At 35.6% G+C, this 144,179-nt stretch overlaps 4 protein-coding genes across 4 annotated transcripts; 2 read left to right on the top strand and 2 right to left on the bottom strand.

Moving 5' to 3' along the window:
• Positions 1–35,817: 35,817 nt before the first annotated feature.
• On the top strand, positions 35,818–36,399 carry LOC126975924 (uncharacterized). Its single transcript, XM_050824037.1, has one exon. It carries the CDS (start codon positions 35,818–35,820, stop codon positions 36,397–36,399), a length of 582 nt encoding a protein of 193 aa, XP_050679994.1.
• A 24,320-nt stretch (positions 36,400–60,719) lies between these two features.
• LOC126975923 (uncharacterized) lies at positions 60,720–67,677 on the bottom strand. The gene is made up of 3 exons (XM_050824036.1): positions 67,417–67,677; positions 63,552–63,696; positions 60,720–60,883 (listed from the first exon to the last, which is right to left on the bottom strand). The coding sequence occupies exons 1-3, from the start codon at positions 67,675–67,677 to the stop codon at positions 60,720–60,722; spliced, it is 570 nt and encodes a 189-aa protein (XP_050679993.1).
• A 17,111-nt stretch (positions 67,678–84,788) lies between these two features.
• Positions 84,789–94,061, bottom strand: LOC126975840 (lipoyl synthase, mitochondrial). The gene is made up of 8 exons (XM_050823883.1): positions 93,886–94,061; positions 93,609–93,801; positions 92,833–92,966; positions 91,309–91,465; positions 90,214–90,271; positions 89,199–89,351; positions 86,644–86,765; positions 84,789–85,511 (listed from the first exon to the last, which is right to left on the bottom strand). The coding sequence occupies exons 1-8, from the start codon at positions 93,922–93,924 to the stop codon at positions 85,276–85,278; spliced, it is 1,092 nt and encodes a 363-aa protein (XP_050679840.1). The 5' UTR covers positions 93,925–94,061; the 3' UTR covers positions 84,789–85,275.
• A 2,259-nt stretch (positions 94,062–96,320) lies between these two features.
• Positions 96,321–123,364, top strand: LOC126975827 (uncharacterized). Its single transcript, XM_050823858.1, has 15 exons — positions 96,321–96,773; positions 97,086–97,186; positions 98,851–98,980; positions 99,670–99,750; positions 101,667–101,837; positions 102,357–102,482; positions 102,841–102,987; positions 103,858–104,178; positions 106,013–106,167; positions 110,052–110,476; positions 112,638–112,755; positions 114,949–115,096; positions 116,903–117,016; positions 117,685–117,847; positions 119,431–123,364. The coding sequence occupies exons 1-15, from the start codon at positions 96,690–96,692 to the stop codon at positions 119,931–119,933; spliced, it is 2,787 nt and encodes a 928-aa protein (XP_050679815.1). The 5' UTR covers positions 96,321–96,689; the 3' UTR covers positions 119,934–123,364.
• Positions 123,365–144,179: the final 20,815 nt, after the last annotated feature.

Below are 144,179 nucleotides of genomic sequence, written 5' to 3'. Positions count from 1 at the left end.
AATGAAAGTACAAGTGAATGGACACCCTCTTGCCATAATAATAAGGCGCAGTGTTTCACTTTAATTTATCGTGTCTGCCTTTTGCTCCTCCTGGCTCATACACAGCCAACTTCCTTAACACGGCATGAGTTAATTATACTTATTCTCAAAGTTTTAAATGTAAATATAACGTCATGGCGATTATAAAATGATGATGAAGTTGCTAAAGTTATTCAAAGAACGATTCTGTTTTCGATAAATTAAGTTTGTAACAAGTCGTAAAATATAATTATTGTAATGTAACATAAAATCGCGAACGAAAGCTTACCCAGATCAAGCCTCTAGGTTTTTAAATAAATAAATAAAATAAATCCTTTATTTTGCTAGAAAACATGTAACAATGGGTGTAAATAGTTTTAATGTATCAATGTTATCGGCCATTTCTGGCATGCAAAATTATTATTAACAAAATTTTAGTTATTATTATAATTGATTCAACATTAACAAACTCTATATTTTAAGCACTTAGGTCAATTCAAATTGTAATTATTATTTTTAAATGTCATTATTAAAAGACTAGAATTAATATATATTTTAAAGTCAATTTAGTTTAAGCTGTGCCAACATTTCATTTATGGAATAAAAACATTTATCTATAAGCCATGTAAAAAGATCCTTTTTAAATCGGTGGCTGGATGATCTTGTTACCGGGAGGTCTGCTTGATGTGTTTTTTATTATTATTATTTCCTTTAAAGTTAAATTTATTGTATATTTTATGTTATGAAATGCTCACATAATGCCTCTATTTATTTACGGTATGTGTGGATTGATGCATCTACTATACTCAATAACTCTTGTGTTTATAAGTATTAATTTATCTTTTTTTCTTTTTTTGACTTACTCGTGTAAGCCTTTCAGTTTTGACATTTGTGTATTTTTGTTGCGTCACTTCGCATATATATTGTAATTGAAATGATTTATAAAACAATTAAAATGTAAATCTTGACTTAAAAGAGTGTCAGTGAGTTTCTTGCTACTTCTTCCTATTAGCTCAACCCTTTACGAAGTAGCGGTAAATTCAATAAGAAATATTTTTTTTTTACATTTAATACGCGTAAGCTTAGAGGGAGTTTATTAAATATTTTTGTGTCCGTATATAACTTTTATTGTATGCTTTTGGAGAATAAATGGAAAAAAATATGTTTTTCAATGAAAATTGAAATACAGAAGAACAGAATGCAAGAAAACTTTAACTATTTGCGTATTTTCATGTTATGAATTAAATATTAATGTTATGAAATAATATATATTATCGCTTTGACGCCTCTTTTACTCAAAAAATCTTGTACACACGTGGTAATTTTAAAGTTAATATTCTATAGTTTCATGAAATCGTAGGAAAGTTAGTGTTACCTATATAAAGTTCAGAAAACACAATTATATAACCCTCATTTATTTCCCATTCCCAAAAAACGAATAAAACTGTCATAAAACATTTTTATAACAGCAGTTAGAAATACAAAGAGATTAACAGCGGGCGTAACAGCATATTCCGCGTGAAAATCACAAGTGAAATATTGTGTCCCAATGAAATTTACCGCTGAATGACTCTGGACAAAGTGCCGGCAAAAAGTGACCAGCTCCCGTGACGTTTGACCACTAACAGAGATGTTTTATGACATACAAGGACATGGTTATAACATCAATCTCAGGATTTTTATGCATCGCAATACGGAATATATTCGATGAATATTTAACTCTAGCCCTTCATGTTGGAGCAAATGTCCGTCTGTTCAGTCTTGGAGCAAATCACACGGAATTTCTGATTATTATTATTCACTTTTGTTTTATGAGGTGTGCTTATTTTTGGCTCAGCCAGTTCAATCTAGGCTAAACTGGTTTGTTTGTTCCAAAGGCAGATACAAGAAACTAGTTTAAGCTAGTATGTACCGGCTTGTCCTATCGCCTAAAGGCCAAAGTGATTTGGGCTAGGAAAAACTATTTTGTTCTTAAAAGAGATTTAGTTAGTAACATATACATAATACAATTTAGGTGTATAGAAAGTATGGGAAAATCTTGATCTTTTTTAAGAATGATGTCAAAATATTTCTTATTGCTCGCTGTATAATAATAATTTGTACTTTATTTTCTCTGTGTTGGAGTGTGTAGCTCTATGTTTCTCTATGTCTCGAGTGTATTAAGGATATCGCTTTACCTCCTGCAAACTGCACCCTTCTAGGAATCGTTAACATACTCCCCTTGGCGATGAACTTATTGAATGAGACTTTTAAGATATCTCCGGAACCGTAATCTTAACATTTTCTCAATATAGTACACGACTGAATAGTTGTAACTTTAGAATATAGTGTCAATATGCTAAGGTTGTAACTCATTCAATAATGTCATAAGACAGGCATTGTGATCCATTCTCTTGGCAGCCACTGGAACGGTTGCGCAGGCCTATGGTCTGGTATATCACACAGGAGGGCGCAACTCGCAAATTGCGTTTAATGTTGCGTGCGAGACTGGGGTCGTAACCCCCCCCCCCCCCCCATCACCCCCACTACCCGAACGACTGCCGCGACCAATCCCCGCCGCAATCTATGTCTCCCACTTAATTAACAGTTACCACCAACACAGTTTATGTCCTACATCTAAATAATCCTGGACCAGCGGTTTACTTGCTCTACGATTTTTAAATCCAAATACACGATACCGGCTTTTGATGAATGTTGATAAACATTGTAGAATTAATTATTTTTATATACTTAGTTTATAATTATAATTATCTTTTATCACCTCGGAACTTTAGCATAGTTATTATTATGACTGATACACACGATATACAGGGTGTCCCAAAGTTATGGAACATGAAGGGAAAGTACCTTAAATATCGAAGATAGGCTATTTTACTGAAAGAAGACTTTATGTTATTTTTAAAAGTTAAAGTTAGACTTAAATGTAAAAAAAAAACACCCCTACTTTTATGATGCCAATCGAAAGAATGGCCAAAAACTTATAACTCTTCTTAAGTAACATAGTATTTTAAAAGAAAGGAACAACGTAAAATGAATGTTTTCCTACTTGGATTGGTACGAATGGACCGATTAGATGGCCGGCCAGATCCCCGGACCTTACACCATTAGATTTCTTCTTCTGGGGATATGTGAAAGATATGCTATACAAAAAGCGATACGAGAACATGGGCGAGTTACAAACAGAAATGTGCCATATCATATCGAGTATTCACCATAAAATGATAAGAAAATCAACAGGCAGTGGACTCATTAAAAGATTTGCGATTTGCGTAAGACAAGAGAGATCACATTTTGAGCATTTAATTAATTAATTTACAAAAAATACCCACTTAATGGACTACTTTCTTTTAAAATACTATGTTACTTAAGAAGAGTTATTAGTTTTTGGCCATTCTTTCGATTGGCATCATAAAAGTAGGGGTGGTTTTTTTTTAACATTTAAGTTGGTTCGATTCCCAGACGAGGCAAGTAATTTTTAGAAAATCTTTGAATGCAGAATTACTAATTTTTAAAAATAACATAAAGTCTTCTTTCAGTAAAATAGCCTATCTTCGATATTTAAGGTACTTTCCCTTCATGGCCCATAACTTTGGGACAGCCTGTATATTATATTTATTTGGAGTCGATATTTCGATCAAATTGCATGAATCGTGGTCACGGCGGAGCTGCCGAGGCGTCGAGAAACACACAGTCGAGAAACACAATAGTACATCAATCTGTCCACGTGGCGCCTAATTCGTTCCGGTCTTTGATTCCCTAATTCACGACACACACTACTGACGACGTCCATACTTTCGGGTCTTTTGTTGCATTTGTACTACAGAGTGAGACCACGGGATTCCATGTTTGCACTATTCTTAAACCATCCTCCCTATTCAAATCCATAGGATGTTTTTTTAATTTCAATGGTTTCTCCAACAAGCCGTGGGATGTATTGGCGTTCAGCAGAGAATAAGTCAGTAGTAACCGGCAAATTCAAAATAATCTGTCTGTCTCGTGGGGTGGGTCGTCCCTTTCCCGACAATATGGTAGAGGGAGGTGATGGATGATCTGTACGTCATTTACGTCAACGGGCGTTAAGGTGGTGATTGTGGTGGCTGGATGATCATCGGGATTCCCCTTTATAGTTATCATTTAAATCTTATATCTTTAAACGAGCAATTCTTGTATGTATATAATCTGAATCTAGGAATAATCGATCTCGCTAGGTTTCACTTTTAAAAAATGTAGTTTTATCCGTGTTTTAATGAGAAACAGGTACAATTACATTAGAACACAAAGGTAAATTTCGTCACTTTGTACAAGACTATAATAGCTCAGATTTGGGTGATCCGGAAAGCTGAAGATCCCGGTTCGATCCAGATGTCCTGTTTTTTCTTGTTCAAGTTTTGTTAATTCTTAAAAATCCTGGCAAGGTTAGGTCGTCCAGATATTATATTTTAACTGACTTCCTTGTTTTTAATAATCAATTCACATTTTTTTTTTTTCATTTACTTTATTTTTACTTATGCAAATCATGACAATAATGCTGTTAATGTTGATTTAAAACAGTAGAAATAAGTTTCATGTAGTTTTCTCATTAAAGCTCAACCTCATCCGAAGTGGTGGCAAACAGTCAAATGTATTAAAACTTTTGACATTCATAAGTATAATTTCTTTGGCTTTATATAAATAAAATGATTTTTATTTGAATTTCCGATACTAAATATGTTCAATCGGTCACTGGACACGTAACTTTGGCCGTGTTCGCTCTTACCCCTCTACGCACTTACTGAGCCTTGTAGCCTCAGTATAGACAATGCCGTTTTATACACAACTAGCTGACCCGACAGACGTTGTACTGTTCATAATAAAAAAACTCTTGCAGATGGAATTTTGGAAAATCCGTTCTATGCTGACCTCTACTCGGTGAAAAGAATATTCCTACCAAATTTCAAGTCTTTAACTCTAATGGTTCCAGAGATATCGTGATGAGTGACCATATACGTGGAAATCTCTAAAATATATATAGATAAGGACACATCATTCGAAGTCTGATCGCGGAGCGAAAAAACTGTGTGCTTAAAGACAATGTACAACTTTTATCCTTAGTCGTAAGTAAACTGTGTCTGTCCGAATCGGGTTCTAAGTTAATTAGTAACCTGAACTTAATATTTTTTTACATTGATGCTTATTCACCAAGAATATTTTTAACGACTGGAATAAATGTTGTAAAAACATGTGACATGTTCCATATTTCGGCTTTGTTTTTATACGACGTGATTTGTCTATATGTATTCAAATTCAAATTCAAATATTTTTATTCAAAATAGGATGTGAAATCACTTATTGAAAGTAAAAAAAACTACAACATTGCAAAAAGAAGAAGGATAGTAAATAATTATTAAGATATTTTCTTACATTTATATCACTTGTTCCAATCTATACATATAAAAATTAATTGCTGTTCGTTAGTCTCGCTAAAACTCGAGAACGCCTGGACCGATTTGGCTAATTTTGGTCTTGAATTATTTGTGGAAATCCACAGATGGTTTCAAAGGTGAATAAATATGAAAATGCTCGGAATTAAATAAAAACAACAATTTTGTTTTTCCTTTGAGGTCCCGTCGCGTCGTTCTGAAATCAAATTGAAAGAATAGTTTAAAATGAATAACTTTTTAGAATCTTTATATCTTTCTAGCTTAAACTGGAGGTAAAAAACAAACTTATTTTTAGCTACCTATACTTAGTAGATTTCATGTACAATTTAATATTCGGTAGGTCTGAGAATCGGTCGTCATCTATTTTTTTGTACCCCAAAAATTTTAAATATTGTTTTTTTTCTTATTACTGATTATGGCAATACAACGTTTGCTGGGTCAGCTAGTTAAAAATAAGAAAATCTTAGGGAACATCCAAATTACAGTCAACACCTGCAAGTCGATGTAACAACTTATTTTTTTTTTATATTTAACGAGCAACCTCATCTCAACTGCTTGTTACCACAAAGTTACATTCAACCCAATAAGAGATATATTATATGAATACTAGCTGACCCAGCAAACGTTGTATTGCCGATATTAAAATCGCGATACAAAAGTAACTGTTGATCGTAGATGGGTGAAAATTTGAAGTTGTATGTATCTTTTAATGTTGACTCACAATCAAACAAATTAAATTAAATAAAAAACGTGTGGACCACCCTTAAAATTTAGGGGGATGAAAAATAGATGTTGTATGATTCTCAGATCTACCCATTATGCACTCAAAATTTCATGAGAATCGGTCAAGCCGTTTCGGAGGAGTTCAAAGTTTAACACCATGACACGAGAATTTTATATATTAGATTTTTAAAATGGAAGTCCCAAAACTCGAGAGCCATAATATATTATGTTAAAGCAATATTCAGATCATTCTAAAGTAATGCCATTTTATTTTAATATTACAAAATCGACAGGACGCTTTCGCAATAAAAATATTGTAATATATAATGTAAAATGCATATCGGAGTCATATCTTTGATACATCTATGATTTTCGCTAAGCCGACACGTGGCTAAGACAAACACCTTTGCTATTAAAGTCGACAACGTTGTGTTTTTCTCAACACCTTATTACAATTACATAAGGTTTATTATTAAAAAACCAGGCGTTGTCAGAATTTGTATCATTCTATGTAACGCAAGGATATCATTGCGGCTTAGAGGGTTCTATTCTGACGTAAATAAGGGTCATTTTCATTTGTTAGATGTAGTGGTTGGATGAGGGTAGCCCGTAAAGCATGGCTGCACCGGACTCTGGGGATTTATCGTTTGAGGTTTAGACAAGACAGCTTTGTCTTTGAGACAACAAACGAATGGCTCCGTCTATTGGTAAAAGAAATTTTCGTTTTAAGTTTCAATAAGGGATACAATTTATGTCATCTTCCATGAAACTCAAATGAAACAATATTAACAATAACGAATAGCCTATCTTTTTATTTATTTTTCCTTTCAACAAAAATGTTCTGAAAGTAATTGTTAAAATGAATACAATTGAGTAAACCAGTGATGGTTTTATTTTATTGTGAATTCACTATTTATTTATTTCCAGTTATATCAACAGCTATTTACACATAATATTAATACAATTAGTAACATAAAGCTAATTACAAATATTCACTAATAGACAATAGAAAAAACTGGTATTTTGACGTGAGAATTTTTGATTAAAAATAGGGTTCTTTTTCGATATTTGGGTCAAAATCACCTTATTTAAAAATAAGTATTTTAAATAAAAAAAAATATAGTGTATTTGAGATATTAAAAAGTAACGATCCACCATAAAAAAACATATTTTGTAAAGATAAATATAAAAAACCAAAAACTTGGTTATTTTATTATATTTGAAATTTTCACAGAAATTTTGAGGTTATGTGAAAAAAGTGTGATAACTAAAGTTTTTTTTTCTTTTATTATTTATTTAAGGGCTTTTATATCTATGTACATGTCAGCCCTAAAACAATAGTTGTAGACCTTTTTATTACCTACAACTTTGGTACTAAACTTTTTTCAATAGGACTTGTAGTTTCGCAGGGAATAGAGATAAGCCGTTTTTTACCCTTAAACCTTTAAAAACCCAATTCCCGACCTCAGATCGCCCGTTATTTATTTTTCCTTTCATATTTCGATATATTCTCTTCCTTTCCTAATGCATTTTATCCTACTACTCGTGTTATTATTTTTTTCACTTTTTATCATTTTCAAAGGCTTCAGCACCGATCTATATATAGACGTTTATCATGGGAAAGCAATTGGTGCTTTTTACAATGTGTCGTAAGTACCTTTATTATGATTACCACAACATATCTTGTTTTAGACGTCATAGAATTTTTCAAAGTTAATTTATGCATAAATAAAATTTGAAAACAAAATTTTATTTTGCGGAACCGGTTAAAACCACGACCTCTCCCTCCGTTCCGTTCCGTGCGAGTGCTCTCCCAACTGAGCTAACCATTCGAGTGACGTATCGTCATAAAATCTTGGTATGTATTGTTCAACTCTCAGGTTGTGGCTTTATCTACAGGATCTACTTTACAGTTGACCTGCTCAACTCGAATATCTGCATATTAGGAAATTGACTTGATATGTCTCTCTTGCAAAACTAAACAATTAAAATTAATCCTAGAAGTGAGGATTATCACTCTAAAAACATAACAAATTGTTTAATTAATTTGTAATTATTCATTTAACTATACTGATAATGAAAGGGTAACTGTGTTATTACTCCAAACAGATTTTATAAAAGTGAGCAGCAGATTGACAGACTAACATAAAAGTCAACAATAGCAAACTAAAGGCGGCCTTTATAATAATATAAATAAACACGAATGTCGGTCCGTCCATCCACTGTCCAGTTAGAAGGGCACAATCAAAGGGTCAGACTGTAATAAGATTATTAATTTCCAATTCAAATACAGATGACCGGTGGGACGGTATTAAATAAATATTTACTTTGTTCGTTAAAAGCTGAAGCGAATAATTTGATCTTATTTGTATTTGCTGTGATTAAATACGATATAAAAGACTATTAAATGCACAATCATAAACTCGAAAATAAACAGGTTTGCACTAAATATTTTTGACCGACTTCAAAAAAGGAGGAGGTTCCCAAGTCGTCGGTATATTTTTTTTATGTTTGTTACTTCAAAACTTTGGACTGGGTGATCCGAATTTGATAATTCTTTTTTTGTTTGAAAGCTGGTGCTTCCCGTGTGGCCCAGATCAAATAACAATAAATGTAACTAGATTTAGATTAATTAATTAGGTTGTATAATAATACGCAATTATTTTCATACTTTTTAGTGCATATTATATCTATTGTTTTGGAATAGTGTTTTGAATGTCGGTTGTTTTTAAGCTATTGCATAGCTTCTATCGCGGGCCTTGAGCGTGGGGACCGAATCCAGAAAAAATAACCTAACACTTACTTACTAGATGTATATAGATATTTCGGCACGCTTTTTACAGTTGCCGTGGAACAGCGGTTATCACATATGCTCGTTGTGCAGAAGGTCCCAGGTTCGAGCCATTTTATCACGTTTTTTTAATTTTTATTATTATGACAAGCATTTTTATTTAGTTTCACCTGTCCCGTTGTCTGTCTGTAATCAAATCTTGCAAGTTAAATTTTACTCAGTTCCCGTTTGCTTTTTTTAAAATTAATTTTATTAAAAAAAATACTGCATAAATAAAATAAATAAATAATTATAATTGCATAAGTTGATAAGAAATGCTATGCAATAGCTTCACCGCGGCAGTCCCCGAGTGCCACACGTCTTTTTTTGTTAATTTTTTTTGTGTCAACTTATTTCCTATATATTTATTTAATGACTAAACTTATTGAAACCTTCCCGATTTATACTATAATAGCTTTTTTAATTATCTTTATTAAATAGCTATATTATTTATATATAAAGTGCAAAGAAAATACATTATTAACACAATATATTATAAAGCTCAATTGCTCCTAACAACTGCAAATTACGAGACGCTTGAAGGATAGGCTGTATTGTAATAAAAAAAGTATAAAAAGTCATTTTAATGTTAGGTTTGTGCTTTTTCGCATTTTCAAATCTAAATGAATTTGTATTCTCTTTTAATATGCTCATAATACTCCAATATAATTCTATTTTATCAAAACAATATGATGTAGGACAAATCGAACTGGACCATGCTACATAGCTGCTGTAAATCTTTCTAAAATGACGTTATTTAAAATTCAATTCCACCTTGATGGTGGAGACTGACTTGTAACGTTTGTTTGTAATGACGTATCATTCGAGCTCTTGGCTTAAGTGTGCTCCATCTCTTCTCATAATGTCAGACGTAGAGATTGTGTGCGTTTCATTTTTTTCTTGGCCTCCTCGACGTTGATGTCCATTTCGGCACCTAATTCTACACAATCATCGCTTTTTTTATTAGTTGAAATGAGAAGAATCCCCTTAAATTAGTTGTCCTTTGTAAGAGTCAAAAAATAAAAAGGTTTTTTCGTTACCTCAATGCATTTTTCTATTTTAAAATCGTGAGTGAAAAACGAGATTGATTGCGCTTGCGACTTGCTCTCGCGACGACGCGACGTACACTGATTGACTTGTAAGTTGTAATGTAACATTCAAAGGGATTCGCTAAAAAACTGACAGTAGAGTGGAGTACGCGGTGGTCGCCGCGAATGATACATTACATACTAACGTTACAACTCTGCACTCTTTCTGTTACAAAAACTCAATACATTACACCAAAATATTACAACTCAATCTCCTTACGGCTTCGGACTAACAGATATATTAGATCGTTACTAATCTTCTCTCCATCCAGACTAGCAAGCAGTCGGTCCGGGGTTCGATTATCCCTCCGAGACGCCGTGCGCCTGTGAGCTACATTTTTGGCCTCCAAAGCCCTTCCCCATTTCGCTGTAAAAGCCTATCAGCATAGAACAGGTTTGTAGTCAGTAGGGGTGTTTACACCCGGGCCCGACATATGGGTGCCATTTCGGGGTCTTCAATACGTAAATGTATTTTCCTCCTCTCCAAAAAATACCTTAAGGCTCACAACATGAGATTTTAACATTGATTACAGCAGCACTTGACAATTTTGCAACTTGATGATCAAAAGTAGGAATAGCATTAAATTTTTGAAATGTAATAATATAATTATTCACGGTGAGACAATATTAATCATGTTCTGTATGTTCATACTCATATTATTATCATTCTACATACTATACATGTTATGAATACTGGGTCTCGAAATCTCAAGCGATTACCAATTCCGTGGCCATCTGGAGGGTAAAGCAAAAATTGGCTTCGAAGAAGCTGGGCGTCATTAATAGAGCACGGCAATACTTCAAACCGGCCCACATTCAAGCACTCTACAAAGCGCATCTCATCTCTGGTCTGGCGCACCCCAGTATCATTCACCTCGATCCATTTGACTGCGTAAAACGCAGAGCAATTTGTCGGGCGGATTGTCGGGGACCCAGTGCTCTGTGAACGGCTGTATCACTTGGTGTTGCGTTGAGACCGCGTCGCTTTATTGTGTGTCTTCTATTGCATTTATCACGGGAAGTGTTCCGGAGAGCTGTTTAACCTGATTCCTGCCGCTGGATGCCACTTCGCACGACACGCCACAAGTAAGGATATCATCCCCACCATCTGGATGTGTGGCGGTCCTCCACAGTGCGGTTTTCAAGGAGCTTTCTTCCACGTACTACAAAGCTGTGGAATGAGATTCCTTGTGCGGTGTTTCCGGAATGATACGACATGGGTACCTTCAAAGAAGCGCGTACACCTTTCTTAAAGGCCGGTAACACTCCTGTGAATCCTCTGGTGTTACAAGAGAATGTGGGCGGTGATGATCACCTAACACCAGGTGACCCGAACCCTTCTATTCCATAAAAAAAATGTAAAGCTGTTGACATGATAAATTAAATAACCTAAAAACCTTTCCCATTAAAAACCATTCGGATTGCCATCACAACTAGATGAATGGCTTAGAAATCGAATATGTACATTTTTTTTCATTACTGCAAAAAAAATTCAGATTTACATTCGTTTTTTCGGCAGCAATAATAGCAACGGCTTTAACTTATCAGAAACAAGATTTAAGTACCGAGTTCAACTTACTAAAACAAATACGAAATATAATTGTATTATATTGGGGCTTAAGGGCCGTGAAGTGAGTAAATACACCAAACAATTATTTTGACGTTTCAAATTCTAAAGGGATTTCACAATTTGGCTCTGAGCCATCGTAACTCAGTTAACTAGAGCCTAAACAGATGATTTTTATAGAGTTGAAGCAAGAATGTAGACCTACAGTTACTGAAAATATTTACTAATTTATTGTGATGATTTTTTATTTCTTAGTGTATATTTCTGAGTGTTTCTTGTATGACGTCAAGTAAGCAGGATGCAAAGAGAATGACATAACTATATATTAAAGTGAAACTTTTATTACATCGTCTCAAACTTTTTCGTCTGTGTGTTGCATGTCGCGTGACGGTCGTGGCGCCTATAGTTCGCAGCAGCTGACCGTGTAGTGTATAGACTATTACTCATTTGTTCCTGTGCTTCACGCTATTTTGTTTGTTTTTGTCAGTGTTTGATGTAAAATGTTGTTTGTCAGTGTTAAATGTAATCCTTTTCAATCAATATTTTTAACCAAGGCTAAGACACAGAGTTCAATAAAAATATTAGCTGGAGACTTAGTCTACTTTTATTATTTCCCATTATCCAATATTCCAAGTATAAAATTAAGATTGATAAAGCGATTTACCCTTAATGGAATATTATCCTAAAAATTTTTAGTTAAATGTCGATAATGTGAAAAAAAGTTTCACTTTTACCGTGGTTTCATAAAACCACGGTATTTTCATAAAATATGTTCATATAATAAACTACGGGGCCAAACAATGTAAAATTTTTATGGGAACAAATAGCATCTATTCCACATCTAACTCATGAAGAATTACTTAAATCGGATCATAAATCTCAGTGTAATCGGTGTATATACATATAAAAAAATACCCATCGAATTGAGAACCTTCTCCTTTTTTAACTCGTGTAATAAAAAACCTATTGTTATAGCTAAGGAGCTGTGTCGATAAGATGTAAAATGAATATCTGACCCAGCACAGAGATGGTGTACAGACATTCTCTGAGTTGCCAAATAATTACAATTTTTCAGTGACGTTAAGTTACAAAATCAGGAAGCATTATAAAAGAATACCTTTATGAGAGTAGCGGAAAAATATAATCAAAGTTTAGATGAAGATCTTACAAGTTAAAAGTCTTTCCCAGCCACGTAGATCGGTTTAACTTGGAAAGCGAAGTAGTTAGCAGTTACCGTGTAGTATTTCTTGGAGTTAGACTGTAGTGCCATTTTATGGAGTACCTAAATAACCTGGCTCTCGGTAGCCAGAGCCACCTAGTGCCTATGGTTGCGCCGTAATCTGCCATTCCTATGCAAATTCGTTCGCTGAAACAACTATGACTTTATCAGAACAGGTATTCGCATTGATGTGCTCATAATTGATCTAAAATTATAAAAAATATCGAAAGAGTTCTCTCTTCTTCGTCGGATTACACTTGACAGAGCAGTCGTGGTCACGTCGAACGACGAACGATTCTACGCCAGTTATCCCTGACTATTGCTTCTCTGACACATGTGTTGAGGGGAGTATCGGTTAGGGCTTTGATCTGGTCTGTCCAGCGCATAGGGGAGCGTCCTCTTGACCTATTGCCACCCTTTCCCCGAACAACAAGTCTCATTATGGCAAGCTCTCCACGTCTCAAAAGTATCATAAAAAGGCTGTCATTGAAAAATATTTGTATAAATAAGATTTTACAGAAAATTGACGAACGTGCTTATAATTGTACTGAAAACATAATAATTGGTGTGTATATTAATATTTTACACCAACAGATACATACATTCTTTCATTACTTTTGGTAATGGGTTATTCAATTTCATTGTAAATTGAAACCAATAATACCTGTGTAATTGTAAAAATAGCCAAAAATTAAAAAAAAAAATTTCGCTATTCTAAAATTATTGACTTTAACAATTATTGCGGTAAATTTTGCTTGTTTCTTTGATACCGTGCTGTGTGTTTTTTTTTTTCAATTGAAAGTACCAAATGCTCACAGATTACCGAGAGTACCCTTATTCTCGACGTTAGAAACGACGTCCTCTATAGGAGTAAGTGAATTTTCCCTTTATGCAGCCACTTGACTCCGCTACAGAAGGTTTTATCCTTTGATTACACTTCGCAAAGTTCCTTGGAGTCCGATGAGACCCGCGGGCACCGTCGATAGATGAGAATTGTTTCAAAAACTTTCTATTTAGACAACATCGCGTCGAGACAATCTTCGGATACTTTTGAGAATTTTGTGCGATTTGTTCGAAGAAAATTGAGCTTTTGTTTCTAACAAGGGGAACGATCGATAGGCTCAGCTAAAACTCGCGTGTACTCAAGTTTTCTATAAGAAGATCTTTGATAGAATATAGTTTTACAATAAATTTATATTGTGGATTCAAACTGATGATGATAACCCAATATACCTAGTACATCCACTAATTTGCTGTAATAACAGCTAAAACGAATATTCACGTTTTAATTATTTAGAAATAAAAGTATTTATTGTGTTTCGTTTCTTAAAAGAATTCATCGTATTTCTTATATTTCATATCGAGGTAGAGGTCGGGTTACAAATAAAGTCCAGTATGATTCCATGATTTCGTAGAATGAAAATATATTAATTTATTTGAGTTTTTAATGACCACGACCAGTTCATCTGTATAAAGTATTAGGTTAAGACAAGTCATAATATGTTTCCTTCCTGTATTGCTATGGGGCAACGCTGCCGATATTAATACAATATTTGTGCTGCAGAAGAGGGCTATTCGCGTTATTTATAACCTAGGTCCTAAAGAATCATTGAGAGCAAAATTCAAAGAAATTAACATCTTGACTGTTGCTTCCCAATATATTCTTGATAATGTAATGTATGTTCAAAGGCACATAAGTGAATTTGCTAGAAACTGTCATAACCATAATGTTAGCACCAGGAACAGACATAAACTTATAATGTCTACTACTCGGCTTAGTCGAGTTAGTAAGTCTTTTGTGGGGCGATGGATATGCTTTTACAACAAGATCCCAGAAAATGTTCAATACAAAAATATTACGTTATTGAAAAGAATTGTTAAGAAACAACAAAGGAGCCTAGAATGCATATAATATAGTAAAACCAAAGAGGATGTAAATACTACGTAATAATAGACTGCCCAAGACGTGTAAAGGACTGCCAAAGAAAAATTGAAATTTACTATGAAACGTGCATTATTATATTAGTCATTTGATATAAGTTTAAAATAGTTGTAATTACAGTATGGCGATTTGCTATGAAATTTAATCTAGCTAATTTTGAAAGCGAACAGATGCTTAAAACGTAGTGAATCTCCTTTTTTTTCAAGATTCTAGCCGTCAGCTGTCAATTTAAAATGAAAGACCAAATCAGTTTAATAGCTAAAAAGGCTTTAAGCGGTTAATTTAGGCTATCTCCTTTTTTTTCAAGATTCTAGCCGTCAGCTGTCAATTTAAAATGAAAGACCAAATCAGTTTAATAGCTAAAAAGGCTTTAAGCGGTCGGTGTTACTTTGAATAAGGCAGTTAATGTTAACTTCACTTACGAGTATATTAATTAGCTACTAGCCACCAAAGTTTCTACTTTGGCAAATTGAAAGAAACAAAACAATTCTAGTCACGAGTGAAGCGTTTTGTCGCGAAACCAAAAATTGTGTTGCGAAACGCGAAGAGTGCCAAGTTGGTTCATTAGACATGTTTGTGGTTACGACGCGGGTGGCGTGATAGTTTTGTTCAACTTAACGAGTTCTAGCTGTTCCGGCTTCCATCACGACTCATGTACAAACAGTGACTGAAGAATACAGAAGAGGAAAACGAAAAGAGTCACGGTAACTATTTAAGTGCTCTATTTTGTTATCTCAATTTTGCCCTTTACAGATTTTTCTATCAGCCTTTCTTTAAGACACTGAAGGGGCAACCATCCGCATCACATAGACGTCTGGCATTCCATACCCCGCGTTTTGTTAGAAATTTCTTCGCACAGCCACTTTGTGGAATCAATTACCGGCTGAGGTCTTCCCGAACAGATACGACTTAGGGACCTTAAAAAAAAAGCATACTCCCACCTTAAAGGCCGGCAACGCATTTCTTGACACACCTATTGTTGCGGAAATCCATGGGCGGTTGCCTCATCTCTCCTCATCCCGTGAGCCTCATGCCCGATTGCCCCCTCGGGTTGGACTTAGTATCCCGTAGCACGAATTTGGATATAAAAAATATTGTAGTTGATAGAGCTTTAGTCCACGATTATAATGATACCATTCTTATTACAAGGTAATGCACCGTTTTCAAGAAAATTACGAAAAAAATTCTAACCTAAACGGCGTCATATTCACGTACCTATACAGTATTTTATTTTGTAACACACGTTATTTTTTACTTAATATAATCTTTAAAAAGAGTGTTTACTGCGTATATAAAATGTAATATTTAGTATTTTCGAGCATATCGTACCTTGAGAAGAAGAAAAGCATAAGTGGTCCTATGTCGATTTGTTGATTCTTACGTCATAGTAAAGAGCAACTCAAATTACATTACCTCAATTTTTTTCAGAGTGTTCTTACAAGCAGTAAGCGAGTAGTGTAATAATAACTGTTATTTGTGTATTTTCACGTTTGAAAAAAATATATTGACGAAAAAAGTAGTTCTATGGATTACACAGAAAAAAATTGCTAATATCCACATAAATCGTTTGACACCTAGGTATAAGCCTAAAGAAATGTTTTTATTAATAATTTAAGTAAACTTTTGAAAGCTTTCCAAGTCACAAAATGTTATTAGTTGTAGTTTAATTAAACATTATAACAACACTTTACCTTTTTCGAAATTATTGTTCCCTATAAACTATCGCGATTACCACTCAATGTGCTGTAAACTTAACTACATTTTTAAGCGTAATATAGATTACGACCTTGTTCCCCAAAAAATAAAAATATCTTACTTGAGTAAGCTTGCATACTTATGAATTGTTTGTAAGGAATCCGAGTTATGTTCGAATTTGGAATGCAGGACCGGTGTCGTTGCAGCTTTCATTGCATCTCCTTTAGTTATTTACCCAAAGAAGATCACTATTGATGGTTTAAAAGGATTATCAGCTGATGATAAGTGATATGTGGTATCGAGTTAAGTATAATATTTTCAAAGGAGTAAGACCATTGTCACCGTCAACAGATATTTTATGTTGATTGTCATACTGTTGTCACCGTTATCACCGCTGTCACTGTTGTCACTATTGTCACTGTTGTCACTGTTGTCACTATTCTCACTGTTGTCACTGTTGTCACTGTTGTCACCGATGTCACTGTTGTCACCGTTGTCACTGTTGTCACCGTTGTCACTGTTGTCACCGTTGTCACTGTTGTCGTCGTTGTCACCTATGTCACCTATGTCACCGATCACACCGTTGTCACCTGCACTTGCACTTGCACGTATGATATAACGATAACAATAACAATGTTGTTATTGCTAATGTACCTACAAGAAACTTCAATTCGAAGAAGCTGTCGAAGTCCTTGTCAATAACAATAACAAATATGAAAAACTCGGTGAAGTGCTGGGCGTAGTATTCGGCGAAGTACGTGTAAAGTACTTGGCGAAGTACTCGGCAAAGTACTCGGCAAAGTACTTGGCGAAATACTCGGCTAAGTACTTGTCAATAACAAATACCAAGAACTCTGCGAAGTGCTTGGCGAAGAGCTTGGCGAAGTACTTGACAAAATGCTAGGCGAGGTGCACTTTGCACTTGCACCTTTTTTTTATATAGAATAGGAGGACAAACGAGCGTAATCTGGTGTTAAGTAATCACCGCCGCCCACATTCTCTTGCAACACCAGAGGAATCACAAGAGCGTTGCCGGCCTTTAAGTAAGGTGTACGCGCTTTTTTTGAAGGTACCCATGTCGTATCGCACCTGCACCTGCACCTGCACTTGCACTTGCACTTGCATAAAGTGCCTGACTATGTAAAAGAAAGAAAATTTTTCTATTGCAAATAATAGTTATTACTTTTACAGTATGTTATGTCAGAGTGTCAGAGTTAAATACATAAATATAAAATAATTTAAAATATAAAAAGCTAATTGGAAGTGGTCTAATCAAAGTAGTATTGCAGAATCAATCTGTGAAATGTTTCCTTTGTTGGATTGTTGCTATAATATGTAAGACGACACCGTTATACTTTTATACGTTAAATCACAGAACAATAACGATAAAAACACTAAAATTAAAACGCGTCCCAACTTGGCAGGAAACTAATGGTCACTAAATTGTTTCAAAACGGTTTCATGGACTTCATCTATTCAGTCTTTAGTATTTCGCACAGGATTCGTCTATTAACTAGTATACTAGGTCCATGCGCCAAACTCTCTAAAACTGACGTTGCGATTGGATGACGGATCCGCTTTTCCATCTGTGCGTGCTTATTTTGAGCTAAATGTCTGCATCCTTACTAAAAGAACTATTCTTGTTTATGGAAGGGAGTGGGAGGCACAACGTCGCCTATTTCGGCCATAAAGCAGTAATGTGTAAGCTTTATTGTGTTTCGGTCTGAAGGGTGCCGTAGCTAGCGAAATTACTGAGCAAATGAGACTTAACATCTTATGTCTCAAGGTGACGAGCGCAATTGAGGTGCCGATCAGAATTGTTAGGTTTTTCAATAATCCTGTGCAACACAGTATTGTAATGGGCAGGGCGTATCAATTATCATCAGCTGAACATCCTGCTCGTCTCGCCCCTTATTGTCATAAAAAAGGGACATGGTGTTGTTAGGAGACTTCTTAAGCATTCTCTCTAGGTACACCTTTACCTTTTAAAACCTTTTTAACAAAAATATGGCTACTACTATCTGAGAGTGACTGACACACCTCGATAGAAGTAGTAGTTCTCCACACCAAATGACTTTGCTGACTAATCTAAACAGTTTTGAGCAAATACTCCGTTATTTTGTTTGTAAAAATATACGATAGTTAGAAAATTCTCGACAGTAAACAAAAAAAAAACTGTTCCTTCCTTTGCGTACCGCTTAAGCAATTGTTCTCATTTTAACACCAGATTCATTTTTAAATTATCGGTTAAAAATAATCTCAAACGAATGAATATTTATGTTTTTTTTTAAGTATTTATGGCTAGATAAAGTAGAGGAGTAGAGGAGAGTATTTCTCCCTATTTGGAGCTACACAAAGCGTATCATTTTAGATATAGAAGGTTGTAAAATAATATTAAGAAAATTTATTGAAAAGGCGTTACTTTGCATAAATTCAGAATTATATAAATGATTTAAGTTTTCTTTAGTGTTAATTCCGCCAATATCACACCAATATACCAAATCTTCGTGCCAGATTTTGGCGAGACAACACGTCCTAAGGATGCCTCGTGTAGAGGCGAAACACGTGTCGAATTGTTTAAAAACAAATATTGGCGGAATTAACACAAGGAAACTTAAATCATTTGTTTAAATAATTTTAATACTTATAAATATAAATAACGATACAGGTTATTCAATATTCAAAATGGATAGGAATCACTAAGAGGTAACCGCAGACTGGAATCGAACTGTGTCCCGCTAGGATTGCAATTAGCTAATAAAAAGCTAGATTGAAGGGGAGAGAGCCCTTTAAGCCTTCCGCTGTAATTACTCTTTCATATACAACATAGCACATAGATATTTACACTAACTGACCCAGCAAACGTTGTATTGCCGATATTAAAATCGCGATACAAAAGTAACTGTTGATCGTAGATGGGTGAAAATTTGAAGTTGTATGTATTTTTTTAATGCTGACTCATAATCAAACAAATTTAAAAAAAATGTCAAAAAAAAATCGTGTGGACCACCCTTAACATTTAGGGGGATGAAAAATAGGTGTTGTCCAATTCTCAGACCTACCCAATACGCACTCAAAATTTCATGAGAATCCTACAGAACAAACGAGCGTAAGGGTCACCTGATGTTAAGTGATTACCACAGCCCAAATTATCTTGCAACACCAGAGGAATCACTGGCACGTTGCTGGCCTTAAATGAGAATGTACACGCTTTCTTTGAAGATACCCATATCGTATCGTCCCAGAAACAACGCCCAAGGAAGATCATCCCGCAGCTTGATTGTACGTGGAAGAAAGTTCTTAGAAACCCGCACTGTAAAATAACAAATCCCCTACTTAAAAATTACCATTTCCTTTTTTGTCGACTTATATATTAGGTCTTGATTAAAGGCATATCTTTTACAGATGGCACTAAGTTTCCAACCGCTGCTATGCTCACACGTCCCGCGCGCCCCCAGTGCCACCCGCTGAGCTGCTTTGGCGCCAAACCCGACGCAGCCACTTGAGATGCTATAGCCACTTGTGTTTACAATAGCCGAGGTATCATTATGCGGTCTATGTCACGGTTTGCTAGATAAACAAGTTTGGTTATTGTAAATAAAAAATATGATTTGTGATAGATTCATGCTGTGATATCGCCGCTCTTTCATAGTTGTACGAGAAATTGTGACTATTTTGCTAAACGCGTCAAAATAAAAATACTGCAATTGAATTGTTTGTATTATTTTTAGTATAGTAGACACGTTATAAAATGGTCTTATGAATTCTTTAAAAAAAAAGTTGTAAAAAATTCTTTCTGGTATTTTTGTCTAGGGATACGTAGATATTGGCAATTTTTGACGGCTGTCTTGCCGTCTCCACTTGGAAATGGGAGCTTATGACAGGTGATGCGACTGATTAGTTTTATATCATTTGATAGCTGGTGGTTGAGCTGCTGCTTAGATACATTGTAATTTTATATTTTGTATTTGTAATTTTATATCATAGACTATAGGCAATGATAAAATGTAGTAAGACATATTTTGTTAGCTCAGACTAAAACAAGACAAAAACTACACGCCCATCGTACAGAGCCAAGAAGAGTCAAATTGAGCTTTTATTAGTTTCGTCGGTAGCAGACCATGTTCGCTTAAAACCACGCGCCACTTCAAAACATTCAAGATATTCTCAACTCTCATGACTATAAAAATGAGATGAAAGTAAAATAAGATTGACGTCAGCGTTAAACGATGTATCTCACTTAAGGCGAACCTCGTAAAACTTACCACCAATTTAGAATCGACGCCTGAAACGTGGTTTTAACAAAACGTCTCGGTATAATAACTCGGTAAAGCGTGTGTTTTACGAGACGAGAATCGCCGGCAATGTCACTAGCTTGATAGGCCTACATGACGCCAATCGAGACCGATTCCCGGCACTCAGAATACGTTTTTGAAGTGAAAATTTATTTAGCGGCATTGAGCAGAGGAAAATTCTTGGAATGGGTATAAAATGTTAAAACTCGCGTCAGGACACGTGACCTGATCGAAAATTCATAAGATAGTCGTTGAAATTATGGATGAAAGTTGATTTTTCTGAGAGATAAACTTTTTAATGTAAAATAATTTTAATAAATCTGTTAATTAATTTAATCTGTGTTAATTTTTTATGTGATAAAAAATGATATTTTTTTGTGTACGATAACGCAATATATGAATATTGTATTAAACCACATAAATGCTACTTATATTTTTATATTGATAAATAAAACAATTTGTGCGAAATTATTCCCTAACCATTCCAAAACATTCAAAAATGCACAACGTTTTCTGTTCAAGTTTTCACTTCTGCCGGCACTCCCGGAGTGCAACCCGTATTTTTTTTGTCTTAATCATACATACAAAATGTAGGTGATAGTGAAATCTCTGTATCTCCTAAATAAGAAATTTAAATTCTAAATACACGAGTGTATCAATAATTATGTATTAAGAATTTCAGATAAATTAAACCAAATAATATTATGATAGCAACATAATTTTGTTCATTGAATAAATAAATAAATAAATGTATAATCTTAATATATATATATATATATATATTTCTTTTGTGCGTCCGTTGTAACGAACTCCTCCTAAGCGGATGGACCGATTTTAATGAAACTTTCTGTGTGTCTTTAGGTGGATTCGAGAATGGTTTAGATTCACAATTGAACTACCTCCTCAACGGCTGTACCGATTTTAATGATTTTTTGTGTGTTCCAGTGAATATGAGATTGGTTTAGATTCTCAATTTCGTCCATACTCGTATAATATAATTCTCCTGTTCATATGTATCTTAGTGAACTCCTCCTAACGGTTGGACCGATTTTTCAAATTTAAGACGTGTGTACAGGACAACGTCTGTCGGGTCCTCTAGTATTAAATATATTTAAATCTAGTGTCACAATGTATGTACGGGATAAACCAATTTTAATGAAAAATTCTACGCTGAGTGCAGTTTAATCCAACTTGAAAGAGAGAATAGTTTTTATTTCGATTCATAACTATTAATTAAATAGTATTTTTATTACTTACTTACACGAGCGTTACATATTTAAATAAAACACTGTGATGGATAAATACGTGTGTAATTATAACTTTGCTTTTACATTAGATTTTTGCGTATTAGTTACATTTTATTATTATTTTAGTTAACACTACGTTCCTCTTGTATATGAAGATATTGTACATCAGTGCTTATCGTCTGGATACCTAATGTGGAACAGTTAATTCTATGTGCAGACACGGAGTAGCTATGGGTTCCCCAGTGTCACCCGTTGCAGCCGATATTTTTATGGAAGACTTCGAGGAAAGTACATAAGCCACTAGTCTAAGATTCCGATAAAGAAACAAATCAAATCAACTTTATTTGCAAGATAAGGTAATAATAAGATGTTGTTGGCTTATAATTAACAGCTGCTCTTATCCTAACCCATAAGGTATGCAAACTTATAGTGGAATACATAGTCAGTTCACGTTTTAATTTCTGTAACAATTATAATATACTATACTAAAAAAAGATATACATCCCAAGCAAACTTAAATTAACATCAATCATACAATAGTTATTATTTCATAGGCTTATTCATTTTAATTTATATTATAATGTCATTAGCTACACAATGATGTTGAGTTCAGTCGAAGTTAATTTTTATTATTAAGTATTGTATCGTCATGAAAATCTTTTAATGAGTAGTATGCTTAGAAGACCTTTACGGAGCTGGATATTGGATGAAACATATTTTTTATGAAATTTAATATGTATATATATTATGTATATAGACCTCTCAGCCGCGCATATTCACTCGGAGCAGTATTTAATGTTTTAGAATTCGGCTACACAAGCGACCGCTGGCTAGCTTACTTGACATACGATACGATAGCAATAGTTTTAGAGCGAGATTAACACATTGTATTATTCACAATTCTTATTTTTTTCACATTTTATTGTTATTAATTTATTATTCAAACAAAACAAATATTATAACTATATTTACAATACTACGACTACATAAAATTAAAACTATCATTACGTGGAAGCGTACCAAGAATACTGGCAGCATTACCGCGTTTGATAGCAAGGCTGATCCGTTGACCGAAATAGCTGCCAGCGCTTGGGTTTCCAGTAGCCTTATTGAAGCGCGATGATAGTATTTTGAACATTCTCCGCGCCTCTGGGCCCCACGGGCCAAGTGTCTCGACACCAAATGGCACAAAGATGTATGACTCACTGAGACCAACATATTTGCGACGCTTGCTGTCTTCGACAGTTGAAGCTGCAGCCCCAGCACCAAATGACGTAACTTTGTCATGAGAAGGAGCCAGAGTGTCAACGCAAGTAGCGTCCCACACCAGCACCCTTCACCGTGCCCAAGCCACCAGCGTTATTCCATCAGGACGCTTGCCATCGCGGCGGGTAATACAATTTGGCTCTAAAACAGCTGGTGTATTAAGAGCGGCAAAAGTTTCCAACCGCTGCTATGCTCACACGTTTCGCGCGCCCCCAGTGCCACCCGCTGAGCTGCTTTGGCGCCAAACCCGACGCAGCCACTTGAGATGCTATAGCCACTTGTGTTTACAATAGCCGAGGTATCATTATGCGGTCTATGTCACGGTTTGCTAGATAAACAAGTTTGGTTATTGTAAATAAAAAATATGATTTGTGATAGATTCATGCTGTGATATCGCCGCTCTTTCATAGTTGTACGAGAAATTGTGACTACTTTGCTAAACGCGTCAAAATAAAAATACTGCAATTGAATTGTTTGTATTACACGTTATAAAATGATCTTATGATTTCTTTCAAAAAAAAATTGTAAAAAATTATCTCTGGTATTTTTGTCTAGGGATACGTAGATATTGGCAATTTTTGACGGCTGTCTTGCCGTCTCCACTTGGAAACGGGAGCTTATGACAGGTGATGCGACTGATTAGTTTTATATCATTTGATAGCTGGTGGTTGAGCTGCTGCTTAGATACATTGTAATTTTATATCATAGACTACCGAAGGTAATGATAAAATGTAGTAAGACATATTTTGTGAGCTCAGAGTAAACTACACGCCCTTCGTACAGAGCCAAGAAGAGTCAAATTGAGCTTTTATTAGTTTCGTCGGTAGCAGACCATGTTCGCTTAAAACCACGCGCCACTTCAAAACATTCAAGATATTCTCAACTCTCATGACTATAAAAATGAGATGAAAGTAAAATAAGATTGACGTCAGCGTTAAACGATGTATCTCACTTAAGGCGAACCTCGTAAAACTTACCACCAATTTAGAATCGACGCCTGAAACGTGGTTTTAACAAAACGTCTCGGTATAATAACTCGGTAAAGCGTGTGTTTTACGAGACGAGAATCGCCGGCAATGTCACTAGCTTGATAGGCCTACATGACGCCAATCGAGACCGATTCCCGGCACTCAGAATACGTTTTTGAAGTGAAAATTTATTTAGCGGCATTGAGCAGAGGAAAATTTTTGGAATGGGTATAAAATGTTAAAACTCGCGTCAGGACACGTGACCTGATCGAAAATTCATAAGATAGTCGTTGAAGTTATGGATGAAAGTTGATTTTTCTGAGAGATAAACTTTTTAATGTAAAATAATTTTAATAAATCTATAGTGTTAATTTTTTTTTGTGTGATAAAAAATGTTATTTTTGTGTACGATAACGCAATAAATGAATATGTATTAAACCACATAAAAGCTATATTTTTATATTGATAAATAAAGCAATTCGTGCGAAATTATTCCCTAACCATTCCAAAACATTCAAAAATGCACAACGTTTTCTGTTCAAGTTTTCACTTCTGCCGGCACTCCCGGAGTGCAACCCGTATTTTTTTTGTCTTAATCATACATACAAAATGTAGGTGATAGTGAAATCTCTGTATCTCCTAAATAAGAAATTTAAATTCTAAATACACGAGTGTATCAACAATTATGTATTAAGAATTTCAGATAAATTAAACCAAATAATATTATGATAGCAACATAATTTTGTTCATTGAATAAATAAATAAATAAATGTATAATCTTAATATATATATATATATATTTCTTTTGTGCGTCCGTTGTAACGAACTCCTCCTAAGCGGATGGACCGATTTTAATGAAACTTTCTGTGTGTCTTTAGGTGGATTCGAGAATGGTTTAGATTCACAATTGAACTACCTCCTAAACGGCTGTACCGATTTTAATGATTTTTTGTGTGTTCCAGTGAATATGAGATTGGTTTAGATTCTCAATTTCGTCCATACTCGTATAATATAATTCTCCTGCTCATATGTATCTTAGTGAACTTCTCCGAACGGTTGGACCGATTTTTCAAATTTAAGACGTGTGTACAGGACAACGTCTGTCGGGTCCTCTAGTATTAAATATATTTAAATCTAGTGTCACAATGTATGTACGGGATAAACCAATTTTAATGAAAAATTCTACGCTGAGTGCAGTTTAATCCAACTTGAAAGAGAGAATAGTTTTTATTTCGATTCATAACTATTAATTAAATAGTATTTTTATTACTTACACGAGCGTTACATATTTAAATAAAACACTGTGATGGATAAATACGTGTGTAATTATAACTTTGCTTTTACATTAGATTTTTGCGTATTAGTTACATTTTATTATTATTTTAGTTAACACTACGTTCCTCTTGAATATGAAGATATTGTACATCAGTGCTTATCGTCTGGATACCTAATGTGGAACAGTTCATTCTATGTGCAGACACGGAGTAGCTATGGGTTCCCCAGTGTCACCCGTTGCAGCCGATATTTTTATGGAAGACTTCGAGGAAAGTACATAAGCCACTAGTCTAAGATTCCGATATAGAATCAAATCAAATCAACTTTATTTGCAAGATAAGGTAATAATAAGATGTTGTTGGCTTATAATTAACAGCTGCTCTTATCCTAACCCATAAGGTATGCAAACTTATAGTGGAATACATAGTCAGTTCACGTTTTAATTTCTGTAACAATTATAATATACTAAACTAAAAAAAGATATACATCCCAAGCAAACTTAAATTAACATCAATCATACAATAGTTATTATTTCATAGGCTTATTCATTTTAATTTATATTATAATGTCATTTGCTACACAATGATGTTGAGTTCAGTCGAAGTTAATTTTTATTATTAAGTATTTTATCGTCATGAAAATCTTTTAATGAGTAGTATGCTTAGAAGACCTTTACTGAGCTGGATATTGGATGAAACATATTTTTTATGAAATTTAATATGCATATATATTATGTATTTAGACCTCTCAGCCGCGCATATTCACTCGGAGCAGTATTTAATGTTTTAGAATTCGGCTACACAAGCGACCGCTGGCTAGCTTACTTGACATACGATACGATAGCAATAGTTTTAGAGCGAGATTAACACATTGTATTATTCACAATTCTTATTTTTTTCACATTTTATTGTTATTAATTTATTATTCAAACAAAACAAATCTTATAACTATATTTACAATACTACGACTACATAAAATTAAAACTATCATTACGTGGAAGCGTACCAAGAATACTGGCAGCATTACCGCGTTTGATAGCAAGGCTGATCCGTTGACCGAAATAGCTGCCAGCGCTTGGGTTTCCAGTAGCCTTATTGAAGCGCGATGATAGTATTTTGAACATTCTCCACGCCTCTGGGCCCCACGGGCCAAGTGTCTCGACACCAAATGGCACAAAGATGTATGACTCACTGAGACCAACATATTTGCGACGCTTGCTGTCTTCGACAGTTGAAGCTGCAGCCCCAGCACCAAATGACGTAACTTGGTCATGAGAAGGAGCCAGAGTGTCAACGCAAGTAGCGTCCCACACCAGCGCCCTTCACCGTGCCCAAGCCACCAGCGTTATTCCATCAGGACGCTTGCCATCGCGGCGGGTAATACTATTTGGCTCTAAAACAGCTGGTGTATTAAGAGCGGCAAATGCCCTGCGGATGACTTCATTAATGCTGGCGTGACGACTGATACGGCCTGCCGATTTTAGACAGGATAGCCCGTGACGTTCAAGAGTATCTGAACGCCACATCTACATTGATGTGGTTCATTCAGTTTTATAACAATTCTTATTAAAAACGTTTAACAATTCAAAAATGTAAGCTTAGGAATACCGAATAGGTGTATATTTCTAAACTTGTAAGTAATTTTTATAATAACAATTGTAATTGGCTAATTCTTTTTAAGGCTTTTGTATGCATATAATGTATTATAAATATATTAATTAAATAGTATTCTAATCGAATAGTTTTCCTGACTATTTAGGTGCTTAGAGAGTCAGGTATTTGAATAATATCTGGAGTGTTTTCTTTACATATAATAACATTGTAACATAGTTAGAACTGTACACTAAATGTTATTTTTAAATAATATTTTCTGTGTGTTCGACAAACAATACCGATTCCAAAAAAGCACTTTATAGAATTTTTGTCAGAATATCCAGTAAAATGGAAATAGTATTAAGTAATATATTTTCATGAATATTAACAAGGTAGGGACGGTACATAGGCTGCACTAAAAGTATCGGGAATGGAATATTTCCACTGTTCCTGTCATATCAAAATCTTTTAAATTGAAAACTCCTTGGTTTAAAAATTCGAATACCATTTATTTATTTAAAAAAAGATTCTCCGTCTTGTCACAAGGTCTTGTCAAACTTGTTTAGTCGTTGAGAAAATGGAATTGACTCGAGAAAATTCTAGAGCGATGATTTATTATGACTTTCGAAGTGGTTTAACACAAAAACGGTGTGTTGACCGGATGATTTCTAAATTTGGTCATGAAGCCACATCCAAAACCACAATTTATCGCTGGTTAACTGAATTACAAAGTGGACGTGTCAAGCTCAGTGATGATCCCCGTCAAGGTCGTCCAAAAACTGCAGTCACCCAAGAAAACGTTGATGCTGTGCGTAAGCTGATCGAGGAAGATCGACATGCGACATACCGCGAAATTCAGGCATCTTTAGACATTGACATGAGTCAAATACAAATAATCTTGCATGAACAATTAGGTGTAAAAAGGTTGTTTTCCCGATGGATATTGCATTTGCTCTGTGAAGAGCAAAAAGCGGCTCGCGTCAGAACTCTCGAAAGATTCCACGCAGGATCCTCAAATGCTGTATACAACATCGTATCAGGTGACGAATCCTAGATCGTACGCGTATGTACGAACCCGAAACAAAAAACCAGTCACGAGTTTGGGTGTTCGAAAATTAGTTAAAGCCAACAAAAATTGTTCGTTCACGGAGTGTTACAAAAAATGGTGGCCACGTTTGTCTCCAAAACCGGCCATGTTGCGACTATTCCTCTTGAGGGACAAAGAACGGTTAATGCAGAATGGTATGCTAGCATTTGCCACAGGTCGTTTCTGAACTCCGTAAAGAGAACTGCAAGCTCCGCATCATCCTTCATCACGACAATGCAAGTTCTCACACCGCGCACAGAACAATAGAGTTTTTAGAGCAAGAAAACATAGAATTATTAGACCATCCGCCGTACAGCCCCGCCCTAAGCCCTAATGATTTCTATACTTTTCCTAAAATAAAGAAAAAATTGCGTGGTCAGAGATTTTCATCACCTGAAGAAGCTGTGGACGCCTGCAAAACGGCCATTTTGGAGACCAAACTTCCGAATGGAATGGTTGCTTCAATGATTGGTTCCATCGTATGGAAATGTGTCAAATTTCGCAGAAAATACTTCGAAAAGTAATACATACATTTTTAATTAGTAATGTTGTTTCACTTCCTTGATTCCCGAAATTTTCAGTGCCGCCCTCGTAGTTAGATGTATGACGGCGCGGGTAGCAGCAAGTGAATTAAATAAGTTTAAATTGCGTATTTTAGACACAAAATAACATTTTGATATATACTTTTAAAAAGTCAAATTTACAAAGCCTTGTGATATTAAATCTTAAGTCTAAAATGTGTTAAATAGATATTTTCCAATCTATTTCTTGTGCCACATGTAAGCCAAGAATTTGTGTCGCGTCTGATTGTCTCACGTGGCCGCCGATGAAATTGCATTTACGATATTATGCACTACCCTCCTGGCAGCCCCTACCCCCCACCACCGCCCCCGTGCACTATTTGTCGCAGATCTGATTAATTTGAGTGTGCGTTTTTATATTATTATTTTTCATTCATTTCTGTCTCATTTTCGTCGACGCGTAGCATTAAAGGTATTTCAGATGACGAGTTGGTTGAGTTCATAATTTTATGTTTATTACACTTTTAGCCGTACATTTTAGCGTAAGTATAATGAATACTGAATTTATTTACAACAACTATGTTGTGACATGTTAACTCCTGTCGGGTTGCGAGTTTTCATGTCATTGTAATTCAAGTAAAGCTTATCTAACACGTACGCGAACACTACCTTTTTACCTACTATTGGTTTTCCGAAAATATATCCAATGTAAAGACACGTTGATCCTACAGTTTTACTATATATATATATATATATATATACATGTCTAATATTGATAATAATTTTAGATGCGATCACTGCGTAGTATGTGTGGGGTAAGACTGACTGATAGAATTCCGAATGCGGTAATATGCGCGCTGTGGTTTGAAAGAGGATGTTGTGACAAGGACTGAAAAAGGAATGCTGAAATGGTTTGGACACGTGGAGCGAATGAGTGAAGAAAGAATGACGCATCAAAAATATAAGGCAAGTGTGTGGGCAAGTCGGTCGCGGGAGACCTCGTAGAACATTCGTCGACCAAATTGGGGACGTTTTGAGAAAAGGAGAGGTCCGAAGCACCCGCAACCGGCGAGCATGTATGAAAAGAGTAATGAATGTCGAGGAAGCGCGTGAGGTTTGTAAGGATAGAAACAAATGGCATTCTATTGTCTCTGGCTACCCCGATGGGAACAAGGCGTGAGTGTGTGTATTTGTATGTATGTATATGTCTAATATTATAAAGAGGAAACATTTGTGTTTTTGTATGTGTGTTTGCAATTCTTTTACACAAAAACTACTGGACGGTTTAATGGTAAAATTTATAAGATGTCAGCGGCCTGTGAGAAAAATGTTCAAGTAAAACTGTTGCATATGAAATATTATCTTAAAAACCAACATCTACTTCGAGAACTACTTTTGAAATAACATTTTTGTTCATTTTGTTTTACAGAAATAAAATTTGAAAAATATAATTTTATGAACGATGCGGGATTCGAACCCACGACCTCCGGCGTTCCGTGCCGGTGCTCTAACCAACTGAGCTAACCGTTCGAGTACCGCCTCATTATAAAATTCTGTTTGCTTTGTTCAACTCTCAGGGTGTGGCTTCAACTACAGGATCTACTTTACAGTTGATAACCTGCTCAGCCCCAATATTTGCATATTAGGAAATTGACTTGCGATGTCGCTCTTGTAAAATTTGAAAATTTGTTTTTCAAGTTTTATTTGTGTATTAATTTTTTAGAAAAACAAATTTTCAAATTTTATTTGTCTATTAATCCTAGAAGTGATATCACCTTAAAAAAAACATAACATATTGTTTACATTTTGTTTTATATCTACACTTTAATAAGCAGTTAAACTAAACGCAAATTGTGTTACAACACCCAATATATCACCAAATTCAACGTTCCACAAAACAATTGCTCCCTCACATATTATATGCCACCAAATTACATCTACAATTCATGAAGCCACTTAAATACATCCACCGTATTCCGTTTCGCTCCCACAACCACTTCGCACCTTATAAGATCCTATTCTATGAATAACTTTACGCTGGGACATGTTGACTTAATTTTATTTTTTACATTTCCATTATCTGATCATGTGATGTTACCCCCAGCCTGTTTCCTAATTCGTTGAAATTGAAAAATAATCAAATTGGTATGTGTTTGTACAACTTTTTGTAGAACATCACTATATCGTAATACACAAGTTACTTTCATAATATACAGGGTGGCCTTCGTCGGAAACTCGATTTATAAAAAACGAGGGCATGACTCCTTTCACGACTTTTCTCTAAGTCTCGTAATTTCTGAGTTGGCCATCATAGCCCTTCTCAAAAAAACCACTCTGTATACTTATAACTGGAGAGTCGGTTTTATTTTTCGGTTTTACTGCAAAAACTACTTTACTGATCAAAATAATATTTGTACCATAAGATGCAGCGTGTTTTAATGGAGGTTTTGGTATATATTGTTGGTGATTACTCATCTCGAACCTATAATATTTTTTGACTAAGTAATGCCTAATATATTTGTCCAAGCAAATGCTCCCCCAGGAATGTACACAAATGAAAACATTGACCTATTCTACCAAACAGTACAATCTGCTCTAGACTATACAAAAATGTCATATTACTTGGCGATTTTAACGCAAGAATAGAAAAAGAAGGAAAAAAAAATAAAGGAAAGCACATAGGGAAATACGGACATGGAAAAAGAAGTCCACACGGCCAGAGATTAAACCACTTGCACTCGAAAACAATTATTATGTTATAAGCAGTATATTTCCATGCCAACCACACAAAAAATGGACATGGCGATCCCCAAACGGTCAACAATGTACTGAGATAGGCTATATTCTTTCGAACCGACCATCATGTATTACTAAATTTGATATAATTATAAACTTAAACTTTAATACTGACCACAGAATGATACGATGCGAATTATCCTAAGAGTCAAAACCAAAAAGAAGAAAAATAAAATCTGTTGACTATACTAGACAACTACCAAATTTCTCAGAAGATGCTGCTAGCTATTGGAAAAAGAAATTTATGGAAGTCGTACATACATCTACAGAAGTATAAACCCAATACGACAATTTACAAATACAATTACAAGAGTTTTTAAATCGTTTTCCACGAAAAGAGAAACAGAGGAATATACACATCAATGAGGAAACAAGACTTCTCTTACAACAGAGAGAAAAATTATACAAAGAAGAAGAGCAACAATAAAATCTGAAATGATAAAAATAAGTAAAAAAATCAATAGAAATATTACACAAGAAAAAAAATAAAGCAACAAAATACTTTAGAAAAATTTATAAGTAAAACAGGGGCTCTGCGGAAAGCTTATAAAGAGCTTAACGCTAAGTCCGAATGGAGAGCTAAAAAATAAAGAAGGAATCATGAAATCTAGACGTCCTGAGATCATTAATGAAGCAACAGATTTTAAAAAAATCTTTATAGCATTCTGTCGTTGTTTAATACCAAATAATTACAATTGTACTATCGATAACATTAACACACAGACACCAAATATTCTTAAATCTGAAATTACATGTTCAGTAATAAAATCCCAAAAAAACGACAAGACCTCCGGAAGTGACACATGACGTGCTAAAATCAGTATCTACCCCGCTCTTAGAACCTCTACAAGAATTGCTTAATAATATCCTTAGAGAAGAAGTTACACCAGAACAATGGTCAAAGTCCAGCATCATACTGCTACATAAAAAAGGAGATCGAAGTGACCTAAGTAATTATAGGCCAATTAGTCTTATGACAAATTTATACAAAATATTTTCAAAAATAATATTGAACAGATTTATCGATATTGATCGAACAGCTTCGAGGAAAACCAACCACGCGAGCAAGCGGGTTTCCGCAAAAGGTTTTCTACAATAGATCACATACAATCTATAACACAACTAATAGAAAAGGTAAAAGTATTATAGCAAAACATTATATATGTGTTTTATAGATTATAAGAAAGCTTTCGATTCTCTTCATTTTGAAGCTTATTGGATGTCATTAGCACAACAAGGAGTCAATACAAAATACATAACTATATAAAAGAACATATATTCAAAATGTTGCGCAAAAATAGATTAGAAATCGAAAGTACGGAATTCCCGATTCAAAGAGGAGTCAGACAAGGTGATTTACTATCTCCAAAATTATTTTCAGCGGTATTAGAATCTGTTTTCAGGTCTCTAGATTGGCAAACGAAAGGAATAAAGGTAGATGGTGAATTACTCAACCACTTGCGTTTCGCGGACGACATCGTAGTATTTACGGAAAGTTTGTCAGACCTTGAGATTATGATCAATGAACTCGCAATAGCAAGTCAAAAGGTCGGACTGTCATTCACCACAAAGAAGACTAAAGTTTTGACTAACGGAGTACCCCGAAACATAATTGTAGCAAATGAAATAATAGAATACGTTTACTTAGGACAACTAGTGTCATATGAAAACAATACAGAGAAGGAAACACACCGACGGATAACTTTAGCCTGGAGAAAGTATTATTGGTTAAAATAAATATTGAAAAATAATACAATAAATATAAATATTAAACAGAGACTTTTTGAAGTATTAGTATTACCGTGTCTAACATATGGTTGCCATACGTGGTCATGAAGGCAAGAGGACGAAAAGAAAATTTCTGTATGTCAGCGAAAAAAGGATTCTTGGGTTATGGTTATCCAATAAAATTAGTAATGAAAAAATAAGAAGAAAAACAAAAATAGTAGATGCACAGAAAATAATAAGGCTCCTTTAATGGCACTGGGCAGGACATATTTGTAGGATGGAAAATAATAGATGGACGAAGCGCTTAACAGAGTGGGTACCACGAGAAGAAAAAAGGGAGACCACGTAAGAGATGGAGAGACATCTTCAACAACAGATGAGGGATCCCATTGGATGCGGACGGCACGAGAAATAGATGTTTGGAAGGATTTAGGAGAGGCCTACGCTACAGAAGCGACTACTACTTTTAAATATTAATAAAATTACAGTAAACTAGTATAATAACCTATTAAATTAATTAAAAATCATATATGTATAAAGTTCAAACTAGATTAAGATGTAAAATATTGTTGTAGTAGAAAAATAACGGCTATTTTTTATTTTTTTTTATTTTCTTATTGTAGAAGCACATCGCCCAACAAAAGACTAACTCGACCCAACCGAGTAGTACGCATAACAAGTTTATCTTTGTTGCTCGTGTCAACATTATGAATGTCACAGTTTCAGGTTGCTGTTTCACCATACAAAGGCAAGCAAGGCAGTCCAGTAGCTCATTGCCTTGCTCGGTAAATATAAAACAAAGGGGCGCAAAATTTTGCAAAAATCGTTTACGTTTAACTATTGATGGTTATAGGGAGCATGGCGGCCGTTTAATGAAGCATGCTTGATCCTGTATTTACCGGCGAGTAGATTGTTGTTACATAGACAGCGATAGCTCAAAATATCAAAGATTTTTGTTTCAAAAGGTGAAAATCAACATTAAAAGTGAAGCGCGGATATGCACCCAGCACATCGACCTATGATAATTATGTCATTAGAGATTAATTTAATAATTAGCCGCTATCAATCCTTCAAATGTAATATAATTGATTATTATTATACTTATTCATATACTAGTGTCACATATATACAATATTCCTGCCGCCGAATTTCACCTTCGCACGACACGCCATAAATTAAGATATCATCCCCACCATCTGGATGTGTCCTTGGTCCTCTACAGTGCGGTTTTCAAGGAGATTTCTGAGCTTCCTTGAACGGTGTTTCCGGGACGATATGTCATGGGTACTTTCAAAATAAAGCGCGTACACCTTCCTTAAAGGCCGGCAACACTGCTGTGATTCCTCTTGTGTTGCAAGATAATGTGGGCGGCACCAGGTGACCCGTACGCTCGTTTGTCCTCCTTTTCCATAATAAAAAGTACATATATTTTGAGTTGAGTTCTTTTATGGCCTTACACGGTCCCATATTTATCTTGATAAAGCTTCATTATTATTAGATTTTAATGCATTATCAATTCATTTAAAACATTAAACTATTTTCCTTACGCTGGATCTGACCTAGAGCAGCAGCGGCGCTGGACACAAAGGTTCTGAATTGCAAACGAAATAGGAAAAAATTCTAACGAAGTAATACTATCGTAGCTCCAGACATACATCAGCAAAATCGACAAATAACTTTCAAGCTTAAATTGAAAGTTGTGGAGAACATATATGAACGATGGGGGACTCAAACCCACGACCTCTCGGGTTCCGTCCGAGCGCTTTTTCCAACAGAAACAACCGTTTGAGTACGCTGGGTCATAATTTTTGGTATATCTTGTTTAATTCTCAGGTTGTGGCTCTATCTACAGGATCTACTTTACAGTTAATAACCTGCTCAACCCCGATTATTGCATATTAGAGAATTTACTTGAGATGCTTTCAAATCTAAACAATTAATTTCGTCTTATAAATCTCAGAAGTGAGTGTTATAATTTTAAAATAAGGAAATTGCTTCAAGTTACCCGTCTGCAAAGCGCCAGAATCTGCGTGAAGTCGCAAGTCGAAAGTCTCATGGTAAAATCAGCCAGTCGTTCTGAGAATGAAAAATACGGTAACCTATAAGGAAAAAAGGAAAGCCGAACTTCTGCGTATACTATTCGACCTTTTCGACTTTAAATAACGTTGTAAAGACATTGCCGACCATCCTGCGTTGGAAGACCTCTATGCCGGAAGTACAGTTCAGGAAGAAAACTGTTTGGCGAGCTTTGTTTTTTCTTGAGCGTTACGAAGTTGAGTGGGTTGGATGGCAGTTGTACTATCGTGCTTAGAACGTATGCTCCTGAGTTGATGCTAGTGGTCTATCATGGCACTCACACTCAAAAGACATAGTCAGAACTTGTCTATCTGATCCCTGAAAAAGATAAGCTAGGCCTACTATCTAATAGAGGGTGTTTTTTTAACCTAGATAGAACTTTAAATTGTAAAAAGTAACACAAAAAATTAAATTTTGATAAAACATTTTTTTTTATTTGTTTCAGTATACTCTGACAAATCATCATGAATGGACTAACGCTTGAACAACGCTACGAAATTATCCAAATTTACTTTGAAAATCAGTCGTCGATTCGCGCAACTTATAGACGACTTCGTCATTTTTATGGCGTACATAATCGTCCATCTGAACAAGCCATTCGTCGAACTGTGGATAGATTTCGTACCACATACTCTCTAGAGGATGCAATAATACCAACACGTCGAAGGAATGTGCGTAGTGAAGAGAATATCGCCGCTGTAAACGAAAGTGTGGAAGAAGATCCAAATTTATCGATTCGTCGTCGGTCGCAGCAATTGGGGCTCTGTCCGTCCACTACGTGGAAAATTTTGCGCAAAGATCTCAGCCTACACCCGTATAAGATCCAGCTGGTGCAGGAATTGAAGCCACGAGACCATTATATGCGTCGTTCTTTCGCCGATTGGGCTCTAGAGCAGTTGGCAACTGACCCGTTGTTTTATCGCAAAATTGTGTTCAGCGATGAGGCGCATTTTTGGCTTAACGGGTTTGTTAATAAGCAAAATTGCCGCATATGGAGTGAGACCAATCCACAAGAGACCATACAGACTCCATTACATCCAGAATAATGCACCGTTTGGTGCGGTTTTCACGCTGGTGGCATCATCGGACCTTATTTCTTCAAAAATGAGGCCGGAGCTCGCGTTACGGTCAATGGAGATCGTTACCGCACCATGATCCATGATTTTTTGTTTGAAAATATGGATGACATTGATCCGGAGGAGATGTGGTTTCAACAGGATGGCGCTACGTGCCATACGGCGAACGCAACCATCGACTTATTGAAATCAAAATTTGGCGATAACTTGATTTCGAGAAATGGACCTGTCAATTGGCCTCCAAGGTCGTGCGATTTGACACCTCTCGATTATTTCCTGAAGTCACTGGTTTATGCTGATAAACCAGCAACAATTGACGCCTTGGAGGCCAGCATTGTTCGTGTTATTCGTGACATACGGCCAGCAGTGCTCGAAAAAGTGGCCCAAAATTGGACGTCCAGAATGCGCTTCGTCAAGAACAGCCGCGGTGCCCATATGCCCGAAATCATTTTCAAATGTTAATGTCACGTATTGATCATTCGAATAAAAAAAAAAATTTTGATTACAATTTAATTTTTTGTGTTATTTTTAACAATTTCAAGTTATATCAGGCTTAAAAAAACACCCTTTACAAAGATGGGCTATGGAAGTCAAGGGAATTGTATTGTATTCTGGATAAAGCTTAAGCCTTCCATCGTGTATGTATGTGTGCATTCTATCTGAGAGTTTTCCATGTGTATTACTAGCTTCCTCGCTGGTTGCAGCATATTGCAAGAACCCGAAGCCCGTGAACGCTGGAACGCTCCAAGGATGAGTGCTATCACCTACACTGTTTCTTCTGCATATCAGTATATGTTACCGTTAACCTGCATTATTATGCAAGCGACATTTATACTAATGACTGCAAGTGCTACATCCTCGTCTTCAGTTTTACTTTCCATCAAGATGATTTAATATTTACTGTATTATTAAGTATTTTTTAAATTAAGACTATAAAAACTAATTTTGTTAACAATTATTTCTTAAACAATTTACTTGCTTGGTACCACTGAGTATTAACAAAATGTTCAGTTGCCTGATGCCATGATGACCATTTATATCAATACGGGACAAGACGAGCAAGACGTTCAACTAATGGTAATTGATACGCCCTGCCCATTATAATGCAGTGCCTTTCAGGATTCTTGAAAAACCCCAATAACTCTGAGCGGCACTGCAATTGCAGTAATTACACTAGCCACGGCGCCCTTCATACCGAAACACAGTAATGCTTACACATTACTGCTTCACGGCAGAAATAGGCGCCGAATTTTTAGTTTCAAGCGATTTAATCTATTAAAAAGTATTTGATTGTTGAATTTTAATGATTGCTCTGTCTATAAAACATCAGTCTAGGCACCGGCACGTTTTAATCTATACACAGTTATCCGAATTAAAAGTGGCAGATTGATGCAAATTGTAGCGCTTAACCCTTTGCCAGCTAGCGGGCCACTGTGAGCCTAACGAGTTTCATTTTTAAAGTTAACACAGGTTAATGTGAACTTTTTATTTGGTTACGCCATTTAACTTTCCGCCACGCCCTTGGATTTCCTTCCGCAATTATTTTTCATTGTTCTTTCAGAAAGAGCTTATGCAGTATTTATTATCACAATAGCATTTACGCTCTAGAATTCATGAGATTTACATAAACATTTCGTTTATGAAACTAATTTAAATGATAGATGTCGTGGAGGTCTTCAAATCATGAATAAGTCAAAAGTGCATCTACCTAATCATTGCATTAGCTATCTGTGTATATCGTAGACGAAAAGAGATAATTAAAATTTTCAAAGTTCTTAAGTTGTACGGGGTTTCTTTCGGTTGCCCCAATGGCCATCTGATTATGATAGATATTATATAATATATCAAGACTCAACGATACACCGAAATTATATATCAAACATTTCTGTTTCACTCAATATAACTCTTAAATAATATGAATATTAACATGTTAAGAATAATCACGTAGGCCGGTGATTTTCTTACACCCGTTCATCTCAGTTTTAAGCTAAAACTTTCGAATGCGTAGATTCTCACTTTCATTAATTAAAATAAATATAACTCGTTAAATATTATCCTTCAATAATTCGGACACTGAACTAAAATAATTAATACTCAACATTGAATTTAAATATGAATAAAAATGAAATTTTAATCTCGCTATAAATTATATCAATTAGTCAGTTAAGAATGAAAGGCACTAGAGTAAACATTCTCAAACACCATTTACAACATTAGTCGTTCAGAAGAATATTCGCAAATGTCTCGGTATATCATTTTGTATAGTTTGTAATATATACCACAAATAAGGACTTTATTTGTAGTCAACTTTATGAAATATGGAATAAACCTATAAGGGCAGACACACACTTCATAAATTTAAGGTAAGGAAATATAGTTCGTTTATGGTTTTCCTCATAGAGTTACAATTATATAAAAGAAAATATAATTAAATGATGTAATAGAGCACAGGTGCTGTTGATCAGTTAGTGCCCTTTCACAATAAATCTATCACTTTTGTCAAGGTCTGAAGTTGTGTGTAAAGGCACTTGAAGCTACTATAACTAATGACGATGGTTGAATTTTTTTTTTTCTTATTTTGGAAAATATGAAGTTTCAACTCATACAAATAGAAACATCAACGAAAACAGGAATATTAATAATATAAGTAATTGTTAGTTGTACAATACAGTTAAATAACTACTATTATCACAAAAGTTTTCTTAATTTGTCGCACATGATAGTGTTTTTCTTATCTGTATCAAATTACAAAACTCATTTTATAAGAACTGATATTTCTAGCTAGGTATTGTATAGTCTATGGAAATAAAGATATTTGTCACTCACGTATCAAGCGATACAATACAATCAAGAGAAATATAGCTATATACAATATAAATATATTTTAAGTGTAAGTCAAGTACGTTGAGAGCGAGTGCGAAGTTGTTTGGGTACTCGTCTTGGCTCAGTAATAGGCGTGCGGTGCGATGGCGGTCGAGATTGGACGCCGGGCGAGCGCAGAGCAGGCAGTCAAGCAGGTGTGGGACGGACGCCTTAAAGTGACGTTTTCAGAAGACTGTAGTGCCATCTGTTAGTTGGCCCAAAAATGAAAAGTTTGTCAGCTGTCACTCGCTTTGAAACCTTTCAACTTTTCTTTATTTGTGTCACTGCCCACTGGTCATAAAATGGCGGCTACCTCTAGCGTTTGCGCATGTATGTAGCTCTCGTGTTCCATTTTGCATATTTACACTACTAAATCTATCCTTTGTGTTATATGTTGTGGCAACATTAAATAACAAACTCTACGCGCAATTTCAACATGGTAAAAAATTGCAATACCTACATTAAAAAGTAGAGTTAGTTATTTAATTGCGTCACTAAATTAAAAATTAATTTTATAATTTCGAGCTTATATATAATTATTTTTGGGCCAATCTCCTGATGGTGCTAGTTTTCAAATAGACAGCTCATAATGTGTAGAGAGGACTCTCTTTTCCTTATATATTATTATACTCTTTGCAGTCAAGTAAGAACTACCGAGCGAGGCGGTTGTGTCGCACGCGCATGGCGGGAACCAACAACAACACCACGTTCTTATTACGTAATATAATTATTATAGCTGTTAAGTGAAACATTTATTGCTTGGTATTACTTGCTGTAGTGTTTAATACCCACAACAATGGACATCCACGAAGATTACGAGCGTCCTTGCACCGTCTAAACAAAATATTACATTTGAATTTGGAGTCTGTCATTTTTATATGATTGTTCATTGTGTTTTCTCATTTTGGCGCCAATACATTGCACAATATTTTGCGAAATTAACATGGCGTGGAGTGATAAAGAGAACCGAATCGCTGCGATTGCATTACACAAAGTAGGTATGGAGCCAAATGCAATTTTTAAAACTCTCCATACTCTCCAAATTCCCATGAAAAGTGTGTGTGCTTCTACATAATATATAGATCTATTGATAACTGGCCTCAACGTTTAAACTATTGTATTGCAGCCAATGGAGACCACTTTGAATAAGCTTTTCAAAGTTGAAATCGTTTTATATTTATGTATTAAACTAACACACTGTAAAGGTAATAAATATTATGAGCGATAGATTTTTTTTTCCTTTGTATCAGTATTTATGGCAAGAATAGGTATCGATCTCGTTTAAAAATCCTAACTTAATATTTTCTATACTGATACATAGCCCAAAGACTGCGCATATATCTTATTTTGTTCCAGCTATCTAACTAATTTAAACTTTCCCGCAACTCGTAAAGTCTCTATCGGCCCTAAGTCGTATCTCACGTAGGGTCCCGCCGGGACAGAGTCCTCAACATTAACATATGAATTCAGAGTGTAATAAAGGAATAATATTCAAATAAAGTGTGTCGTAATAAAGTACATTTGTATATTTATCGCGGGCCACGAACTGTATGTGAGGCGAGGGACTAATCGTGATTTGAATGCTGTTTGAATATCTAAATAGTTACAAACTACAGTTAGAGTTTGGTGGAAGGGTCGAATGTTGAACCGATTAAGATAAAAAAATTCAGGAATTGATTTATATATAACTAGCAGAACCCGCGTTTTTGCCCGTGTTCAATCTACAAAATAACTCTCATAGCATATTATTATACAGTGGCTCACCTAATAATTATTATAAGAATAAAAAGTTTCATACAAACTTTTGTCCCCTATTTCACTCCCTTGGGGGTTAAATTTTAAAAAGCCCTTCTATAGATGCCTACGTCATACCAAATTCTAAGTTTCCCTTCCTTAGCACTTCCCTGTGCGTTTATTTAAAAATTTCATCCCCTATATTAACCCTTAGGGGTTGGAATTTTGGACTATTTTTGTCGTAGTCAATGAAATTTTATTCATGCAAATATGTCCAAGGAATCAATATTATCCCCTACTTCACCATCTTGGGGGTTACATTTTGCAAAATCCTTCCTTTGTGGATGCCTTAGTCACATGAAGAACACGTGTACGAAATTTTAATTTTCTACCCTCAAGAGTTTGGCCTGATACATCAGTCAATCACTTATGCCTTTTATATTTATTCTCTGAAACTAAAAGAGACCTTAAGTTGTATGTTTACTAATATTTTAGGCAATAGGTCACGGTGTCAGAAACCAGTTATGTTTTCGTTCGGTGCAATAAACTGTCACATTCTATTTAGGAGCTAGTCTCCATTTCTTGAAGTTTGAAACACCCTCATTAAAGAAATAGGCTCAAATGAACATTAGTATTTAAATTTTCAAAAAAAAATCTGCTAATTAATATATTAGAAATAATACAGCTTATGTTATTAAGCTTAATGAGAGCTGAATGTAAAAACTAAAACCGTTCCATATATACATTTTAAAAATAGAACAAAAATAATTCATAAAAGTTATAAGCGGCCAAATAATTATTATTACTTTTTCATTACAATTACATTACAATATAGTATCCGGACGACCGAGCCTTGCTCGGATTTTTAAGCATGTACAAAATTTGAACAAAAAAAAACTAATAGGACATCTAGATTCAAACCAGGGCCTTCTGCTTTCCGGATCACCCAATGTCCCATTTGAGCTAATATAGACTTGTACATAATAGCGTTATTTACCTATGTATCCTAATGTTATTATAGCTGTTTCTCATTAAAACACAAAGCTAGCTAGCTAGATCGATTTCTGGCCCCCGAAACTACCTGTATACTAAATTTCATTAAAATCGTTGGAGCCGTTTCCGAGATTCAGGTTATATATATTATACAAGAATTGCTCCATTAAAGATAAAAATTAGAATAACCATAGACGTACAATATATTAGCGTACAGAACAAAGTGTGCGAGGGAGAAGAACATCTCTAACGCAGATACAACAAGATAGAAAAGGAAAGCAAATCTATTGTTACTGTAACTGATTTTGATCTAAAAGTCGTAAACAGTCAGCCACGTTTCCAATTACTTCCTCAGTATTTTGAATATTAACTTAGCTAATAAATTGGTCACGGATTATCGGGCTGTCTGTGATAAATGCAATTTCATGTGGCATGTAACTTTTTTTATTACAACTGATTATTCAAAATGTTTTAACGACTTCCCCGAGAAACTAAATTAATTACAACCAAGAAATCTTCCGGTTAATATTATCAAGCTTCAAGTTGGTATCAGAAGAGCTATAAAATTAAAAAGTAATAAAAATGCAAACGAAGTAAGTTTGTTCGGCAACCGGCGACGCAGCAATGGGACGATCGTCGTAAAGTATCAACTGTATATGATAAGAATTATAAGATGAATATGGGACTCACAAGTTTGTTGATTATTATCATCCCCCCATCCTTTTACTCGCAGCTGTAAGTAAGCAAAATCTTTCAGAATTCTGAAATAGTCGAAAGTATATTGTTTTAAAATATTTTACATATTGATTTAAACTCGTACTCGATTATATCTATCTAACTGCATGTTGACAACGCAGACGCAGTGCTGGCCCCACAAGATGAACCGACCATCAAGGACCGATGGTCAAGATCGCCGGATGAGAGCAACGCAGGATCGATCGTCGTGGAATTCTTTGGGAGAGGCCTTTGTCCAACAGTGGACGTCTTCCGGCTGATGAAGTAACTGCATATTTAAAATAAATATTTATTTTGTACAAATTGATAATGAATAAGAAACAATTAAAGAATATAATCAAAATTGAAATACAGCGTTATACAAATATACAAATTTAGAAACTTCCAAATTTGACGAGCGACTTTCATATTAATTATATTGTTAAGTAAATAATTTAGGTTTCCTACTAAGACCATTCGATGCATGCAATATTTAATCTGAGAACATTTTAATTTTAATTTTAATTTACTTTCGGAATCGGTCACCTATTGAGACTGACCGACGATTTGTATCGTGATCTAATACTTATTTAAAAACAAAATCTAAAAATTGAATTCATAGTGTGGAACAGGAAAGTATTGGAATATAAGTCAAACAAAATTGGATAGCATTTAAAAAGCGTAACTCAAGGGTTAGATCGTGATAAAAACTCCCTCAGATGACACGAGAGTACAATATTGTCCCATACATTATTAGCTGTCTCGTGAGTTTATGAATGGCCCCGAAGCCCGGACAGTGCCCAATTTCACAGCCCAATGCGCGCTATATCCGGACATTATCCGGACCGGGTAAAGGTTATCGTCCACCGGCTCGGTGAGCTAATGTTAATGACTTACGATGTTGAATACAATACTATCTCAATACTACGAAGCTTCCGAATTTCTATCAAATAACAGTTCAATAATAAATTGATTAGAAAACTGAGAAACTAGAAAATAATATTTCTCTCCATTCTCCTTTTTATTGTTTTATGAAGTTCCAATTCAATATTTTAATGTTATAGATAAACTTCTTCTAGATTACTACATCCCTTAGTCGGGCAACGTTACTGTGTATCTTCTATTGTCGAAAATAATTCAAATTCAAAAATTTTTATTCAAAATAGGATGTGACATCACTTATTGAAAGTCAAAAAACTACCACCCATTCCAAAATGAATGCCTCAGACCTGAGAAGAATGGGCGCAACAAACTCAGCGGGATTTTTTTTTTTCATCGAATAAATATGTATACAAAGTAATATTGTATAATTAAACTTATTATTTAATAGCCTGAGGGCGGTCACTCCATTCCCAATCTGTGGTATCATTAAGAAAGTCATTTATGCTATAGTAACCTTTACCACACAAACGTTTTTTAACAATTCTTTTGAATAACGTAATACTTTTGTTTTGAACATTTTCTGGGATTTTGTTGTAAAAGCATATACATCGCCCCACAAAAGACTTACTAACTCGACTTAGCCGAGTAGTAGGCATCATCAGTTTATGTCTGTTCCTGGTGTTAACATTATGGTTATAATAATGTTAAAGCCTACTTATTTGCTTAACTAAGAGTGATGCTTAAGCTATAAATACATGATCGAATTTGGTACGGCCGAACCATCGGAAGCGGTCTTGTAGCGGACAATATTCGATAGTATGTCACATTTCCGATCGCACAAAAATACCGTCCGATGGCCCGGCCGTAACAAATCCAACAATTTATATAAGCTATTAGAGTGAAAACTATATATACATTGAAATAATATTAAATTTTTACAAAGTTAAGATTCCTTTCGGGTATGGGCGTCCTCCAGAACTTTCTAGGTTTTTGAAAAATAAGATCCCTTAATAAATTTAATATACCATTATGTTATACCAGTAACAGTTAAAAATCTCTTGACTATCAACTATACCATTAACCAAAACAAAACATATCCTTTTAAATTAAAAAAAATCTCCTCGCTGCAATGATCTATATGAACGCGACAAACTCAAAAACCAACAACAAAATTTCGTGTTCCAATAGGGTGATTAATGAGGATGAATCAACTATAATATTTATTCAGAAAAATTTAAAGAAACGTCCGGAAATCAGAGGGAACCGTAACTGGAAATATATGAGTAAGACGTTGAGTAAGATCATTTCTACTGCCACAAATGTTTCTGCACATTACATTTATCAAGACCTTTGAAAATTTCTCAAATAATCACATTTTCTTTAAATTTAGACAGGGTTTAATTCTATTCTTTTAAATTGGCTTCTATCATTATATCTGGCTTATCATTCTATTATTTCTTTATCATTCTATCTGGATTTCTTTTGCAACACAATCAAAGCAATCTCTTAATTTTTGTAAATAATGGTAAAAATAAGTCAAGCTAATCGATCGCATTAGAAATATGGAACTGCGCTCCAAAACTGGCATTGCTGATTTGGGAGAAAAAACCGCCAGGCTAAAGTGGACCTAGGCTGGGCATATATGTCGGATGCACACAGACCGATGAGCAGAGGTCGTCACGCATTGGGTGCCTCAGGACGGGTAAGCCGTCGAGACAGACCCCAAAAACGATAGCGTGACAATCTGGATGCCTATAAAAAGACCTGGCACAGAAGCGCAACAAATGGAGTAAAGCAATGGAGGGCTTCGCCCAGCAGTGAGATCCGATAGGCTATTTAAAAAAGTGTAAATACTACTCACAATTTTCACTTTCGAGTTAAGGGCGCTGTAGCAAGTAAAGTTACTGAACTTATGAGACCTATTATCGTATGTCTCAGAACTTAGCCGACAATTTTGGGTTAAATCAATAATCCTAAGCAGCACTGCATTGTAATGGACAAGGTCTATCATTTACCATAAGGATGGGTATAAAATGTAAAACTAGCGTCAGGACACGTGGCCTGATCGAATATTCGTAAGACAGTCGTTGAAATTACGGATGAAAGATTTACACTTCTACCTGAGTATATAGTGCAGCGATTTCAACTTAATGATCATAAAAATGGTCATTGGACCAGTGGTTAAGTCATTGTGATTGCGAAGCCGAAACACCGCGAGGTCGAGGGATCGAATCTCAGCCGTGAAATATTTTTACAGTTTATTATAGATGAAAGTTGATTTTGCTGAGAGATAAACTTTTCAATGTAAAATAATTGTAATAGATCTTCAGCACTTCACTTTACTTCAGTGTTAAATTGTCATTTTAGTGTACGATAGCGCAAAAAATGAATATCGTATTTAACCATTAGTACCGATAAATAAAGCAATACGTGAGAAATTATTCCCTAACCATTCGAAAACATAAAAAAATGCACCATGTTCGATTTTTCACTTCTGCCGGCACGACCAAAGTGCAAACCGTTTTTTTTTTCTCATAAAAAATACAGAACAAGTGTGCGCCAACCTCTGATTCTGACTCTTATAGGATCCATTGAGCTGCAACCACTAGAGTACTTCCTATGCAAGCACTAAACCTTCGCTTAAAACTCTCTCTAAAACCTAACTTACGTTGTACCTATATTTTCCAATTCACATTAGTTACTTTCTCTATCTTATTATTTATTGAAATTTTTTATTATACGTTTTTATTTCCTCCAACTCGCTGATTCTTTCTTAAATTAGTTCAGTATTATAGATTTAATATTAGACTTAAATCTTCAATTAGCATCAACATGCATCCTATGTTTATGTTAAATTTGTCTGTTGATTTCCTAGCCAGGTAAAATTTATTCACTTTTACAATTCTATATACATAGCCGTTCAAGTGTAAGTAAATAAATTAATAAAAATATATAATGTCAATTTACAACATAAAAATACGTAAGTATCCATCCCTACACTGTGATATAAATAATGTTTAAAATCTATAATAATACATTGATGAAAATTATCAATAGACCAATAAAAATCCAATCATATAATAGGTACCAGAGGTACACACAACCATAACAAAAGTTAATATTACTTTAAATATGATGTTTATAAAATCGGTACATTAAAAGAAATTATTTGAATTCAAAAAAATTTGTTCATATATTCCATATATCATAAATCAGTCAATTTAGTTGGTTATGACTGGTTTATGATGGAGAATTTTTTTACGAAATCGTTTTTAATCTAAATTGAACTACTTAATTGAATTTAGTATTTGGAAATTCTTATGGACAGAAGCAATATGAAAATATTTTGAAAATATTGAAAATGTTGTTTCAAAATTATTTAAGTACTACAACGCGAGCAGAATCGCACAAAGCAATAAAAATACAAATAAGAATAATTACACGACTTTTATTTAACGAAGAGTTAATTCTTTGAAAACCCTTTTTAACGTCAGTTTAACTAGACCTTTTTAAAAGTTAACCTAATTAGTTATTATATTCACTCATTCTGAATTTGTAAAATATTTTTCACCGAAATTTTCATTCGGCTTGTGTTTGTTACATTTGGAGCCTACACAAAACTTTTGCGAGCTTTTGGTGAGTTTGTCGCATAAAGGATATTCTGTTATTCTTTATTTCTGTTGTACTACCACTTTATTTAGTAGGTATTTAATGAGATTGCACTATCACACTTGGCTATGTTACGCTCGTTCAGGTCGACTTGAGTCGATAACCAAGCGCGATCAGCCAGAGCAAAATTTATGAGACAAACTCATACACAATTAAAATTATGACCCCATGAATACGCAATAAAAATATGTTTGTATTCAGTATTATTAACCTCACCTCCATGAAGGTTATACTTCTGTCACGTTATTTAAAGCACACATTATTATTGTAGTATATGTTACGGTTTTTAAATGAATTATATTTTTATATTTGTAACCTTAGAATCGCTTATGGACGGTATTGAATGTTTTCTAAATTGCAGGTCATACAATAAAATCTTTCTACTCAAGAAGTTCAGGGCTAATTAAAGGAGGATTAACATTTTGCTTCCTTGCATGCTATCTCTGTCGGGAAAATAGAAGCAGTGGGTTCCCGTTGCCTGCTGCTCCCGGCATTTTTTGAGTTATTTAGACTCTAAGGTCACTGTTACCTCTACTCCTAAGGGCCTCATGTCAGTCAGGGAGGTCAACGCCCGTGGTTATTCGAACTTACCATCAACGCGTACAGTTGAGGTTGACAGTTGGGGTTGGCGAGGAACTTAAAGTCGATCTTCCCCTTACCCTCCAATCGCGCGGTGTTTCTCCAACAAGATGGACCACGGTTGTAAGAGACGTGCTAGACAGAAACTAGTGGAGGCAGACCATCCGCTCCACATGCAGCCCTAACGCTGACCACGATCCTCAGAATGTAGGGACCGACCCCAGAGAGAGTAACAATAGATCCAGGATGGGGTAGACAATAAAAAAAGTCACCAAAATTTTAGTCCCAAACTAGAAAAAAGAACACCCAAAGTATTGGAAGAATCTTGATCCTGTAATAATTCATATCTTAAGTTGCTTTAACTTTTATGAAATTTAAAAAACGCAGATTAACAATTATATGGTATCAGATTAAGAAGGCATCACGCAAAATGCCGACATTATGTGTGGAAGTACAACAATTAAAATATACAGTGCAAATAATATTTTCATGCTGACTTAAAATAGTTATATTTAGTTTCGTTTGACAGGGGCTGGGGTAAAAGGCATTAAATCTTGTAGGAGTCGGAAATAGCAATCAGCTTTCATACCTTTTACTCTCCAAAACCTGCCAAATTATTTTTACTTATTTATTCTACTAACGATATTAATATCGGGTACATGCCTTCAGCCTGTGCTAGCAATATGGAAAATTATTAATCCCGACGTTACGTAGACTTTAATGTATACGAAATAATATATTTTATTAACAATATTTTATGGGCTATATTTTTTCCTTTTTTAATGTATTTACAATTCACAAATAAAATTTTAATTTTTATAGCGAGGCGTTACTCGAACGGTTAGCTCAGTTGGTTAGAGCACCGGTACGGAACGCCGTAGGGCGTGGGTTCGAGTCCCGCATCGTTCATAAAATTTTGTTTTTCAAATTTTATTTGTGTATTAATCCTAAGTGAGGGTTATCACTTTAAAAACATAACATATTGTATTTACAATTATTGGAAAAAGCAAAGTCAATTATCTAATATAATATTTCTATTGCCACTTGGGAATTAATGAGTTAAGTTTATAAGCCGTCGTAACATGTCTTTAAATTCTCATAAAGTGAAATGAAAATCTGTGTACAATAAATACCAGTACAATTAAAACAAGTTCTATAATTCTTATTTAACCGGATACTTTGAACCGACCGCGATAGGTGAACGGAATGAAGCAGTTAATCTTTTACAGCTAATTCCGATGCTCCCTGAAGAAACTAATCACACCAAATAACCCTCGATTACTCTTGCTTATCTATCTAACCATGAATAGTTGTTTAAATAATGGTCTATTTATACACTAACTAGATAAGAGCTAGCTCGTTCAAATTTAAAACAAAATAATTGCACTGTTTGTAGTTTTACATTAATGGTTTACATCAATGTTAAATAAATGACGTCATAACGAAAAGTCAGCTAATAAGTTTTATCATAACATCATAACCATATTAGAATGTCTATATAATTGTTGAAGTTATACTTCTTTAGGCGCGTTAAAAAAAATGGTGAGAGTGAAATTTTTAAGATGCGCGCGCAGCACTGTAACAGGGTGAAGTTGGTTCCTAAAATTTTCTGATGTTTGCGACATTCGTTTTTTTTTTCTTTGATTTCATCGTCCATAATTAGGATAGGTAAAAGGTTCAAGCCCGTACAGCTGTATTGGTTATTTAATAATTAATTGTCAAAGCCATCGTTGCAAGATTTTTACAATATTGTTCTTTCTACAAACGTAGAATATCACGAGGATTAAATAAGTTAAAATTTTTTAAGGATTTTTGCTTTGTTAGGCCAAAGGAGTATAACATCTTGCATGCATAAGTACACACACGCTTTTTTTAAATAGTTCCTTAAAAAACCAAACTTATTAATCTAAACCATTGGTAGGTAAGAAATAAGAAATGTATTTCTGAACGATCCAGGTTACACTATCTATTTACTTATGAATCTTAATATATATTTTGCAGTGAGGCGCCATTCTGCCGTGAAGCAGTAATGTGTAAGCATTACTGTGTTTCGGTCTGAAGGGCGCCGTAGCTAGTAAAATTACTGAGCAAATGAGACTTAACATCTTGTCTCAAGGTGAAGAGCGCAGTTGTGGTATCGCTCAGAATTTTTGGAGGTTTCAAGAATCCTGAGCGGCACTGCATTTTAATGGGCAAGGCGTATCAATTACCATCAGCTGAACGTCCTGCTAGTCTTGTCCCTTATTTTCATAAAAAAAAACGTATCTCATTTGATTGAAGAAATGGTCTCCTCAAAGACCACCTCTTCATGTTATGTTTACGCATTAAATGACCACATTCAGAGAGGATGTGTAACGGGGTATCATCTGCACTATTGAAGAATCTACATGCTTTGCGATCTCGTAGGCTCTCTATGTTTGGGAGGTAATTGTTTAATCTGCAGTGACCCGTTAGGGTCCTGGTTAGAATGGGTAAATTTTTCCTACATAGCTCTACTGTCTACTGCGCAGCCTTATTTGAAGGCTTCGGTTAGAGTTTTGGAATAGATTAACCCCGGTGTGTTGCTCCAGAGTTTAATACACACTTGTAAACATGATGTTTCAAGTTGGATTTAACAAGACTCCTTGGGACACCACAGAAGGGTTCAGGGCCAAATAACAATTCCTTCAAGTTCGTCAGCGGATTCATTGCCTTCGATCCCTGCATGTCTTGGAGCCCATCGACCTGCAACTTTGTTTATTTCTTCTGTTGGAGCCGCTTACGATGCGGTCGATTAGCCGATGGAGAGTCTTCAGCGCCACGTCGCACCAGTTGCGCCTTTACTGTCATCTGCGACACCCGCGCTCGCGTAGCTACAACCGTAGTCTATCCGCGTATACTCCAACTGTTACTTTATGTTGTCAATAGATATTTAAATACAGTCCACTCTTTCCTTCGCCACCACTACCAAATTAAACATATGAATCTGGTAATATAAATGTTAATTTCAAATCGAGCCCCTTAAACCCCGATAAATTTACCTAAAATTTGAAATAAAAATATTTCAGAGTCACATTTCGAAATAAAAACCACCCTATCACTAAATTTGGACTAAACTGCACTCGGTGTTCTAAATTTCATTTAAATGGTTAAAAGTGAAAGTTAAATAATGTTATCTAGCCACCGCTAATGACGTACTAGCTCTTAAACTGAACTCCGAAATAAAGGAATAGGATAATATCATTGAGAAATAAATAACATTCTATGTAGATCATGGCCAATTTTGATCCATGCCACTGTGAAATGACATAATATCTATTATTTCAAGGCGAACGAATCTCACAATAGCGAAGTTTATTCGGTCTTTACATAAAGTTTGAAGAGGGCCCACTATTAGCTGAAGTTCGCATATCAAATACGAGCTTCGCATTCACAGATATTTGCATACACTCTCGAGACGGCGCCGATACTAACGTCCACTCTAAGGCTCTCTAATGCATTTCTGCACTTGTAAATCTTATACGCGTATTGTGAAGCTTCATACTTATCGAGAACAATTGTAAAATTATAATACTATGGTTGTCTAAATACTATCACTGAGAAAAAATTAATAAATTATGGCAGCTGGGACTCTAATACACAACACTATAAAGGTGGTAAAACCGGTGGAGTTTGGTATATTTCTTGGCATTACTCTTGATTCCAAATTACAATGGGGCCCCCATATAGACGGATTGGCTAACGGCCGTTCCCAATATTCAGTTTATCTCTTACTTGAGATAAAAATCGTGACTATCGTTGACTTTTCTGTCACAATAAACTTATCGACTTTAGCTCACCTTATCCGTACACACTGTCTGTCAATGGGACGACGTATAGCTTACCAGCGATAGAAATTTGTATGGAAATTTAAATTCACGCGTCCCAATACAAAGCGATAAGAATGACTTATCGGGTATATTGGGACAGTTTCAGATTGTTGACAGGTAATTACTGACAGAAGAAGGTAGTAATTTATCTCTATCTGTAGATAATATGTTGGGAACGGCTGTTAGTTCTGCAGCAAATACGGTTATAAAATTAGACAGTTAACTGACATAGATACGGCGCGACTATACTTTAGTTATTTCCATAGAATTAGGTCCTACTATGGTACATTGTTATGGGGCAGTGCGGCCGATATTAATACCATCTTTGTGCTGCAGAAGAGGGCTATTCTTACCATTTATAACCTGACCTAAAGAATCATTAAGAGAAAATTTTAAAGAAATTAACATTTTGACTCATGCTTCTCAATATATTCTTGATAATGTTCTATATGTACTTAAGCACATTGAGGAATTTGCTAAAAACTGTGACAATCATTATGTTATCACGAGGAATAAACATAAACTTGTTATGCCTACTACTCGGTTAAGTAGAGTTAGGAAGTCTTTTATTGCGCGATATATATGCTTCTACAATATGATCACAGAAAATGTACAAAACAAATGTGTTACGAATGTTTTTGTACGATATTTCATTGTAATTCATATTTTTAACCGACTTCTAAAAAGGAGGTGGTTATCAATTCGTCGGTATTTTTTTTATATTTGTTACCTCAAAACTTTCGACTGGGTGAACCGATTTCGATAATTCTTTTTTTATTTGAAAGCTTCTCATTGTAATTTGGTCCAGATCTGACTATGGCATCCATTAGAAAACCATAAAAGTCTTAAATTTGCTATACATAGGTATAGCAAAGTGGATGACAAAATTACGAATAACTCAATATCGCGCAAACCGATTGCGAAAATTATTTTTTATTGGAATGGATATGAGAGATTCAAAGATAGATTGGTGAGAGTTTGGTTAGGTTCTGATAACGGAATCCATGACAAAGTAACGGAACTCTTCAATTCTTAGGAGCAAATTAACTTTATTCGGCCGAATTTTTTTTATGCTATCCGGGTATTTAAGTCATCTACCAGAACATAGTTATGGTCAAGTAATTGTCGTAGTCGAATATGATCATTGAGACTCCTTACCGACTTACAGTAAGGGTGGGATCGGACGACGTATAGCTTACGAGTACCAGCGATAGAAGTTTGTATGGAAATTGCAACCAACATTTCATCTACCACCTAAACGGGAAATTTACCATCTGCCATGGAACCTAAAGCCAAAGATCAAGAAGTCAGTCTCAATGCCGACTTGATTTTTACGATATCATAACATAATAATTTTGGAACAAGACATACCAAGATTTACGAACCATGGGTCACTCGATGGGTTGGCTCAATGGAGAGGCGCTTGGACGGAACCCCAGGGGGTCAGGTTTGAGTCCCGCACCGTCCATAAATTTAGATTTTACAAATTTAATTTAATTAATCCTAGAAGTGAGGGTTATCACTTTAAACAAAAAACAATTTGTTTAGATCAAAACGTTAACATTTTTCAGAAACCTTTTACGGATTTAGGACTTATATATTAATATTTTATGAACGATGCGGGATTCGAACCCACGACCTCCGGCGTTCCGTGCCGGTGCTCTAACCAACTGAGCTAACCGTTCGGGTACCGCCTCGTTATAACATTCTGTTTGCTTTGTTCAACTCTCAGGTTGTGGCTTCATCTACAGGATCCACTTTACAGTTGATAACCTGCTCAACTCCAATATTCGCATATTAGGAAATTGACTTGAGATGTCGCTCTTGTAAATCTAAGCAATATGTTATGTTTTTAAATTGATAACCCTCACTTCTAGGATTAATACACAAATAAAATTTGAAAAACAAAATTTTATGAAGGATGCGAACCCACGACCTCCGGCGTTCCGTGCCGGTGCTCTATCCAACTGAGCTAACCGTTCGAGTACCGCCTCGTTATAAAATTCTGTTTGCTTTGTTCAACTGAGAGTTGAGTTGTGGCTTCATCTTCATCATCATTCGAATTAATAAACGTTTAAAACATAACATATTATTAAATATATAATTAATATAACGCTTAAGTAAGAAGTCAGTTGAAAAATGTAACAGCGGCATATGGAAGTCGTTCCTGAAAAACGTTCCAAGCCACAAACATTACATTTTAAGGAATTCGTGTTTTAACTTTAATAAATATTAGTGTACTCCATATATGTGGGTTGGGCTACTAAGTCATGATTTCATTTATAGAGTGACAGTAGGGCTGGCATTTTTTGTCAGTCCGTTAATATGAATCACGTGACCAGTTTTGTGTTCTAAACTCAATTTCATGATTGTGGTGTGGAACGTTTTTCTGTAATTACATCCACATATGCTCCTCATGTAGCTAACTATAGTCTCATACTGGAACATATTCAAAATAAACAGTAAGACTGTATGTTTACGACTTGTCAATCGAAATCGGTTACAACAGATTCAGATGTATTTCTGTTATGTTCTTATCTCTCGCACACTTTTTTTGAACGCTCGTGAATTTGAAGTCTATGGTCTTGACTAAATTGTATTAATATAAACAAAATTACATACTAGTCCACACTCTGTGATTCCACAGATTTCAAATCTCTATTTACTATTTTTGTTATGGAAAAGGAGGACAAACGAGCGTACGGGTTGTCTGATGTTAATTGAATTTTTATTGAAGTAGGCGTTACTTTGCGGAAATCCATAATTATACAAATGATTTAAGTTTTCTTTAGTGTTAATTACGCCAATATATGTCCCACCAATATATGTTTTTACTGGTGTGTCAGATTTTGGCGAGACAACACGTCCTGAGGATGCCTCGTGTTGAGGCGAAACACGTGTCGAATTGTTTAAAAACAAATATTGGCGGAATTAACACTAAAGAAAACTTAAATCATTTGTATAAGTCTAACAAGGAAAAAGTACTGAGGGCCTACCATCAACTTTTAATAAGCGATGCGAATCCGATGTAGTTCAGTTTAGGTACCCAAACTGAATCACTTAAATTCGTACCATGAAGTGCCTTTTTCTGAATGGCGTTTGGATCGCTTATAAAGAATGAACGAAATAAAATTGCGTTTCGAAACCTAAAATAATATGATTTTTAGCGGTTTTTTTGCGTAGTAAATACTAAAAATACATTTTAAAATTTGTATGATGTTAAGTGATCACCCACATTCTCTTGCAACACCAGATGAAACAAAGGAGCGTTGCCGGCCTTTAAGGAAGAAAGTTCCTTGAAGACCGCATTGTGGAGGCACGCCACAGATCCAGGTGGTAGGGATGATATCCTAATTTGTGGGGTTGCAAAAATGGAATTCGTCGGCAGGAATCAGATGAAACAGCTCTTCGGAACACACATCGCTTATAGACAGACAGACATTTGAGTACATACGGAAAAAAAATACTGAGAAAAACCTCAACCTTATTACAATAAAAAATATTCACAAGTATAATATATATAATGTTGTTAATAAAGTTACTCCTGCCTAATAATTTTTATTGATGTTGCGATTTTCAAATTTCCGCATTATCAGCACAGATGAGATTGCGAAATCTCCAAACTACGTCCCCCACCCATCGCCGAAAACAAATTCCGAACTTATTAAGAGGTTCTAGAAACTCATTTCACTGCTGGCATTATTTTGTAATAATATAGCTAATAATGGCTCGGTTTATTTAAAACTTCAGCGGTTGGGGTGTAGCCGATGTTATTAAGTTTTTATGAACAATGTGAGGTTGTGTTATATTTTTGGCATTAGTTGATAATTAGAGATTTTGAATTGTCTTTCGCTTTGTACTTTTATACTATAACTTTATGTGTATGATTTTAAAATAAGTAGGCGCATATCTAAATTTTTTTATAAATAGATACCTTCATACACAAATAAAATTTGAAAAACAACATTGTATGAACGATTCAGGACTCGAATCAACGACCTCTGGCGTTCCGTGCCAGTGCTATAACCACTGGTTATCAAATTTAAAGTAGATCCTGTAGATGAAGCCACAATCTGAGAGTTGAACAAAGCATACAAGATTTTATGACGATACGTTAGCTCAGTTGGTTAAAGCACTGGCACGGAACGTCAGAGGTCGTGGGTTCGAGCCCCGCATCGTTCATAAAATTTTGTTTTTCAAAATTAATTTGTGTATTAATCCTAGAACTGAGGGTTGTCACTTTAAAAACATAAAAAATTGTTTAGATATCTTCATTATTAAAATAGTATTTTTTTAATATAAGAGGGGGTACATGAGTCTAATATGATGGGATGTGGAGCAACCATCCATGAACAGTTTCTGAATTAATCTTTATGAAAGCCTATGAGAATTTAGATTACAATTTACAATTATAAATTAACTAAAAATAAAATAAAAACAGTAATAAATAAAACAAAAACAGTAATAGTAATAATGTAAGAGTAGTAGATATCATTAACAATGGGTTAAACACCGTTCATATTCTAAATTTCTTTCTGCACTAGCGAAGACTTTGTGAAAAGTACCATGAGCCAACAATATCGTTGCTAATAACATAACATAGTCATAGTTGTTGTCATGTTGACTTTACATATAACTATATTTATACTTTACATATAACTTTACATAAAAATGTATTGAAAAGTGCGAACATTTCTTTTATTTCAAAACTCAGCCAAATATATAAAAAGTTTTCAGAGGTCGATGTAATAGGAAATACATCTACAATTTACCTACCCCACATATAAAATAAATGTATAGAATCTTGCGTATTATCTAGTTGTAATTTATTCCAAAATAATACCCTAGTTTAAAACGGGTGACAAAAGTGGTCCTTCCTTTTCTTTATATTATAGTAAAAAATATTTTAGACCGAATAATTGTTACTTTTTTTTTCACACAAGATTAATAAATCTTAATACTCTTTTGAAAAGTGTAACAAAAAAATTTATTGAATTAGGCGTTACTTTGCGGAAATCCATTATTATACAAATGATTTAAGTTTTCTTTAGTGTTAATTCCGCCAATATTTGTTTTTAAAACAATCGTCCTGACAACAGAGAGTGAGACACTGAGACAACACGTCCTGAGGATGCCTTGTGTAGAGGCGAAACACGTGTCGAATTGTTTTAAAAACAAATATTGGCGGAATTAACACTAAAGAAAACTTAAATCATTTGTATAAGTCTAACAAGGAAAAAGTACTGAGGGCCTACCATCAACTTTTAATAAGCGATGCGAATCCGATGCAGTTCAGTTTAGGTACGCAAACTGAATCACTTAAATTCGTACCATGAAGTGCCTTTTTCTGAATGGCGTTTGGATCGCTTATGAAGAATGAACGAAATAAAATTGCGTTTCGAAACCTAAAATGATATGATTTTTAGCGGTTTTTTTGCGTAGAAAATACTAAAAATACATTTTAAAATTGCGCAATTGCGTCAAATTATAAACCATTAATGCCCTTTTTTATACTTATTAAATAATAGTAATATAAATAACTATAGTTCTTTGAATTACAAATTAAATGTTTGCTTATGTGTTTTCGTAAAAATAACGAGTTATGAACGCACCTCCATTGATGTTTGATTTGACAGGACCACAGAGTACATTTTTTTTTAATTCGTTCTTGCGAACAGGCTACAGCCCGGGCCCTTACTGCCTCGGTTTTTATTATTTTCATTTTTGGTATTTATTTTCAGTATTTTGTTTTACAAAAAAGTCCAATAAAGCATTCTCATCTCATCTTTCATCAATAAAGTTTTTCTTTTCTATGTTTTCTCTATTTTTTAAAAGATATTAACAACTTGATTCACTTTCCTCTAAGGAAGTAGCAACATTTTTCGAATCGGTCACTTTGGCAAATAAGCTATCCAGTTTAGGTTGAAATAACACCTCATGGTACGAATGAATGAACGAACTAAATCAGTTTGCGATTCAGTTGATATCATTTTTGACATTCAATTGACATCATTGCGATTTAATCAGTTGATTTGACGTCAACCTAAATTAGATAGCTCTAATCACGTCGTGGTATGAAATAGCAAAGCAGTTCATTTTAGGTTGTCAATTGAATCGCAATAAGAGTTCATGGTAGGCCCGCAGTGCGCCGATTTGATCTGTTAAAACAGTTTTATTGTCGTCAATATAGTCGCGGCCCTTACGTAGAACGACAATAGTCAATTGAATGGTAAGCGCATAGATGGCGACCGATAAAACGCGGGATCCCCTTGCAATGGAATTGCGTACTAGAGCTCAGACAGAGTGTAATCTGCCTGCCTACGGAACCCAAACGCCCCCGAGAGTTTCGCTTGCATTTGATGTCCAAAGACTAAACCTAAATAATAGTTTTAGTTTGAAAAATATACAAAAATGGTACGGTGTTTTTCTTTGTACACTAAAGTGTACAAAGAAAAATTTATTTATTTATTTATTGCTCCAACAGGGTGAACACCAATACAATTCCTTAAAGACTAACATGGATATAACTATTTAGGTGACACCCCAATTACAAACAAATACAAACAGAGCATTACTTACTTTTTAGCAAATTAATAAGCATTAAAAAAAAAATATTAGTATTTTAAATTAATTAAAACTGTGAGAAATTGTGAGAAAGTCTTTCAAAGTCAATTTCAATGTCAAGTTTATTTAATTAGGCTTAAACTAAGCGTATGTTAATATTTCTTTTGAATTACTGAATTGCAGGACAATATTATGTACTTATCACCTTGAGACATGAGATGTTAAGTCTCATTTGCCCAGTAATTTCAATAGCTACGCCGCCCTTCAGACCGAAACACAATAATGCTTACTTACATTACAGATATTTTCTCCTCCATACTTTGTTCGTCCTAACGCAAGTATATTGTGTAATTGGTAATAAAATTGACGTATCGTATCTGCAAGTAAGTCATCTATGCCCATTGCATGGAATCGCGCCAGAACTAAATTAAATTGAAATTAGCCTTCTCTCCCCAGAGCCATTCGCGGATATTTTCCAAAAAATAAAAGCGTATTATATTTGAGAATAGATTTCAGTTTCTCTCCTGTATATAAAATATGTTAGAAACAGACGCCAATGTAATTAAAATCCTGTCTCAAGAGAAACACATATAATTGTTTCACGACCTTATTAAAATTATTATTTCTCTTATTTGCCTGTTTTTAATTTGACTAGACCTACCTCAGTAGCGTGTTTTGTCTGACGCGTAATGTTTTTAATCATTACTAATTAAAAGTGGGAGGCTCCTTTGCACAGGATGCCGGCTAGATTATGGGTACAACAACGGTGCCTATATCCGCCGTGAAGCAGTAATGTGTAAGCATTTCAATTACCATCAGCAATACGTCCTGCTCGTCTCGTCTCTTACTGTCATAAAAAAAGTAATATAGCGTACATTCACGTCATCTACGAATTCATTAATCGCAAACAAATTTAATAAAGCAGTTCTTTCTGTTTTAATCTAAATTTTTGATTTAATGCTTATCTTTTAGAGCAAGTTCAAATTTTTGAACAGTTTTTTTACTTCTAAGTAAGTATTTATTGATATTAGCAGGGTACGCTTAACGATGTTTCTATTTTAAGTTAACTAACCCTAATTCAATTCTGAAATAAAGAAAAAATGCCAAAATTGCACGAGATATCTGCGTGTGTCATCTCAGAGTATAAGAAGCAGCAGGGGCATGCATATCATATAGGCAATTAGGCAGTGCCTACGTCGTTATGAACCTAAATAAATATAGCACTAGTGTTAAAATTAATTTAGTTTAATTTGGTTCTGTTATTTTATTACCAAACTTCTATTGAACATATACTCATAAAATTTTTCCTTGCGCTAGATACTAAATAAGTACGGTAAGTAATCTTTTCTTATTCCAAAGCTCAACTACGACTAGTTAGATCCACAGTGCCTACCTTGCTAGAAGACCAATGCACGCCCCTGAGAAGCGGAAGCTTATAGACATTTAATAATTCTGGTTTTATAAGCTGTCATTTAGATATGATAAGCAAATTTTTATGTGTGGCAATCAGCTATGCTAGCTTAGCTCTCCTAAAATTGTTCCGAAGAGCTGTTTTTCCTGATACCTGCCAACGAATTCCACCTTCGCACGACACGCTATAAGTTAGGATATCATCCTCACCATCTGGATATGTGGCGGTCCTCCACAGTGCGGTTTTCAAGGAGCTTTCTTCCACGTACTACAAAGCTGTAGAATGAGCTTCCTTGTGCGGTGTTTCCGGGACGATACGACATGGGTACCTTCAAAAAAAGCGCGTACACCTTTACGATACCTGAAAAATCCTCTGCGAAACGAAATATTTCAATACATCATTTGGCATGTTACATAACGTCTCGCGATCGGTTCTGAATTTCAAATCAACATGGCTATTCGAAGTAAATACTTTTATCCAATTAAAAATATTCATTTCCTATGTGACTTCCCTCTCTCTTTCCACAATTGATGCAGGTCAAATGTTATTAGAAATCAATCGGAGTTTAAGAAAGGGAATAATAGTTTCTATTCGTTTAGCTGAAGACTTTCTGTCACATTGTTGGCCATGCGGTATACAAGGAGTCTCAAACGCAGTCAACATTTAAATAATCTAAGTATCACTTTTTGTTGATGAGAGGTATTTTTAGAAGGAAAAAAAATACAAGGAGATCATTATATGTTAAATGAAGCTACGGTTTCAAATAAATTTAGACTATTATAAAAGACTCATAATTACTTGTTGTTACAAAAAAATGCATTGCGTAACTAGCAAATGTGAAAATATTGCTCGGTATATCCACTAAATATGCATAATACTTATTTTAAATATTTTAGAACATCAAAGAAGGTATTAAGCCTTTAATTTGAAATGAGTTACATTATAGTTTATAATATTTTATAGCTAGAGAAACAAAATGATTATGAATAGGATCCTCAAATTAAAATTGTCTGAAGTTTTATTTCTATTTAATGTTAAACAAAGAAAGAAATTATAACAATAAGATAATTTATAGAAATTTCAATAAATGTTTTTGAGAGGCCGATATCCATGGGAATTATACGCCATATAGTGTGTCTCGGTGGACGAACAGTTATGTACTTAACTGCGTCGAAAAGTAAAACTCTCAGCTCTTTGTCTGAAAACATATAAAGCTAATTAAAAATGTTTATTTTTTTAAATATCTTCACAAACCTGACTCAACCAAGGAATTATCTGAAAATCAAGGAGATAGTACTATTTTGTTTTCCATTAATGTATAACCCGATATACAGGACATAACAGCCTAGGACGTACAAAATTTTGTATTCGAAATGACGTCCTTGTTGTGCGATATAATGCGCTTTATACTAATCTCATACTAAATGTAGGTTAAAAGACATTTATTTCTCATTAAAAACATAATATTGTCACTTACATGAGAACATAAAATGATGTAAGTAATAATTTATTCGCCTTTCTTTACATGTTTCAGTTCATACATATCTAGGTACTTAGTATTTATTCTTCTTCACAAAATTTATTATTATACACTTTTACAGGTCACTGTCACATAGCAAACTACACACATCAAAAAAGTCTATGCAACATGTACTAATTTAAATATTAGGATGGTTTTTCACATTATAACGTATTTTATTTTTAAAATAAAAATTTAGGGTTCTATGATGTAAAAATAACAGCTGTTGTCTTTATAAGTTATTTTAATATATATTAACAATATTAGAATATACTGCAGAGACTACGGTACATAAGCATCTAAACATTTTTTTAACAAAATAAAATTTTCTAAAGAAAATACAATTTTATACAAAGTATGGCCTCCTCTGCTATTCAAAACTTGTCGGCAACGATTATTCACTGAATGAATGAGACTGTTTATGTCATCTTGCGGTATTCGCTCCCAATGGAATTGTAGCAATTCCTTCAGCTGTTGGGTTGTTGTCACTCCGCCCAAGTCCTACAAAACACGTCTCTGAAGCATGTCCCATGCATGCTCGATAGGGTTGAGGTCTGGCGATTGTGCAGGTCAGGGTCGTTCGCCGTTGCCAAGTATTGACTGGTTCGCCGAGCTGTATGTGAATGCGCATTGTCATGCATTAACGTAAAATCGGAGCCAAAGGTTTGTGCAAATGGATAAGGTCTGAGAATATTCTCAACGTAATTTTCAGTGTTCATGTTTCCATTTACAAAAACGAGCTCAGTTCGCCTGTTCTTCATAATACCCGCCCATACCATAACTGTTGAGCCGCTGTATGGATGAACTTCCTTAATGATGAGCCTTTCAGTATTTCCGAGCCGACGGTACACTCGCACCCTCCTTGTATCAGGCCTAAACCCGAATCGCGACACATCGGAAAACATAATTTTATCCCATTGTTCCTGGGTCCATGTTCTGCGTTCTCTACACCATTCATTTCGACGAGCGCGATTCCAGTAACGTATCGGTGGGCACCTAATTGGGCGTCGAGCTCGTAGTCCGTACTCATGCAGTCGATTTCGCACAGTTTGGGGACTTACATCAATACCACTTGAATTTTGTAGCCTTAAACTTATCTCTCGGTCTCTCGGCTGGCGTCTTGCAGTCAGTTGTATGTGCCGGTCTTGCCGAGTGGCTGTACTCCTTTTACGGCCTGAATGCTGTTCAGCGTCGCTCCATGACGTAAAGAATATCTAACAATTCAATTTTATCGCTAACTTTATTTAAATGGTTGGTAAAATTATAAAATCAAGGCTAAAGGTAGCAATAAAAACACACTTAATGTCAAACAAATTCCCTTTCATTTAATTTTATGAAAAAAAATTTTTTTACAACCAGCCAGTATGTCATCAATAACAAAAAAGTTTACATACCTCTGCACTTTGAGTGAATACAGACTTAGAAATTAATTAATATAAATGGTAAATTAAAACAAGTGTAATATCATGCATGTTGCTTAGACTTTTTTGATGTGTGTATTTCAGATATGTTTTTTTTAAACTTAGAAATAATGTAGTCTGATAACTCACGTTTAAATGTATGGAAGCGTTTTATATAAAAATTTTTGATACTTCTCGTTTTATTTTTAATTATTGATGTCATTTTACTGATAAAGTTACTTAGTTTAGATATCAGTTTAAAATTCTTTTATATCTGTAATAGTTACAGAATATTCGCCCGGTCACAATTAACCATCACAAGAGTGTGATCTGTGTGTATACCTATAAAATATGACAAGGCAACTCCATTTACTCATACATCCATCAGCAGATCTATTTTTTACAATAATACCAACCAATCTGGGAGTATGTCGTTTCAAAAGATAAAAAAAATATAAGCGGCGGAGCCAAACATAAAGAAAACCTTCGAATCGTAACCCTTTTTGAAGTCAGTTGAAAATAGCTGCGGTAGGGGACCGCCAAAAGTTCTCAAATCTGGTCAATTCAGCTAACACACCCATTTCAAAGTTGATGATTCTAAATACAATTGGAAGCGATTCAGTGATGAGCATGTACCTACAAGTTCCTACAACATTCCTAATCCCACTAATATTATAAATGCGAATGTTTGTGAGTGTGTGTGTGTTTGTTACGTCTTCACGCAAAAACTACTGAATGTATTTTAACGAAACTTTACAATAATATAGCTTACACGTCAGAATAACACATAGGCTACATTTTATAAAGATAAAGTGTATATTATCAAAAAACGTCGAACACTAAAAATTTTTTATATGGCAAAACAACGTTTGCCGGGTCAGCTAGTATAAAATAAATTGAAGCACTGAAGATAAGGAATAATGTGGAAAACATAATAATATCCATACCTGTGCATGTTGATATCTCCTTAGCAAGAATCGTCTTTATCGTATCATATTCAAAGAGAATTGTTTCCTGTAGAAATGGTACTAACGATATGTTGTATATAATACTAATTGAATAATGCGACAGCGTCAAAAAGTGAGATCCTTCCTATTTACAAAAATATAATTTAATTGTATATTCAAAAAACAACAATCTTAATGTTAATTTTTAAAAAATCCAGTGGGAGGCTCCTCTGCACCGGATGCCGCCTAGATTATGAGTACCACAACGGCGCCTATTTCTGCCGTGAAGCAGTAATGTGTAAGCATTACTGTGTTTCGGTCTGAAGGCCGTAGCTAGTGAAATTACTGGGCAAATGAGACTTGACCTCTTATGTCTCAAGGTGACGAGCGCAGTTGTAGTGCCACTCAGAATTTTTGGGTTTTTCAATAATCTTGAGCGGGACTGCATTGCAGGGATCAATTACCATCAGCTTAACGTCCTGCTTATCTCGTCCCTTATTTTCGTTAAAAAAATCTATTTTTCAATGACTATAATAGTATTAACATTAAATTGTTTGTAAAAAAACTCTATCTTTGTTAGAAAATCTCTTTTCCCTCGCACGTTTTGTTAGTCAATTTCAATTTCAATTTATTGCAATTCCATAAATATATTAGTGCTTAAATATAACATTTGGAGTTAATACTATAATTATTATACAATGTATTATGGATACCTATATTATGGATACCCAGTTTGGGTGTCGCAATTTGGTCTGAACAGCAGACCGTAGTAGGTAGACCCATATATTTATTTATTTTAGTTTGGCTCGTTTAAAAAATCATTTACGGCATAGTAGCACTTTTCTAATTAAAAGTTTTTCAGTATTTTAATAAATTCATTTTCATTATTTATGCTTCGAATTTTTTTTTGGCAGATTATTATATATTTTTATAGACATTAAGTAAGGATTCGATGTAGTCTCAATGATAGTATATGGTAAGTCTATGGATCACACTAAAGCTGTGAGATCTATAGAGCGTACCTACTCAGACTTTGCTTAGGGTTTACTTACGTAAACATTAGTTGAGTTCGAGCTTAGAGCAATCTTTGGTTTGGTATTTATCACTGACCTGTATAAATACCACTGAACAGGCTGTTCCATATGTTTGACAGCCATTTTTTTGTGACTATTCAAATTCAAATATTTTTGTTCAAAATAGGATTCAAAACCATTAATAATTAAAGATGAAATTTATAAATAAACATTTATAATTAAAGAGCGTGAGGGTGTTCGCTTTATTATTATTATTCCCAGTCCATGGTGTCATTAACAAAATCTTTTATGCTATAGTAACATTTCCCACACAAACGTTTTTTAACAATTCTTTTAAATTTCGTAACACATTTGTTTTGTACATTTTCTGGGATCATATTGTAGAAACATATACGTCGCCCAACAAAAGACGTACTAACCTAACCGAGTAGTAGGCATAACAAGTTTATGTTTATTCCTCGTGTTAACATTATCAATGTCACAGTTTTAAGAAAATTGCTTACGAACATACAGATTATTTTATTTGAAGCGCCATTCGCGAGCGTCCAGAGAACTAATTTTGACGTATAATACAAATGGCTGCGAAGGATCGTACAATACTATGAAATATTTTTGCATTATGTTAATTATACTTCAAGAATCAACGTTATAAAGTACACATTTTTTTGTAAATAGTTTTCCTATCGATGGTTGTTTAGATGAGGTTGTCATCGCTAATTTTAGTTTTGCAGACTCTTGCTACACGATGGCGAATGGCGAATGGCGAAATAGACACAAGAGCACTTTGACAGCCGCCAGTCCAGTGGTAAATAGTAGAGGTCAGTGGTATTTATAGTAATTTGACAGCTGAGATTATGACAAACACACAACCGGTCCGAGGTTCGAGTCTCCTTAGGAGACGCACCGCGACTGTTGTTGCGTAGTCTTTGCGGCCTCCACGGCCCACGTCCTATGTCGCTGTAAAAGCCTTCAGGGCTAATAGCATAGAGGAGGTTTTTAGTCGATAGGTCCATTTCCGCGGAAACTCGAGTCCGACATATGGGCCCCATTTCGGGGCCTAAATACGTAAATGTATTTTCCTCCTCTCGGAAAAAAAAATGAGATTATGCTGACCGCTAGGACAGCCCAATAGAAAGGTCAGGCACGCGTTTCATTTAACACACTACGTTTTCCATAATTATTGAACAAATTCTTAAAATAGAAAATATACTAAATTAAAACAGTATCCCAAACTTATTTGATTATTAGTTTTATTGAAATGAGTGGAAATCTATGAATGATTTATGTGAAATGCGGTCTTGTTAATTAATTTGGATTGTGATACGGAGCGCATTTTAAGATGCGTGAAGCTATGAGTGACAGCAGACAGACATTATACGGGAATTTTAAAATGTCGAACAACAGCTGTTGTGATGACGCAAGGAATTGTTGATCTCCTATTTGTTTGGATTATAGTCTGACTTTTTTCTAAGTCGTCGTTATGGTGTACTTAAGTACCAGCAAGCTTAAGCTTAGTGCGCACTCAAAGCAATGTTTATAAATACGAACTTTGACTCAACTCGTTAGATAAGTGTGAGTACACTCTCTAGATCTCAGTCTAACATGTAGATGCAGTACCTACCACATTCTGGATGCTGTTGAATTAAGCTTGGGAGCAACAATTGTGACATAATTAATGTATACGCACTTAAATTCTAAAACTCACCCCATTTATAAAATGTAATAACTCAACATGGTCAAGGTATAAAAATACGATGTAATAAATTATTATGTTTGCACTCATCTGCAAGGAAAAATATTATTGAAATAGTGAATTTATTATTCAGCTGTTAACGATTGTTGCAACATTGGGAAAATACAGATAATATTGAAAGAGTAAACGACAAAATTTTTCCTTTGAGCACTGTTACTATTTGAGGCTTCAATCATTGGCCATGCGAATGAATGCTTGTACGTCGGGCCATTACTGTGATTTATTACAGTATTGTACAACAGTATAAACGAATTGCAGGGATTTCAACGGCAGGGTTGCACAACCTTTAGAAGATGCATGGGCGATCAGTTCTAGAAACCATCCTGGGGCTAACACCACTGGACATTCATATACAACAAGAAGCGACGATGTCGGCTCCTCGCCTAAAATTGTTGGGCGTATGAAATCACGAGGACTGTGTGACAACTCAGTGGGAACCCCCGTGATAGATAACATGAAAGCATACATGATATAGATGGCTCTTAAATTGACTCCCGAGCTGGCGCTGGCATATTTTTAATAGAACTTAAATGGGGGCACCCTAACGAGTGATCTAACACTACACAAGTACCTTTTTACAATGGCCGTAACGAACAGTCCTAATTCCAGAGAATATCTGTCAAAGATGAAACGAGTTCACAAACAGTTCCACATAATGAGATCAGGTTAACCAGTTACAGAATTGCAGTAACAGGAGCTACAATACCACCACAAGTGAAAACCGCTTGGAAATCTGTAATCTCAGATTTTTTCATGGTTTGTAGGACCTAATTTTTATTGGTTTAAAAGTGTTGCCGCTGCCAGCTAATTATAGGTACTAAGTGGCTGTACAAGGTATAAAGATTTGTCGTCAAGTATCAGAGAAAAACCAAATCTTACAAAGTATACTAAGCTCTTTATTATCTTATGTATTCTATTACAAATTCTAAGGTAATGCACAAAAATATTTTATAAAACTTTTAACTTACAAGACACAGCCTTAAATTCAGAATAATGTTATATACACCTCATATATTGTAGGCATTTTTTTTACTAAATTGAATAGGCATAAATAAAATTATATTTAAAAATAACTTACCAAAAAATTTACTACGTTAGCCATTGGAGTGTAAATATCCAACAAATGTTTGTATGTAACCAAAAACTTCTTTACTGTAGAATTTTTCTGATCCAAGCATGAAATGTTTTTTAATTCATCCAATTTACGCCGAATACATTTAATTCGATTACAGTATAAATTAAATACCAAAACTGTGTCGGCATTACTTATAACCGCAGTTATTCTCAATGACAACGTCGACAGGAATTCTATTTTTAGTATATCATAAAAGTCAGACATATTAGAAAATACTTGGTACAAAATAAGAATTGCGTAACAACCAAATGTGAAAAATGCATCAAAGTGATTCTTGTATCCAATAGTTCTATCAAATGTTTTCATTCTCATAACATACTTAAATAAATATTTTTCTTTCCCTAACAATGATAATAAGGAAAATAATAATAATTTGAGAAGTACCACAGTTTGAGAAAAAGGAATAAAATATTTGATAGTTTTGAATGATTTGCTCAAAATGAAATAGAATTGGAAAACGATATACACCACACAGTAGATCTTTGCTAATATAACTCGTTTTTTAGAACGAAACTCTCGACTGTAACCGAATATAAGACGGAAGTTTAAGAACGTATTAAAAGTTAGATATCTTGTAAGAATATCTGTTAGCCGCACCGTAAAATTCATAGCTTTTGATACGTTAGATATCATGAGGAACTCAATGCAAGTAGCAGTATGGTTCGAGTCTTTCGAATTCTCGATTAACTCAATCCTTGATTAGTTAATAGTAAACACTGTATTGATCGCTTGCCTAGTAATAAGGTAGACATCATGTTTTAGATGGGTCTGTATTATTACGTTTAATTATATGTATCTATGAAATATCATTTACAATAACTGTGGATAAATATTCACTTTATTCTTTCAATATATTATTACACTGCTACTTTGTAAGTAAGAATAGTTATTTGTTCAAAAATTGAGCAAAGTTATTTTTTGCTGTGAGTGCTGACTTTAAATCATGAATTGATGACGTAGTCAAGAATTAGACTAGACTACTGAGGTAGTGAGTGAGTTAAAGGCACGAGAAAAAAAAATTAGCTCTCGTGTGAAACATACAACTAACAAACAAAAAGCGTTATTGCTGCGAGTTTTCACGTAGCAATAGCGCCCTTTTCGTGTTGGAGAGGTCAAAATATATTTGATCTACCATTTCAAATATTTGTTAAAAATGTAATATTCGGTGTTGCATAAATTTAAATCAGAAGAGCTTTGCCCAGCCGTTTTACCCACGTATACTTATTAAAAACTACGATTTGTATATATTTTTTGGGAGGCTAGTGTTGAAAATCTTTTATGATGACATCTAGACCTATCTACCCTAAATCAAACCCTATAGTTAAGAAAAGTGTTTGGATCACAATTCTTGCTGTCTCGAAACGTGGATGAAATATACAGAAATATGCTATTCACTGATTAAAACATTTCCCAATTGAAGAAAACTACAACAGTAAAATGACAAAGTGTACGTTTATAGAATATTCACAGGTGGTTTTAAGAGTCCAACGTGGTTATCATCTTGCATCGTGGTTTGGTTGGGGAAGTCTTATGAAGGAGTGACAAAGCTTCATTCTTGTGAAAATGAAGTGAAGACTTGCGGTAATGTTTATCAAGAGACCGTCTGAAATCGTGTTGTGAAACCTCTTAGCATTTTACGGAATTTTAAACCATATACCAGCAAGACTTTGTGACAATGCACGACTAAACCAAGCTTGGCTGACTTAACGTTCCAAAATTTATAACAACTGAAGACTCGCCCACGTTCAACCCAAATCTGAACTCATTGGACTACAAAATTATGGCTATTTTCAGAAGACATGGTGATGTGTATGTTGCGAAGTTGGTTACAAGTTGCTACCACTGTCAACTGGTCTGTACTGAGTACGAACTTCAGTCAATACCACGTCCACTCTACGTTCGCAGCGCACGCGTTTCATTCGCCTAAGTTCATATATATCACATAGTCTAAGCGACACGCCGGCATAGAGTGGCTTAAGAAATCTCTATAACAAACGGTGACTAAATTTCATGTGGAAACTCTACGAAATTTCATAAAATCGTTGCCAGACTGATGATCGACACGCACTAAAGTCAATTATTTCGAATAGAATTATTTTGCATCCATACCTGAGACTTGAATAAATAAGTAGATATAACAAGTTTTATTAATATTATTTGCATTGCGTCATAAAAATGTATTTCATTTGATACGATATATTTTTTGTTTCCAGATACAATGTGACATACTGACATTTGTTACACGAACACGAAGCACGAACAAAAGAAAATTATTTATATTTTCAGCAAACTATATAGGTATCATATCAGTGATATGTTGGACACTGCCAACATACATTGCTATGCAGACGACAGCAGTGGTGATGCCGTATACACGGGCCATGCAGGTCTCTCTCGGGAAAACGTCGACCAGTGCCGGGAGAAACTTGTGTCTTCTATCGAGTCCTCTCTCGAGAAGGTCGTGGAATGGGGTAAGTTGAACCTTGTCCAATTTAACCCCTAGAAGACTCAAGTTTGCGCGTTTTCCACTAAAAAATGTATTTGCTGTATCACCGCTCTTCGAGAACACTTCCCTTAAAGCTTCGCCTCGTATTGGAATACTGGGTCTCGAAATCTCGAGCGATTGCCAAATCCGTGGCCATCTGGAGGGCAAAGCCAAGTTGGCTTCGAAAAAACTGGGCGTCATAAATAGAGCACGGCAATACTTCAAGCCAGCCCACATTCTAGTGCTCTACAAAGCGCAGGTCCAGCCTCACATGGAGTATTGCTGTCTTCTCTGGTCTGGCGCACCCCAGTATCAGCTCGATCCATTTGACCGCGTACAACGCAGAGCAGCTCGAATTGTCCGGGACCTAGCGCTCTGTGAACGGCTGGATCACTTGGCGTTGCGTAGAGACGTCGCTTCATTGTGTGTATTCTACCGCATTTATCACGGGGAGTGTTCCGAAGAGCTGTTCAACCTGATTCCTGCCGCCGAATTTCACCGAGCTTCCTTGTGCGGTGTTTCCGGGACGATACGACATGGGTACCTTCAAGAAAAGCGCGTACACCTTCCTTAAAGGCCGGCAACGCTCTTGTGATTCCTCTGGTGTTGCAAGAGAGTGTGGGCGGCGGTGATCACTTAACACCAGGTGACCCGTACGCTCGTTTGTCCTCCTATCCATAAAAAAAAAGGTCCTGTTCCTCGCCTCAAACGGGGGTTCATATTACATTGATGGAGCCAACTTAGATTGACCCAACTTGGTTAACTCATGTTTTTCAATATAATTTTTGAACGCAGCGACGCAACGGCAAGACTCTAAGACTGACATCTATAGAGAGTACTTAAACTTTACTCAGAAACTTACTCACTCAGAAAACTCTTAACTTACGTAATACTTTGCTGAGTGTTAGCTTAGCATAATGTTTGATTTCGTTTTTATAGTCATTTCACAGCTGAAATTATACCGAGCTTAAGCTAATACAGCCCAATGTAAAAGTTATTACACTCAACTAAGTTTTCGTAAGTATAGTCTTAGCAAAGTATAAGTACGCTCTATACATCTCAGCCTACTACCAGTGGGTTATTATGGGTACCACAACAGCGCCTATTTCAGCCGTGAAGCAGTAATATGAAAGCATAACTGTGTTTCGGTCTGAAGGGTACCGTAGCTAGTGAAAATACTGGGCAAAGGAGACTAACATTAACATCTAATGTCTCAAGGTGACGAGCGCAGTTATATGGTCGCTCAGAATTTTTGGGGTTTTTCAAGAGTCCTGAGCGGCACTGCAATTTAATCGTATCAATTTCCATCAGCTGAACGTCCTGCTCGTCTCGTCCCTTATACAGGTCAAATATAAATATTTCTTGTAATTTTGGTATAAAGGATAAAAAAAATCAACTTAATTATGATATTTTAGACAATATCATTATCAAGTTGATAATAAATGTAAGTGCTATCTGTGGTTAATGGTTTATGTCTTTTGAAATATATTGAAACGTCAAGATAAAAGCATGTTAAATATCTGGTCACATTGTGTTTCACTAATATTAACTATTACCTAAACATTATTCTTGATACACAAGTTTGCAATTAAAACTCACAAAATCACATGCATAATACAGAAAACCAGTATCGAAGATAATTTTACTATAAGGATAAATATTTTCTATCATACATCATCATGTTTACTTTATATTTTATTGTATATGTCGCAGGGAAATGATAACCGCCAACCCGTTCTTGTTTTTTTTTTTTAATAATATGGGCCCCGCCAAGCGGGGCTTCTACTAGGCCTTTAGAGAAACTTTGATCTGTTTTGAGGTTAGGTTACGTTAATTTCAAGAGACTGGTGCGTTACCTTTTCATGGGAGTGGGGGAGTGAGCCAGGGAACAGAGGACATCTCCCTCCCTCCCCTTTCCCCTCTCACCCCCTCCACCTTCGACACGATACTAAATTCTTACCAAATTATGTCTAAGTCTTGCCAAATAAACCTTATAAATACCAAAGAAAATACTTTTTGACATTTCACGGAACCAACTCTGGCATTTGGTCAAATCACTAGATTTGTTTCGAGTAATGATAAAACCGTGTTATTATTTTAAAATCCTCCGAGATTTGACCAAATCACTGTTTTTATCATATCCCTGCGATATACATATCTGAGTTGTTCAATATACGTCACTGGAGGTATATGATAATTTAACCTTTAGTCAATCTTCCGATTTATAAACTAAAAGTAAAAAGATATAAGTATAATAATATAGGAGATAATAGCGCTAATGAAAGCCTTATAACAATTAATATCTATGATTATCACCCTCCATATCGTGAGTCTCGGTGGACGGAGTGTTAAGTATTCAACAGCGTCGTATAGAAGGGTTCTGTGTGATTTATCTGAAAAAAATCACAATGATTTATAGAGAGTGGTATTACAATGGCGATAGTAACACACGGAACATAAAACATAGAAACGGAACATAGAACATAGAACAACTTAACCGTTACTATAAAAAAATCTAAAAATTAGAGTAAATTAAAAAAAAGTTCAAATTTTCATCTACTTTACGTGGGTGCTACTCACGACTCCGATTGCCTACGAGGTCTGGGCGGCTTCGGCGCTGCGTAGACATGCGGGTGTCAGTGCCTACGCTAGCCTCTACGCTACAGATTCTCTGTGGCTACAGTTTAGGACAACTATTACTACTTACAGGTAGTACCGAAATATTATGCAAGATTAATTTATAAATGTTATTTATGTACTTTTATTTTTTTATGATTACGTTAATAGCAACGTTGCTGAATTTTCAAATTGAAATATTTTTATTCAAAATAGGATGTGACATCACTTATTGAAAGTCAAAAACTACCTTCCATTCCAAAACGAATGTCTCAGACCTGAGAAGAATGGGTGCAACAAACTCAGCGGGCTTTTTTTCATAAAAAAATATGTTTACAAAGTAATATTGTACAATAAAACTTATTATTTAATAGCCTGAGGGCGGTCGCTCCATTCCCAATTTTTTACAGCATTATGAAAGTCATATATGTTATAGTAACCTTTACCACACAAACGTTTCTTAATAATTCTTTTAAATATCGTAATACTTTTGTTTTGAACACTTTCTGGGATCTTGTTGTAAAAGCACCATCCCACAAAAGACTTAATCGACTTAGCCGAGTAGTAGGCATTATAACTTTATGTATGTTCCTGGTGTTAACATTATGGTTATAACAGTTTATAGCAAATTCACTTCTGTGTCTATGAACATACATTACAAAAATATATTGAGAAGGAACAGTCAAAATGTTATAAAGAGCGCGAATAGCCCTCTTCTGTAGCTAAACATTGTATTAATATCAGCAGCGTTGCCCCACAGGAATATGCCATAGAACATAATACTATGGAAATAACCAAAGTTAACTAGTCGCGCCGTATCTGTGTGAGTTAGTTGTCTAATTTTTTTTACCACTTCAGAACTAAGTCTGTTCCCTAATCCTTCAATATGTGGTCCCTATTGTAATTTGGAATCCAGAGTTATGCCAAGATTCCACCGGTTTTATCACCTCATCACTCTTGCGTGGATTTTGAAAATGAAAATGAAAATTAATTTATTTTGGAAGTAAAACTGACACATTCATACAAAAAAGTTAATGAGAACAAAATATATGCATACTGTAATACTTAACTTACTTAATATAAATGGAAAACTTATCGTGGCAGTGGTCTTCCAAAACTGGAGTCCACTCAGTTATAGTTGTGTTAATTATCATACATTATGAGCGCAACACTGATTTTCAGTGACCCCATTATGTGAAGTTTGGAGCTGAACTGACATATTTAAAAAGCAAAATATAATTAAATGTGGCACTAAAATAATTATTATACAAAAATAGATTTACAAAAAATGTTAGTAAAAATAAACAATGACAATTTTATATTGCCACTATACCACATTGTTGACGAAATATTATATACAGCATTTAAATACAATAATATGATATGTTATATATTCGGATTATTAAATAATATTACCTTGACATAGTAATATCTCCTTGCCAAAAATCGCTTTAATGTTCATGAATATTCATGAAGTATTAATTCTTGAAGCACCGGTATTAATATTGTGATAACGAGTACGGAGAGTATGAAGTGTAATTCCAACAACAGTCGATTCGATTCCTTTAACATAATAGTCAATTAATGTAGTTAGTCAAGTAATTTTAATCTCCTAAATGTATTACCCGTGGGAGGCTCCTTTGCACAGGATGCTTTCTTGTTTATAGGTACTACAACGGTGCCTTTTTCTGCCGGGAAGCAGTAATGTGTAAGTATTATTGTGTTTCAGTCTGAAGGGCGCCGTAGCTAGTGAAATTACTGGGCAAGTGAGACTTACCATCTTATGTTCCAAGGTGACGAGTGCAATTGTATTGCCGCTCAAAATTTTTGAGTTTTTCTAGAATCCTGAGCGGCACTGCACCGTCCGGAGTCTTTTCGAGGGTTACGCCAATGAAAACGACCGTGAATAATGCGAAGATCCAAATACAACGTTATACTGGATCCTCAAATCCTCGATCGGTCCTGAGCATCTCTCTTGATTACACTCCAGGTCTTTCCGATGTCTTTCGCTCCGTCAATGACAGTCCATCGCAAGGTTTACTTTAGACGGCCACGTTTGCATTTTCCTTGAGGGTTCCAGTCTAGAGCTTGCCTTGGATATATACCCTGGGTAATATGCCCATGTCATATATACCTCTGGAGTGTGTGGCCTACCCATTTCCATTTACGGCGTTTTATCTGTTAATCGATTGGGACAATCATGACAGCGTTGCCAAAGATGATACCGAGGAGATTGCGAAAGCATCGGTCAACGTAAACCTGAAGTCGATCAGAGATGACCATGGTGACCATCCACGTCTCATACTCATACAGCAATTCGGTCTTTTTTTATGGAAAAAGGAGGACAAACGAGGGTCACCTGGTGTAAAGTGATCACCGCCGCCCACATTATCTTGCAACACCAGAGGAATCACACTTTAAGGACGTTCTTCACGGACTTCATATTCCGGTCCAAGGAATATCTTGAGCTTAACTCTCTGTGTCAGTTTCCATGACTGCCATACGGATCAAAGCTATGCAAAGGTTGCTCGGTCGATTTGGCGATCCGTGAAGTGATATCCTTTTCAGTCCCCCAGTCTCAGACGGTAATAAGATCTAATTTATTTACTCACCCCGTATACAACTGTCAGAACTCCAATATAATCACCGTATAAAAACCCAACAATATTGAAGATAAAATTTAACGAAATCTGAAAATTATAATAAATATACCACAACTACAAAGCAAAAATTGTTATATTTTAAATTAAGTAGGAAGTACTTCGTTCTAACATTGTTTGAAAAATATTTTGAAATATAATCTTATTCCCCAAAATAAAGCGATTTTTTATTTGCAGTTGTGGTCTATTATTAACTGTAATTTATTTTATATATTTTACAAAAATCACTTTCTGTATGGTAAATACTGACTGTCCATTACTGATAAATTAATTATTTTATTTGTAGAAAAATTTCCGAGAAGTAACACATCCAACGCTCTCAACCAAAGGGATGTTTTCGCTAAGACCATATCCGATGTCTACATTGTTCATATATCTTTGTAAGTTTGCTTGACTTTTCGTTGCGTACAACAATATGCCGCGGGATGAATATATAAAAACACAAAGTGGTAACAAACCACTACTCGGATATATTGGTCTCGTTCTACCCACAAATTATACACGTAGGAATAGCTAACACCAGGGAGAACCCTATCAACAATGTCTTATTCCAAATCGGTTAAAAGGTAAGATAAAAAACAGTAAGTATGACACCAATATGGTGACATACCTAGTTAATTAAATTTTTCAGCGGTAATTTATGTATATTTCACAAAACTCACCAAAACTTTCAAGACTTTATCCACTTCAGAAATATTATCTAATAAATGCTTATACGCAAACAAAAATTTTTTCACTGTGCCACATTTACTATCTGAACGTATTGCGTTCTGTATTCCTACTAATTTGAGGCGGAGATATTTCAATCTGTTATAGTATAAATTAAATATCAAAACCACAGGAGCGCTTCTAAAGCTATCCGCGACTTTAATTAAATGAAACGGGATAAATGCTATTGATAGTATTTCCTCGTGAAATAATCCTATAGTAGCCAAAACTTCATACATTGTTATGAAAGCAAAACTTCCAAATGTAAAAAGTGGATCAAAATTGTTATTATAACCTACAGTTTTATCGAAGGTTTTCATGCTTGTAAATTAGCAGCCTTAAGGCTAGAAAAAAACTTGTCGAATAGTTTCATCAAATTATTCGGAGCGCTCGTAAACATATACAAGAAAGTTAAGAAACACATTACACAGTACAGTTTTGCAAATAGGATGCGTTTAGCGGAACCAAACTAACAATAATAGCCAAAAATAAGGCGAATACTTAAAAATACTTGTAATGTGACACAACGTGTTAGAACAGCTTTTAATCGACTTAAACAATTCATTTTTAAAGTCAGTATGTAAATGCTAAATTTAATGTGAACGTATGCTTGGAGAAAGTTGAAGAGATATTGAACAACGTCGCCTGGGAAAACAAACGTAATTACTTAAATATCTATTAGATCAATAGTGATAGATAATTTTTTTATCAGGTAATACCTTTACTTTGTACTTTTATAAAAATATAACTCCCTAATAGATCGTAATTCGATGATAATCCATGAAGGTTTTATGATATAATCACTATATAAATATAAATATTATGTACCTAATGGAAATGATTTTATTTCATCAATAGCTAAAAAATGACCTCCTTCATCTTTTACTACCTAGGATGAAGTACATACCTGAATGTGACAAGCAGATGATAATACCATGCATGAAGGAGATCACAACATTCAAAAACGGTCAGTAATAAAAAGGACGGAGACAACATTTGGGTCTTTCTCTAGGTTTCTGTTTTGTTTTTTGGGCGCAAGCTCTAATTATTGTGATCCGTGTTGGTCATAATTTAAGTGGTGAAACTAAATGGAAATTGATTGATTGGAAGCATGGTGATGTGGTATATATAGCATAATGTAACATATATTAGGGCATAGGTTTATATCTATGTGCAAATATAAGCTGAACATAATATATAGTTTTGTAACGTAAATAAAAAGAGCAATTCTTGTGCATATATTGGCATTTTTGTATCTATATTTCGCGTAGCTAGTAATTGGCTCTAACTATATGGATCAAATGGCATATTTCTGGGGTGAAAAACTGATCTAACAAGATATTTTTTTCGAGTTTTCAGAGAGAGCATGGCTCAGTCATCCAATTCTTAATATATTTCATAAATCGAAATTGAATTAAATTGGATTTATAAAAATAAGCAATACCTAATAGAGAAATATAAAACAGAGTAGCTATAGATATAGGTACCTATAGATATACCTCGCAGTTCAGATGAAATATCGGCGGAGCGGTAGAGAGCGGCATTCTTGATTACCGTGAGATAATTCACATCGGATGCCATCTGTACTCACCGCAACAGATATTGCTGTAGACTCTTAAGAGCGCATTGCTTTCACCTGATTTCTCTGCCAATACGGGCAAGTATAATGATACCAACTGTAATGAATAACTTGATAATATTCCATTTAGTATCCGCTTAATTTACATCCAGATTCTAGGTAGGTACAGACCAATTATAGCTATATATGTATTAATTAATCAAAAGTTTGGAACTCCGGATTCAAGTAAAGAACTGCATTTATACAGCATGTCTGGTCTGCACTGTCGGAGCACTTGAGGAAATGACATGGACAATTTTATCGAAAAATCACCCACTAAAAAGAATTTTTCTCCAACTCTTATGAAATTGCAATCATTTTGCGAACGAAGCAAAGGCGCGTATGCTAATTTGGGGCAGCTACGTAGGGTTTCTACAAACGACAAACAACAAATTAAACCTTGTTGGATAGCTAAAATGGTGGTAATAAGTATAATAAAAAAAAAATACGTATGAAAAAATAAAAATAACTACTATCCTCACAACTCATTTCTATATATTCGTAGAATTCTTTCTGACAAAGCTAAATTGGCATAAGCGGAAATGCGTCATTCATAACAAACAAAATGGCTGCCATTTCATAACAATTGGGGAATAATTGGTTGATTTTTTAATGTCGTATCGACCGTATTTTATACCAATAAAGGTCAAACGTATCATCGGGGACTTTTTACTGTACAATATATTGTTGATTTAAACAAATGTTTTTTTTATGTAGGTATGTAGAAGTATTTAGTGGACGACGGGTACGATGGCGCATAATTCGTCGTGTGCTAGTACGATAAGCACTTGACAATTGTATTTTTCACTTGAGATGTATTTTTAATCTTGTAGAATCATAATTTATTTTATCTTCAAAAGATCTCATAAACGATTTTAATTCTGGATCATGCGAAATTCCATGCTATGCACCGTCTATGTATTCTTAAGACTCAACTTGTTTAGTATCTTCAGCGCGGCCTCGGCGGCTTAACGCACGGTATCACAAAAAGCCCTGCTAAGGGCTAACATGCCGTTTACTTAACAAACGTGGTCAGAAATCAAGAGCTAAGACGTCGCATTATATGGATATGGTAATGTAATTTATTAAAAGGCATAAAGCCATAAAAGGTATTTATTTTCCCAAAACTGATTCCTTTAGAATTCTTTTTTATGTCATTTCTAATATACTAGATACTACTACCGCTTCGGAAACAGATGGCGCTCTGAGAGAAAAGAAGTGGCGCAAGAAACTCTCCCAGCATTCTTTTTTTGCGCTGTTTTTAATATAAATATGCAATATTGTACTGACATTGCTATTGCTATAAAATAATCATAATCTAGTCCCAGGCTGTCCGTTGACTTATTTTTTAATAAAACATTTAAATTGTTTTTATAGATAATGCATGAACAGTTGCAGTGACAGTGGGACTTTATTATAAAAGTGTACATACATTTACCCTTAAAGCTATTATGTATCTTATGAAGCCTACTAGAATTAGTTACAAGCAATCCCTTATTTCTAGTGTTATTAATGAAAATCAGTATTAAGAGCAAAAAGGTGAAGATTATTCATGGAATTCACTAGTTCGATTTTAGGACTCAAGTATGGTTATGTTTTTACCCATATTTCATTGAGACTGCAGTTATAATTAGTATTAACAAAAGTTACAATAAATATTACCTACTTATTCATTTATAATGTGATGTGGTATATCCATAAATATGAATAAAGTATTACCTGCTTGTTATCTCTTGCCTTCTGCACTCACAGGAAAATTGACCGACTTATATGAAACTTGCTACGCACAATATAACCAGTGTAGCATTCTTTTTTTAATTTAAATTATGAACGCTTTAAGCAATTTAGAAATTTCATGCCCCTGTTGCGATTTTTTTACATACATACATACTTACGCCTTGTTCCCGTCGAGGTAGCCAGACACAATAGAATGCCACTTGCTTCTATCCTTACAAACCTCACGCGCTTCCTCTACATTCATTACTTTTTATACATGCTCGCCGGTTGTGGGTGCTTCGGACCTTTCCTTTTCTCAAAACGTCCCCAATTTGGTCGATGAATGTTCTACGAGGTCTCCTGCGACCGACCTGCCCACACCCCACCGCCTTATATATTTGATGCGTCATTCTTTCTTCACTCATTTGTTCCACTTGGCCAAACCATTTCATCATTCCTTTCTCAGTCCTTGTCACAACATCCTCTTTCAGACCACAGCACGGTCGTATTACCACATTCGGAATTGTATCAATCAGTCTTACCCCACACATACTACGCAGTGATCGCATCTCAACTGCGTTAATTCTGCTTCTATGCTTCTTTTGCCATACCCAACTCTCACTTCCGTACATTAACGTGGCGACAAGCACTTATGGTACAGTCTGCGCTCCATTCACACAGTTTTCCGCAGTAACTCTCCTTTCAATATCTTCTTCATATCTTTCGTCTCTTGCCTTTTTTGGAGGTTAACATTAAATCACAATATTGGGAGTTAAAGAAATTAGAATTTCAGTGATTGCCTTACACAACATGGGTATGGAGCGGTCCGTCATATACAAGACGTTTCAAAAACTAGGTATCAGTCGTATGTTCGTATATCGTATTACTGATAGATTTACCAATATATCTATCTATTCTAAACGACGCGCCAATATCGTATCTCTACAACAAGCAGTGGCTAAATTTCCTATGGATACAGAGCGTAAATCCTTAAATCCGTGGCCAGAAAGATTAAAGGACATTTAAACCAAAGATAATCATTTCGAGTAGAATTCTTTTTTATTTATTGCTGAGACTTAAATAAATAAATACATAAGATTATTACATTATTATGATTACCATATTATATATACACTTTGTCATAAAAAAGCTTTTTTATTTGTAAAAGAACTTTTTATGGCCAGACTAGGTAGAGGCGCTATTGTAACGATATCAACTAATATTGTTCTGATAAATACAAAATCGACACATGGAATTGTGTTGTGTTTAATTTGTATTCCTACAGTACCTATTGCTATGACAACGAAACAACAACAAATAACGGAACCAATTACTATCCCTCAATATTAATATTATATTGCCATTAATCAACATTGTACTATATTTATAGATACTATCTTCACTTTAACCGCACAGTAGGTACGTAACTAATCAACAAACAATTTATAGTATAATTTTATTTCAATTTTTTATGCCATATCCAACATTTAACCGATCTTGGACGTAGCCACAGGGTAAATTAGTGAGGTTCTGTGTATTCAGTAGGTACGTGTTGGTTTTTTCGCTTCTGCTGGCTCGATCGCGCCGGTCGTGCGTGGAAACCACTAGAAACTAGAACTAAATAACATTAACCAACACCACCCTATTGTAGGACCGTAGTACAAGTAGCAGTGGTTGCGGGTATGATTCCCTGGCCGATACTTACACATGAGTTGTATAGGTATTAGGTATTACTCTTTTTGAAGACTTCTATAATGTAGTGATCAAATACTTTTTTGTTCAAATTCTTTCAGTAGCCTTGGAAAAAAATGAGGGGTAATCCAGGGATCGCTTCTAGGTGATTTTTAAAAAAGAAATGTAGTTCGGCTCGAAAAATTGGGAAAAATGATAAAAAATAAATAAAAAGGGATTATATTTTTTGCAAAAATATCAAATACTGATTAGGATTATTGAAATCAAACAGAAAATTCAAATAGAGGACGAAATTTCCTAAAAATCTCGGCTCCAGGAACTGTAAGATCTATATTTATATTTATAATTATCCCAGATGTTTGAAAATATTGCAGACAATGGCTACTCTTGCTTGTGCCAGCCACGCCTGTTTCGGGCATTTTGACAATAAAATTTATTTAAGCATAACGGCCTATATAATTATATAATATATAAAATGCGTTTATATATCTCCAGCGAAAGAATACTGTAGATAAGCATTCTGCTTTCGTGTCTATTTGTATGCATATTAACTATCTATCTATCTGCGACATCGCAGGTATATTGTCCGTCAGTTAAATTGTAAGAATTTAAGACGATTGACAATCTACCGGTAAATTATAATATCACTAGTGAAATTGTAATATCACGGCTTTGAAGATACCTATACCTACCTACAACGTAAACATGAACATAAGCATATCAAAATGTCATTAAAGTATTTAAATAAAAGATTAACTTATTACTACCTATTAAGGTTTATTATCGCTACTACTGCGAGCTCGTAAAATTTTATCACCGTACACAAAGAGGATATACTACGTAATAAGAGACGGCACTACCTACGTAAAAGTTGAAATAGTATGAAACGTGCAGTCATTTGATATAAGTTTTTAATAGTAGTACCTAATTATAAAATGGCGATTGGCTACGAAGTATAATCCGGCTAAGTATGAAAATGAAAAGTAGCTTAAAACGTAGTAGATTTCAGCTATCTCCGTTTTTTACAAGATTATAGCCGTCATCTGTCAATGTATGACTATGGCTGCATGTTCCATACAATCGAGTGAATTGCTTTTTTCTTAGAGTTTCGCTAGGCTGCTACGCAGTGAGAGGTCGTCGATATTTTTTTTATGAAAATAAGAGACGAGACGAGCAGGACGTTCAGCTGACGTCAATTGATACGCCCTGCCCATTACAATGCAGTGCCACTCAGGATTCTTAAAAACCCCCAAAAATTCTGAGCGGCATACAACTGCGCTCGTCACCTTGAGACATAAGATGTTAGGTCTCATTTGCCCAGTAATATCACTGGCTACGGCGCCCTTCAGACCGAAACACAGTAATGCTTACACATTACTACTTCACGGCAGAAATAGGCGCCGTTGTGGTACCCATAATCTAGCCAGCATCCTGTGCAAAGGAGCCTCCCACTGGTGAAAGATGAAATATTTGTTTTAATTTAACAATGAATTTTAAGTTAAATAATTAAGTTTAATCTTAGGTTCTAAAACGCACTTTGAGTCATTTAATTTTGTGCGTCCGCACGTTGGCTGTACTTATGTAATTAAGCTCTTATTTTTCTGCCCGTTTCTAAGACGGTATCTGCAATGTTGTACCTATTTGATAGAAGACTTGTTGAAAATGTTAAAGTATGAATCGTCATGTAAGCGTAACTACTCTTATAAAATATTGTCAGAAGATGAACGCAGGGCGGTGGTCAACACGTAGCATGACTTGACGCGAATTTTTTTCAATAACAGTCGTTCCCAATATTCAGTCTATCTCTTACTAGAGATAAAAATCGTAAATATCGTTGACTTTTCTGTCCTAATAAACTTATCGACGGTAACTCACCTTATCAGTACACGCTGTGTCAATGGGACGACGTATAGCTTACCAGCGATAGAAGTTTGTATGGAAATTGCAATTCACGCGTCCCATTTTTTTTTTATGGAATAGCAGGACAAACGAGCGTACGGGTCGAGGTGTTGAGTGATCACCGCCGCCCACATTCTCTTGCAACACCAGAGGAATCACAAGAGCGTTGCCGGCCTTTAAGGAAGGTGTACACGCTTTTTTTGAAGGTACCCATGTCGTATCGTCCCGGAAACACCGCACAAGGAAGCTGGTGATAAAAATGACTTATCGGGTATATTGGGACATCTTCAGATTATTGACAGCTAATTACTGACAGTAGAAGGTAGTAATCTATACTAATATATAAAGCTGCAGTGTTTGTTTGTTTGTTTGAACGCGCTAATCTCTGGTACTACTGGTCCGATTTGAATGATTCTTTCAGTGTTGGGTAGTCCATTTATCGAGGAAGGCTATAGGCTATGTTTTTTTTTTCAAAATTAGGGATCCGTAATAAAATTGCTATTTTGTAACACAAGGTGTAAAATTGAAAACCTATTTTTGCGTGCGCTGCAAAAACTATTGACAATAGAACAAAATGATGTACAGGCTATAATATAGGCAATATTTTATTACTTATAAGTATCGCGTGAATTATACTTTATATGGCAAAACAACGTTTGCCGGGTCAGCTAGTTTATCTCTATCTGTAGTAAATCGATTGGGAATTCTATATCAGGACTAACTATGAGGAAAACTTTTTGTGGTTCATCTGAAATAAAAAATAGAATTTTTTTTTATACTTCGTGTGACTTGCGGGGTGTAAGTACCACCTATATGACATGAGCTCGCTGACTTCGTGAGCCTAATGTTTCGTACATAAACTGTACCTATCAATGTTTGTATTGAAAAGCAATTTGTCTAGCTTAAAAAATCTACTGGATAATTTGTATAACCTCAGGGTAAAAATAGGGTACCTACGTAAAATAAGTTATGGAAGTACAACAAACAAATGTATATTTTCCTGAAAAATTTTACAAAACAAAAAATATTATCCTATCTCATAGATCTTCAACATGTTGCTATTACATGTGCTTTAAATGGAATTTCTAAATTAGTATGTCTCATCACCGTCTGCCGGAAGAGAAACAACAGATAGCGAATTACGATCAATTTCACAGATATTAATTATTATTTAAACACATAGGTAGTATATTGAGCGAGAAGAAGAACTAAAGATGAAATGCATCTTTACTTCTTTCACGTAAACTGCAATCGCAAGTGAACGCCAATCTTCCACTCTGTTGAACTGAACTGCACGGGTAGCTCAGGTCTGAGCATACACATTTATTTACTATTTATTTATTTCTTATTAACAAATTACATATTATAGGTAACAATATTATTGTACATACATAAACTCATTTGAGTTTTACCGTGTACAATAAGGTCGTCGGATGACATATTATATTATTTAAATTTAAAGTTTAATACTTAATTAACTACTTAAATTAAATTACATATTTTTAAAGAAAAATGAAACAACTTAAAACTACATACAAATATTAATTAGACAGAAGAAAAAAAAAACAAAACAAAAGCATAAACATTTAGGTGCTAAGAAATTTTATGAACAACATTACAAACTAAATAACTTACAAATACCCTCAATATTAACACTACAAGTATTGTTACTTTATATACAGTGTGATTATTTTATTTACAAACAATACAACACTGCAAGAACGACGAGGAGGTTGAATTTTTTATTTTTATTTTTTCTTTATAAATTAAAACATTAGTTGAGTTTTGAAAGAAAATATTGATTTAATTTATATTTCAGGTTTCTTACTGTCAGGTCCTGCTTTACGAGATTGGGCAGTTCATAATAACAAGTTTGTCGAGAGACCCTAAGCGGCAGTGAAAACATAAATAAAACAACATGTAACAACAAGTCAATCCGTATAATATATCTATCACATATTTACATAACATAATATTGATTTATTTCTGTAATTTCAGATCCCATTTGGCCAAATGCCATTGAAAATAAAAACACAAAGTAAATAAGACAGCCTATTTGCACGGAAAATACTCGAATTTCTATACAAAAATATATATTCTGATTTTATTTACACTTTTGACAGTTAATCCTTTGGGATTCTCTATATACATAATAAAACCATCCTTACAAATCACGCCAATTAGCGAAAACCGTGTTAAAATCGGTTACACAAGTTTGTCTATATTTTGTGACAAGCTGTAAAACGTTGTAAAATTAAGAATGACGACTTTATTTTAATAAGCAACTACAAGACTAAAACTAAAATCAACATCGAATATTCATTCGGCCAAGATAATTATTTGTACCTACAATATCAGTTAGACACAGAACTAATTCCAAAAAGCAATATTTTGTGCCACGTGTTCCGTCAGGCGCTCTTAGCCTTCCTATTGTGAAGAAGGCTGGTGATGAAGTACTCCCCGGCGCGGTACGAGGAGCGAACCAGCGGCCCACTGGCTGTGTACAGGAACCCCAGCTCGGCACCGCGCTGCTCCCACTGCTGGAACCTGGTGGGGGAGACGTACTCATGCACCTTCAGGTGACGCTTGGTGGGCTGCATGTATTGACCCAGGGTGAGACAGTCTACCCCTGAGGAACGGAGATCTGGAAGCAGCAGAGATTTCCATACATTTTACAACTTTGGAAATAGCTATAATAACACATAATAAAAAAACAAGCCTTTAATGCTGTTATATAATAAATTGCAATTAATAATACATTTGTTACTGACAATCAGTTTTTCCAACAACAGCTTGTCCTTCGACAAAGGCCTACTCCAATGACAATCTCTGTCTCTTGCAAGTGTAATCTATTCTGGACCGACAACTCTTTTAAGGTTAGGGCGAACAATAAGGTGTTGGTATTGGTGTGTAAGGCTGTAAATCGCCCAGTAATTTACTTTTATCTAAAAAAAACTTCATATTTTTTCTTCTTTTAGGAAAATATTACTATATTTTCATGATTTTTTCTTATCCCCATATACTTTTCTGTGCGTGCACTCGTAGCCGAAGTTAGTATGGCTGATGGGCATTGAATAATGTATTTTAGTGTTTTATTTTGATTCTGTTAGGACCTAACGAAATATGACTCTGTCAAAGGAACTCAGAAAGTACAGCACACATGTTCGTTTCGGGCTTATCAAAAAATGATGAATAAAAATATCATGAAGAGAAAGTGGGCGGGGTTGTAGCAAAACTGAACACAACGACTATATGTAGAGCGAACTGTAGATTAGTTAAAAACCTAAAAATATTATAAATAGATTAACGACCGTTCCCAATATACTATGTACAGATAGAGATAAATTACTACCTTCTACTGTCAGTAATTAGCTGTCAATAATCTGAAGCTGTCCCAATATACCCGATAAGTCATTCTTGTCGCCTTATATTTGGACACGTGAATTGAAATTTACATACAAACTTCTATCGCTGGTAAGCTATACGACGTCCAATTGACACACAGCGTGTACGGATAAGGTGAGTTACCGTCGATATGATTATTGGGACAGAAAAGTCAACGATAGTTACGATTTTAATCTCAAGTAAGAGCTGAATATTGGGAATGTCCGTTAGAGGATGTCTTTTTAACGAGAATGCTAATACTCATTTGCATTAATATGTTTCGCTACAGGCAAATCTGATGATCCAACTATACATAAGTTAAACATGAGCTTACATGGGTAACAGTCGGATTGTATTGCAGGAGCCGAAATGATATAAGAAAAAATATAAACCTTTCATAGTCTGTTCCACCTGTTCGTCGGTCTCCCCCAGTCCCAGCATTATAGATGTCTTTGTCACAACGTCGGGGTTGATTTCTTTGGCAGTTTCGAGAACCTTCAGTGACTGTCGATATCTAAAATAAAAACATTACTGTGTAGGATGGTTTTATCACAAGCATGTTACTACAATCTCTTCCTACGATGGCCTAAGACTACGTTACGATATGTTTTTTTTAATGAAAATAAGGGACGAGACGAGCAGGACGTTCAGCTGATGGAAACTGATACGTCTTGCACATTACAATGCAGAGCCACTCAGGATTCTTGAAAAACCCATAAATTCTGAGCGGCATTACAATTGCGCTAGTCACCTTGAGACATAAGATGTTAAGTATCATTTGTCCAAAAATTTCACTAGCTACGGCGCCCTTGAGACGGAAACACATTACTGCTTCACGGTAGAAATAGGTGCCGTTGTGGTACCCATAAACTAGCCGATATCGTGTGCAAAGGAGCCTCCCACTGGTTACCATTGCTTGTCCTTTTCACTACATTTAGGTACTTTCTTAGTGAGTTAATGAAAATAAAATAATTACTTACTAGCTTAACTAATTAATATCTCGTGATTCATCTATTTAGATTTAAATTATTTTATTTATTGAATTATTAGTTCATAATGATTTTAACTTAATTAAAAAATACATTTTGCTCGGGTAATACAATGACACACAGTGGCAAGACATCGCATTGACAAGTGTCATTCTGACAGCTCGCCATTTCATCGCTATTGTCGTGTCGCTCACATCTATAGAGCGTTGTTTCACTCGAAAAAAGTTTTGAGAACAGTCATCGCAACTGATGACGTACTCTTAGGACAACCACGTGACCCAGCTGTCACGGGAAGATTATACCAGGCGGAGTATATTATTATACTATGGGAAACTATATCCAGCTTAAATATATCACAGCCTCCTCTACAGCAACTAGCTGGGTATGACAATGATGCCTTGTTATAAAGCTAAGCAGTATTATGATATATTTTAATGTTTCTGTTGGAAGTACGACGTACCAAGTTAAACTACTGGGCTAATAAGAAGTATTTCGTCAGCATTGTATATGACGAGGAAAGAACCTTTGTATTGTTTTTAAAAGGTGTGACGTCATTACTGTCGACATCACAATTGCTATCTTGCTCAAGATCACTTATTGGTTCTTCTAAAGAAAACTACACGAGTAGGTATTTTATTACTTTCGTTCATTCAACGGGCAGCGTTACGACGTCCCAGAGAGGTCCGTACCGTACGACAGCCCGAGCACAACTGACTCAAGTATTTATAGGAACCGGCGCACGTGCTACTCCACGTGTTTTTGCGCCGATATATATAAACACATTTTTTTATAAGTTGAGCTCCCTTATCAGAGTTCGTCATGCGCGTATAAATCGCATTGCATGTGTCGTTATCTTCCCTAAAACATGGCGAGGAAAGCTGATCGACCCTGTTATCATGAACTTTGCGAATATTTTATCAACTTTACACCGGTCATTACCGTTAAACTTAGGAGATAAATACTCAAAGCATTTGAATTTGTGGTGTGTCTTCCACAGAAGCCACAATTGGAAGAATACAATAGAATTAATGATTTCTAAATTTAACATCAGATTACCTCTTGTGTTTACACCTAGATTCTATGTACTACTTAGAAAATTTATTAGTGACCCACGTTAAGGTCATGCAAGTAGGTCGAAATTCACTTCAGACAGTCCACCAACTGAAAAATAATCTTTTACGTGCAAAATATTCGCATTCCCATCCAACTTCCTTTAAATGTGTCCTGTCCCTAGTTTGCACTACTTTTTTATATATTTTGTGTAAATGTAATAGATTAGAATAAGATTAAGTTATAAATATCACTAAGTACATATATTTAATAACGTAATTAATTATATTTATGTAATATGTCCTTTATAGTCTACAAGTGTGTGTATTTGTTTCAGGTACAAAATATCAGCAAAATAGGTCATGAATCAATTTTGTAGACGGTACAATATTTACAAAATTAAACATATGATGGAATATGACGTATATGGCTTTGACAATTTAACTTAAGCTATGCTCTCAAGTCCCACGCGCCCGCAGACGCCACCCGTTCAGCTGTTTTGGCGCCAAACCCGGCGCGGCCACTTATGATGCCACTTGTGTTTACATTAGCCGAGGTATCATTATGCGGTTTATGTTTCGGCTTACTAGATAAGCAAGCTTGGTTATTGTAAACAAAAAACATGATTTGTGATAGATTCGCGCTGTGATATCGCCGCTCTTTCGGAGTTGTACGAGAAATTGTGACTATTTTGCTAAGCGCGTCAAACTAAAAATATTGCAATTGGATTCTTTGTATTATTTTTAGTATGGTGGACACGTTATAATATAATCTTGATTTCTATAAAAAATTTTTTTTTTTAGAAAAACAAAATTCACAAAATAATATGGCATTAAAGCAACACCATATTTACTATAGCAACATAACTATTGCCAAGCTATCTAGAGTTGATAGAACGAGCAACTCACCCCGCCCTGCGATCCCTGACGAATGGTGTAAGGCTCTCCACCGTCTCCACGTTGTGAGCGAACACGTCAAGCCCGCTGTTTGCGATCGTAGCGACACACTCCCTGTTGCCGGTGAAGTCTGGCACTAGACATTCGACTAGGATCTCACTGTTCCTGCAACACGTTAAATTTACCAATTCGATTCTGAAAAACATTACTTGGCAAAAACATCACATTTTAGGGAATTTGTGTTTAAAGTTTAATTAATATTAGTGTTTTCCACACATGTGGGTTGGGTCCAAGTCATGATGACATTTAAAGAGTGACAGTTGGGCTGTCATTTTTTGTCAGTTAATATGAATCACGTGACCAGATTTGTGTTTTAACTCAATTTCGACGTGATTGTATTGTGGTTTGGAATGTTTTTTTGGAGTTGCGTCCAATTTCAGTTTTAAAGCAATGATTTTGAGGCCCAATGATTACAAACAGTGTATTTAAATAAAACACTTTTTTAAATATCAAACGCGTGTCATTATATCTGTTGTTTTACTTGGTCTAAAAAGGTCACAAATCATCTTGTAATGTAAAAACACATACAATACAATTACGCGCGTTTTGGTAGTTTAAAAAGTGTTTTATTTAAATGTGTAACACTCGCGTTAATTAAACAGAATACTACAAACAGTGTATTAATAGAAGTTTTTAAGAAGAGGAGCAAAGAGCATACATTCGGGTCACCTGATGCCTGCTGACACGTGGTCACTGCACTATGGCCACCAGAGGAATCATAAGAGTGTTGACATCCTTATAAAACGTCGAATAAAAGAATTTGGGATAACTTTACTTCAAGTTTATGAATAACACAGAGAAGTGTAGCAGATGCCAGTTACTAAATTGAGTAACACATCATTAGGCAACTTTCAACCTTTGTGTGTAGCTATGAAGGATCGGGCTCACCTCTCGAATTTCATGAATCCAAAACATTTAAATTGTGTTTACCAGACCAGTTAAACAAATAGATGTTATTCACACTTACTGCTTTTTAATTTCTTGAACAGTTTGAGCTAAATGTGAAGAGCCGCCATCGGGCAGATCTGAAATGATAAAGAAATTATTCAAATAACTTCAGAAGAACTTGTTTTAAATTTTTTTATATCATTTCTTAACATAAATAATTATTGTAATGTGTTCTGTATCCAATGTGAGCTCTAGAAACTGGTGGCCATTTTAGTATCAACAACAAGCCAAATGAATATTGATTAATTTGAAATTCTTATTTAATATTTCATAAGTGCACAAATATTGTTATAAGACAACAACACCATATACCTTCATGGAATACAGACTTAAGATTATAGTATTTATAGAAGACAATGTCATTCTTATTTCATAATCATCATCATTCCAGCTGGAAGACATCCACTGCTGGACAAAGGCCTCCCCCAAAGATCTCCACAACGATCGGTCCTGCGCTGCCCTCATCCAACCAACATCATTCTGATTTACATACATATTATTATATTGAATAGATTTAAATTTAATGTCCAAATTTTTATTTGTTTGTTAATATTTAGATGACTGGCTGTTTATGCACTTAGCCTATTGAATGAGCTTTTTTAAGTACAATGCGAGATTCGAGCCTGCACCTCAACCATCCTAAGCTGATTTAGTGTGGTCATAAAGACTATCACTTCTAGCTCGGCCTGTCTTTCAATTAGCAGTAACAGGATAGATTAATTCATATTTCAAAATGATTGATATTAAGAAAGACATTCAATCAATTTTTATTTTTAAAGTGATATCCTTCACTTCTAGGATTAACTATACAAATTGAGAATGGCAAGATAACAAGATTTACGTTTGATCTGTCATTAGGACGGTTGGCACAGTTGGTAAGAGCACTCAGACGGAACTTGAGAGGTGCCGATTCAAGTCCTGTATCGTCCATAAGCTTTGGTTACAAATTTTAATTGTATACAGGGGTTTGAGATAAATCTTTAAGGATTATGTGGAGATAAAACTATTGTGTATCTACAACATATTACCATCATTGACATAATTATTATCTTATGAAGGGAGACATTGGAGTGACTAATTGGTGTAAAGCATTACTTAGATGTTCAAATCTCACCATCTCTATCTACAGATGTGAGTACTATGTATCCTAGTCCCCACTGCTTGATGGCATATGCTGTGTTAAATGGTTCATCAGGATCTAGTGGAGGAGGAGCTTTGGATGTCTTAACAGAACAAAACATACATCCCCTCGTGCATGTGTCTCCCATTAACTGAAAAAATAAGTTTTAAGTAACAACATTCAATTTAACTTTTTTGGAAATACTAAAGTTACATTGAAAAGGAAACACAATTTTAGTTTCAGGTTTGCATGTGAAGAATTCTGTTAGATTGCTTTTTGGAACACTTAATTTAACTTAATTAAGGCACATAATTAGATGCCATATTTAGAGATAACTTCGTTTAAGTTTGGTAATACATAGTAATGTATTGTCATATACCTACAACTAGCTGTTACCCATGACTTTACATTTATTTTATATATAATATAATATTTACACACATATAATTATACTCCGGAATGTTCGGATTAGCCAGTCAATTTTGTTCAAAGTCACCGATCTCATGAGGTCATCTAGCAAATTGGGGGTTAATGATATGCTGAAATACAAATAAACATCCATATTCAACATAAATAATATTATATACTTATATTATGTTGTTATAATGGGTGGGAGTGATCAGCTAACATTATGTAAACCTAATATTTGTGTGCTGATAATTATTATAAAAAAGAAGGGAGAATTACTTAGATTTTGAAAGATTACCAACACATTGACAACATCCAATATAGCCGAATGGTTAGTGTCCCCGACTACTAAGCTAGAGGTTCCAGGTTCGAATTCCGGTAGGTGCAATCAATTATATGATGAATATCGATGTTTGTTTCCCAGTCATGGATGTTTATATGTATTTAAGTATGTTTAAGTAAGTATATTGTATTAAATATATCATTGTCTTGTAGCCATAGTACAGGTGTAGCCTGTATCTAGTTTGGGGCAAGATAATTTGTGTGAAAGTGTGTCAATATTATTATTATAGATTGTTATAATTTTACAACTGGGCGTCATTAATAGAGCACGGCAATACTTCAAGCCGGCCCACATACTAGCGCTCTACAAAGCGCAGGTCCGGCCACACATGGAGTACTGCTCTCATCTCTGGTGTGGCGCACCCCAGTATCAGCTCCATCCATTTGACCGCGCGCAACGCAGAGCAGCTTGAATTGTCGGGGACCCAGTGCTCTGTGAACGGCTGGATCACTTGGCGTAGCGTAGAGACTTCGCTTCATTGTGTGTCTTCTACCGCATTTATCACGGGGAGTGTTCCGAAGAGCTGTTTAACCTGATTCCTGCCGCCGAATTCCACCTTCGCACGACACGTCACAAGTTAGGATATCATCCTCACCATCTGGATGTGTGGCGGTCCTCCACATTGCGGTTTACAAGGAGCTTTCGTCCACGTACTACAAAGCTGTGGAATGAGCTTCCTTGTGCGGTGTTTCCGGGACGATATGACATGGGTACCTTCAAAAAAAGTGCGTACACCTTCTACAACAACTACAAAAACTACATCATACCATTATTGTGGCTGTGGAAGTACCATGTTTGCCTCCACTCCAACATTCACCAATATTGGGACATCGAGCTTCTTCACATACAGTGCTTAGCTTTAAGCTCCTTAATTGTTGTTTCAAACCACTGAATTTTGACCCTGAAAATAGTTAAGTTATTATCAATAATAGAAAACAGCACTGCATTTGTTACTACAACTAATAATAATATATAATAACTTTATTTTTATTTCTCACCAACAACCAAACTTACAATATAGCGAAAACTTAAAAATACATCGTGGATCGCTGGTGCCTGTGGTAGGTAATAAAATACCTGTAATACTGGTCACCAGGATTCCACTTTTACACAGTGACTAAAAAGCTTGAAATTCCAAAGGATAGAGGTAAATGTGTGTGTGTGAGAGAGAGAGAGAGGGTGTATGTGCAAACATGCGTACAATAGGGTGTTCTCAGTTTATAGGTGTGCTAACTATCCAAGACCTCCAGAAGACTCTCTGTGTGACAGTATTCTTGCAAAAGGAGCCATTCGTGTGCAGTTGACCGACATTTGTACATGTTTAGACCATACAAACATAATACCTTGTGTAGCTTATTATAAAGGTATGGTCCCAGAAACAGAAAGAATCTGCGGCTAAATGATGTCCTTACCTTCGTAGATACTGACACAAGATGATTGCGGCAACTATCTCCTGTTTATTTATGATGTTAATAGATCATACAATTGGTACAAAACCTTTACAATATTAATTCAGTTGGTTTTGTGTATTATATATTATTACCTGTAGGAATGGATGTCTTCAACCATGGTGGTAATCTTAATCTTTCTGATTCACCTTTTTCTCTTTTTAGTTTGCCCTCATAGTCATTCCAGTCTTTTGGTCTATCTTCTGTAATGAAGTCCCCCAAGCTAGGTCCACTTCTGATCTTTTCTCTAATTGCATCTAGTTTACTTGTATGCTTATTACGTTGAAGCTTGGAAAAAGAAATAAATTAAGCAATGGCGATTATAATTCATTGAATTAACAATATTAGCATGAAATAAAGAACACAAAGCACCTTATGTGGTACTGAAATCCTTAGGTGTGTACGAAACATCGTGTTAATTGTAAGAATAAAATAATTTACATAATGTACACTTCGTGGCGATAACTCTTTCGTGTAATGATTAATTAAATCTATCAAAATTTAAATAACTTTAGCGAGATGAATCTAACTCAAAAGTCAAAATATCAAAATCAGCTGTTTTGAATTTTACATTTTATATGCATGGCTCAGCTGCTAGGTACAACGTCTAGGCCAAAATGCAAATCCTCGTTGAGAACCTACCTATTCTATTCAATTCAATTTTGTGAAATGGCGCGCGGCTGCACCAGAAGGGCGCAAATTACTTCGCCAATGCAATCACGTGTGGAATTCAAGTCACGTTATGAATGGTTGGTGATTGGAAAAGAAGTGCAGGGAGTTTTGACTATTTTTTAATTTGGATAATTTATAAGTGGCAGGTTTTTCGCGTATTGCATTACTTTATTACTTAGAAATAATTAAAAATGCATATTATATATTATATTATAAAATAAAAATGACTTGGATAGTTATTAACTGGAAATCTGAAAGAGCAGAAGACTACAATTTTGAATATAATACTAAAATCCACTCTAAACAGGAAGTAGCTTCTGCTTTTGAGATTTTTTTTCTGATTTTTCAGTTTCTATCACAAGTACTCTTCTCTCCTCCACCAGTGTTGCTAAGTCACTTCTTTTGGAAAATGTTAAAGAATGTAAAATAAAATTCAAATTCAGTGCTGCAGAAATTAAAACTTTCAGATCTTTAGCAACATATCTAGCTCTAGTTTTTAATAGCTCAATAGAGCATGGTGTGTTCCTGAACTTCTGAAATATAGTTATATTAATTACACCAATATTTAAATCGGGACTCACTTCTGACCCGAATAACTATCACTATGTTTCGGTGCTGCCGACCCAAAATAAAAATTTTGAAAAAAATATTTCAATACAAACGCTTGCTCACTTTAAACCTTAAAGGTTACTTCATATAAAACAATTTGGCTTCACAAGGAGACGCTCGACTACGGATGCAGGTGTTGAACTCATATTACCATATTTAAATAACAGAATTCAGAGGGTCAATGAGAATGGCAGGAGATCTACTGGGTCTCCTCTCGGTATACACTAGGGTCTTTTCTTGGACCCTTCCTCTTCCTAATTTATATAAATGATCTACCTAACCTTGTAGGAGTAAAACACAAGGTAGTATTGTTTGCGGATAAAACTTCACTCATTTTCAAATTGAAAAGAAGCCAAGTTTTATATGATGAAGTAAACAATGCCCTATCTGACATCGTGTACTTGTTTAGCGCCAATAACTTATTGTTAAATAGTCATTATACTGAATATAATAAATTAACCGCGCCAAATGTCAAAAATGTAGATGCGAATATTTAATTAAACGGAGAGGTGGTAAAACCAGTGGAACCTGCTATTTTTCTTAGCATTACTCTTACTTCCAAATTGCATTGGGGCCCATAATGAAGGATTGGCGAAAAGGCTTAGTTCTGAGCATACGCAGCTAAAAAGATTAGACAATTAACTGACATCGATACGCTGCGACTAGTTTACTTTAGTTATTTCCATAGTATTATGTCTTATGGTATATTGTTATGGGGAAACGCTTCCGATATTAGTACAATATTTGTACTGCAGAAGAGGACTAATTGCGCTATTTATAACATAGGTCCTAAGGGATCAATGAGAGAAAAAATTAAAGAAATAAACATTTTTACTCTTGCTTTTCAATATATTCTTGATAATGTTCTATATTATTATGTGCATAAGTACATTGACGAATTTTCTAGAAACTGTGACAATCATAATGTTAACACGAGGAACAACCATAAACTTGTTATACCTACTACTTGGTTAAGTCGAGTTAGTAAGTCTTTTATTGAGCGATGTACAAATACTTTTACAATATGATCCTACATTATGTTTATTGTACGATATTACATTGTAATCCATATTTTTATAAATAAAAGCCAGCTGAGTTTCTTGCCCCGTTTTCTCAGTTTCAGACCTAGACCAGACCTATTAGTTTGAATCCTATTTTGAATAAAATATTTAAATTTGAATATATATAAGCCACATTCACACAGGGAAGCAACTATTACTCTGATCTTGTGCAAGTGGACTGGTGTGCTGGAATGACCAAGGCGTAAGCGACATGTTGTAGAGGTATCCCACCCATCTGCATATTTACAGGACAAAAACTATGGACGTCTTGATATATCTGGTTGAACTGGGGCATAGAATTTACCTTTAACCGATTTTGATTCATTCCAGTATGTGCTCCAGCCTCCAAGTATCTATTCTAACATACTTCCATAATCATCCGTGACAGTGACAATGACCGACTTATCATTTGATAAATCATGTCTATTGTCACTTGTCATTTCTGATGAAAATAAAATATTTTTGGTTATTTTTTTAAATTGAAAATGTTAGTCAGTCTTAATTAGGTTTTAAAATAACTAACAAATTAATTCATTATACTTTTAAGGTGGATAATGATTGCAAAACTGAAATTTATAAGTAAACAAAACGAAACAGCTGTTACAAAATAATTTGTATTACGAACTTAAGGAAATATTTCTACTCTTCACTTAACTAATTTCAACTAAAATAAATATGGTGATTCTGTATTCATCAATCTGGATTAGGCATTAACTGACTGGTCTTTGGTGTCAATAGAAATATTCATATTATTTGCTTAGTTAGTACGTAATGTGTCCAAAAAACAAACCTGTAACATATACAACAAGAAGCTAATCAACAACAAAAGCAAAAATGAGGAATGTGGAAGCACATTTAATGGGAGATAAAATTGAGGAAGCAGTGACCCACTATATAAATTCTCATCAGCCAAATGAGGTGATTAATTTTCATATTGAGTAATATTACATTATTCTAATACTGTTCTTTGTCCTGGCAAGTGTCCCCATACTTAGATTTAATTTAACAATAAGCAGTCCAATGCTGTGGTATTAAATAGGTTTTTTACTGCCAATTAAGTGACTAATATGGGCATTACTTTCAGTAATATAATCTGAGTGCAATGATTTTTAAGTTATTTGGTTAGCTCTGATTAGAAAATATTTATATCAATAATAAAACACATTGCTTCTATTTATAGTATATTGTAAAAATGCTTTAGTACATTATTATTATGTCAAAAACTTTCAGACGGTACATGTGGACTCAAATGCCTTGTCACTCAATGTACAAGATGATTGCCGAGTGGTCACTGTCATGAATCCACAGAACTTTTCCGCACAATTGAGCAGGTAACTCCTTAATTATTAAGTAGATCATTCATGTTTTAGGGCTCCATACCTCAGAAGGGAAAAACATACATTATAGAATCATGTAGTTCTCTTCGTCCGTCCATCTGTCTGTCAAGACCCTTTATCTCAGGAGGCATGGAGGTATTGAGTTGAATTTAAAATCATATACTTACTCAAGTCTCTTGAAACTATGAAAAAATGAATACTTCTGAGTTAACATGAACAAAAAGGTATGACTGTTGTTACCGGGGCCCCATCTTTATGAAAGAGCTGAGTTGCATATTGCACAAGTGAATGGAGGCTGACGCTGAACTTCGATTGTCTCTAATTTAATATTTTTACTTTTGATTACTTTCGCTCCAGACTTGTTTTAAGTAACACATGTTTTAATATCATTGTAATTAGTTATTTGTATAATAGATAATAATTTTAAAAATGACCTTTTATGATCGTCCGAACATAACTGAAAGAACATTACTTGAGACGACTTTGATTTTTGTGTTGTATCAACATCTGTGTATATTTAAAATTTTCTTATTACTTTTGACATTCCTTAAATTTTATTGTTAATTGAATTTTATGTTATTTTTAATTTTATTTGTAAACAATATTATATTCTGTGTTAATAAGTGTAATTGGTTATAGGCCATTCTTGTTAACAATAAATAAATAAATAACTCTGTTTATGCTACAAAAAAATGGATATATCAACACACTGAATGAAAATGGGGTATTTTCAGTTGACCTAGAACTATCAAATTTTGTATGTAATACAGTCTTACACTACAAGTATAAGAAAATGTCGGAAAACTATACATTTGTAAATAAATCATAAAAAAATGTCATTGTGCAAGGAATGATGGTTGAAATTTTTAATTGACATATCAGTGTCACGAGGCATATAGTATGAAAGGGCTTCATTGGGCTCCAACAGATTTTCAATTATTTTTATGATCAATTTGTAATTTTTTAAAGTACCCTCTGATTCTGATTCTGGGATTAATTACACAAATAAAATTTATGAATGATGGGGGACTTGAATATTTTTTTTTATATAATATCACAAATAGTCAAAATTATATAAATGGTATTTACAAGTAGATATATAGAGTAGATTGCCTGAGAGTTGAATCCTATTTGTCTCTGATATTAGATAAAAGGATTTATCATAAAACAATTAGTGATTTTATTTCATGTTCAAGTTTACTGAGAATGTTGAAATACTGTAATATGATATAATAATATAATATTGACACACTTTTTACACAAATTATCTTGCCCCAAGTTAAGCATATATAGCCTGTGTTATGGGTTACAAGACAATGATATATTTTATACAATATACTTACTTAAACATACATAAATTCATTTAAACATACATAAATACATTTAAACACCCATGACTCGGAAACAAACATTTTATCATATAAATATTTGCACCTACCGGGATTCGAACCCGGGACCTCTAGCTTAGTAGGTAGGATTGCTAACCAATTGGCTATACAGGTCGTCTTTATTATTACGTAATTTAGTAGAATCATCATATCTATATCATAGTAATAGTTTTTAAACTATCTACTACTATCCATCTAACATATAGTCTGATTAGGTATTTTGTTGTCTTAATTGAAATGTGGTCATTTTGTAATTCTGACCATGTGTAGGCAAGTGTCGCTGGGTGAGCAGATTGGTGATGGACCATGGGTTGAAGAACTATTGGATGGAAGACTGGCTGCTCTTATGGCACACTTGGCTCAACCCACTAGAACCTCACATCATCAGGGACATCAGAAGGTCTGTAAATTAGATATTTTGTTAATATTCTTATTACTGTTAAACACTTTTGTTTGTTCTGCTATGAGAAGACTTAAGGTGAACTGTGAAATTGAACATAGACGCTTGCGCGCGTAGACGCCAGCGTGCAAGCATTCGCCGCGAGGTGAAGCACTCACTGTTGGTTTTTGACAATGAACAATGAAATTGACTGTTTTGATACTCGGAAAAGGTATTGCAGGCTATTATATTAGTCTCCAGGTGCCAGAAATTTTAAATTTGTTGCTAATTTGGTCTACATTAATGAACTGTCTAGTTTTAGATAGCCGCGCGCGGCAATCGCTTTCTACGAAAATATTTATTCTAAATTGTAAATTATTAATTTTATTCGAAATAAATTAATATAAATAAGCAACAGGTCTATGGAACATGATAATTTGTTGTTTTTATAAAAACATTCCACCATCTGCCCCTCATATCAATGTCTATTATTCTAGAGAATATTCCAAAATATGTTGGCTGCAAATATGAACAGTGTCAATATATGAACAAAATATATCAACATAATGGCTCGCGCGGTAAATCAAGGGTGTGATTTGTCTAATTGATCTAATTTTTTGGAATCTTAAAATAATCATAAAAATATGATTTTGTTAATTTATATTTTTAAGTTATTTTAATTTCAATGGCACTATTTTTGAATTTCACAGATGACTACTGTAAGGAGTGATGTGGATGGTTCAGTCATACTGGACACACCAATGAGAATGTTTAATGGGCAAACTAACTTGGTGAGTTAACTGGGGAAGGTTTCCTTATATATGACTAGCTGATCCGACAGACTTTGTTCTGTAGATAACAAAAAAGAAATACTATTTTATAGGACTTTGCCAATAATATTTCAGAACATCAAAAATTATTTCGTAAAGTTGCTCCTTGTTTAATTGTTTTTGAAATTGTTTGTGAAATTGTTTCATAGCAGAACTGTCAAACCGTGCGTCACTACATTCTCTCATAGAAAATATGTCCATACAAAACAAATACTGGAAATAAAAATAATCATGTTTCCCAAATCGAAATAAAAAGTATCCTATCTCTCAAATTACACTAAACTGCAGTCCATGAAGTAATCCCCATTAAAATCCGTTCATTAGTTTAGGAGACCATCGCGGACAAACAATGTGTCACGTAATTTATATATATTAAGATGTATATGTATAATATGTATAACAATAAATTTGCACAAAACAATAAATTTTAACAATAAGTTTGAATAGACTTATGACATTTACAAATCCACATCCAAAGTGCCCCATATTTCTAAGACTCAGCAGTCTGTTGATCTGTCCACGCATCTGTTCATCTGCCACAATAGTTAGATACCTGAAATGTTGCAAGATAAAAAATTAAATAACAGAAATAATAACTTCTTAGTATTTTATGGATTAGGTGTAGTGCTGGGCCTATCATTTGGCAGAGAAAGCAACAGTGCCTGAGACTTTACTTCACTCTATATTTATTAGTATTTTCCATCACTGCCTGTGCAGCTATTTGTTAAGAAATAACTCTAGTTCATTATAGTCCAATATGTACCACCCAATTTAATAGCAAATAAATTAATATGAATATTAATAATATGAATATGTCCTTTAGTAGGTTGGAGAGAGATTTAGTTGGTATACCTCTATTTCTACAGCAACATGGTAAAGTTACATACTGAACAAAATGGCTGTTTCTTGATGAGTAATATATTGCGTTTATTGTACGGTATTTTGTTATGTATGTTTCAGGTAGAACCGTGAGCTCTGATATAAGTTTATTTTACTTCTAAATTAAGAAAAATTTTGATGAATTAACACCCACATCCTATGGAATTTTATAATGTTATATGTATCAATATTCTGTTATCCAGTTAGGCAGGTACAATTTCGCGAAAGAGGTCACTCGTCGAATCCAACTGGGATGGGCAGGTTTTCAACCAGTGTGTGTTACCAGTGATGAAACGGTGACGCAGATGTGGTGGTTAGCTATGGGTCTTATGAGAAAGCTCATGGTTACTCAAGAGGGCAATGAAGATTGCTATGTCCGGAGTTTCTTTGCGAGATCGAATCAAAAATGAGGAGATCCGTAGGAGAACCAAAGTCACCGATAGCCCGACGTTCGACGGACAGATGGCCGTTGTGGCAGTAAAGTCCTCAAATGGCGACCATGTACCGGAAGACGCAGTGTTGGTAGGCCCCTCACAAGATGGACCGACGATCTGGTCAACATCGCCGGAATACGTTGGATGAGGGCAGCACAGGAACGATCGTCGTGGAAATCTGTGTGGGAGGCCTTTATCCAGCAGTGGACGTCTTCCGGCTGTCAATTAGTTCGTCCAATCATGTGCCAGCTGGGATTGAATCGGGCTTGTTCTTAGAATTTGCTCCAAAGTACCTTATACCTCTCCACAAGTATATTTTTTGTGGCTTCTTCCCATCTGGGTGGCTATAGTCAAGTATATATTAGATTTAGCATTACGCCTAAATTTACTACTGAATAAAAGAATTTTTAGAAATAATGCGAATTTGAATTATAACAAGATTTTTCTGACTCTTAATCCCACAATCTTACAACAGGCGAACAATCAAACAGTAAGGGGAGCCATATCAGGGCTATGGAACACAAAATGCGGCAAAAGGTATAACACACTGTTGTATACTTACAGGAAAATGGAACAATATTGACAGAGGAGGACAGTGAAGTGTTGGTGATGACCACATCAGCTCTCAACAAACAGTCGAATAAGAAGAGCCTGCCGCACAAGAAGCGCATCTCCAAGAAGCTGAAGAGAACCGCTGGGAGTAGCACCCCGACCCAACAAGCTCACAATCAGAATGTAAATTGGCTTATCTTTCATGTGTACCATCATTTTTACCTCTACTTAAATAATTCTTATAAATTTTAATTGGAATACTTTGTTAAAAGTACTCCAACTTTTTTTTTTAAATAAGGGACGAGACGAGACGGACGTTAAGCTGATGGTAATTGATACGCCCTGCCCATTACAATACAGTGGACCGCTCAGGATTCTTGAAAGACCCAAAAAATTCTTAGCGTCACTACAACTACGCTCGTCACCTTGAGACATAAGATCTTAAGTTACATTTGCCCAGTAATTTCACTAGCTACGGTGCCCTTCAGACCGAAACTCAGTAATGCTTACACATTACTGCTTCACGGCAGAAATAGGCATCCTGTGCAAAGGAGCCTTCCACTGGTAGACATTAAGACATAAAGACAAAGACATTTGTCAATTCGCTATACCTTTTTCATGAAATAGATTCAGTACGTTATATTAATGATAATTTTTTCAATGTTTCCCAGTAATAATGTTTAATGTTTATCTCTGTTTCAGGATATAATTGTCATACATTGTAGTGATGAGCAACAAGAAGAGATCTTACCGGACAGCTTTGTTGACTCTTTACGAAGACACACAACTTCAGAACAAATGACAGAACCTTCACATGTCACTCATGAGGTACTCATAAATGAAATGTTGTATTTTTAATGTCAAATTTCTCATATCTTCAGTTATAAGCCTTTTCTTTGGCCTTCGAGAAGACCTTTCATTTCTTGGCTGGTGTTGCCTGAAAGAACTTTTTGACACCAAATTGAAATTGAATACTGAAACCGTTACCCCAATGTGATGCGCTCAGATACTTTAAGAAACTAAGACATGTATAATCATGAAAATTACCTACATTTAAGACAAGTTTGGCTTAAAAATCTGACTGCCTATTGATTTTCAGTTCAAAGTAATGATGCATCAAAAGTTTTGAATAGGGCTTGTGAAACAAAGAAGATTTATATATTATGTTACAATTAAATGTTTTCAGATGCGACCAATATTGATATGCCAAGTGTGTGGTGAGTTCTATGGCGAAGAACAACTTAAGTTCTACCAGCATCTGAAGCAACACTACGAGCCACAGGCCTCCATAATCATTGAAAATCCCATTGTACCCGACATAGCTATGGATAAGGTATGGTTTCATTTACCTGATTGGCTCTCGTCACTTTGGTATACTGTCAGTGTAGTTTAGGTGGTTAATAGTGGCCGTTGTAATATGTGCTCTAGCGTGAAGCAATAAGATTGGAAGTAACAAAAATAAATTAAAACCCTATAAGAAAAAGTTTTGAGGAATTCCTGCCTGATCCCTGCCGCCGAAATCCACCTTCGCACAACACGCCACAAGTTAGGATATCATCCACAGTGCGGTTTTCAAGGAGCTTTCTTCCACGTACTACAAAGCTGTGGAATGAGCTTCCTTGTGCGGTTTTTCCGGGTCGATACGACATGGGTACCTTCAAAAAAAGCGCGTACACCTTCCTTAAAGGCCGGCAACGCTCTTGTGATTCCTCTGGTGTTGCAAGAGAATGTGGGCGGCGGTGATCACTTAACACCAGGTGACCCGTACGCTCGTTTGTCCTCCTATTCCATAAAAAAAAACATTTCCTACGTACTACGAAACTAATGACCCTCATATAATAAAAACGAGCCCTCGCTAGACCTTTTTTCCAAGACTTTTGAGTTGATTTTGAGATAAAATTTATATGTAAATAATTTTTTCGTAGAACATTTATTGAAGTAGGCGTTACTTTACGGAAACCCATAATTATCCAAATGCTTTGAGTTTTCTTTAGTGTTAATTCCACTAATATTTGTCACGAGGCAGCGTCTCGTGCCAGAGTTTAGCGAGTCAAGTCCTGAGGATGCCACGTGTAGAGGCGAAACACGTGTCGAATTGTTTAAAGATAAATATTGGCGGAATTAACACTAAAGAAAACTTAAAACATTTGGATAAATTGTTCGTTTAAATATAAAAAATGATCATAAATATACTTGTTCGCAGATGACAAATTCGTGTATAGTTGATAATGTACAAACATTACCCGATTCTATCGTAGAGCTGTCTCTAGAGAACACAGTGCCAAAGGCAATGTATCCATCCATGGACAATATGCACAAACATATATTATATTCGTCGAGTGATAAAACCTTATACAATAGTAATAAGGTTCAGTATTCAATGGCCTTGGATAAGGAGGTCCCACCCGACATGGATGACACATTGGATAAGCTTGAGTTATATTGCTGTGTAAAGTGCAACAAGTCATTTAGAAAACAGAAACAGTGTGAGATGCATATCAAAGAAGTACATTCTAATCCCAAGGTAAAGTATCATATCGTAGTTACAAGTATATAGTGTACTAGCTTTTACCTATGACGTCTTCCACGCGTATCATGCCCCTTTTTCTTCATAATGTCAATAGATGCTTGAAATTCAATACATAATACAATTGTTTATCGATAACAAAGATCTAATCAAACTAAACTCAATTGCAAAAGAAACACGATTTAATTTTTTTCGTCCCTTTAGAAAATACAATACCAAAAGAGATTTAATCATTTGAGAATAATACTGGCACATTTATGAAGTGTTGTGGTGCATAAAAAACTTTTTTCCAAATTCAAATTTAAGATAACTCGGACTTTAACAAAAATTGCAGTTAATTGTGTATAGTTGATAGTTCTTATTAATTCTAAATAATTTTTAGATGATTAATGTCGGATTGTCCTATTTCCTTGATATTTTTAAGGTCTTGATACCATTATTTAGCGGTCTCTTAAATGGTTGATAGAATGATAACAGCGGGTAAAATTATAGCGGTACTGTGGCTAAATATGAGGTATTCGACTGTCCAGAGGACTTGGCAACGATACCAAGAGACTGGTTCCGTAAGTAGAAAGCCTAGATCTGGAAGAAATCCATGCACAGAAGCTTGAGATGACCGCTTCTTGGTGAACCAGGCATTGAGAAATCGAAAATCTTCTTATGTCGACCTTCGGTCGAAATTTGGCGACGTCCACTCAAGAGGACTGGGGTAGCGTATTATTCTCTAATAAATCCAGAATATCACTGAATGGTGAGGACCGACGTCAGCGAGTATTTCGAAGGTAAGGGGAGCGTTTCGCAGAATAACATGACTACTACTAACTAGTGCGGAGTACCGTACGCAGAAAAATGTATTTCAGTGTACGGAGTAAGTCTTCATAGAAAACTGCTTTGAATGCACAACGGTACATTTCATAAGTCCTAATTCCTTACGTACAACTCGCATGAACGGTTCTTGGAGAAAATTTGATTTTTATGGACGATACACCTCGCGCTCACCGTTTGTTTGAAGCGTATATTGAAGAGGTAGGGATTTGTCGTTTGCATTGGCCAGCTTGAAGTCCTGATCTCAATCCCAAAGAGCACATTTGGGATGAACTTAATCAAAGAGTAAGATCGGTACAGCCCGCTTCGCAAAACATCAGGGAGCTTAGGAATGTTATTTTTGCGCAGTGTGAGCGTATTCAACAAGAAACAATTGTTTCTAAAGAATAGCATCAATAGCATGCCCGGACGAATACAAGCTGACATTTTAGCAAGAGGGGGCCACACTAGATATTAAACTTTTGCGGGTTTATATTTTTTTTTATGGACCGAACAGATATGCAACTACGTGTTTAGACTCTGGGATCATTTTTCATTGTTTCCATCGAAGTGTAATGACGAAATTGGCAGAAACTACTTCTTGCTTATTTATTTAAGGTATTATGATGATAAAAGCTACTTAGAATTATAAAATAATCTGAAGATGCCAGTGAAGCAGGTTATTTACCAGAGTCCGTTTTTTTTGCAAAAGAGTATATTGCATAAATATAAAAATATAGTTTTTAAAGTATTGTGAAGATTTTTGGGGAACAACGATTTGTTAATAAAGGTTGTATATTTAGTTTTGTTTCGCAAATATCCATTAAGTTGTTAAGATGTTAATTTACAAGTGTTGTGTATGTGTGTGTCTGTGTGTGTGGGTGTGTGTGCGTGCGCGTGTGCGTTTCAGTGCGTCTGCGTGCGCGTGATTGAGCGTGAGTGTGTGTGTGTGTGTGTGGGTGTGTGTGTGTGTGTTATTAATTATAATATCAAAAGTCAGATGTATCGGGACGTGCGCACGTTACAGCTGGAGGACATGGCGGAGTTCAGCGATCCCGAGGACCTGATGGAGGGCATCCATGTAGCGGTGGAGGAGGAGCCTGCAGCCGACTACGAGGGAGTACAGCTGCCGCACATCACCGTGGAGAACGGCCACGTGCACCAACATCACGTGCGCCACTGGTGAGTGACCCATGCCAGCATTCTTCTTTTTCTTCGCGTGCCTCTCCGACTAGCGAAGGTTGGCGGTCAGCTTTGTAGTTTTAATTGTTTGTCCTTCGCGAGGCGAAATAGTTCTGCCGCACTCGCTATGCCAGTCCACTCTCGGATGTTGCGCAGCCAAGACTTTTTTCTGCGACCTACGCCGCTTCTTCCGGCAACTTTTTCCATCAAGATGAGTTGTAGGAGTTTGTACCTCTCGTGCCTAAGCACGTGCCCCAAATATGCGACTTTCCTCATCTTGATAGTTTGCATGAGTTCGCGTTTTTGATTAACGCGGCACAGAACTTTGTGACCTTGTGGGTCCAACTTATGGCCAACATACGTCTATATGCCCACATTTCAAAAGATTCTATACGTTTTCTGAGGTCCACGCTATATAGTCCACGCCTCGCATCCGTATAGAAGTATGGGCCAGATGTAACAGTGCAGTAAACGAGTGCGCAAGGAAATCTTAAGACCACGGTCGCACAGTACTTTTTTCATTTTACTAAAGGTGCTTCGAGCCACTTCAATTCTGGTCTTAATTTCTTGGTCGCTATTCCAGTTGTCATTTAACCACGTACCTAGATATTTGTTTTGCTACTGTAATGTCAAAGTCATCAATTTCTTTCTTAGATATGACCATGAGTTTCGTCTTTGAGGTGTTCATCCTAAGACCAGCTCTTTCGCTGCACTCATTTACTCGGGTGACAAGTTTCTGAAGATCATTAGCAGATGATGCTATGAGGACTGTATCATCCACATATCTAATATTATTTATGTTCTGGCCATTTATTTTGACTCCACAATCTAAGTCCTCTACTGCTTCTGCTATTATGGTTTCCGAGTACAAATTAAATAGCGTAGGTGATAAGATACAGCCCTGTCTGACACTCCTTTTAATATCAACTTCTGCGGTCTCATCATTATCAACCCGAACAGTAGCTCGTTGATTCCAGTACAGATTCCGGATGATTCGTATGTCTTTGCCATCCAACCCGATATTTTGAATATTGCAATTAGGGGGTCATGCAAAACTCTATCGAAAGCTTTTTCGTAATCGATGAAGCAAAGAAAAACATCCTGCTGCATATCTAAGCATTTTTGCACCAAAACCTGTACTGCAAATAGAGCCTCTCTTGTGCCGACTCCTGATCTAAAGTCGAACTGGTTATCTGCGAGTTGTTCGTCACATTTAGTTCTTATGCGTTCGTGAATGATATTTAGAAATAGTTTTAATACTTGACTCATCAGGCTAATTGTTCGATATTGTTCGCACTTTTTCGCATTGGCTTTCTTAGGGAGCGTAATGAAAGATGACGTTAACCAGTCTTTGGGTAAGTGGCCAGAGTCATAAACGGAGTTCAAAAAGTTTACGAGGACATCAATATTTTCGTCCTTAATAAGTTTAAGTACCTCGTATGTGAACATCATCTGGGCCCGCTGATTTTCCAGTTTTAGCTTTTCTTAAAGCCTTTGTGACTTCGTCTTTTAGGATAGAATACCCATCACTCAAATCAAAGGTTACAGCTAAACTTCGTGAATCATCAGCGAACATTGACGAGATGTACTGTTCCCATAGGAATTTTTTCTTTGTTATATCCAAAATTGGGATATTGTGTTCGTCTATGAGTTAGTGTGTAGTCTTTTTATAGCCAATAAAAGATTTTATTTCCCTATGTAGATTAAATGCATCATGCTTAGCATAAAGATCCTCCACAATCTCGCACTTCCTTCGATACCAAGCATCGCGCGCATAGCGGACTTCGCGCCGAATTCTCTTATCGATCTCCATGTACTTGGTTTCATCAGAGTTTTTGTAGAGTCTCCTTTTCTCCATAAGGTTATTTATTTTCTCGGTCATCCAACTCTGCTTAGGAGTCCAGTCTCTTTTTAATAAGAATTTGTTTATGTCCAATAATTTATTTTTTAGTGTGCTCCATGTCTCTTCTATTGTGTGTGTCCCAGATTTCATATCCACTGCCCACCCATTTATTCCATTCGACACATTATTTTTGGTGTTAAGGTCTGTAAGTTTCCCGACATCTATTTTTGTGTTTTGTGCAGGTTTCTTTACTCTTTTTAGGGTACATGATATTGTGGTGATTGGATATACTGGATTGTGGTCAGATCTAATGTCAGCTCCAGGATATGTTTTAGTCCTTTTAATACAATTACGAAAGCGATTATTGATCATTATATAGTCTATTTGATTCCGCACTATATTTTGTGGGGTGTGCTGTGGTGATGTCCATGTATAAAGTCTTCGTGGTGGTAGCTGGAAGCAAGTATTCATTATGACAAAGTCATTTTCTTGATAAAATTGAATAAGAGTGTCACCTCTTTCGTTTCTTGCCCCTAGTCCAAATTTTCCGGCAACGCCTGGAACTTCACCTCGGCCTACTTTGGCATTAAAATCGCCCATCATTAGGATTAATTCATGATTTTTTGTCAACTGGAGTAACTCTTCGCCCCTTTCAAGTGATAACGTCGCTCGATATAAAAACGCCAAGTATACCAATACATGCTGTGGTATCTAGGAACGCACAAAACCGGTGTCTTCTCAGGGCTAAACTGGGCAAACTTAAGCATATCCCAGTCCAGCTATGCATAGCTCAGTCTAGATTTCAGACATAAGTTTATTGCGGTTCTCTTTGACGCTAATCCGAGATATTTGGCACGGCCACTGTCAGAAGCGTGCTGTCGTCTGTATAGAAAGGCCGCTGATTCGCATCATATAATAGATATTCAGAAGAAACAGCGTAACTAAGGGATATAAAGTAGATTTGCGGGACACCAGCAATCCACACCAGGTCAAAAGTCAAAGTTCTTTATTTGCCAGAAACATTCACTAGTAAAGTTGTTACAAATTTAAGAGCAGGCACGAAAGCTTTCCCTATGCCCAAACAATGATCTGCATGTGCGAATAGTCTTCGACTCAATTCCTTCCGCCTATCTGTGAGTTAAATCTAAGATGATCACGTCTAGCAGGGCTACCTTGGCGGGAACCATACATTATCATTCGTAGTTGGTCGAATCCGAGCGTACGCCGTTTTAAGGAATAGAGTGCAATTAAGCTGTCTGCCATAAATCAGGGATTACGCTTGATGAATGAGAAGGGCCGCTAAATGGGTAAGGGCCGGTGTCAGTTCTGAAGCACATGTGCCATCGGACCCGCTCGATTTATAAATATCCAAGGAGAAAAGCGCCTTAATGACGGCGCTATTCCGAAATATTATCTCCCGACTCATCACGCGATGACGAAGTTCGAGATCTGTGAGCAGAACATACAAAAACATGCGAGATCAGCATTCTCTTTTTCATCATGGGCATCTGCCAACGTGTTTCGACTTCGCCTGAGGAATAGCAATTTTCGCTGGTGTTTACACCCTTTTTCGTTCCGAGCCCGTTTTGCAGGAGCAATCGAACCAAGCTTCAAACTTGCTATCATTGGATACTAAAAGCGACATCTAGATCATCCGGCGAAAATAAAATCTGCTTCCGTAGGTAGGTTGTAAAAAAAAGTCCACATCTCATTCTGATCTGCAGACCTTACTTAAAAACGAAGCGTGGTCGTCACAGTGATCCGGATCTAACAAGGGTCCGACAATCTCAAAGAAGGGTCTACCGTAAAAGGGCTAATATGAGCCTCCTGTTCCGTTTGCCCCAAATCAAAAGCCGCCTACAAAATCCCCGCGACAGCACCGGTATCCATCTTGTTGCGAAAATCCAGGGATTGATTCTCCAGAACTATTTATTTACACAATTTCACATAGGTGGTTGGCCGGGAGAGTGGTACGTCCCCGGCCTTATCTATGCTTCTAATTACTACCACTCATTGATTGTGTTATTGTTACTGAACCTAGGTACAGCCGCACTGGTGCGGAAAGTCCGAGCGGTGCTATGTCGATGTGTGCGTGCGGCGGTGGTGGCTACTGCGATGTGTGTGCCCCGCCTTCACTGCAGCCCGACCACTCTCTACAACCCGCTCCCTCTCATATACATCCGCACTCGCAGTCCCTCACCATACAGACCTCACATTCCAACACGCAACCTCACAACATTGAACACACTCACACTCAACCCGAAAACGCGCATCCGTCCCACTCACACGTCCATGAACACATCTCTTCAAGCACGACACATATACAACCGTCTCACTCTCACACGCAGTCTTCGCAGCTCCATTCGTCTCAACCGCACTCACAACAACTGCAAGTGACGTCACCGCGCCAGTCCCCGCCTCCGTCCCCGCCCCGGATGAAGGGCTGCCAAGTGATGGTCACTAGAGGTAATAAATAAATCATTGTTCTACTTTCTCTGTCTATATCTGTGCTCTTTTAATAATTTTTTATAATAATGTATGTCATTTAGACTTCATAATTTATCAGAAATCAGAAGAGGCATCGAAAATTTTCAATTATGATAGTATGATTTGTGGTTTACTGTATCAGTCCCCTTTTAAGGCAATGAAAATTATTCCTAATGATATTTTAAATAAAGTAAGTTTTTCAAAAGATAAATGGCGCGAATAGCACAAACAAAAGCAAAAGATGTTTATCTTCTACATCGCCCCATAACAATGTATGTCCGTACCGTTACAAAATAGATTATTTATTTATAGGACAACTTAAACAAACATATATTGAATACTGACAATATATGAGTTGAATGTAGAACAAATTAAGGTGTCACAACATGCACAGCCTTTACTTTCGTGACACCAAGAACACAATAATATAAAATAAAACAAAAATTACAAAATCAAGATACATGCGAATTTGAAAAGGAAAAATAAAGAAGAAGAACATAAGTAATTTAGATTATTATATAATTCAGTTTTAATAGTTTAGATACGCAACTTGACATCTACAGCCTTACATTAATGTTCTCTTTGTTTGTATAAATTTAACCAATTGTAACTTTATGTGATTCTTCATCCCGCCCGCCTCCACTTGATCAGTTATTAAAAGACAAAAGAAGTTATAAACCACTATATAAATATATTAAGAATACAATTCTAACAATATAAAATAAGGTGAAGTGATAAGTGAACTGTGAAATGAAAAGTATACATATTTAGATAATAAAAAAAGACGTGACTTACAGGTCTTAGTTACCAGGTCATAAAATCCCAAAAAAAAAAACCAATTGTAACCTTCATCAATGACAGACGAATATATAATTACGTGGCAGCGCTCGGTTGCCACGACATTTGAATAATTTTCAAAAAGAAAAGTTATTTTAATAATTTTCTTCAAATCTATTGTCATAATTGTAGGTCCAACTTTATATTGTACTTAATTTAATGTCTTCCAATGTGAGTGATGTTGCAGTAACTGGCATTCACACCAGATTATGTATAAGACCATGATTATTGTAATGTTTTGTATGTTATGCTGTTGGTGTGTCAGTAAATAAATAAATGTTCGATATACATTCGACACATTGTTTTACCAGTGGGAGGCTCCTCTGCACAGGATGCCGGCTAGATTATGGGTACCACAACGGCGCCTATTACTGCTGTGAAGCAGTAATGTGTAAACTTTACTGTGTTTCGGCCTGAAGGGTGCCGTACCTAGTGAAATTACTGGGCAAATGAGAATTAACATCTTATGTCTCAAGGTGGCGAGCGCAATTGTAGTGCCGCTCAGAATTTTGGGCTTTTCAAGAATCCTGAGCGGCACTGCATTGTAATGGGCAGGGCGTATCAATTACCATCAGATGAACGTCCTGCTCGTCCCGTATATTCATGAAAAATAAACATATCTCATTCTATGGAAATAACTGAACTAGGCGCGATATGTCCGTTAATTTGTCTTATCTTTTAAATTATCTTAGAACTGATTCCATTTTCAAATCCTTCAATGTAGAGGGCTCTCATTTTAATATAGAATTAACAGAAATATCAAAAAATATAGGAGATTTCACAGGTTTGAGCAGTCCTCCTATTCAAATCTTGGGTGTATCTCAAATTTTATTAACAATAATTTATTGTGTTTCAAACTGTCAGTATTGCAACTGACTGTTTCATACTTAGCGGTATGTTTCACAGAATCGCTCTACAAACACAGGTTACAAGATATTTATGGAATATGTTTATGGAAAAGGAGGACAAACGAACGTACGGGTCACCTGGTGCTAAGTGATCACCGCCGCCCACATTCTCTTGCAACACCAGAGGAATCACAAGAGCGTTGCCGGCCTTTAAGGAAGGTGGAAGGTTTTTGAAGGTACCCATGTCGTATCGTCCCGAAAACACCGCACAAGGAAGCTCATTCCACAGCTTTGTAGTACGTGGAAGAAAGCTCCTTGAAAACCGCACTGTGGAGGACCGCCACACATCCAGATGGTGGGGATGATATCCTAACTTGTGGCGTGTCGTGCGAAGGTGATTGCAAGTAAAATAATTGTGAATACAATTTTTCTTTAATATTTTTATGTGTCGATAGATGACGTACTACAAAGGATATTGGAGCTACAAAATGACGAGCCCGAAAAGGCCAAAGAGAAGAAATCCGATGAGGCGAGAGATCCAAGCCAAGCTAGCGATACGAAACAAAAAGCTAAGTTAGTAAATTGTGTCCGCATTATTCATAATACAACGATTATCGAAGGTATTAACCTGTATTACTTAAAAAGTGTTATAGCCTGTGGAACGTTCGATAAAATTCCTTAATCAAAATCGTTTAAAGAACTTTAATTTCTCATTAAGACTGTCGTCACTTACATGAGAACATAAATCAGTGAGTGAGAGGCGAATTTGCTCATTGCTACGTTCCGGTTTTTAAGGCGGTGGTCCAAGTTACAAGATATAGTTTATTGTTATTATGATAAGATGTTTTTATTCATTGCTTTGTAAATGATATAGCAGCCTTTTTTTGAAGATGTTGAGCGAAGTCGCTTCTCTAACAGTTTTCGGAAGCTTGTTGTATGCAGCTGTGCTCCTGCAAATGTTATATTATTTTTACCATAGTTTGTAATACATATTTGTTGGTATTGTGTTTTGTTGTGAATGTTGTATTTGAGTGAATGAGTATAGCAGTACGCAATGTTGCCATTTTGTTCGAAAAAACGTGCTTTAACTGATTTAACGTGAAACTGTGTATGGTATCTTGTCAATATCAATGGCTTCTCAATGCCGATGTTAAAATAAGTTCAAACTTCGAAAATCTAATTTTGAGTAGCGAGCCGTAGCGTAGAATAACAGCTACGAACTGACTGACATCGAAAAACGAGAAAGCTGATCGATGTCGGCCATGTTTTTATAATAGGGCTTAAAATAGGTTTAAAGAAGGGTCCTAGCTACTATAAGACGGCGTTATCGAAAGGATAATGAGGGTTTTAGCTCTTATATGCGATTATAAAAACCATTTTTTCATAAGCGTCTATTAGCGATGTTTTAAACCTCCGATAAGTCATTATGAATAAGACTGTATATCTATAGCTTTGTAATATATTAACGGTGATTATTACCAATACGAATTTGCTCAGTTCCTAAAGAATTTTGCTTGATTTGTTCGTCTACGATCAACATAGGGTTAAATTTATGCATTCATTTTTTTCCGGTAGATAGATAATTTAGTTTTTTTTATTTGCAAGAATAGTTATCAACGTTCTCTAACGGTTCAGTATACAGGCAGTTACAGTATCCAGGATACAATAACATCCCTATGTATTAAAAAGTCGTTAAAAACAATGAAAAACGAGCGTAAACAAAATTGTACCTTACAGCTCGATACACAAAGTCAAATTTCACTTGTCGGTTGATATTGAGAATCTAAATCTATCACGTATTATAATGAAGAGAATTGCATTCACAATGTTGTTATAAATATAATATAATAATATTATTGACACACTTTTATACAAATTATCTTGCCCCAATCAGGCATAGCCTGTGCTATGGACTGCAAGACAACGATATATTTAATACGATATACATACTTAAACATACATAAATAGATATACCTATACATCCATGACTCGGAAAAAAAAATACTGTTGCAATCGCAAAAGACCTGAAATACAGAAAGAAGCCACTAATCTCTTTGGTAAGTGACTTCATATTCTGACTGACCTGAAATAGCGCAATTTATTGCGTACATGAAACCTCATTTCTAATTGTGTTTGTCGTTCTTTATAATAATTTAAGTATCCTCGCGTGTAGTGTAGTTTAAAACATGAGTGATACTCGAGAGGAAGTACGATTACACTGCTCGTTAGAATAGCTAACATAATAAAAAAGGCATAAAGGGCAAAAATTTATTTTCTCAAAAATGATTTTATTTTGAATTCTTTTAGATGTAATTTCTAATATACTAGACACTACTACCGCTTCGGAAACAAATGGCGCTCTGAGTGAGAAGAAGCGGCTCAATAAACTCTCCCAGCATTCTTTTTTTTTGCGCTCTTTATAATCAATACACAATTTTGTATTGTCATTGCTATTGCTATAAAATAATCGTAATCTAGTCCTAAGCTGGATCACTTAGATATCCAGCTGTGGAGTAGTAGGATTTACGACGGAGCCATTTTTTAATAAAACATTTAAATTTACTTATAGATAATGCCTGAACCGTGGCTGGGAATTTATTATAAAAGTGTATACATTTACCCTTAAAGCTATTATGTATCTTAAGAAGCCTACTAGAATAAGTTACAAGCAATCCCCTATTTCTAGTGTTATAATAATGAAAGTCGCTATTAAGAGCAAAAAGGTTCTCCCTCTTAGTCTTATAATGTCATATTGATTGATGACAGGAAAACAGAGAAGAAATTTGAGTGTGCCGAATGCGGGCTGGTCTTCCGGCACCGCAACAGTCTCATGTACCACATGCACAAACACCGCGAGAGACAGCAAGAGTGTGAGCACTGCGGGAAACGCTTCTACACCGTCACCGCGCTGAAGGTTACTGCTCATTCTACTTACGGCCGTACCCAATATACTATCTACAAATAAAGATAAATTACTACCTTCTATTGTCAGTAACTAGCTGTCCCAATATACCTGATAAGTTATTCTTATCGCCTTATATTGGGACGCGGAATTGCAATTTACATAGAAACTTCTATCGCTGGTAAGCTATACGTCGTCCCATTGACAGACAGCGTGTACGGATAATGTGAGTTACCGTCGATAGGTTTATTGGGTCAGAAAAGTCAAAGTTAGTTACGATTTTTATCTCAAGTAAGAGATAGACTGAATATTGACCGTTAATCAAATCATTTTATTCATGTCACTGAAATGAATAATATATATCTGTTGATATCACTAATTAGTGCAATATAATGTCGTTACAAGAATTTGCCAATGTAAACTTAATGATAAGAGCTTTCATATTTGTTTATCCGAATAACTGTACGCTTATCGAGGCAAAGCGTTCGTTAGTAACCTAAAACCACATTACGTGATCCTTAAACACTCAATTTTACACCATAACACTGTCTTAAATTTGTGAAACGCGGGATGTAAAGGGATTTTTCGCTCGATACTCGCACTATTGGCTTTCCTAATTGGTTCGCCATCTGTTTTAATTCATATCGCGATAGTTTACAATTTTATAGACCCGTGGCTCCGCCTGGCGGATGGTTGATGTAATAAAGCGATTAATCGATTCGATTGCGTGCGAATCGCTCGATTGATGAATGGAAGGTATTTAAATAGATTGTTCGATTTTTAAGGCGTTCAAGCTTTGGGTATGGCGGTTAATGCATATTGTTTTTTTTTGCTAGTGTTGTATGCATGATTTTTACTATTATAATTTTTATTATGTTGGCAAATGCCACTATAACTTTTAATGATAATAGAATGTCGCCATATTTCAATTCTCTCACAAAGCTTAAGGTAATCTCAAAAAAAAATCTTTTTGAATCTACTGCTACGTCGTAAAGGGTTGAGTTAATGAGAAGAAGTAGCAAGAAAATCATTGCCAGTCTTTTAATTCATGTTTTACATTTTCATCGTTTTACAAATCATTTCAATTACTATATAATATGTAAAGTGATGCAACAAACGTACTCAAACGTCAAATAATGCCTTACACAAGTAAGTCAAAAAAGTAAATGTAAATTAATACAAAACAAACGTTATTGAGTTCAGTAGCTGCATCATCCATACAAACCGTAAATAAATCGTAGTACTTGTTGATATAAATTCGACTTGAAATAGCGTCCATTCCAGTCCAAAAACTGCTAATTAAGGACTTTGATACGTCACTTCTTTTGTCTGTTTTTAATTGTTTATTTATTTTGGAATATGCTGAAATTAAATATAAGTATTTACTTTATTTCAAAAATTATGATAGAATATATTGTCCTATTATCGTGCGCAAAGTTCGATTTTGCGCATGCATTTAGCGTTTGCAAAGTACCTTTTTTCCACACGTTGACAAGAGCGTGCGGGAATGTTTGAAAATAATTATAGTGGTCGAACTTTGCGCAACTTAATAGGAAAATTTGTATACGATACTCGTGCGCACGTAGGTCATCCTGCACTCGCTTCGCTCGTGCGGTAATGTACTATTCTTTTATAATTTTATTTATTTAGTAATATATATTTATTTTGTACCAATACAGCATAGTTACATTTTATATCACATACAAGCGATCTCGCACTTCAAGGTCGAACCAGGTCAAGGGTTGCTGTCGGCGCAATTAATTATTCAAGTTCAAAAGTGCCCGGAACACGTAGGGTTAATCTGCGCTTCTTCGACAGATCCACGTTCGTGCCCACGAAGGGGTTAAGCCATGTGTATGCACGGTGTGCGGGCAACACTTCAGGCAGTCCTCCGATCTCAAGTACCACATCGCGTCCAAACACTCCACCACAGTAAGTATCTCTACCCACATCTCATAAACATGACAATATCTAAACATTTTGTTATTTTAACGCGATATTTCTCACTTCTGGGATTAATTTTACAAATTTGAAGGCATATTAAATATAATATTGCGTGGTTGTGGTATTTAATTAAACATTATTTATAAAAAACAATTACATTAAATATTACACAATACAAGTGTGTATCAGCAGTAGTGCCCTTAGTTAAATTATCAGCATTCATTTAATTACCCTTAACATAACTAAACTCAATCTCTTAATTATTTACATGATCTTTGAGAAAATGATAGCGAATGTCAATGTGTCTTGACCTGGTAAGTAACAATCGTTATTGGACAGTACAGGTTTCGGACCGACAGGTGCTATTAAGCGCTTTGATTATCACTAAATATGACGAGTGGTTTGCTCTCTTCCTGTCCAAGTTCTAAATGCAGTTGTTGTAGCCACAGTGCCTCCTACGCTGCCGAGACAGTTTGCTACTTGTGTGACCTCCAAGATATTGCACCACCCTCCAACAAAAAAATATAAACCGTGCACGTAAGAGCGCTCGGGCGGAACCCGAGAGGCGCGGCTTCGAGTCTCGCATCGTTCATTAATTTTGGTTACAAACTTAATTTGTATATAAATACTTGTTAATGTTGATATGTTTATTTTAGAAAGAGTTCAAGTGTGAGTTCTGTGACAAAGAGTTCGCGCGGCGCTACTCGCTCAACCTGCACCGGCGGATACACACGGGCGAGAAGAACTACCCGTGCGGGCTGTGCGATAAGAGCTTCCGAGCCTCGTCCTACCGGCTGGTGCATATGCGGATACATACAGGTGACCATATACTAATGTCCTTCAACTGTTGCCTGGAAACAGTCGCGCCCATGGTGTACTAATATACTCCGCCTGGTATATCTTCTCAAGATAGCTGGGTCTCGTGAAATTGGCCTAAGAATGCGTCATTAGTTGCGATGACTGTTCTCAAACTATTTTCGAGTGAAACAACAAATAACATGTATGAATTCTCTATGAAACGCCTTTTGATTGTCTTAAATATTCCGAACATTTACCATTGTTATTTATATTTTTTTACACCATCGGAAAGGGGCCATCCATAAAGTACGTCACACGTTAATGGGGAGGGAGGGTATCACCGAAGTGTGACATCGTGTGACAAGGGGCATGGGGGGGTCAATACTTTTGTGACGTCACATGTTAAAATTTAAAATACTAAAACGAGTCATACATATTTAAAAGATCGAGTAGCGTATGTGGTTTATATTTTTCCTCATATAAAGCCGCTAATCAACACAAACAATCGCATAAAAAACAAGAAATGTTATTTATAGCGAAAATACATCCTCAAAGAATTGCGGTTTGACGTGCTCGAGAAATTCTCTGTTTAATGAATGATGGCGATGCTTTATGGATGGAAGAGAATGATGTCGACACTAAGGATGTTACGTTCAAATTTAGAACGAAAATGAAGTGCTTGATTTACCAGTAATAGCTGATATAAAAGAGTGGATCCAAAGTCCATGGACACTCGATAATTAAGTTTTTTATCTTTAATTAATATAATTAATCGTTTATTATTTTCTAACTAGTCGTTTGTTTTTTCGGTTTTATGAAATGTTGGACTTTATGTTAATTTTATTAGATTATTATTTAATAAAAATAAGTAAAAAATTAAAATAGCTGTTTTCTCTCGATTATTTTTAAATACATACATAAATTTAAAAAATGTGTGACGTCACATCAGGAGGGGGGGGGGGTTATAAAAATGTGACAACCTGTGACAAGGACGGGGGTTATTATGTGTGCATTGTATCAAGACATGAAATAAAATCAAAAGAAATAGCACATTAACGACGAACTCTACCGAGAACTCCACGAAATAACAAAATGGATGCTCACAAAATACCTCTACAAATATTTTTACTAAAAGTAAAAGATCCTTGGTCTGTAGAACAATTAAAACCCAAGCTTTCTTAGCATTTAAATAATCATTTATATCGTGATAGACACGCTTTGAACTTTTTGGTCTGGCTTTTGGCCTTGAGCACTTGCCTCTCCAATAAACAAATGTATTACAATAAAGTGTTATTTATATATGTATTATATGAATTGAAATTTGGCAGTATCAATTTCCGAAAATTTATTGAATTAGGCGTTACTTTGCGGAAATCCATAATTATACAAATGATTTAAATTTTTTTTTAGTGTTAATTCCGCCAATATTTGTTTTTAAAACAATTCGACACGTGTTTCGCCTCTACACGAGGCATCCTCAGGACGTGTTGTCTCGCCATCTCGCCGGACGTGGTGTAATCACGTGCCAGATTTTATAAGAAAACTTAAATCATTTGTATAGTATCAATTTCCGTATAATTCAATTCAAACTGATCATTTTGCAGGCACAAAGCCATTCAAGTGTCCGCACTGCGATAAGTGTTTCCGCGTGGCGTACGACATGCGGCGACACGTGCGCGTCGTACACGAGAAACACAAGCCGCCGCAGATCAAGCAGGAAAAGGAACTCGAAGACAGAACTAAACAGAAGCCCGCCAAAAGGAGCAAGAAGCCTCCGAATGTCACCGTGCAGAACACCAGCGGAGAATTCAAGGAGTTCGACGGAGAAATATTCAAGTATAAATTCAAAGAGGTGTACCCCGAGCCGGAGAAACCGGACGCGAAGGACAAGCGGTTGAGGAGTGACTCCGAGCGGATCGTGTTCCGGGACAACACGGACGGCAAGATGCCGGTCTTCTCGCAGATCGAGAAGCCGAGCTATAGCGTGTCCAACCTGGTCACCATCAGCGACATCAAGAGTCTGGAGGTGAGTCGGGAGAGAGACGCCGACTGCGTGGAGAACGGCTTCTTTGATAAGTTGGCCTTCTACAATATATCTGCCGTTTGAGATTACAGGTTATTACATATCTAAAACGCGACAAAATTAGAATTATCGTGTACACACATTGACAGCTAGACTCACACTCTCAAAAGTATCTGAAGCAAAACTCTGTCTACGCGTATATTAGACAGAGTTTTACGCAATAGACTTTGAACATTACTGCCTGGGAATAAGGTGTTAATTTGAATGAATGTGTTAATATCATCTATAAATACGTTATATATACCACGCCGCTCGGACATTTTTTTAAGGCTTTTAATAAGCGATTGGGGAGTCTAGTTGTTTAATGTACCTCAATGTATACACAGTACCACATTATAAGACATTTTTTTAGTAAAATATTCGTACTATATTTGAATATCCGTATTGTAATCTTAGAAATCAGTTGTTGTATGTATATATGTACGGAAATGGAGCTTAGACGGAAGAGTCACACTAAAATACCGTGATGTATCTTTGATACGACATTGGACTGTTAAATGGTACACCCGTTGGGTTAATAGCTTCAGAGGAATTTACTTTCGAAATACCAATCCTGCATCGATCATAACTTTTAGGACAACAAAAAATATTTTGATTCCACTTTAAGTTCAATGGCGACCAGTATCCGTGAATATGAACGCTACTCTGTCTAAAAAATTCCGGGGAAAGATCAATAATAAACAAAATGTTACTTATTAATTCGAATTTATTTTATAATCGCCTTCAAAAGAATTGCTTCTACAGAAACCATTAACTACGCCAACGAATAACCTAATCCCCAAAAAAATTTTTTTTTAAAAGCTCCTTTATTTTTTCTACCGAATAATGACAAATTGAGTTTAGAAAAAAGAATTTAGTCGACCGGAGCCATATCTGGTGAATAAAGGGGTTTTTCGATGGTATTAATTGAGTCTTCGGTCAAAAATTCGTTCACAATGATAGCCTTGTGTAAACGCGAAAACAGTCAGTAAGTTTCAATTTACAAAATAAAAAAAAAAATTGAACCTTTAACGAATCATCCATCTCCGATACTTTTTGACTGAATGTATGTACTAGGGATGATCGATATTCATCGACGACGAATAAATATAATATCGATATTAAGCTGGAAAACATCGATGTTTAGATATCGATGTGTTGACTTGGATATCATTGACATTTCGATGTTATAAGAATAAAATTTCGAAACGTCAATTATTCTTTAGGGCGCCATCTAGTGTAATATATGTACTAGGTTCAACTATCATGTTTTTTATGACTATTTTTTGATTGGGATGAGAGCAATAGATCTCAGCGGGTTATGTTGCCGTGCCAATATTGTGATGCAAGCAGGACGCTGTTTTAAGTCATTATTTTTAATGAAGAGGACGATAAACAAGTATACGGTTCAAGTGATGTTAAGTGATCACCGGCAGACCATACTATCTTGCTTCAACAGAGGAATGGTCGAGGTTTTGCCGGTTCTTAACGTGGGTATATCTTTTTTAAAGGTATCCATGCTATAAAGACCTTCAATCATCTCGCAAGGAAGTACATACCATGCTTTTTTTTAATGAAAATAAGGGACGAGACGATCAGGACGATCATCTGATGGTAATTGATACGCCCTGCCCATTACAATGCAGTTCCGCTCAGGATTCTTGAAAAACTAAAAAATTCTGAGCGGCACTACAATTGCGCTCGTCACGATATTCTCATTTGCCCAGTAATTCACTAGCTACAGCGCCCTTCAGACCGAAACAGTAATGTTTACACATTACTGCCTCACCGCAGAAATAAGCGCCGTTGTGGTACCCATAATTTAACCGGCATCCTGTGCAAAGGAGCCTCCCACTGGTAAATTTTATTGTTACGTTTTATTGCACGTGGCTAGATACTGTTGTATGTGCATTACAAAGCCTTGATAAAAACTAATTCAATAATACACTTTATTGTCTAATAACGAAAACAAAATGGGTGCAATAATGATTGTCACTATTAAAAACTAAACTAAATATAATTCACATAACATTTATTAATTGTACAATTTCATTAAATCCAGAATAAATATTTGTTGAAGTTTCGGCCGCTATGGTTTTTCTAATATTGTGACCCACTTTACGGGTGCGTGTGTACTTACTGTATAGTATAGGTAAGGCACACAAATAAAATAATATAAAATATTATTGTTATTACCAACATTCTGTTTTAGTCTGTGATATGTAGATATCTATAAACATTATTATATGTTCGGTATAAATTGACTGTAATACTAGAACAAAAGATGTTTAAGATATACCCCCTTATTCATAATGGTCCGGTAACTTAAAACAGCCGCTAAGGAGTGTTTTTTCTCATTCTGACTTAGGTCAATAGAAGAAGACAGAGTGATAATTAGCAATGCTTTAAGTTAGCAGACTATTATGAATAAGGGGGTTAGTATATTGGATAAGATTAATTATTTAATTGTATATTGGTCTGTGCATAATAATTATTAATGTAATTAAAAGTATATATAACAATTTATATTTTCCTAGTAAACTACTTAAATAAACATCTTTGTATACTCAATGAATTTATGAAGTAAACTATTGTAATCGTTTGTGTTATTTTAATTTGTACTAAAAGTAGTTTAGGCGCATCACAAACTAATTAATGAACACAAATTGGTTAAACCCAATTCGATGTTATATATTACAATTGCTAACGGCCGTTCCATATATACTATCTACAGATAGAGATAAATAACTACCGTCTAATGTCGGTCAATTAGCTGTCAATAATCTGAAGCTGTCCCAATATACCCGATAAGTCATGCTTATTGCCTTATATTGGGACGCCTGAATTGCAATTTCCATACATACTTCTATCGCTGGTAAGCTATACGTCGTCACATTGACACACAGCGTGTACGGATAAGGTGAGTTACCGCCGATAAGTTTATTTAAGAAAAGTCAACTATAGTTACGATTTTTATCTCAAGTAAGAAATAGACTGAATATTGGGAACAGCCTTTAATCATTTTTGTGGGTATTTTTAAATGTAATACATTAATTAATATCAAACATCATGAAGTGAAATATTATGTATAATATGGTCTATATTTTGAAGTGTACCTATTTCTTTTCAATTACTTTAAAATCAAACAATATCAATTTTATATCTCACAATCGTGACCGTTTAATATAGATATGTAGTGGATAAAATTTTAGAACTGTTAATAATTATGTTAGAATAACTCATGTATTTGTTCCTTTAAAATACATATTTTATTTGTAATACTCTTGATAATTGAAGAGATTGTTTTACGAAGGATCGTATTGTCTACAAACACTTTTATATAAACTACAAACAAATAAATTTAACCACGATCCTCTCACCTACGAAAAGGAGGTTTTTTCACAAGTTAGGGTTCCTACTTACAATATTTGAGTGAAATATTAGATTTGAAAGAAATAAATCAATTTATTACTTTACTGTTGTTTTCATAAATAATATTGTCTTATTTCGTTTCGTTTGTTGAATTGTCCACGTACTCTATTTACCACACAAAATAAGCTAATCCCGACACTATACTTTATTCAGGGGCTAACATATCTGAGCATAAAACCTATTCTGTCTTATTAAAACGCAATGAAAAGTTACTCCAAGTTTAAAATTACTTCTGTCATGTAATTTTGTAGTGACAAAAGTAGGATAAAGACAAGCTGTATTATTTATAAACGTGAAGTAAACTTATTCCAAGATTAAAACTTTTTGCTTTATTTTTTTTTATGAAAATAAGGGACAAGATGAGCAGGACGTTCAGCTGATGGTAATTGATACACTCTGCCCATTACAATGCAGTGCTACTCAGGATTCTTGAAACCCCAAAAATTCTAATTGGCACTACAACTGCGCTCGTCACCTTGAGACATAAGATGTTAAGTCTCATTTGCCCAGTAATTTCACTAGCTACGGCGCCCTTCAGACCGAAATACAGTACACATTCTGCTTCACAGCAGAAATAGGCGCCGTTTTGGTACCCATAATCTAGCCGGCATCCTGTGCAAAGGAGCCTCCCACTGGTAGACCTTACATTTGTCACTAGAGAACATGACCGGGAGAAGTAATTTTAATTTGGAGTAACTTTACACTCACTGCGATTATTAATAACACATATTAAACATGAGACAATATTTTAAAATTTGTAAGTTCAACTTAAATTCAAATATTTTTATTTGAAATTGTATTTAAAATCAATTATTCAACGTCAAAAACTACCACCTAACGAAATGGTATGTCTAAAACCTGTGAAGAACGGGTGCAAGAAACTCAGCGGGCATCTTTATACACACATCGAAAAAGTCTCAGCAACATGTAGTAATTAAAATTTTAGGATGGTTTTTCACATTATAACGCTGTATTTTATTTTTAGGGTCCTATGATGTTAAAATAACAGCTGTTGTCTTTATTAGTTCTTTTAATAACAGAAATTAACAATATTAGAATATACTGCATAAACTACCTAAGGTACAAAAGCAACTAAACATTTTTTTAACAAAATGTAATTTCTAAAGAAAATTAATTTATTGTGAAAGAACAGGATAATTTAATATAAAGTATGGCCTCCTCTGCTATTCAGAACTGTCGGCAACGATTATTCATTGAATTAATGAGAATGTTTACGTCATCTTGCGGTATTCGCTCCCAATGGAATTTAAGCAAATCCTTCAGCTGTTGGGTTGTTGTCACTCTGTCCAAGTCCTTCAAAACACGTCTCTGGAGCATGTCCCATGCGTGCTCGATGGGATTGAGGTCTGGCGATTGTGCAGGCCAGGGCAATACCCGGACGTTCTCCGTTGGCAAGTTTTGACTGGTTCGCCGAGCTGTATGTGAATGCGCATTGTCATGCATTAACGCAAAATTGGAGCCAAAGGTTTGTGCAAATGGATGTACATAAGGTCCGAGAATATCCTCAACGTTCATTTTCAGCGTTCATGTTTCCATTTACAAAAACGAGCTCAGTTCGCCTGTTCTTCATAATACCCGCCTATACCATAACTGTTGAGCCGCTGTATGGATGAACTACCTGAATGCACCTGAGCCTTTCAGTATTTTCGGACCGACGGTACACTCGCACCCTTCTTGTATCGAGCCTAAACCCGAATCGCAACTCATCGGAAAACATAATTTTATCCCATTGTTCCTGGGTCCATGTTCTGCATTCTCTACACCATTCATTTCGATGAGCGCGATTCCCGTGACGTATCGGTGGGTGTCGAGCTCGTAAGCCGTACTCATGCAGTCGATTTCGCACAGTTTGGGGACTTACATCAACACCACTTGAATTTTGTAGACTCAAACTTATCTCTCGAGCGGTTAGCATTGGCTGGCGTCTTGCAGTCAGTTGTATGTACCGGTCTTGCCAAATGGCTGTACTCCTTTTACAGCCATACCTATGCACTTTGAAGCTCGTTCACTCGCCTCGCCACACACATCTGTCATTCGCTCCCTCTATTCAAGTCTATTCGCTGACCTCGTCTTCGGGGATCTAGTGTTTACATCCAGACGTCGCTACATTGTGTGTCTTTTATCAGAGAGACCAATCCCGATTCCATCTTAGCACCAGACTCCACAAACAGAGATACCATCCTCACCACTGATGGTGGTTTGTAACTGATTACAAACCTTTGGAACTCAAAATATTAATAATATGTGCGTGTCTTTATTATGTTTTTTTTTTTTTAATAATTTCTAGCTATCAAAATCAAATAAACTTTTTTCAAATAGGCCTAAACTAAGCGCTTTTGAACCGTCATTATAAATATTTAATTTAAATTACTGATTCCACCATGATGGTCGTGATTACTGCCATAATCAGTACCTACTCGCATCAAACAAATGGAATATTTTAACCTATGCAAACATAATACGTATATTTTGAAGGTGCCCATATCGTATCGTCCTGAAAAGACCTCGCAAAGAAAATAATTCCATAGTTTGCTTTGCCATATATCGATATGGTGCGGATGTTGTACAAGTTTGTGGCAAGTCGTGTATAGATTGTGGATGCGCCGCAATTTCATCTATTCTATATTCTTGTAATTTTGTTATGGCAAGTTATATTGCAGAAGATTCCAAAAAAAAAAAAACAATAAGAGAAACCATTACATAGACAACAGACGCATTAACATCTGAGTGGCTAGTCTAAGGCCAGTTGTCTCTTGCGCTGCTTAGTAACCAAAATTGGCACCGAGCAACACAGTTTTGAACGCAATATACGTAGGTCACACTAAATGTTTTGCGTAACTTAAAAAAACAACATGTTATAGCCAAAATATTATGTTTATTGCTTTTCAGAATACTCTACATTTTTTCATGAGGTCGAACCATTTTTTAAAGCAGGAGGACCACAGATCTGAAGGCATTTTTTCTACGAGCTGATTAAACGCTATCACTGCCTCTTCGGAATAGGAAAAAGTGAAACCTCTCATCAAAGTGTTGTCGTCTAGGAGAACGCGGCTTTTTTTGTTGGCTTTCGCGAACTTTTTTTAACACCCAGGGTACACAAATGGTGGAATACCACTCGGCATTCACACTCTTTCGATCTTCAAGTGGAATTTTTTTACCAACGTTTCTCGCCTGCCTCAATTTTGTTTGGTCTCTTCACATTTTCAAACACCTATTCTTTTTTTTAAAGAAAATATGGGACGAGACGAGCATGACGTTCAGTTGATCGTAATTGATACGCCCTGCTTAACTATTACAATGCAGTGCCGCTCCGGATTCTTGAAAAAACCAAAAATTCTGAGCGGCACTACAATTGCGCTCGTCACCCTGAGACATACTCATTTGCCCAGTAATTTCACTAGCTACGGCGCCCTTCAGACCAAAACACAGTAATGTTTACACATTACTACTTCACGGCAGAAAAAGGCGCCGTTGTGGTACCCACGATCTAGCCGGCATCCTATGCAAAGAAGCCTCCCACTGGCATTCACAAAATTGCTGTTTTTTTCCGGGTTCAAAACAATAAATTCACGTTTCGTCTCCTGTGACAATGTTATAAACAGCATTAGAATGTCCGTGGTCGTACTTCATTAGCATCTGTGAGCACCATTCCACGCGAGCCCATTTCTGCTCCGCTGTCGTTCATGAGGGATCCAACGACAACAAAGTTTCCGAACTTTCAACTCTACGTGTAAAATTTTCTGAATTTGGCTCATGCCAATCCCCAATAGTCCTCGAATCGTCTCATAGGTAATCCGCCGGTTTTTTTCAATTAGCCGCTTAACAGTAGGTAGCCACATTATTTTCGTTGACGGTAGTTGAAGGCCGCAAATTGACAAATGATTTCCCGCCAATTTATTTTTATTACTAAGAAGGTTGCAACGTTTCAAAAAATATAACATTTTAAATTCAAATAGTTCCGATTAGCTAGAATTGCAATACCTTTAGTGTGCTCGATGTAAGCATAAAAATAGGCTGCACTAAAAGTATCGGGAATGGAATATTTTCACTGTTCCTGTCATATTAAAATCGTTTTAATTGAAAACTCCTTGGATTTAAAAATCGAATACCATTTATTTATTTAAAAAAAGATTCTCGGTCTTGCCACAAGGTTTGTCGAACTTGTTTAGTCGTTGAGAAAATGGAATTGACTCGAGAAAGTGGTTTAAGACAAAAACAGTGTGTTGACCCGATGATTTCTGCATTTGGTGATGAAGCCCCATCCAAAACCACAATTTTTCGCTGGTTTGCTGAATTTCAACGTGAACGTGTCAAGCTCAGTGATGATCCCCGTCAAGGTCGTTCAAAATCTGCAGTCACCAAAGAAAATGTTGATGCTGTGCGTAAGCTGATTGAGGAAGATCGAAATGTGACATACCGCGAAATTCAGGCAACTTTAGACATTAGCATGAGTCAAATACAAATAATCTTGCATGAACAATTAGTTATAAAAAAGTTGTTTTTCCGATGGATACCGCATTTGCTCTGTGAATAGCAAAAAGCGGCTCACGTTACTTGGTGCGTCAGAACTCTCGAAAGATTCCACGCAGGATCCTCAAATGCTGTACACAACATCGTATCAGGTGACGAATCCTGGATATATGCTTACGAACCCGAAACAAAAAACCAGTCACGAGTTTGGGTGTTCGAAAATGAGTTAAAGCCAACAAAAATTGTTCGTTCACGGATTGTTGCAAAAAAAATGGTGCCCACTTTTGTCTCCAAAACCGGCCATGTTGCGATTATTCCTCTTGAGGGACAAAGAACGGTTAATGAAGAACGGTATGCTAGCATTTGTTTGCCACAGTTCGTTTTTGAACTCCGTAAAGAGAACTGCAACCGCCGCATCATCCTCCATCACGACAATGTGAGTTCTCAAACCGCGCACAGAACAAAAGAGTTTTTAGAGCAAGAAAACATAGAATTATTAGACGTAGCCGTACAGCCCCCACCTAAGCCCTAATGATTTCTATACTTTCCCTAAAATAAAGAATAAATTGCGTGGTCAGAGATTTTCATCACCTGAAGAAGCTGTGGACGCCTACAAAACGGCCATTTTGGAGACCCCAACTTCCGAATGGAATGGTTGCTTCAATGATTGGTTCCATCGTATGGAAAAATGTCTCAAATTTCGCGGAGAATACTTCGAAAAGCAATAAATACATTTTTAAATAGTAATGTTGTGTCACTTCTTTGATTCCCGAAATTTTCAGTGCCGCCCTGGTACGTAATATTGAAAATACTTCATCAGTGGTCAACAGTCTAATCGCATCGCATCAAGTTGTCGGTGTAATGCAACTCATAAATCTTTTTTACAAACGCCTAGAGGACAGTAACAAGGACTTTAGCACCAGGAGTTTCTCGAGGATTAGTGAGGGACCCCAGCTGCAGACCATCTCGCCTCGGAATCTCGGCCTATTGTTTAGCCATAACTGATTGGATGAATTAGGCGACAGTTATCAGGCCAAAATGCCGCAAAAGACATAATAAAGCGACTTTTTAATGGCAAATGACCGAACCGTTCACAGTGCACGGGACCGCCGAGAATTCCGCGCCGCGGTTCCTTCTAAAAACACAACAAAAGAAAAGTTTATATGCACCACTGAGTCATCGAAAATATTCGAAAAGCAACCTTGTTTGCGAATCGTAAATTAATTTAGGACATTATACGAGTGAAATTAAAAGATGAGATACCACACAAGATCGCCAGCTATCTCATTGGCTTCCGCTTGATACAACGCCAAGAATGTTTGATTGTAACTTATAATTATTTATTGTGGAATTTGTTGGTTCCGATTTGTATTTATGGTAAATAGCAGCAGTCAATAAACTGATTACTTTATTCATTATACAAGTACTGTGTATACAGATGTTAAGGTAACATTCGGTTCTTAGGAGCGGCAACGTTACTCACACCTTCGTATGAATTAATATGAAGCACTTAACAAACCACTGCATAGCACGACTCAATGTGGTTGGTCATAGCGATCGCGAGGCTTGGTCGTTTCGGGAGCAGTTCCGTCTAGTCATGTGGTAATGGAGGAGAGAGGAGAGGGATTTTCTATGCTCGGAGTTTCGACTTAAACGACCGAAATATTAAATTAAATCATTGAAAATTATGAAGGATTTTTAATTTTAAGAAAAGCAAAATATCGTACTGTTCAAATATACATCCGAGCCAATGTCTCGGACCTTTTTGGGTGGTTCGCCCTGACATACGATGGACCCTAAGAATGCTTAGATGTTAATCTCTTGACGGCAAATCAAGCCATCATAAACCCATTCCAACAAAATTTGCGTTAGAAAGGGACCGTTATTTTGAACGGTTAAAAATTCATTCAGTAATATAAACGTAGTCAGTTCTTGTAAACATACTGATAATTGGTCGTATTTCGAGAGGCTGTCAGGAGGGTTATGTGGGCGACTCAGATTGTTTTCGAGTAACGAATATTTACACTAACCTGGAATTCGGCTCTGGTCAAGTGAGTAAGTACGCAAATATGCCCCGCGCACTAATATTGTGCCGACGTGATACATTTCATTGAAAGTTTCCACAAGATTTTCCATTCGTTACCCTGTTTTGTGAGATGTTGTTAAAGTTCAATTACGGCGATTGACGATACATGATTACCTATTAATCTTATATACCTACTGCACTGATAATTACAAAATACTGATATATATAAATGTATGTGTAATATATAAGTATTTAAAATTATTAAAATTGGCTTTTTTTAGTAAGTAAGCTTTCATTTCATTTATGGTATTTCAATTCTTATTCGTTATCAAATTGTTTTTTCAATACGAGGGCTGCACTAAAAGTATCGGGAATGGAATATTTCCACTGTTCCTGTCATATTAAAATCTTTTTAATTGAAAACTCCTTGGTTTTAAAAATGGAATGCCATTTATTTATTTAAAAAAATATTCTCGGTCTTGTCACAAGGTCTTTTCAAACTTGTTTAGTCGTTGAGAAAATGGAATTGAATCGATAAAATTCTAGAGCGATGATTTATTATGACTTTCGAAGTGGTTTAACAGAAAAACAGTGTGTTGAGTGGATGATTTCTGCATTTGGTGAAGAAGCCTCATCCAAAACCACAATTAATCGCTGGTTTGCTGAATTTCAAAGTGGACGTGTCAAGCTCAGTGATGATCCCTGTCAAGGTCGTCCAAAAACTGCAGTCACCAATTTTGAGTGCCGCCCTCGTATTACAAACAGACACTCCAATTTTATTTATTACTAAGTATAGATGTAATATTGAAATAACAATTTTTAATACATGTATATGAATATATATACCGTACATACAACAAAATAACACATTTTAAATTTTTTGTCCGTCTGCCTGTCTGTTTGTTCCTGCTAATCTCTGAAATGGCTGGACCGATTTTGACGGGACTTTATGGGTAGGTAGCTGATGTAATATGGAACTAACTTAGGCAACGTTTATTTTAGAAAAATTCTTTTATTGTAGAAAAATAAAGGAATGTTACAATGTCTAAGAGACGGTCTAACTCTTAAAATAATTTATATGGCAACATAAAAGTTTGCCGGGTCAGCTAGTTATTTATAATCACAAACATTGCTTCTTGCCAAGTAGATATAACTTGTACAGTGTAGGTATATCTCATACGTAAAACAAATAATAATAATTCTTTTATTTCAGGCCAATTAAATCCCATAGTTAACATTAATTCCTTATTCTAATTAAAAGTAAACTTAAAAACTAAAAAACCATAAGGGTGTGGTGTCCAAAATATAAAAATTCATAATATTAATTACAAGTCCAATTTATTCTTTGTTATTCTCCATGTGAACAGATATCCATCGTTTATATATAGGGCTCCTGATATCGTCAGATATAGCCGTGAGGATTTTATTTTTTGAGCTGCGCAATCGACTCCAAAATGTCGCGATTCTCGATCTTATTACAGCGAAGAAGTCAGGGACCCCACCCTCCACGAACATGCCTGATGCGCTGCAGCATCTCGGAAGATTCATAAGGGCCCTGTATGTATCATTATACTGGACCCTTATTCTTCTAAATGCTTTGTGTGTAAATGTTACCCACAGCTGACAGGTTGACATGCCTAGGCAGTAAGCTTTGCACAGGGTAGTCTTTACATCCCTACTGCATTTAGCGAATCGTCGCGCAAGTATGTTTCCTCTGACAGCGAGGGCCCTTCGTTCTAGCTCGATATCTTCGTCATCTTGCAGCCTCTCCATAAGCACGTGACCTAAATATTTGAACTGCTTAACAACACTAATAACCGTTCCGTTTAGATACACCTCAGGTCCGGATAGGGTACTATCCGGACCTCCACCTGCGGGGAACACCATCATTTTGGTTTTGGAAACGTTATATTTCAGACCATGAGCATTAGCATAATGGTTACAAACTGAAAGCAGCTTCTTCAACCCCTTGATCGAGGGGCTGAGAAGCACCATATCATCAGCTTGCTAAGGCTACTGACACAAACATTTCCAACAAAGAGGCACCTTTAATGAAATAATTCCTCTGGATCGCTCAATAGGAAACCCTATTCAGTGATTACCGTCTGTTGAGTAATTTAATTAAATATTAATAATTAATGAAATAAAACTACACATTATTTATCTAATTTTAAAATATAGGTAGGTATCTTACTTTGAAAAAGAACTTTATAAAATTATTTCAATACTTATAAATGAGACAAGAATCAATAATATGGTAAAACATATTTTTAATTGAAATTACTTTACTTACATTAAATTAATGAATTTCGTTTTAAATTATATTTTCTATTTAAGCTATGTTATTTAGATCGGGAAAATTCAAGTATTATTTTCCATATTTTTTTATATATAAATCCATATTCCAAAAAAAGATTTAATTACCCATATATTACCAGTGGGAGGCTCCTTTGCACAGGATGCCGGCTAGAATATGAATACCACAACGGCACCTATTTCTGCCGAGAGGCAGGACTAAGGACTCTAGTTTCATTGTATAGCATATTATGTGCATATGCTTAGATAATTTATACGTCTAGCTAGTCTCTTGGTGTTAGACAACTAATAAAAACAGGCCAGGAATATTAGTTTAGTGTGCGTGACAAGCTACGTCTTACACTTGCGACTTGTATGACACATTGTGTTAGTGTGTGCGTGCATTGCTCAAAATAGAGGTTAGTTATAAACTAACCTCTATTTTGAGCCAGGTTTAATGTTTGTTATCCTGTTGATACTATCGCTGCCTATTCAATTAAATATTCGCTACCAAAGTGACTCTAGATTCTCCCTTTTCACATTCATAAAAGCTATTATTGTTTGTACTGTTCTTATTTTATACCTATCTGCATAGATAATAAACCTATCTGCCATTGGGTACCTCTCGTTCAACTCCATATCGCTCTCACATTTTACGATTCTCAATCTGTCTCTTAAAAATTACATCTACACCTAAGTTCTTTATTTTAAGAAATTAAAATGTTAGTAAAGCAGCTACTGTTTAATTCCAATAAAAGTTCATAAAACGGTTGAATCAATGCACTCGGGCAATTCGAAAATAACAAGTCTGTCAGCGCCCGTAGTGAATTTTCACTAAACTGGACATTAGAAAATAAACAAATCCAAATTCCCGCCAATATTCAACAAACATGGCGGCAATCAATCTGTCACGAGAGCCCACGCGCATGCGCAACTGTACCACAGAGTATATTTTAGTGCGGGACTAATTTAAATTGTATGTTTACTTTTTAACATAATAAATGTTGTTCGGAGGAACTAATTTAGAATGTTTCGATCCCAAAATAATATCGCGTACGTGCGAGCGCACCGGTAAGTGACGCGTGGAATCCTCGCGGCTTCTGATTTGCCTTTTTTGGGCATTGTAGGTGTGTTACCGAATTTTTTATTGACATATTGATTGAACAGTTCTGATGCTTTACCATGTGAAATGCTTACAGTTGGGTATTCAAAAAAATAATTTTACTAACTAAATACCTACTCGAATAATATGTCATAAATTCCAGCACCGCAACTTGATAAACGCATCTCAGATAAAAACGAATATTGGATACATGCAAAGCCTAGTGATTCTGTTGACCTGATTTTGTTGATGACCTTGATTACGCTACGCTATGCGCAAATACTCCTAACATTTTACCAAAAACGGTTTGTTTGGTTACGCGGCGTCGTAACGTCACATGACGAGCGGACGTCACCGTTATTCCAAAGCTAACAATACACCGTAATGTCGAAGGAATCTCATTTGCGTTCACGATGCGCTGTAAAACTTGCGATAAAACTGCGTATAGTAAACAATGAGTCACGAAATTTAGAAGACATTTATCATGGAGCATCTTTTGACGTAGATGGAACTATAAGGCTTTACAAAGTTAATATCAGAAACGTAGTTTGATAGTAGATGGCAGTAAAGACTAGGACAGCACAAGGAAACTTATTTGCCAGCTTGTTTGTACGTGGAAGAAAGTTCTTTAAATACCGCACTGTAGGGCAACGTCACACATGCAGATGGGTCATATCGTAGTTTATGGCGTGACGTGCGAAGGTAGATTTCGACGGCAGAAATCGGGCCAAATACCTCTTCGGAACAGTCTCCATGTCTCTACGCAACTTGTACTATTACATATTCTTTGGCAACGCTAAATGATTAAAAGGAGTGTTGTCGAATTAAATTTTAAATAGCAAGCCTCGGAGATTCTAGAGGTTACAATAAACAAGGTGGTGCCGCAATCGTGATGATGTGAAATCCAACGCAGAAGCTGCAACGCCACGCTTTATTGTTGGGTTAGACCTTTTATACATATAGTAATATAGACTTGGCATGCTATATTTTTTTAAGTAGCTTCAATTGAATGCATGGGGAAGGTTGTATTTGGTAACAACGGTTCTAAAACAAGCACAAACCTAATGTCTGAAAAGGGCCTAGGATATAATAGGTGTAAAATGCAGAGCATCGATCACGATGTCAGTACTGTTGTTTTGGTTTTAATTTACAAATGTCGAAGTGCTCGAAGTTTAATAAATAAAAAAACAAAATGTACGGCTTTGTAAATAAGCCATGTATAAGATTATACCTGACTGTTGAATACATCACTGTCAACATTTTCAATACAATGATAATTTTCCGAATATCAGACAGCCTTGCAAATAAACGCGGAAACGTTATTCGTCATACGAGGGGCACACTGAAATGATCGGGAATAGAATATTTCCGATTGAGTTACAATAAAACCTTCTTTAGAATTTGAATACGGGCCTCTTAGAACCTTAATGACATTCATACAATTAAAAAAAAGGTTCAAAATCAAAAACTATGTTGGTTTAAAGTTGACACGTCGTTGTCAGTAATGGAGCTCACGCGTGAACATTTCCGTGCCATAATTTTTCACAATTTTCGTCGCAGCTTATCTCAAGGTCTCAGCGAACTTGTTTCGATTTATGATGTTGAAGCACCGAGTCAAACGACAATATACTGCTGGTATGCCGAGTTCCGACGCGGTCGTGTGTCGCTCAGCACTGTTTCTTCTGCAGGTCGACGGTCACGCCTGAAAACATCGCAGCTGTGCGAACTATTGTATAAGTTGACCGTCGTGTGATATACGAGCAGATTCAGGCTGTTATCAGTATCGGAATGAGTGCGATTCAGTCGATATTACATAATGAACTTTGTGTTAGAAAACTAGTTTCCCGATGGGTACCCCACAATTTGTCCGAAGAGCAAAATGCGGCTCGTGTAGATTGGTGCCGGAATACTCTGCAACGCTTCAACGGAGGGAAGTCAAATGCCGTTTATAATATCGTCTCAAGTGACGAATCATGGATTTATTCATACAAACCTGAAAGAAAACATCAGTCAGAAGTTTGGGTCTTCGAAGACGAGGTCTAACCAACGAAAGTGGTTCGCTCCCACATCGTGTGAAACAAAATGTTCGCTACGTTTGTCTTGAAAAAGGGGCATGTTGCTACAATTCCTTTACAGGATCGCAGAGCGGCTACCGCTGATTGCTATATCACGGTTTGCTTGCCAGAAATGATAGCTGAACTCCGAAAAAATAACCCGAAACATCACATCATCTTACATCACGAAAATGCGAGCTCCCATACGGCTCGGAGACAAATGATATTTTGAAGCAGGAAAATGTTGAGCTGATGGACCATCCTCCGTACAGTCCTGAACTGAGCTCAAACGATTTCTTTACATTCGCTAGAATGAAAGATTTATTACGCGGTCAATGGTTTGAAGACCCCGAAGCAGCTGTGGAAGCGTACAAATCAGCCATTTTGTCAATATCAACTTCAGACTGGAATTACTGTTTTAACGATTGGTTTGCACAAATGGAAAAGTGCATTAAGTTGAACGGAGAATACTTCGAAAAACAATAAAATACAATTTAGCTATACCGTGCATGTGGTTTTTTGGTTTATTCTCAGCTATAACTTTATACCAAGTTTATTTGTTAGGTCGATAGTGTTTATATGTGATATTGTAAAAGTTCTCAATTTCCATTCGTAGGATTTCTTCAAAATTATAAATAAACATGTCAACATTTCCGTAGCTTATTATAATCTCATCAACATTACTTAGATGTCGCCATTCCGCGAAAAACTTTTTATTCTAGAGAAATATATTGCGTGGAAGGTCGCACATACCGCAGAATGTGGAATAGAAAAATGTTTTCTTAGAAGTATTTCTTTGCAGCATTTACTATTAATATCGAACTGTATGCTTGTCTTTTTTCTGCATTTTTTACCAAGGATGGGTTAAACCCATTGGAGTTATAATTTAATTTTTTTAATACGCACTTCAAACATGCATAATATGTACATGGATTTTTCAAGTCTATGTTTTAGACTAAAAAATTTAGAGTATTCTAAAACACGGTTACTAAAGATTAAAAATAAACTAACTTTAATTATACAATATTTTGAAGTTGGTGTCAACTTTAATATAAATATTACCACCACATTCAAAACTAATTAATCTAATGTAATTTTATTGCGAAATCTTAGTTTCGTCTCAATTACAACGAACTTCAAAATGAAAGACAAAATTAATTTATTGCTTTTTAGTTTACTTATTTTAGAATGTATGCATGTTTGAATTACGTCTTATTTTTTTGTGTGCTCAATTGATTTGGCCACAAGACCTTGAAAAAACAAGACCACATATATATAAAAATTTACACAAGTATAGGTACTTCGTGGCGAGCAGAAGTAGTACTTCTTACGAGTTACAAATAGCATTTAATCTAAAGAAAGGGTATTTATATACTTAATACTTAGTTTGGCCTTAAGTTTTATTACAAATAAAAATGCATTTATATTGTAATCGCATGGTGTACTCGAATTATTTAAAAAGCTTAAAATATATGTATTTATTTATTGAACTCTCATCAATATATAAAATAAGTATTCTATTCCAAATTACTATCCATTGTGTTTAATTCAGGCTTTTAATATCTGGGCTCACGAACGAGTAAAAAAAGAAGTACGCCTTGTCACCTTACATAACAGTGAAGCACCAAAAGAAGCTGGTAAACGAGTAAATATATAGCCCCACACACTTACACTAATACAAGCCGATCGGCCGCCATTATGAGATTTGCCATCGCCTGTGAGAGATCAGTTTGCGTCGCAATAAAATATTTTAAAAATGCCGTCGTGCGTTGTGAAAAAATGTAAAAGCGATACTATCAAAGTATTTGTGGTCATATATGACTACTTTAGGGAGAAAAAATTGTGTAACTAGTATCCCCCGTAACCGCACACACACTAGCATAAAGGTGCTTCACTTGCTTATATCTCGGCGCGGAGTCCTTCTTTTTTTACTCGTCCGTGGTCTGGGCTATGGACTGTTTGTCCTTGAGTGGTTCATGTTTTCCAAGATTGACCAATCTTTGAAGTCCAAGGGATTTGGTTCTGGGCTAGAGGAGGCCAGTCTTAAAAGCTGTCTTTCAACCAAACCTAGGTATTTCGTCATTCGTGCCTTGTGACTAGGTGCAGAGTCTTACTGGAGAGTCCAAGGAGTACATTTTTAATAAGCGTATAGCTAAGAGGTTTCACAAAACGATCTAAGACAGTGTCTTTATACACTTTGGCTGAATCTTCATAACTCCTTGATAAGACACAGTGAGTATCTCTCGTATCTGGAACGAATCAACAAGTCCTGAGGATGCGAGTGTTCAGCGGGGACTGTATCTTCTGTGGATGCTGGGATTTCCTTACTCTAGGGCGACTGGTACATCCTGCAAGTAAACTAACAATACTTAGCAGAATTTCCACTAAGTATATCAATTCATAACATTACATAAGTAATGGTTAGCATCACTAAACTAGTTTTATCACAATGCACATAGTATTAATTTACAGTAATATTATTATATTTTATTTTTGTTTGTTTAATGATAGATATAAGATTTAAATTATATTTTTTGTATGTCAATACTGGAATTAAATTTAATTCAGTGAGCGTAATAATATTATGTTAGGTCACGTATCATCAAACCCACAACTGATTTTTCTATGCGTTTCGTCGGTCACTTTATGTTGTCCATGTCATTGTAAATATTTACCTTATTGATTGACAATATATTACACAAATAAAAAAAATGAAAAACAAAATTTTATGAACGATGCGGGACTCGAACCCACGACCTTTGGCGTTCCGTACCAGTGCTCTAACCAACTGAGCTGACCGTTTGAGTGACGTATCGTCATAAAATCTTGTATACTTTGTTCAACTCTCAGGTTGTGGCTTCATCTACAGGATCTACTTTACAGTTGATAACCTGCTTAACCCCAATATTTGCATATTAGGAAATTGACTTGAGATGTCGCTTTTGTAAATCTAAACAATTTGTTATGTTTTTAAAATGATAAACCTCACTTCTAGGATTAATACACAAATAAAATTTGAAAAACAAAATTTTATAATCGATGCCGGACTCGAACCCACGACCACACTAACCGTTCGAGTGACGTATAGTCACAAAATCTTGTATGCTTTGTTCAACTCTAAGTTTGTGGCTTCAAATTTTATTTGTGTATTAATCCTTAAAGTGAGGGTTATCACTTTAAAAACATAACAAATTATTAAGATAATATATTGTAAAATAAAATAACTAACGGCCATGCAGTTACATTCGATGTATCCGCTGATAATTATGACATAATTGGCGTATAAGTAACAGCTAATCTCAGGAATAACCCACTGACACAATTTGAGGTTTCGCAAAAAAGGCTTGCGTGGCCGAGATCCGCTTCAATCTAATTATAAATAGCTCAGAAGTGCCGCTCAGTTTTCCAACAATCACAAATTTTTGTTTCCACTCAAATTACCGTGTTCAAAAGTTAAGGCGATACAACAATTATTCCATTCCAGTACAATTTTGAATATTATAATATGTTTGTTTACAAGAACATCCAGCTTTTCTATAAAATAATCTCTAATATAGTGTTAAAAATGTACATATGCTCGCTGTTCCAAATCTTAGGCTCCATAATGTTGGTTAATAATTTATGGGGTTCAGAAAAATAAAACTGTTTATTACATTGCCACAAAGTATTCTTGACTTGTCTATGCATAAATTTAAGGAACATATAAAAAAAATGCCTTATGAAAAAGGGCTACTACAAAATCGGGGATTGCTTTAATGATAAAAATGTTTGGACACGGTAATGATACTCTATTCATATATAAAAAAAAAAATACTCTTTCTAATAAAAACGGGCACCTTGATAGATAACCTGTTTCACTGTCATCTTCAGATTATTTCATAATTCTTAGTAGCTTGCATAATACTTTAAATAAATAAGAAAAAAGTAGTTTCTGTCAATTACATCATTACATTTTGATGAAATTCATGAATAATTATCCCATAGTCTGAACAGCTGTATCTGTTCATTAAAATGAAGAGCATGATAAAAATTTAAGTTTTTTTACTAACACAAAATTAAAAAAGCAAAAGTTTAATATCAAGTGTGGCCCCCTCTTGCTAAAATGTCAGCTTGTATTCGTCCGGGCATGCTATTGATGCTATTTTTAATTGTTTCTTGTGGAATACGCTTCCACTGCGCAGCCCATTCCGTACTTCCTTGATGTTTTGAGCTTAGATTAGATTGAGCTTCCACATCGCCAGAACGGTGAGCGCGTGCGTTATCATCCATAAAAATCAAATTTTCTTCACCAGAACCGTTCATGCGGGTTGAACCTACGTAAGGAATTAGGACTTGGGGCATGTACCGGTGTGTATTCAAAGCAGTTTTCTATGAATACTTACTCCGTACGGTACAATACATTAAACGCTGCCCGAAAAATAACTGACCTCCACCATAAGGGGTTATTTTTTCAAAGCAAACTTCTGCAAAACGTTCCCCTTGCCTTCGCGGTACTCGCCGACGACGGTCCTCACCATATTATAGTGACATTCTAGCCTTATTCGACAATAATACTCTACTCCAGTCCTCTTATGTCCACGTCGCACAATTTCGAGCGAAGCTAAGACCAGCAACTTTGTGCTCGCGAAGTAACTTAAGGCCACTAGCAAGTCGGCGACTGCATATATTGGCAGCGAGAAGCCTCCTCCTGAGACCATAAGCTGATTTGCTCACCTATCACTTCCTCTAGAGTCTTTTTGAGGGCGACATAAGACAATTTGCAATTTTTCAATGCCTGGTTCACCAGATACTCTCGAGCTTATGTGCATGGTTTTCTTCAAGATCCAGGCCTTCTACTGACGGAACCAGTCTCTTGGTATTGTTACCAAGATCTCTGGACAGTCGAACGCCTCATATTTGGCCACACTGGAACACATAATATTGACCACATCCTTCCTCAAGTAGCACTATAATTTTACCCGCTGCTATCGTTCTATCAACCATTTTAGAGACCGCGAGAGAGAGACATTAAATAAAATAGTTATCAAAAAATTATTTATGCACCACAACACTTGTAATAGATATATTTAGATATAAAATTTAAATCTATTGTAAGCATTAAAAATCATAACTATTTGAGCAATGTATAAATGAAATAAAAAAAATACTTATTTAAGTAATTTAAAAATATCATAATTGGATCATGTCTTAAAAACTTATAAGGATTAGCCGTATTTTATCTGAACTTTACCCATGCAAACAAATAATTAAAAATCCCTGAGAGGTATTTTTATATAAGAGGCTCACATGTTGGGAACCGATAAAACAACCGCACATGGACATCTGCAACACCAGGGGTTAAATGATGTGCAACACCAGGGGTTAAGAGCTGTGAAACACCAGGGGTTAAATGATGTGGTACTTGTATATAAGGTGGGAGTATGCTCAAAGATTGAAGGTTCCGAAATCTTATCGGTTCAGATTATAATAATATTTATACACAGTGTGGATTACAATGAACACTCTTTGAGGTGCAAAAAATAGTGGAATGAGCTAAATAGCAATATTCATTTTATGACTTTTTACAAATGTACAAGTTTAATTTATATTAAAATTCATGGACGATGCGGGACCCGAACCCGCACTCTCGGGTACCGTCCGAACGCTCTTGCCAAATGAGCCAACCGTCCGAGTGACGGATCAACCGAAAATGTCTTTTTCAACTCTCAGGTGAGTGACTCCATGATTATCTACAAGATTTCACAGTTCATAACCTGCTCAACCCCAATATTTCCATATTAGGAAATTGACTTGGTATGTCGCTCTTGTAAATCTAAACAATTTGTTAGTAACAAAATGTTTCAACATCCGTGAGAGGTGTTTTCAGGTTGATACCACGTTGCAACGCTCCTCATCTAAATATCCAAAGTCAAATAAGATTCAAGCTGTTTAATATAACCATTCAAGTTCGAGTAAAGCCAATCCGACTATGATTAAGAGATTTTTTTTTTAAATGTATTCTTAACTATATTTTAAACAAAGTTGTACTCAAATTAATGTATAATTGTCTAAAAGACCGTCAATGCTGTTGTAATTTCTCAGGTGTTGCAGGAGAATGTGGACAGCTGCAGCGGTGATCACCCATACGCTAGTTTTTTCCTCCTTTATCATATCAAACCTCAGTAGGTTTAGCACAAGAAAAGCCTGCTCATGTTTGTCTAAATCAATTTATTTTATTTTTATTATTATTAACTTTCAGAAGATATCCGTAAGTACTCACTAACAGCCCATTTTCAATAACCTATCTATCCTTAGTTTAAGTTACTAGACGTAGACAAATACACACATAAAAAATGTATTTTATTTTTAAAATAATGCTTTAAGGGTCCTATGATGTAAAAATAACAGCTGTTGTCTTTATAAGATCTTTTAATAACAGAAATTAACAATATTAAAATATACTGCAGAAACTAAGGTACATATGCAACTAAACATTTTTTTAACAAAATGAAATTTCTAAAGAAAATGAATTTACTGTAAAAGAATAGGATAATTTAATACAAAGTATGGCCTCCTCTGCTATTCAGAACTTGTCGGCAACGATTATTCATTGAATTAATGAGACTGTTTATGTCATCTTGCGGTATTCGCTCCCAATGGAATTGTAGCAAACCCTTCAGCTGTTGGGTTGTTTTCACTCCGTCCAATTCCTTCAAAACACGTTTCTGGAGCATGTCCCATGCGTGCTCGATGGGGTTGAGGTCTGGCGATTGTGCAGGCCAGGGCAATACCCGGACGTTCTCCGTTGCCAAGTATTGACTGGTTCGCTGAGCCGTATGTGAACGCGCATTGACGCGTGAATTCCAATTTCCATACAATTTTCTATCGCTGGTAAGCTATACGTCGTCCCACTGACAGACAGCGTGTACGGTTATGGTAAGTTACCGTCGATAAATTTATCGGGACAGAAAAGTCAGCGATAGTTACGATTTTTATCTCAAGTAAGAGATAGACTGAATTTTGCGAACGGCCGTAAGGCGATAAGAATGACTTATCGGGTATATTGGGACAGCTTCAGATTATTGACAGCTAATTACTGACAGTAGAAGGTAGTTATTTATCTCTATGTGTAGATAGTATATTGGGAACAGCCGTAAATCAGAGGCTTCAGTTTAAAACACGAATAAGTATGTTTGTTATTATGATAAGTCAATATGTTTTAATTGCATTAGAACATCTAAGTACTGTCCAAGTAAAGAAATAGCTAATGAAATCGTTTTTTATGAGGATGCAAGTTCCAAACGCAGGCACACTATATGAGTAGATGGTAATATAAAGATTGATATTTTATCATTATTGCTGTCATTCAAGAATACAGCATACTCCCACTTTAAAGGCCGGCAACGCATCTCTTGATAACTGTTGTTGCGGATGTCCATGGGCGTTTTTTTATTGGTAATTGATACGCTCGGCCTATTACAATGCAGTGCCGCTCAGGATTCTTGAAAAACCCCAAAAATTTTGAGCGGCACTACAACTGCGCTCGTCACCGGTCTCATTTGCCCAGAATTTCACTAGTTTTGGCGCCCTTCAGACCGAAACACAGTAAAGCTTACACATTACTACTTACTACTAGTGAAATTACTGTGAAAATTAGACTTTACATCCTATGTCTCAACCTGACGATCGCAACTGTAGTGCTGCTCAAAATTTTTCGGTTTTTCAAGAATCCTGAGTGGCATTGCATTGTTATGGGCAGGGCATATCAATTACCATCAGCTGCTATAGCAATTATCATTACCATAAAAAAAGACTAGCCTAAGTCTTTCTCTATTTTTAATCTGCTGACAGTTAAGGGAATATTAATTGAGAGAAAAAGCCCCACAAGAGAATTTAGCATTACTGATGTCCCATAATAATACACACATCGCTGATTCCGAGACATCAGGGGGATTTACTGTACTTATATTTTTATTACTTTACTAGCTGACCCGACAGACGTTGTTCTGTATATAATATATTAAATAATGTTTTTATATAAATTTGTCAATAATATATCATAACATCAAAAATTACTTCGTAAAATATGCACCCTGCTGGCGTAATGAAATTGTTTCACAGGAGAACTGTCAAACCGTGCGTCAATTAATTCTCTCATAGAAATTATGTATGGACACATCAAATGAAAAACAAATTTGTTGTTTTTATTTAATTTAGCAGCATTTTCATATTTTTTTACCTTTTCAACCTTCTCTGGACTTCCACAAATAATTCAAGACCAAAAATAGCCAAATTGGTCCAGCCGTTCTCGAGTTTTAGCGAGGCTAACGAACAGCAATTCATTTTTATATATATAAATTGTTGCGATATGGCAGTGCTTATTGAGAAGATTGGATTTGGCCTTGAAAGTTGAATCCAATATTTTTTGTATTTTTTATATATTTAAATCCAAATCACTTTAATGCGGGCAATAAATAATAAATTTGGAAATGTCATGTTTTACACAATATTACTTAATCCAAGCCTTTATAAAAAAGGAATGGAAAAGGAGGAGAAATATGCGTTTGGTAACCTGATGTTATCTGATCACCGCCGCCCTTTCGTATCCATATCACATCGTCCTGCAAGCACTGCGGATATAATACGACAGTCTTTGTACGCGGAAGAAGTTCCTTAAGGCGAAAAGTAAGCAGAAAACACGCAAACATGGTGTTTTTAGACAAGTTTTGTGGTGAAAGTATAGCATTTCGAGCTATGAACACTACTTAATCCTGTTACACATATCCTTAAGTCTTATTTGTAGGTTGCTACTGCTTGCTGTTGATTATAGTTAACACTGCCGAGCCTTTTTGAACTACCAAATTTCTTTGAAGTTAAACAAGTTTTTGGCATGGTGTGACGCATTTTTTTTT

This window comes from Leptidea sinapis, chromosome 38, assembly GCF_905404315.1.
Source record: "Leptidea sinapis chromosome 38, ilLepSina1.1, whole genome shotgun sequence".
NCBI classification, from domain to species: domain Eukaryota; kingdom Metazoa; phylum Arthropoda; class Insecta; order Lepidoptera; family Pieridae; genus Leptidea; species Leptidea sinapis.
Note: the sequence above shows the minus strand (reverse complement) of the source record. Positions and strands in the feature narration are given on the sequence as shown.

Excerpts from the sequence above, each read along its gene's own strand:
- LOC126975924 (XM_050824037.1), top strand. The coding sequence starts at position 35,818 with ATGAATGGACTAACGCTTGAACAACGCTACGAAATTATCCAAATTTAC.
- LOC126975923 (XM_050824036.1), bottom strand. The coding sequence starts at position 67,677 with ATGTCTGACTTTTATGATATACTAAAAATAGAATTCCTGTCGACGTTG. Across the intron at positions 63,697-67,416 it reads CTAACGTAGTAAATTTTTTG|GAAGGATCTCACTTTTTGAC; the intron begins GTAAGTTATTTT and ends TTTTGTAAATAG. Across the intron at positions 60,884-63,551 it reads GGAGATATCAACATGCACAG|ACAAAGAGCTGAGAGTTTTA; the intron begins GTATGGATATTA and ends ATATGTTTTCAG.
- LOC126975840 (XM_050823883.1), bottom strand. The coding sequence starts at position 93,924 with ATGTTTCGTACACACCTAAGGATTTCAGTACCACATAAG. Across the intron at positions 93,802-93,885 it reads GGATTTCAGTACCACATAAG|CTTCAACGTAATAAGCATAC; the intron begins GTGCTTTGTGTT and ends TCTTTTTCCAAG. Across the intron at positions 90,272-91,308 it reads CACATCTGTAGATAGAGATG|ATCTGCCCGATGGCGGCTCT; the intron begins GTGAGATTTGAA and ends TTATCATTTCAG.
- LOC126975827 (XM_050823858.1), top strand. The coding sequence starts at position 96,690 with ATGAGGAATGTGGAAGCACATTTAATGGGAGATAAAATTGAGGAAGCA. Across the intron at positions 101,838-102,356 it reads AACAAGCTCACAATCAGAAT|GATATAATTGTCATACATTG; the intron begins GTAAATTGGCTT and ends TCTCTGTTTCAG. Across the intron at positions 106,168-110,051 it reads CAACATCACGTGCGCCACTG|GTACAGCCGCACTGGTGCGG; the intron begins GTGAGTGACCCA and ends TACTGAACCTAG.